Here is a 132178-nt window from a genome sequence, read left to right as displayed (position 1 = left end):
CACGTAAAGGCTGAGCCCTCAAGTTTTTCTTGATTGAATTGTAAGATGTAACGGTTGCCTCCTTCCCTTTTGCCTGGTGGACTCTGAATCACCATTTCCTATTCCCTTTGTTCTTTGAGACTAATAACATTCGTTTTGGGGCTGAGTGTGTGCGTGTGTGGAGGTGCAGGCCTCTTTCTGCTCTAGGGCTCTGGTTAGGCTGTTAGTGTACAGGCGACTCAGCTAACCGGCCTTCAGCGTCCTAGCAAGGTCCTCTGTCACCACCTGCTGCCACCTCCAGGTGTGCCAGGTGTGTGCAGAGGAGGGGGGTAAAAGGGCCCACCCACCACCCCAGCTATCTTTCTCTGCCTCCGTTTTCTCTGTGTGTTCCAGCTTCCCTCTGTCCCCATGTTCCCTCTACTCGCTCTCTCTCTGTCCTTCCCTGCCCTCAAGACTCTGTCCCTGTCTGTCTACATATCCAGCCATCAGCCTCTACCTCTCCTCCTGGGGGCCCTAACTCCTTTTCCCCTCCCCTCCCCCAAATAAACTTCCTTATGCCAGGTATGTTGCATGGCGTAACCATACAACATTGGTGTCCTGACTCAGATTGGAACAGAGGTGGCTGTGGCCACAACACAGGGAACTAAGCACTCTGAGATCACGGGAGCCGCACACCACCAACCTGAACGCACCCAATCTTGTCTGAGCAGGGTCGGGCCTGGCTAATACTTGGATGGGGACCTCCTGGGAATACCGGGTGCTGCTTGGTCTGAAGCAGCGGCAGGCTAGGCTGGCAGACAGTGAGTTCCAGGGACACTCGCTCCTTTCTCTGCCTCCTCCCCAGGCCCAATGCTGCTAGGCTAGGGTCAGACTCAGCAGTTCACCTACTGAGCTATTTTTCCAGCCATGCCCCTTCCTCGCTCTTAAGATTTTCTGTTTGTGTTTGCTGGGGGGGGAGGATGGGAAGCTACGTATACATGAGTGCAGTTGCCCATGGAAGGGGCGTCAGATTCCCTCAGACTGGGGTCAGAGTTAGGAGCCACACAGCATGAGTGCTGGGAACTGAATTCCAGTCCTCTGGATAAGCCGCGTGTATTCTTAACCTCTGAGCCATCCCCGTAGCCCTCCCTCCTCCTACCCACCTTCCCCGTCCCACCCCACAGGCCTTCTTCTGAAAGGGTGTCTCATTTAGCCCAGGCCAGGCTCCAACTCTGTATGCAGCCAAGGGTGGCCTTCATTTTCTGATCATCTTGACTTCACCCCCTGAGTGCCGTGATCAAGGCAGGAGCCACCAAGGCCAGCCATCGTTGCTGCTTCCTCCCCTTTTCCGGTGAGTCACTCAAATTCATTTGTAAAACTAGGTAGTATCTATCTGAATGAATGATGATCACAGTCCAAGTCCAGCTAGAGCAGTTCAAAGGGCTCTGAAGCCCCGGCCTGAGTTTCCAGAGCCTCCAGGCCAATCTGTCAGTGTATTAGCAGAATTGCTCCTTAAACCATTTGATTTGCAAAGCAAATCAGGTATTCCGTCTTCCTTCGGAAGCTGGGCCCTTGTGTGGGAAAGTGATTGTGAAGAGGCTACTTCAAAAACAAGCTGTTTCCTCTCGGCATTTATCTTGGGCTTCCTGCGACCCAGCCTTCAGGTTACTTTTATCAGCCTTATCAGAACATCGGGTTGTCTTAACCAAACACGGTTATGGCTCTCGCCACCGAAGCACAGGACGGATCAGACGTCTCCCACACGTGCCCCTCCCCCAGCCTCCCGGGAGGGCTGGGGAAATTTGAGTTGTAATCAAAGGCTGCATAGCTAAGAGTTGAACTGGGACTTTACAACTGAATAAAATTTTCTCAGAGTCCGATACCAATCTTAACAGAGAGGATATTGCCTAACCCGACCTAAAAGTACCAGAGACGCTGCAGAAATCCTACGCCGGCCTCAACCTCTGATCTCCTGCGAGAGTTTCGCCCCTCACTGGCCCGACGGCCTCCTTTTTCCTTAGCCTACGGAGTGGTCTCACTCTGTAATGTCTAATTGGTGCCTCCCCCGCCCCTCTTCACTTAGCCCCAGCCTCTGCCTCTCACAGGTCACATGGTACCCCGCCCTCCCCATCCCTGGAGACCTCCCCTTCCTCTCTCAATTCTTCTTCACTTTGCCCACGGGTGCACGGAGCAATTGGTCTCCCTCATCTAGCTTTATTTCGTTTGACGTAATCTCCGGGCTACGTCTGCTTTCCGGAAACGTGGCGACGTCGATCTTCGCTCCTGAGCGCGATTCCCCTGCGCATGGGAGCAACGTATTCTCCACTTCTCCGCGGACGTCTGTCTTGGCTCTTTGTCCCCACGGCTGTGCAGTGCCGAGGCGACTGTTGAGTGTCCAGGCGTCTGTGTAGCGTGCCATGTGCGGGCATGCTGGCGCCCTCCGTTAGGCGCATCCTGGGGCTGGAGAGATGGCTCCGTGGGTGAGGACATGGGAAAACTGGAGGTCACTTCTCCATCATGCATGTAACAGGCCTGTAACAGGCAATAGGTGCCTGTAACCCCAGCACCATTGGGGAACGGAGACTGTCGAGATCCCGTCTCAAAGACACAAGGCAGTGTTGTAGAACAGGACCCCCAGGGTCATCCTCCGGACTCTGCCCTTGGGCCTGCTTAAGGCAAGTGCACACATGTACACACATACATGCGCACCCGCAAACAAACAAAAATTAATCGTGTCTTTCCTGTGCTCCTTGTGTAGCAGCAGCGTCTCTATTAACCACTTCCCACCCTCCACCCCCACCTACCCACCCCGAGGCATGTAATGTGTCCTTGGGGACGTTTATAAAAAGAGAAAGAATACGCATACATTCACACACACACACACACACACACACACACACACACAGGCGGTCTGGAGAGCTAAGATGAGAGTGTCATATCCCAGGGCTGGAGAACAGGAGGGCCGAGGGTACACCTCACAATGAAATGCTTCGCTGCTGCGCACAAGACCGCAGGTTCAGTCTCTAGTCCAGCAGGAGGGGGATCTATTTTAAACTTGCTTTTGGTGTTTCAGGACGGGGTTTCTCTGTGTGGCCCTGGCTGTCCTGGAACTCACTTTGCAGATCAGGCTGGCCTTGAACTCACAGAGAGTTCTGGGTGCTGGGATGAAATGTGTGCACTGCCATGCCCCGGCCTAACTTTTTTAAGAAAGACCAGTTCAGATGTCAGCCATGATAGCTACTTACAGGACTACAGTTCCTGAGAGTAGCCCCCTACGTTGGGCTGAATAAGTTAATCTTGGAAGTTAACAGGACATTAGCCCCAACACTAGAGAAAGGCCCTGCCTCGCCCTAGGTGCAGGATGACAGAGGTTGAGACACTGGCCTGGGTGTTGATGGGACCCCTCCGTGTCTCTTTCACGAGGAAGCTGCGTGCTGCTGTTTGCTGCATCCTCGGAGGATCTTGGTATTGTGGGGTGCCAACGGAGAGAACAGGTGCAGAGAGATGAAGAAGAAAAAAAGTCACAGGCAATGGTGCAGAGAGACCAGTGTAGGGAGAAGAGAAAGCTCGGCTCATTTTAAAATTACAGTTATTTATTTGTGCGTGTGTGTGTGTGTGTGTGTGTGCGCGCGCGCGCGCGCGTGCGCGCACACACGCACGCACCACGTGTGCTGTTGTGCTGTTGTGTGACTATAGAGGACAGTTTGTGGAAGTCAGCTCTCTCCTTCCACCATGTGGGTCCTGGGGACCACACTCGGGTCTTCGAGTTTGGCAGTGAGCCCCTTTACCTGCTGAGCCACCTTGCTGGCATACCCCCGTGGCATTTTTATCAGGGTCCACACTTCTTAACGGCCTCGCCAGAATGTTGCGCGCAGGACACGTTCTGTGGTTTCGGTAGGTGCCTACCCAGCAGGTACTTGCCACCCGTTGCCAGATGCCAGTTAGAGGGAACCCGTCCACTGGCTGAGGGCAAAGGCAGTGATGGTGTCCACCTCCGCCGTCAGTGACGGCACACTCCGCCGAGCAGGCGCTGGCTGTGGCTATGTGGTCTCGGCAACTGCTCCAGCCGCAAGCCTCAGGATTTTCACTTAATCCTAAGGTCACGTGTTTTCTCTCTGCCCTTAACCTGCGCTCTCTTTTTCTCTTGGTGCAATCAGAGGCGGAGGGTTGGCTATGTAAATCGAGTCCAGGACTTCCGGTTTGGACGCCAGCAAGAACATTAGTGTGTCCTAACGTCCAAGCTTACAGTGCTGACTGACCCGGAGCCTGCGTGTGTCCTGTGCTCTGTCTTTCCTTTTGACAGCCTTTCCTTTATCATCTCGGCCTCAGATACCAAGGGCAGACCCACAACTCATATCCTGTGGCAGACATTAGCCAGCACATGCAAATGAGTTTCAATCAGAGGAGAGTGGAAATTAGAGTTTTCACTGCGCACCTTCCCCCATTGGCCTTAGAAGCGTCTATTGCCCTTGGCATCCTGGTATTTCATGTGGGCAGGGTGAAACTGACTGTGGTCAGGGTGAGATTTTAGGCTTTTGATTTTTTCCCCCTTATTTTGAAGGGGTTAAAAAAAATCAGTATGTATTTTTGGTGTGATTTTAGTATTGGTGTTAATTTTTGTCACATGAGTTTGATTGAGGGTCAAAAGAGTGCCAACTCATGGTGAGTAGGTCTACTTCCTGCAGGGTATCTTCTGATGGGCGGGTTTGGTGGCACGGAACTTGCTTAGCTCTGTACAGTGTTATTAAGATATAATTATTGCTCTTTTTTTTTTTTTTTCCCCACAGAGACAGGATTTCTCTGTGTAGCTCTGGCGGTCCTGGAGCTCACGATATAGACCAGGCTGGCCTGGAGCTCAAAGAAATCCACCTGCCTCTGCCTCCCAAGTACTGGGACTAAAGGCATGGGCTACCATGCCCAGCTTAACTCTCTTGCTCTTTTTAAAAAAATATTTTTATTCTTACTGTATGGAGTTTTGCTTTCGTGGGTGTATGCGGTGTCTATTGATCCCTTGGAACTAAAATTTTAGATGGTTGTAAAATGCCACAGGGGTGCTAGGAATTCAACCTGGGTAACAAAAGCAAAACTTTATCTCTATGCACACGAACAGAAACACACACACACACACACACATGCACACGCACGCACACGCACACACACACTACTCATGCGCATGGGCACACAGATCTAAAATGGACTGACTGATTGCCAATAACCCCCTCCACCTTGCTTCATCCCTCCTGAACCCAAGACCTAACCTGTCTTCCCTTTGGTTTTTCTTATTCCTCCGTTGGCTAACATCATACATCTAAAGATTTTTTAAAAAATTCATTCATTGCTTTTCACTTTTAATTAAGAAAACTCAAATACGTGCAAAAGCAAAATAGTTCACCCTGTGACCTGTCCCCAGCTACAGCCATCACAAACCCATGTCTACTCTCTTAAGTTTTACTGAGATTTCTTCTTCTGTCTCGTGTGAGTGTGAATGTGTCGCCGGCAAGTTTGTGTTCTGCATGTAGTGCCCACAGGGGTCAGAAAAGGCCGACAGATGCCCCAGAACTAGAGTTATAGGTCATTGTGAGCCACCACGTGAGTACTGGGACTGGAACCCGGGTCCTCTGGAAAAATACCCAGTGCCTTTCACTACTGAGCTATCTCTTCAGCCCCAACTCATGACTACACTTAACTATTTTCTTAATTATCAGTTTTATATATATATTGAAAAATGAAGATTTATTTCTTTTGGGAGTGGGCACAGAGTTGAGGCAAAATCTCTACTTATTCAGGTTGGTTATAACTCATGTTCTTTTTAAAAATATTTTTATTTATTTAGTTAGTTAGGTTTTTTTGTTTGTCTGTTTATTTTGTTTTGTTTTGTTTCCATGACAGGGTTTCTCTCTGCGTAGCTGTCCTGGAACTCACTCCATAGACCAGGCTGACCTTAAACTCGGAGATCTGCCTGCCCCTGCCTCTCAAATGCACCACAGGTGGGCTATTTTTTTTTTTCTTTTAAATGATGTTTGAGTGTGTGTGTCTGCGTATGGATATGTGCACATGATTTCAGTAATCTCAGAGGCCGGAGTTGTCAGAGCCCCCGGAGTTATAAATAAGTGAAAGCCGTGTGGGTGCTGGGAAACAACGTGAGCCATTTGCAAGAACAGCAAGTGCTCTTATCTCCTGAGCCATCTCTCCAGCTCAGGAGCTCATCTGGTTTTAGTTTTGTTTTTTCTTCGAGACAGGGTCTCACTATATAGTCTGGCTGGCCTGAGGCTCGCTATGTAGACCAGGCTGGCCTAGACTCACAAAGATCCACCTGCCTCTGCCTCCAAAGTGCTGGGATCAAAGTGGTGCATGACCACACCTAGCCAGTTACTGCTGCTCTTAAACCTGGCCGGTCTTAGTCCCTGTCTTAGTTACTGTGATAAGACACCATGACGAATGCAACTTATGAAAGAAGTATTTAATTTGGGGCTTTGGGTTTCTGGGGGTTAGAGTCCATGATGGTGGAGCAGAGGTAGGCTGGCAGGGACAGCTGGGAACTCATGTCTTGATCCGCAAACTGGAGGCAGAGAGCATGGCTCTGGGAATGGCCGGGATTTTTTTTGAAACCTCAAAGCCTGTCCCTAGTGACACACCTCCTCCCCAAAAGGCCACGCCTCCTAACCCTTCCCAAACAATTCCACCAACTGGAGACCAAGTATTCAAACATATGAGCCCATGGGGGCCATTTTCATTTAAACCACTACAGTCTCCCCCAGGACTAAGGCAATACCTCCGTGGCTGGATTCCCCATGAAACTGTAGTAAAGATTTTTGTTGTTCTATTATGTTAACAGTTTTAAACACTTCAGTCTCTTGATTTCCTTAATACATGTATTATGATGGTATGTCCGTCTGACGCACATGCGGAGGTCAGAGGGCAACTTTGTGGCGCTGGTTTTCTCCCTCCGCTTTTCCCTGGGTTCTGGGGATCCACGCTGGCCCCCTTTGAACACTTCTTGTCCTTTCAAAATGTACTCTTACATTTCTGGTTCTTGTTTCGTCAACTGCAGTTTCTCCTGTCTCAGGGACCCTCTTCATGCTTCATGGAAGGTGGAGTATGGTGACAGGTGTCTTTGCTTCTGATGTTTTATTTAGTTCGTGTGTGTGTGTGTGCATACCACTTATTTGTGCCTACATACATGTGGTCTGTGTACCTCCACAGGAGGCCAGAGGAGAGCATCAGAGCCCCTGGGACAGGAGTCATTGTTTTAAGCTGCCATGTGGGTGCTGGGGAATCGAACCTGGGTCCGCTGGAAGAGCAGCAAGTACTCTTGACGGCTGAGCCATTTCTGCAGCCCCACCCCCCGTTCTATCTTTCAGTGATCTTGTGCATTATATTCGTGATGAGAGTGGGGACTCCGGGAGGAGGAAGCCGGCTTTCTGTCATGTGCACACATCACTTGCAGCCACAGTAAATAAATAAATAAACAAATAAACAAACAAACAATACTCTGGAACGGTCTGACCTGTGACCTCATTACCAAAATAAGTGCCATTAGTCATCATTGCAGTTAGATTATACATATATTTTATTTTATCAGTCATAAATATATAAATATTAAAAAAATAAAACCATTAAGAACTCCTAAGTTAAAACATGGAAATTCAACCCTGCCAGTTTTTCATCTGCATGATCCCTCTTAGGCGTCCCAGGAAGTCATTCAGCGTCGTGAGTGTGGGCGTGCTCACACTACAGCTTTCCTACAAGAGAAACGTTGCATTGCGTGAATATGTATTTGGGTCTTGCCATCAGGCCTTGGTCAAGCTTGGTCAAGCCGACTCCGGTAGCCTCCAAAACAATAGTGTTCAGGCCAGGGCTTCCAGACTATCTCGACCCTGAGTTTGTCTGGGCATGTCACAGGCGGGGACGGCTGGAGGGCATACAAGAACATGCAGGTTCAGACTGTCGCCATTCAGCCTGGGGAGGAGATGAAAGTCTCCCTCCTCGCCTGCCCAGGAAGCAGCTGCCTCTCACAGTGAGGACGGTCTAGGGAGCAGCCCCTAGGCCAGCGCTGCCATTTGGGGTCTCCGCTCCACCCGTTACTTCTTACGTAGTTGTCTCATTTACAAAACCCTTCCCTGGGGGTCAACTGCGGGGTGGCAGGGAGTGCTGACATCACCCATCAGTGGAGATCTGGCCACCTCCCTGTTCCCGGTCTGTGCAACCAGCTCGCTCTCCACTTACCTGCACCCAGGGGCAGAGTGAACAAATATCACTGGGTGCGCACCATGGGCACCCTGTGGGTGACTCTACAGGTGTTTCCCTCCGTCCCGGGACAGCATCCAAAGGCTCCCAGCTGCTAAACGTACTTTCTTTTATCGTTTTTCAAGACAGGGTTTCTCTGTGTAGCTTTGGCTGTCCTGGACTCGCTTTGTAGACCAGGCTCGGCTCGAACTCACAGAGATCTGCCTGCCTCTGCCTCCCCAAGTGCTGGTATTAAGGACGTGTGCCACCGCACCCAGCTTTAACCTACTCTCTTGACTCTGATCCGGCCACTCAGGGAACATGCATCTCACCCAGGCCCTTGTCTGTTAGTCACATGGCCTGCTTCCTCCCTTAATGCAAACCAGCTACCCGCTCTCTTTATTCCTGTGTCTTTCTACACAGCTGGGCCTTGACGGCTGGTTGGCTCTTCTAACTACTGCCCTGGAACATTGTGTGAGAGCAGGAGCTCTGTGTGCTGGTCTTTGCCAAGCCATGTGCAAGCTGTGGTCCTTCCCTGCCTACCTGTGGATGCAGGGTACTGATGCTCCGACAGAGTTTTCTCAAGATGCTGAGGACCCCGGAGTTGTTCTTCAAGCATGGAGTCACCTCTCGTGGGAAGTAAAATTTGCGGAGCACCCTGGTAGCTCTGCAGAGGAGTCCCTTCTCTGTGGTGTTCTGTAAAGAGACAAGGTGAAGAAAGCTGTCAGCGCCTCCGTTTAAGGTGGGTCTGCCCAGCTTTAAGTCTGTGTGACAGTATTTCCGAGGAACCTCCCAGCTTCCTTTCCATGGAGGGTTTCCTTGAAGGCTGACTTCAAGGAAAATTGTCCATTTAGGTAAACGGCACCTGTCCGCATTGCCAGTCCTCATCTTTCTACCTGGTGGGCTTTCCTTTCTGCTCAAGTTGCCCACATGAGCACTTAGCCAGGCATGGCGCTTGTCCCTGCAGGGCCCCGCAAATCCTCCATGTTTACCGATGGCTGACTACCTGCTGGGGACATGCCCCATGTGGCTCTACCCAAAGGAGAGAGCAGTGTCTGGAGACAGTCGTTGTCCAATAGAGGATTAAGGCTTGTCTCCCAGAAAGCCAGACCTAGGAGCCCAGTGTGGGCAAGGTATCCAGGAGCCTGGCCTAGCATGTCAGAAAAGGCTTCTGGGAGAGGGTGTCATTGACCTGGGCCTTGGTTAGCCTTTGCCCATCATTGGTAGAGATAAGAGCCCTTGGGCTCTTCTTGAGGACTCAGATCTCAAAAGACAAAATGCACCAGTGGAGAACCCTGGAGAGGGACGTCTCTGTTTCTCCAGGCCTCATGCTTCCTCTGGTTTCCCCTGAAACTCGCAGGCAGATCACGGAGAGTGTCTGAGTGTAAGCCAGTCTCTGTATCACACTGAGAGAAGCCTCTTCTAGCTTATGCCACGTGTGCAGATGTGTGCCTAACCCTGGCTACACAGCAGCCTGCACACCAGGAGCTTGGTAGCAACCCTCATGACTCACCCTGGGCCCACTGAGTCAAGATGTGCAGTGAGAGACCCCGGGGGGAGCTGACAGGTCCAAGCAGCTTAAAGCTGTTTCACTTTTCACAATTGCCTGATTTTTTTTTTTTCTCTATGAAGGTCTATTTAACAAAAAAATGAATTCACTTATCCCACCAGCCAGAGATAACTCTTATTGTGTTAATATTTTTGGTAAATATCAGGACCTGGGGTGAGCTCAGTGGTACAGCACTTGCCTAGCACATGTGAGGTCCTAGATTCCAGCTCCACTACAGTGAAAAAAGAGAAGAAGCAAAAAACCCCAAATATCCTACTAAAGTTTTATTTGTTTGAGACAGGGTCTCACGGTGCACTCCTGGCCGGCCTGGAACTCACAGAGATCTGCCTGCCCCTGCTTCCTGTGCTGGGATTGAAAGTGTGAGCCACCAGGCCTGGCTTCTTAGTAAGTACCCTCTAAAAATAATCAGATAAAAATGGAATTGGAAAGAGACTGCGCTGAGTGGGGACACTTCAAAAGAATTAGCCTCAAAGGCAGCTTAGACAAAGGACCGTCCGATTTCGGTTCCACTGATTTCGACACCAAGGCAGCGCACGGTGACAGACAGCCAATCATGTACCTCGGCCCTCCTCACCACAAGCTGCTCACAAAGACGGGCAGGAAATGGCTACCTAGGAGGTGTCTCCTGGGGTGGCAAGCCTCTCAGCGTCCACAGTAGGTCTCCACCGTCAGGTCTCCACAAGACCTGTCTGAGCCCGTGAAAATTTAGTCCTATCCCTATTAAACTTCTTTATCTCCAATTGGGCCCAAATCTAATCAGCCAGTGCTCTAGATGAGGTAATCCGCTAAAAGCAAACAAATAGGGCTAGAGCACTCACCTCGAAAGCCCGAGGAGCTAAGTTCAATCTTTAGAACCTGTATTTTTTTTTTTTTTAACAGCTGGACGTGGTGGTAACCTTAGTAGTCTCAGGGCTGGAGAGGCAGGGACAAGAGGATCTCTGAGGTTCACCAGACAGACAGCCTAGCCTACTCGCCAAGCTCCAGGCCAGAGAGAAACTGTCTTCAAAAAAAAGGCAACAATACAGAGGATGCTACCATGAGTATGACTCAACCACTCATGTATGCACGCATGTGAACCTGTACATACACACACACACACACACACACACACACACACCCCTCAGAGCAGCTAAAGGACTTCAGTCGTTAACTCTCTTTGTCACCTGGAAATACCCCAGCTGATGAGCCACCCAGAATCCCTTCTCAGAACAGCCAGCTTGTGCTTGCCACTTGCTTCTCCTCAGATGACCACCGATGCCCCAGCTGTGCCGCCTGTGATGCCGGGATTTACCTCAGCGTGCTCTTTCTAACACCAGTCCAACGTGGAGATGCTGGGATTTTTGATCCCCAAAAGAGTTAAGGTTAACATACCAGATTTTGACTTTTGCTGGCTCTAGAGAAGAATAACCTTTCCTAGGTCAGAAATGCTGCACTGAAGGTAAGCAATGCCGAGTCTCCGGGACAGGCGAGAATGGGGGGGAGAACAAAACCAACAATCCGGGAGGCACTGAGGCAGTCAGGGCAGGGAACCAGGCGAGGCTGGTTTTCAAGCCTATGTAAGTGCTGGGGGCAGAATGAGGGAGAGGAAGGGCAGCGGGTGGGTAAGGAGCGGGAGTGAGGCACGCTGGGTCTTCCAGGCTCAGCCTTCAAGGAGTAGGCCCAGTAAGGAGCCACGTAGGCTTGGCGGGCCGGCAGCCCTCCTGCTCTGCAGCCAGGCTGTGCCTTTGGTGAGAGTCTAGAGCCATCCGAAAACACTGCCAATTCAATTCCTACAACTGGGCTCCAGGGTTTGTGAATGCCTACTACCAAGGCCAGATAGCTAGTGACTGGCTGAACTGCAGCCGAAACCTAAGGCTTTCACGCCCAGGCCCCTCAGCTTTCAGTAGCTACCATCTGAATTAGAAGGACTCAGAATCGGTAAATACTTAAGGTTGCACATATATGAAACAGTGATATATCTGATACATAGCCTTTAGATAGCTAGGCACATATGTACACACACACACACATATGCACAGAAACTCATCCTGCTTCAGATTCCTGGAGTTGAGACCATCCAGACAAAGCCAGGGGTGGGGTGGGGTGGGGTGAGCAGCTCTCCTTCAAAGAAGGATAAACCTTGTCTATGGCCTGGGTGCTGGGCTGTGACCTCAGCTACCTGACTGGGCTTTGCTCCTGACTTCGCCCCTGTCCGGCACACGTGGGAAGCCGGCAGTTGGGAGACCACTGGTAAGCCAAGGCTTTTGGGGCTTTCATGGAAACTGTGTGTTTCCATGAAAACAGGAACTGAAGTGTACAGAGCTATTGATACGGCGGTAGCCGGTCATGTGTTTGTCAGAGAAAATGCACTATCAGCTGTCACATCTGTCCCTCCCACTACAGATGGAGGGGTGGGGGTGGCTCAGTGCAGGAGGTGGAAAGGTGACAGAGATGCCCAAGCAGAAGCAAGGATGGCCAGACTGCAGCCAGAGAACAGTCCCGAACCAGGCTGAAGGGGACTGAGGCAGGACAGGATGAGCTGAGGAGCCAGCCGGACAGCCGGCCACCATCCCATCGGGCTGCACGACCAGAAAGAGAACTGTAGGGACCGTAGGAAGTCTCTTAGACAAAGCGAAAGCCTTCTCAGCCTGTAATCTCCATATCTGTTTTTGAGAGAGTACTTGGTTTTTTTCAGAAATGGGCCCAGAGAGAGACAGACAGAGAGACAGAAAGAGAGAGAGAATTCTCTCATCCAACAGCACAAACTGTGTGTCTCCTATGATTCAGCTGCTGCGCCAAGGCCAGGCAAGACTTCAGAGATGTCTGCACCCTATCTGAGTTAGGATGGACAAATCCGGCCTCTCTCTGGCATGTCTTCTAAGACTAGTGAAATTCAAAACTACAAAGCAAACTAGAGCACAGTACTCCGCCTCCACAGAGTATAAACTCCACAGAGTTTGGGCCTGCTGGTTTTCCCTCACAGAAGTTTCTCATTCAGACACTTGTAGGTGGCCCCCCTCCCCTCCCGCATGCCAAAGCAGACCCCACGGGCCCACTTACCTTCGTTGCTATGAGGACATCTGGCACAAACATCTCCGTGCATGGTGTCTTGACACAGATGGGCGTAAGATCGAAAAATAAAGAGTTAATCCAAGCAGGCCGGAGAAATCATTGATCCACCTTTCATTCCTTCACCTCGAGAAAGCTCCTTCCACCTCCAAGGTGGACGTAGCAGGGCCCCTTGAAGGCTGGCTACGTTCCTAGTCCAGCCACCAGCCACCAGCCACCAGCCACCAGCCACCCCGACCTCTCTAGCAACTCAGTTCTCTGAGCTGAGACAACTGAGATCCTGTCACCTGAGTATCTGGAGAGATGGTGCCTGATAGTGTACTCACCTCTTTCTTTAAGACCTGGTCCAAATTGTGGATGATCTCTCTCAAGCCTGCCTCTCTGTCCTGTCTGCGAGCATAGTTCCCGGTACACACTAGAAGGCAGAGCAGGACAGCAGCTAGCTGGGGGCTGAGACCCATCAATAGAACTCTACCGTCAGGGATGTGAGACAATTAAGTTTGTCAAGAGATGCCAACAATGCACTTCTGACAGAGATCTCTCTATATATATAGGGTTAAAATTGCTGAAACCAAGGGAAAATGAGTTTACATTGGAAATTTTTCTTACACCAGATTGTCAGTCATTTTGGGCCAATCAGCACCTCTCTTCCAGGAGAAAAAATGCCTCAGAGAAACAGGTAAATTTTCCTGTGAAATCAGACCAATTGGAAAATGAAACCCCTTCTTTAAAAAAAAAAAAAATCTACAAAGTTTCAGCATAGGAAATTACACCATAATTGGCCCTGCAGATTAATCTTATCAGCGTGGGGTTGCCACTGGCTTTGCCTCTGCACAGAAGGAAGAGGCCGCAGGTGTCCGAGCGTGCCGGTGCTGTCCTGGGGAAAGACAGAGTAATCTCAAGAAAGTCTGGCTTACGAGGCCTCTGGGCTTAGCTTGCTTCCTGCCATGGGGGCATCTGGGAAACTCTGGGCTTGTCCCTGGCAGAAGGATGATGCAGGCAGACCTCCTTCCAGGTGCCATCCAGCAGGCCTCATTTGGGGCGAGCAGGACCATGAGGGCCTTACCAAGAAGGAGGTCCTGGGCAGGGTTAGAGATTGTCCCTGCTAAGGCCTGAGGAATGCCTGCCTTAAAAAAATAAAAAGTTTTGAACATTTATTGATTTCACGTGAGTGTATTTGTGTGCATTGCAGGATCAGTGTGGAGGTCGGAGGGCAGGCTGCAGGGGTCAATCCTCAGGATCAGTGTGGAGGTCAGAGGGCAGGCTGTAGGGGTCAATTCTCTCCTCACACCGTGTGGCTCCTGGGGATTGAACTCATGCCCAAAGTCTCCGCAGCGGGCGCCTTTTCCCACCGAGCCCTCTCCCTGGCCCAAGAACAGCTGGCTGCTTTTGAAGTGAACTTAAACACATCCTCCGTTAATCAAGACACAGAGCCTCGGCTTTGTTGCCCAGCTGTTCTCAGCCAGCGTCCTCTGCCGCCCTCCCTGCTGTTTTACTCTAATGCATGTGGGCCCTGGGGAGGTGCCCATTGCCCCTCCGCAGCAGTAGACACACTGACCTTGCCATTTGCCTGGAAGCAAAGGTCTCTCTGCAGTGATCCCTTCCCTCCCATCCTCTGGAGAAAGGGTTCCTCATCCACCCCCAGATTCCTTACTCCGGGGTTCCTGCCTCTACTTCTGACTTCTAACTTGCGGAAGATTGCCCAGAAACATTTGTCGCTAAGGTGGTGATGGCGTGTCGGATTACTGTCCCCTTATTGTTATTTAAGGAATGAAAATCGAATAGAGAACTCCTGTAGGTGAGGCTGGCCTCATGGTAATTCTCCTGCCTCCGCCTCCCAAGTGTTGGGATTGCAGCTACGAGCCGCCACACCCGGCTTACAAACATCTGTCTCTCAATTGTGACTGTTGTGAGGTTGGACACAGTCACATTCCTGCAGTCCCAGAGACACGGTTGACGCTTAGGGAACTGTTACCTACCAGGCACTGGTGAGAAACGACAGCAAAGTCCAGGTCTGTCCTCCTGGGCCGAGAGCCAGGATAAAGGCCAGAGCTCTCTTTGGGTGAAAGAAATTCATTAAAGAAATAAATGAATAAAAATTAAGGCAGGCAGTGGTGGCACACACCTTTAATCCCAGCACTCGGGAGGCAGAGGCAGGTGGATCTCTGAGTCTGAGGGCCAACCTGGTCTACAGAGTGAGTTCCAGGACAGCCAGGGACACTGCCTCAAAGAAAACAAAAATAAAAGAAAATAAAAAATTAACTTCTTGTTTAGAGTTGGTTATCCTTGGCTTTTATGCGTGTCCTACGGGACACACTCAGGCTCCACCCTGCCCCGCTGAGTGTCTCTCGCTGGCTCTGAAGTTGATCCTTCACTGTGTATTTTGCTTTCGTGTGTATACCAAATGTATACCTGGTGCCTTTGGGGGCCCGGAGATGGTGTTGGAAGCCGTGGAACTGAAGGTAGAGATGGTTGTCAGCCTCCCTTGTGGGTGCTGGGAACCGAATCAGGGTCCTCTGGAAGAGCATCCAAGATTCTTCACCAAGAAGCCAGCCATCTTGAAGGGTGGGGTTCTTGAGAAGAGCATTTGGAAGGCTGCCTCTAGGACAAGCAGCTGACCGGCTGCTCCGATTAAGGGTGGCTGGGGTTGAGCCTGCAGGCAGGTCAGCAGGGGCGGGGCCTCGTGAGAATGAGACCAGGAAGGACCTTGTCCTCCACAGAGGGAGGAATCCTGCCGAGAAGGGACAGCCAGGGCAGGGCTGGATGCCACAGTGTCCTGGGCGCAAAGACGGACACCATTCAGGTGTTCCTCTGAGCGCCTTAGCCGCCCGGGGCTCTTCGGAAAAGATGATGAGTCAGGAAGGGATGTCACGAGGGAACTCTCCACCCAGGGTGACTTTGGTTTGTGTCGCTTGTTTCAGTGGTTGAATAAGGTCAGAGAAGAGAGGGCGAATGGACCCAGACACCGAGTCTTCCCAGTGGATAGAAGGGAATGGCCCACCCCGCCCCACGGTGACAGGCGGCCGTGAAAGGAGCTGAGGAGGCGGAGGTTGGAAACAGTGGCAGCCAGCCTGCAGGAGCTGTGGGCATTGGAGGGACAAGTGACTGTCTCGGGCCCTCCCCTGCCCTTTGTGAGAGCCGAGAGCTACTGAGCAGAGCGTGGAGTCCAGCAGGCAGCTCCGTGGGAGGCTCGCTCACTCTGGGTCTCAGTTTCCACACAGTGAAGAGGGAGCTGTGTATCTACCCCACCCCCACCCCGGGGCTCCTGTGAGCGGCAAGTCAGAGATCCACGGAAAGCGCTTAGCCTGAGTCAAGCAATGAAGAGGAACACGGTTGCCACGTGACCGAGAACGAAGACTCCCGGCCCCAGCAGCTTGTCGGGCCTGGCTGGTCTGCGTCCTCCCACGTGACCTGGGCGTAACCTCAGCCACAGCCCCCAAACTTGCACTTGTCTCGTGAGGCTGTTCTGAGCACTCAGTTCAGGTACTTAGATGAGCACCCTGCACCCTGTGGGTGCTGTGGCAGGGTAGTTTATCCATCACCTTGTGGTTGGGGGACTGACTGCAGTTCTCCTACCGTCCTCAACTCTGCACGTGCGAGCTTTGTCACCTGGATACTGCCCACACCTGCCCCCAGCCCTCAGGCAATCTCCTCTTAAGTCTTTACCCCCGCCCCCCAACTTGTTCCTGAAGAATCTCAGCGTTGACCCTTCAAGCCTCAGATGTGTGCATCTGGTAGCAGAGGAAAGGACTCTGCCCTGCCATGGGCTCTTGATTCAGGAAAGGGAGGTGGGTGCAGGTGGGGTGTGGAGGGGGCTGCAGGAGTTGGGGCATCCTGGGCCTCGGACTCAGAGGAGGGCCTCGGACTTGGGCGGTGCAATTCCTCAGATGTGACTGTGACGCCTCGTAACAGCTGCCCAGTCACACCAGAAGAAAACTTGGTGCCCTCACAGCCCAGTGGACGGGGTGGACCTCCCTTCCGCCGGGCAAACCCCTGTGGAGAAAGCAGCTCTGCGCAGACTCAGTGGATGCTCAGACGTGCCACCGGAACGGCCAAGCCGCATTGCTGTTTGGACGGTTGAAGGAGAAAGGGACAGCACCAAGCAAGACCGCAGTGTCCTCAGACCTGGCTGGCTGGCCCTGCAGCCTGCTCGCCGGAGCCAGGCTTGCCTTGCGTTCTCTCTCTGCAGCTGAGGATGGAGCCTCGCTCCCTCACAGGCTGGGGTCGGGGCTGGGGCTGGCACTGTGGGCCTGAGAGCCAGGACCAGGCAAGAGGCAGCACGTGGGAGGCCCGCTGTGGTGTCTACGAAGCCCTAGAGAAGGTGAGGGGTGTCCGGGAGGGAGAAAGGACAGACAGGGACAGTTAGAACCTGGGAGCGGCCGCAGTGTGGGAGTAGGAAGGAGCCGGTGGCTTTGAGCGGCCAAGGTCGAGGGGCCAGTGAAATGACTCAGAGAGGGTCAAAGCCTGATGACCTGAGTTTAATCTCCTGGGCCCACACAGAGGAAGGAGTAAACTGATACCCAGGAGCCATCCTCTGACTTCCACACACGTCTACACATACCACACACACACACACACACACACACACACACACACACGCAGGCAGACATATCTATACACACACACATATGCACATACAGTAATACATACCACACACACACACACACACATGCACCAGCCAAACGCGTCACCAACAGTGGTGGCGGCAGCCATGGCGCCGAGCGCGCGTTGAGGTGAGTGAGGAATCAGCTGCAGGCGACCCAGGTTCCTGGCCCAGAGCGCTGCCCATCTGGGAGATGGTAGTTCAGAAGGTTCATGAGAAGGGTCAGAGGTCAGCAATGCTGAGCGGGGCGGGCCCCTATGGCCCTGAGCAGGGAGGAGTTTGCAGTTCCCGGCCGTCATGGCCAGCAGGAGGTGACAGCATGGTGATGTCGGCGGAATGGCAGCTGCTTCTCTGCGCGGTGGGGACAGAGGCAGACCCGAGGGGCCTAGACGGCGTAGACCCTGTGCTGCAGCCTTCGACTAGGGAGGGCAGGCTGTGCCGTGCTCCCGGGAGCCACGTGGTGTCCACAGCTGGCCTTTGGCGGAGCACCCCAAAGCGCAGGGCGCTCACACACACAGGGCACCCGGACCCCGCCTGCCGCGCCCGGCCCTCCGCAGCCTCTGCTTTCACCCGGGTTCGGGATATAGTCCTTGTCGGTAGGGGCGGGAGGAGGGTAGGGATGAGACGAAACTGGCCCTCGCCTGCAACCCCTGAGGCTGGGTGATACCTGTGGGCTGGTTTTGTAAGTATTTGAAGGTTTTGATAATACATTTCTTGGAGGGTGGGGAGGTGGCTCAGCAGTCAGCGTGTGCTGGGCTTGCGGAGGACCCCGATAGGTTCCCAGCACCCACACTAGCCGCCTTACAGCTGTAACTCCAGCTCTCGGGAACCTGATGCCCCCTCCTGGCTGGCTGGGGGTACTGCACACACACTCAAACTTTTTATTTTATTTTTTTTAATTTAAAGATTTAAAAATAACTGACATGGGGGACAGGGCATGGTGGCTCCTGCCTTTAATACTTGGGCAGCAGATGCAGGAGGATCTCTGTGAGTTCAAGGCCAGCCTGGTGTACATATCAAGCTCCGGGACAGTCAGGACTACCTTGTCTCAAAAACCAAAAAACAGAAACAAACAAAACAAAATTGCTCTGGGACGTATAGCTCCAAAATTGCTAGGAGGTATAGCTAAGCGGAAGAACGCCTGGCGAATGTGTGAGGCACTGGGTTTCACCTCTGGCTCTGCAGGAAAGGGTAGGTGGGTAATACATCGTCTTGAGGGTAAGAGCGCTCGAGGAGCAAGCATGAGGTCCCAAGTTCAGATCTCCGGAGACCACGTAAAAGAAGCCAGCATGGCCTCACACGGACCTGGGACCCCAGCACCGTGGAGGATGGAGACAGGAGGGTCGACAGGCTTGTGGGCTGCCCGTCTCGTTCCAGGTTCAGAGACGCTGTCTTCCGTAGAGGGAGACACTTGACTTCCTCATCTGCCTCTACATGCGGCACACAGACATCCACCCACAACACACGAGTATAAATATCATAAAAAGCCACATGTATGTATTAACATGCAGGAGGTGTTTTCTGCACATTTACTTTGTATAATATAAAGCATAAACACGTGATTTGCACATGAATTGCACATACACACGCCTCCAAAATTAGACCGTCTCTTGCCCCTCTAGCGATTTATCGGCCTTTCCCTCCCCCCTGGCCGGAATGGCTCTGAATCAGGTAAGGCCTGTCCTGGAGGTCTTGGCTATCCCTCACAGCTGTTGAACACCTGACCCTCCTGTCTCCACCTCAAGAGGGTGGAGTTAGGCGTCTGGTCAAGACCTGGGCCCTTCCAGTACTCCCACCTGACACTTTTCTCTTCCTAAGGCAGAGAGCTTTTCTCACAGGCGCTCTGTCCAGCCAGACCTCCGCTTTCAATCGTCTCACGAGCGAGGCGCTCTTGGTTTCCTGTGCTCCTATGACCTCTGTGCCCTGGAACAGAGCTGGTAAGAATGCAGTGAATCCTTGCTTGCTGGCTGGCTGGCTGGCTGGCTGGCTGGCTGGGTGGGTGGGTGGGTGGATGGGTGGGTAGGTGGGTGGATGGGTGGGTAGGTGGGTGGATGGATGGATAGAACCCTGCTTCAGGGGCTGGGGAGGTGGTTCAGTGGTTAAGAGAACTGTCTGTTCTTAGAGGACCCAGGTTCAATTCCCAGCACCCACATGGCAGCTCACAACTGTCTGTAACTCCAGCTCCAAGGGATCTGATACCTTCAGGCTGATGCACATAAAATAAAATAATTAAAAAAAAAAAAAGAACCCTGCTTCAGAGTGGCTCCTGACACTTGGCCTAAGGGACAATTTCTGCAACCAGTGACACCGTGAGACTTGAAGGCAGAGTTTATTTAACCCTGAGTTCTTGCCCTGAGCCCTTCCTTGGCCGCATGTCTGCCTGTGTCCTCGAAAGGTCTGAATAACTGGCTAGAGAGATGGCTCAGAGGTTAAGAGCACTGGCTGTTCTTCCAAAGGTCCTGAGTTCAATTCCCAGCACCCACATGGTGGCTCACAACCATCTATAGTGGGATCTGGTGCCCTCTTCTGGCCTGCAGGTGTACATGCAGGGAGATAGAAATAATAAATATCCTTTAAAAAGTAAAGGTCAGGATGAGGGACCCTGATCACAGACACACAGAAGACCCCCCAAAGCATGGAGGGAACAGCAGCAGCTGGTGTGTGGACAAGGGTATGGGTGGGCTGTGGGGTCCTCTGTTCCCTGATACTCCGGGGAAGCCGGGGAAGGCTTGCCCAAGGCCATTGAGGAGAGTAGCTAGTCTCATCTGTCCTCAGAACCCTGGTGTCACCGCAGCCTCAGACTCAGAGCTGAGTGAGCGGTCCCTTTGGCACATTTCACATCAGGGAAGATCTGAAGGCCTGGGGGCCCTGGAGAGGACACGGCTCTTCCGGTCGGCCTACTGCTGAGGCTTCCCAGACCTGATCCTTTCCTGGAAGAGCTGAGGATGCTGTCGGTCCTGTCTCCAGCCCCAGTCCTGATCCGTGGCTTCCCTGGACCTCAGGAACGTTGTGCTTTTCTCTCTTAAATTGGTCTTTGCCCCTGGCCAGACTGGGGCATGGATGTACACTCATTATTTAAAAAGTATGTAGCAGAGGTGAGCAAACGGGAGAGGAAGGACATGAGAAGTTGCTTTTCCTTCCTCCATGTCCCTGGAGCTCCTCAAGCGGGAATCTGAGCAGGGCCAGGGACCACAGATCCACAGGTCCTCGTGGCCGACGGCCGGGCTGCTGCTCAGTGAGGGGGCAGGAAGAGTGGCACAGCCCCCACGCACTGGCCCACCGTGATGCGCAGGGCGGCGGTGACAAGATCTGCTATATTTAATCCTGGTGTCTGCGTCACCTCTGACCACACAGCCAGGCAGGGCAGGGCTGGGGGCGTTTCTTAGACACTCTGCGAGGGGCTCACTTTCCACTCGAGATGGCACCACGGTGACGGGGAAGGAAGAGAGAAACAACAGAAAGTGAGGTCGTAGGTAGAAAATTGCTTCTGGGATTTCGCATGGCTTCGTCATGGGGGCCCTCCCTGCCCCCTGCCGAGAAATCAGTTGATCTGGGAAAGTTCGTTGCAAGCCATGCGCTCTGTCACTATTGGGTGGAGCTGAGAAATGAATGAAGATAATGAGGCCCTCGTGACTCTTAGTTTTCAGAGTAAGAGAAGGGCAGCGTGGGGGAAGGTGACTGGGGGTGCAGCTCTAGACCTGACCAACCTAAAGCGTGGGACCACACAACAGGGACACACACACACACACACACACACACATGCACGCACGCACAGGCCAGGACTCTCAGGCTGGCCCACGAGCTGCTGCATCTACCACCATCTCAGGAGGGAGAAGCAAGGCTTGAGGCTGGTTTCCACGGGGGCCCGCCTGACTGTGGCCTAAACAGGACAGCTTGATTGGTCCCACCCTCCAAGCTGCCCGCAGACAAGGGGACCGACACAGGCATTGTCCGGAGCGCCTCCGGGACCAGCCTGGGAGAAACCCCCGGAGCGACTGTGTTTTCAGCACCTTCCCTGAACAGCTGGGGTGTTTGTTGGCTGTGGAGTGTGTGTCTTGCTTCTCACCGGAGCCCCCGGCCCTTGGCAAAACCTCCTGAGCCTGGGGGGCTGAGGGGCCTCTCCCCCCACGTCTTGGCTGGCTCTGGCTCCCACTCACCGAGGGCTCCCAGTTCTCAGCTCCCCTGCCTCTGGGCCTTGCTTCGAGTTTCCCTTGCCTATGGGAGACAGTCCCCAGTAGCTTGCTGGGAGCCGCGCAGGCCATCTAGGACGGAGAGTCTAGGTGGTGCTCCAGACTGACATCTCTCCTGTTTCCTCCTCTTCCTCTTGCTCCTACTGGGCCACCTCCCTGCTGTCAGCTATGGAAGCTTTGTTCTGTGACAGTGTACGGCAGCCTTTCTTCCTGAAGGGCCCAGGGCGCCCTACTGAGGGCCACAGGTCCCCCCGCCCTCTGCCAGTGTAGAAGTGTGAAGGGTTGGAGCGGTGCCCTGGATAACGGCATGCTTAGCTGTGGCCCCCTAGTGGCAAGACCTGGTGTGGCCCCTCTGCGCCTTGTACCAGGGGAAAAGCTCCCTTTGGAGCTGCCCTGGGACAGAGTCCTCCTCCATTTAAAAAAAAACTGCTCGGTCGAGTGCACACGCACCTGTGCTCCTGTGTACTGTGGGTGCAGGTCAACGGACAACTTTTGTTTCTCTCTTTTGAACTTTACTTCTTTCTTTCTTTCTTTTTTTCTTTCTTTCTTTCTTTCAAGACAGGGTTTCTCTGTGTAACAGCCTTGGATGTCATGGAACTCACTATGTGGCCTCTATCTCACAGAGATCTGTCTGCCTCTGCCTTCTGGGTGTTGGGATTAAAGGTGTGTGCCACCACTCCCAGCTGAGGTTTTCTTTCCTTTCCTTTTTCTTTTCCTTTCCTCTTTCTTTCTTTCTTTCTTTCTTTCTTTCTTTCTTTCTTTCTTTCTTTCTTTCTTTCTCTTTTTGGTTTTTCAAGACAGGGTTTCTCTGTGTAGCCTTGGCTGTCCTGAAACTCACTGTGTGCACCAGGCTGTCTTCTAAATCAGAGCGCTTCCTGCCTCTGGCTCTTAAATTCTGGGATTAAAGGCATGTGCCACCACTGCCCAGTGAGATTTTATTTTCTTATCTTACGCGGTAAGGGTTTGCCTGCCTATACCTCTGAGCAGCATGTGTGTGCAGTACCCATACCAGCCAGAAGAGGGCATCAGATCCCCTTGGACTGCAGTTAAGATCACTTGTGAGCTTGTGTGGCTAGGAATGAAACCCGAGGCCTCTAGAAGATGAGCCAGCACTCTTAACCACGTGGGCCTGAGCCATTCAGCGCTGGTATTCCAGTGCTACCACTGCGTGACCTTTAGTGAGGGTTCCGGGAAGCGAACTTAGGTCATCAGGCTTGGACGGCCGAGTGTTTCTATCCCCTGAACCATCTTCCTTATTTCAGACAGACAAGCTGACACCTTGGTCGTCGTTCCTGGGACCTGGGGGGGAGGGCTCAGTGGGTAAATCACTTGCCGTGGAGCCATGAGGAACGCGGTGGGACTGTGCACTCCTGCAGCTTCAGTGCTGGGGAAGCAAGACTGAAGGACGTTTGGGGGTTGGTGGCCAGCCAGCACAGCCTCTGGGGCAGTTCTAGATCAGCGAGCGAGAGACGTAAAAAGACAAGGTCTGCGCTCCTGAGAAACAACACCCAAGGTTGGCCTCTAGCTTTTTTTTTTAAGACTTATTTATTATATATACAATGTTCTGTCTGCATGTGTGCCTGCAGGCCAGAAGAGGGCACCAGATCTCATTATGGATGGTTGCGAGCCACCATGTGGTTGCTAGGAATTGAACTCAGGACCTCTGGAAGAGCAGCCAGTGCTCTTAACCTCTGAACCATCTCTCCAGCCCTGACCTCTAGCTTTTTATACACATACACACATACATGCACATACGCCCACTCACTCATACACTTTTACACATATATGCATGCACAGTCACACACACACATGCACAGTCACACACACGTGCAGACACGTGTACAGGCATGTGCACACATACATCATCCCTTTTTTAGACAAAACAGAACAAGCTGGTCACTTCTGGCATAGACCTTTAACCTCAGCCCTGGAGAGGTAGAGGTAGGTAAATCTGTGAGTTCAAGGCCAGCTTAGTCTACAGATGAGTTTCAGGACAGGCAGGCTACACAGAGAAACTCTGTCTCAAAAACAAAACAAATCCATCTAGTCTTTGAATTTCGACTATAGGTTGGGAAGGACACAAGAAGACCTGACTTTCCAGCAATGCCCACAGCAGGGAAGGCGGAAGGATGTAACAGAAGCTTTGGCTTCTTTAAAAACTCAGTCACGCAAATACGTTTTTTGTTTTAATCCTAAGTGTAGGATTTTAGCTTGAGCTTTAGTTTTTCCATAGCTGATAATTGCTTCCTTCGGCCTCGTGGTCTTTGCCAGCTGGTAAAGGCCTGCCTCGTTCGGTCTGGAGAGGGGCGCGGCCTAGGACTATTAGGGATGTAAATACGAGAGCCTGGAAAGAAAAGATGTGGCATCTTGGAGAGACCAGAGACAGATCTTGGAGGAGAGATTGCTTGCTGAGTTTACTGTTGCCAGAGATTGGGATAGCCCGCCAAGATTCCATCGCCCCTAAACAGCCGGGAGAAGTAAAGGGGTCTGTGCCCTCTCCCCACTAACCTTCTCTCTCTTCCCTAGGGTTAAAGCGTTGTTGGAAGAGAGAGGGGGGTTTAAATACCCCAAATGAAATAGAGTTTAAAAACGAGCGCAACAGGGGAGAGAATCCTCCTCACCACCTTTGTAAGTTCTGCCCGGTACCATGTCTTACAGTTCCCCGTCTGGGTGGCTGCTGTTGTGCCCGCCACAGGTGATGCTCGGCAAATGGGACCTCTTTGGCACTGTGTACAGCAGCCAGTTTCGCCCTGCCACCCACCTCCCACAACCCTCTGGCAGGGGCTCGCTCTCTTGCGGGGCAGCAGGTCTCCAGTGCCACCCCTGGGCTTCTTTTTCTCTCCTTGTTGGCACTGAGGCCTAGGGGAGACTGACTTCCCCAAGAGTTAGCCAAGTTCCTGCTACATCCTCCGGCGTTGCAGGGTTGACGTGCAGCTGTGAGAACCCCAGATGCTGGCCCCGGAAGGGTGCCCACCTGTCATTCAGAGTTTGAGTGGATCCTGAACCCCACCCCACGCCTGCTGCACAGGGGAGGCAGGCCACCTACTCTGAGGTGCCGTCTTCCGGGGGCTTGTCTGTCTGGTCCCCGACACGTCAGCTGTTTCACCTGGCTTATAAAGCCATGGTGGGTGCTCCAGAATTCAAAGAGCTTGTCCCTGGAAAGCAGTGACTGCCCAGCACACCCAGACAGGCTGCGGAGAGGAGCCATGTATTCAGGCAGGTGGCTTTGAAAAGGGGAGGCAGAGCGTGGGCTTGGCTTCCTCCCAGCAGGTGCCTTGGGCAAAGCCTTCTGCCCTCACCCTGTCTCAGGCTCGTCTGTGCCTCCCAGGGTGGCAGGGGAGACCCGAGACTGTGTGGGTGGTGCAGACACAGCTGGCCAGTCATCAGAGATACCCAAGAGGTTACCAGCCTGCTCCAGACAGCCCCCCTGAACCCCAACTTCCTGGCCCAAGCTCCCTCTGTTCACCAACAGTTAGACAGGGGGCTTTTCTGCTAGCCACATCCCCCTGCCCCCACCCAGCCCAGAGGGCTTACTTTCTTTCAGCCCACATCTGCCCTTCACTCCTCCTACCTCCTTTGGGCAGCCTACCCCACCCTGGGATCCCACAGACCAGCATCCCTAAGGACCAAAAAAAAAAAAAAAAAAAGACAGCAAAAGCAGGCCGGCCTATCTGTCACCATCTTTCTTTATTTCCGGTTTCTAGCTTGACAGTCAATGACAAAACTTGTTCGATGACAAACCTGCCACCCTCCCCCCACTCCCCGCACACCACCTTGAGTGTTAACAGGCCATTCTTCCATATATTATTAACGCTTTGCTAACCTATTTAATACTTTAAATATAAGGACAAAACAATAAGTTAGTTCATGGCTGAGGGCTGGTTGCTGCCGGCTGGCAGGCAGGAGGGTTGATCCTGTCTCCTGCCTGGGCGAGATCTGGAGGCTCCAGTGAGGTAGCACAATTGTGTATACAGTAATTATCGCCAGGGATGTCCAGAGCCCGCCGTGCGCCGCTTCAGTGCTGGGGCCCCTAGGGCGTAGGCAGCAAACCTTTGCCCCAATACTGACAGACTTACTTAAATAACATAAAACCATAATAAATAAGATCAAGAAGAAATGCGCCCAAGCTGATCTCTGCCTCGGTTGCCCTGTGTGACCCAGGCCGCAGGCTGGACCCACTGTCATGCTCCAGTTTGCTGTAGGGATGGGATGACAGGGGAGGTGGCCAGACTGAGCCCTTTGGCACTAGGCAGGCATTGCAGGCTGAGGTCAAAGCTGAGGCAATCTCGGTCCCTCCCCAACCCTCCCCCCTGGATCCCCAAGACACGTCTGATGTGAGAGAGAAAAAAAATGGGTCCACAGCTGAGGTGTCCAGGGCCTGTCTATGTGTGTTTTTCTCTCTTCAGGGGAAGGGGCCATGGCGAAAAAGTTGCTTTGAGTGGCCGAGCAGATTTTTTATAAACTGGGCAGCTTCAATCTTGGTATCCGGGACTCTGGAAACCTGTGAACGAGGAGAGAGGCCCGTCCATTAGAGGGACGCCAGCACCCACCAGGGGCTTTCCAGGGACTGTCCTATACGATGCTCCCAAAAGTCCCTGCCAGGGGGGGTTCTGGTTTTGCCCCTTCAGAAATGTGGAAACTGAGGCTCAGGTAAAAGTTAGGAGCTCTTGAGCCCAAGAACGGTAACTCCCTAAGCCTGGGTCCCTCTTGCCACAGTGGACAAACATATGGGGTGCCCAGCCGGCCAGCAGGAGTGGGCGCAGGGGCGGGCCAACTTACCACAGCTGGGGCCTTGCGGGCACACAGCCCGTTCAGAATCCTCTGGGTCTTCTGGATGGTGTTACAGCTGGAGATATTGGTCAGCGAATCCAGGGCTGCACAGAACTGGAGGAGAAGAGGAGAGATGCCCGGTCTGGCTCAGGCCACAGGAAAGCAGTTGGGCTGGCCAGATGGGTACAGGTGGAAGAAGGAGCCTAAATTGTGAGGAGTGAGTGGGTAGCTCGTGGGACAGCATTTCGCAGCCTGCGGGTTTCGATCCCGTTAGGGGCCGCCTATCAGACATCCTGCATGTAATATTTGCATTATGATTCATAGTGGTATAAAAGTTACACTTAGGGAGTAGCCATGGAATCATTGCGTGGCTGGGGTCACCACAGCGCGAGGAACCGTGTTAAAGGGTCGCAGCATGGGGAAGGTTGAGAACCGCTCTCATAGAGTTTGCTTTTTCAGCTGAGTTCTATGATGAGGCAGGCTCTCATTCTACAGCCCAGGCCAGCCTGGAACTTACTATATAAAATCCAGACTGGCCTCAAACTCATGGTAATCCTCCTGCCTCAACCTCTCAAGTCCTGATATTCCAGGCACGCCTCGCTCTGAAGGTTGTTTGGGAAGTCCCAGCTGCATGAGTCCGGCTTAGAGGAAGGACACCTATAGCTGCCACCACATCCCCGAAGCCCAGGCTCCTTACCCCGCCAGCTGCCAGGTCCACACTCCAAACCATGCTGCCATTGCACAGGGGGGTCTGAGGAAGCAAAGAGAGACCGTGAGCAGAACGGTAGCAGGAGTCGCAGGCTTGTCCCAGCCAGGCCAGGCCCGAAAGCACCCCTAGGGTAGCAGAGAGGCAGACTTGACAACACCCTAAGCTCCGTTGTCACCTGTGCCTGAGGGGGATGAGTCAGGGGTTAGACCTGGAGTCGTGAGAGGGAAATTGAGTGGCTATTGGCAGGGGAAATGCCTTTGTTGAAGCTCGCCACAGTCTGGGCAAGAGGACGGGGGACCTACAGAGAAGGCCAGAGTTCGGAAAAGGAGGAATGGGGAAGGCTGCTGTTGACCTGGCCTCATCGGATTCGAGGCAATGGGAGCCTGATTAGGAACACACATAAGGCCTCAGGTGATTCTTGCAAGGCTTGGGTCTAGACTGACATCAACCTCCCTGGGACCTTCAAAAATGAAGCCACCGTGCTTCACGTCCCTGGAAGTGTCAGCAGGGATGACACAGAAGCCAGCGCCAGGCTTAGCACTAGTCAATGGTCAGACTCTGTGAGATGATAAGCCCTCGGGGACAGGAGTTGATGCTCCAGAGCCCTCCTGTCCAACTGCCTGAACTCATGACAGCGACATGGCATAGAACATCCAGTTTGGCAGATGCCAAGTGGTTCTAGGAAGCTGCTGGCCCTTCCCTGTTTTCCTCTGCGGAAGAGTGCCGTGCTGGTAGAAGTGGAGCCAGGCCCCTAGTGACTCTGCTAAGCCCTGCAAGGTCCAGTTGTTAGCCATTGCCACACCATTTTGAAAGTCCTCCATTTTGGTTAAACAATGGCGGGTTCTGGAAACCACAGTAATCAGTATTCCAGAAATAAAGCAGCTCATTTTCCTAAATTCATGTCACCCTCAGCACCGGCCCCCACACTCCTGCAAACCTTTAACAAAGACAATCCAGCTGTGGAGAGCTTTGAGGATCACCTGGTACTCTTGCTCACCATTCTTTTAACTACACCCAGCAGGCTTTGGACCCATATTCCAAGCCTTCCCTGTCCCCATAAACTATCCCATAACTAGGCTGTTAGCAGTCTGAGGGCTGTCTGGTTTCCCCGTCTAGAGATTTCTCTTCTACAGGTTTTTGGTTTTTGTTTGTTTTTTGATTAAACCTGTCCCATCGTAAAGGCCTTTCCTCTGGGGGGGGCCTTCACTGTCCACACTTTTGCATTCCCAAACTGGCTTCCCCTCTTCCTCACCTTTGAGCCCCGGGGTCTGGGGGCTTCTCCTGTCATTGACACAGGCCCCGACCCAGCCTGCTCATGCCCTCTTCTGGGAGGGGGTGTGTGTTACTCACCCTCTGATCTTGTGTGATATTGCTCAGCTCTTCAATAAGTTCCTTCAGGGCCACGGGGGGAGACACGGATCGCCCCACGGGGCCTGGGACAGCGAGACCACTAAGGCAGGCGAGAGCCAGGACCGCAGTCAACCAGAGCGCCATGAAGCCCAGAGCCAGCGGGAGAGGAAAGAGGAGCAGAAGAACCGTGGGCCGGCCTAAGCTGGTGGCTGGTGGCCTTAGCCCGTTGTAGCAGCTTTTATAAGCCCAAGTGGTGACGTCTCACCCCTGGTCCCTCATTGTGGGGCATTATCTGAAAACCACATCTTTACTCATCTTGATTTTTTTTTTTTTCGATTTATTTTTTTTTGGAAAATCCAGTGCCATCTCAAGGAAAGAGTCTGATTTAGCGGATTTATTGAGAAGGGTCTGGGACAGAGTTTCCAAGTTCTGGGTGGCTTATTTCCAGGGTGGGCATCAACAAAGCCAGCTTCTGCCCCAGTAATTCCACCTGCTGACTGCCCCAACTATTGGACAGCCAGCCCAATACTGACTTCCGTGGGTCACTAAGTACCTGGCCGCCTCTAGGCATGTGACAATATCAAATCTAATAGCTGTGAGAGTGGGGAAATTTTCCTCTCTGTCTTTCCTTTTTTTTTTCTTCTTAATTTCAGTAAACATATCTCATAAATCATCAAAGCAACGCACGGTTCGAATACAAAATTCAAACAGGACAAGGAGAATAAGGAGAGAGCTAGCTTCCGTCCACCCCACTGCTCCTTCCTGAGTGGGAGGGGATGCTTAAACTGCCCGAAGGTTCACTGAAACGCAGCTAGCTCAGGTATTCCCCTGACGTTTCACGTGTAACATTGTTTTGATGCTAAACTCCGCCAACGGGCAGCCTGGACACGGGGCCCACCAGGGCCTTCTCTTGGCCATTCTGCTGGCACGCTCTATCTGGGTTGGGGAGGTAGCTGGTGGCTGCTCAAACTCTTGCCCAGTTCAAAGAGCGTGACTGCTGCTGATAGCACGAGACTGTGGCCACCATCCTTGCTTCCCACCTCGGCCCTCCAAGGGCCTCAGGACGCTGGGAATGGTAGGAGTGATTGGAGGGCTGCTCCTGGGCCTGTGTCCTGCAGGCAGCCCCCAGGGCCGCAGGGACACCGGAAGAAGGCCTTTTCCCTACTCTTTCCTCCGGCTGAACTACCCACCCCCGCCGGAGGCCACAGCATTTGCCTATTGGGTAGTGATGTCAAGATGCACCCTCACCCACTTCCTCCCTCAGGCCAGCAGCGGCCCCTCCATGCCCCCCTTCTCTCTCAGACTCTCCCCAACCCATTTCTTCCCTTCAGCCAGACTCCATCTGCTCACAGATGTCCTTAAGGGACTCTGGTGCCCTCATTCTCGCAGGACCTAGCCTCGCCCAGAGCTCTTCCCACTGGGAACAGCCCTGGCAGCTCTCTGTCCACAGCGGGGGTGGGGTGGGGGTGGGGAAGGCCTCGCTGTCCAGCTACACATCTAGGAAATGGAAACCCGCCTCTGTCCCTTGTCCCCCGACAAGAGCTGAAGCGCCTTGCCTAGCCAAATGACCCCTGTGGGGCCTCAGTTTCTCAGTCCGGAGGCCAGGATCTGCAGGGGGCCAGATCCCTTGGAGGTCTCCTCCTCGGGGCGGGGAAGACGAGGGGAAACACCTTGGGCGGTGCACGGGTGAGTCAACGTGGCCCCTGCCCCTCAAGACGAGCCGAAGGCGCGCGGGGAGCAGCGGGGAGGCGCCCCCCGCGCGTGGGAGAAGGCGCGCTGGCGCGGCGATGGCCCGCGGAGATAGGGGCGCGGACTTATGTAACGGGAGATGGGGTCGATAAGGGGCCGGCGGCGCCGCCTCCGTGATCTCCGGGAAGGCGCAGCCAGAGCTGCCCCGCAGGGAAGCGGCCGCCCGCCGCCAGGCGGAACGGGGGCCCGGCTGGACCGGTGTCCCCCGCGCACCTGCGCATCCTGGAGCACCGCGCCCCTGCCCCTCGCCAACCCCGCAGGAGAGGGGCCACCGCCCCCAGGGCCCCTGCAGGGAGAGACTGAGAGAGCTGAGAACCTTCTTCTTTTCTTGGTTTTTCGAGGCAGGCTTCCCCTGCGGCTGTCTTGGAGCTCTGTAGACCAGGCTGGCCTCGAACTCAAGAGATCCACCTGCCTCTGCCTCCCTGAGTGCTGGGATTAAAGGTGCGCAGCTTTAATCTCACCTGGCTGCTGCTGCTTCGTTATTTTATTTATTTATTTATTTATTTATTTATTTATTTATTTATTTATTTATTTAAATTTCAGGGTTTTGAGACAAGGTCTAGCTTTGCAGCACTGGCTGGTCCAGAGCTCCTGCAAGCGTGTCCAACTCGCAACTACGAAAGGAGCCAAGCACACAGTCTTTAACTTACTGAAACATGAAGATTTAAAAACAGGACAAACTGCGAGTGTGTGTGTGTGTGTGTGTGTGTGTAACTTCATTACTGTCCTTGAGTGTGAACTTTGTAGATGACACTATCAAAAGGTTGGGTATCTTTTAGAACAAGGTGGTCTTGAAGTCGTGGCAATCCTCCTGCCTCTGCCCCTGGAGTGAGAAGGGCAGGGGTTGTTCTTCTTATCCAGCCTGTTCTAATCAGCTATTACATCATGAGAAACCAATTCACACAAACTACCAGAGGGTGTGACCTGAACTTAGAATACTTACGGGCCCATGGCCTGCAGCTGGGCAGTTTGCGGGTTTCCGGAAGTAGCCTTGATGTGGGGATAGTCCTGCCTGGCCTCTGCTCGCCTTGGGACTGGCTGGAATTTCAGGTCAGCTGCCTCTTTCTGGATCCGCAGGCTTTGGGTCTCTTTTTTTTTTGGGGGGGGGGTGGAAGATGACGGTGTTTGGAAGGAGTGCGGACTGTGTGAGTTGTTTGTTTGTTTGGTTGGTTGGTTGGTTGGTTGGTTGGTTTTTTGAGACAGGGTTTCTTTGTGTAGCCCTGGCTGTCCTGGACTCACTCCATAGACCAGGCTGGCCTCAAACTCACAGAGACCCGCCTGCCTCTACCTCCCAGAGTACTGGGGTTACAGGCCTGCGCCATGGCACCCGGTGTGAGTTGTTTTAGTTGGTATAACTGTTTATTCAATTTCCAGGGAAGTTATGTTTGCCAGGAACTTCAGAAAAGGAAGCCGGCGATGTGGCTCTCAGTTCTCAGTAGGGCCTCCTGCACCTGTCCCCTGAGTGAGCCTGTTGCGCTTAGCTTTTAAGGGTGTCTGCACAACACAGGATCCAGGAAGAGAGAGATTCCATCTTCCTCAGAGCATAAGGCAGGCAGCCCAGTGCTCAATAGAAAAGGCCAGGCAGGTCCCTAACCAGGGCCTTCCGCTCTCCTGCCACAGCCTGCTACTGCGTGGAATGGTCTGGCTCTCTACACCATGCTGGGAGAACTGGGTTTCAGGACACAAAGAAAATGGCTGGGGCTGGTGGCCTACCAAGCTGGCGGTGGTAAATTCCTGTCTTGGAGCCAAGAATCCTCTCCTGTTGGCATCTGTTAAACATGCCAGTGGACTTCCTTAGCTTGCAAGTAGGATGCAAATCTCAGGTCCCACAGGGTTTGTTGTCATCATTGTTAGCTTGTGGTCTGGGAGTCAGGGAGTCAGGGAGTGTGTAGACCAGGCTGGCTTCAGACTCCGCTTTTCCCTCCCTCTCCCTCCGTCTTGAGTGCTGAGATTCCAGGTATGGGTGGCCAGGTAGTTTTCTCTACTTTTTTCCCAGTGAATTTAACCCTGAACCACGCCCCCCCCCCCAGAAGTCTCCTGTGGGCCTGGTAGGGAGCCACTGTCTTTTCAGGTCACTTGTGTGCAGGGAGTTCCCTGTGCCCATCTCCTCTTCATGCTCTCCTAGTCCACACCTGTGGGAACTTTCTTTTAAGTTTTAACTTTTTTATAGTTAATTTCAAGTGGTATACAAAACCATAAACGCTGTGCGTATTAATGGAACAGCCACGTAATGTCCGGCACATTCCAACACCGTGGGATGCTTGACTCAGGCTCAATAGTCAGATTCTGGTGAGTCTGCCTTTTGATGCCAGCCTGTATCTGTGTGGTGTGTGTGTGCACTTGCCTCTCACTCTCTGTACTGGACGCATGTGTGTGCAGTTGTCTCTGTGTATGAGTGTGGTGCACACGCATAAGCTAGTGGTTGATTGTAGCGGTCTACTCCCATCCTCTCCATTTTTTTTTTTTTTAACTTTTTTGAGACAGGGGTCCCTCCCCGAAACTGAAGCTTGATGTTTCAGCTAGTGCGGCTGGTCAGGAAACGCCCGGGCTACAGGTGTGCGCCACCATGCTCAGCCTTTATAGGTGGTGCCGGGGGATCTGAACTCATGCTTGCAAGGCCCCCGTGCCGGCAAGGCAAGAGTTTTATCCACACTGAGCCACTGCTGAGAGCTTTCTGACTAAAGGTGTGGAAGAGGCAAAGTTTTTGAGAACCTGTGTACCTAAGTATCTTTATATTACTCTTAAATAGGTGCACAGTTTAGCTAAGTATAAAATTGTAGATGGAAAAAAAATGTCATTTGTTCAGAATTTTTAAAAGTCTGTCTTTCTGAGGCTCCAGCGTCCTCCCTTAGCCTTTCTCTAGAAAGTGAATGGATTTTCTTGGTCTTTGCTCCAGGTTCCAGTGATGTGCTCCGGAGCAGCTGATTCTATCAGCTTTGATAAACATGCTTAAAGCTCCTGACCAGGGAAAGCAAGTTACTAAGGTCTGCTAAACTAACCAACCTCCTCCTACCTTCTCATTTTCTTTTCTTTTTCCTGTTATGCTCTTCATGTGGCACATAAATTAGAACGATTATGCATGCATATAATCCTCACATGAACACTCCTAGAAAACCGGGGTGGGGGAGACAATGGTGACTTTTCCCTATATTTTCTTTTCTAGTTGGAACTGCTGTGGGTTTTGTGTTTATGCTTCTTGGAGCCTGGTCTTCAACTTTTCTTATCATTTCCCCTCTGCTGGTACGTTTCCATAGTTTTCTTTTCTTTTTTTTTCTTTAAGCCCAAGAATATTTCATTCTTTGGGGCAAGTATGTATGTGTGAGAGAGACAGACAGACAGAGCAATAGAGACAGAGAGCCTGCTCAAAGTTCTGTGTGGAGCATGCGCGTGGAGGTCAGTATTGATGATGGGGGTCTTCCTCAAGGACCCTCTATCTTAATTTTCTTTTAAAGTAGGCTCATATTATACCAGAGGCTGATTCCCTAGAATGGCTGCCAGCTCTCCCCAGAGATCAGCCTGCTTCTGCCTCCCCAATACTTGATGACAGGCCCAATGTGGGTGGGCTGTGTATTGTGGGATGTGGCTGGTGTGTATTGACCTGAACTCAGGTCCTCACGTTTCTACAACAAATCCTTTACCAGCTGAGCCATGTTCCAGCCCCTGACCCAGTTTTCACTGTTAGGAATTATTTATTTATTTATTTATTTATGGTTTGTTTGTTTGTTTGAGACAAAGTCTCACCCTGGAACCTTGGGTGGCCTGGAACTCAAATGCTGGGCCTTGAGAACCACCCACCTTCTCCCTCTGATGCACTAGAACTGAAAGCATTTGCCACCACTCCTACAGAGGTCCTATAATTTTTTTTTAATAAAGTGAACACTTTTTTAAAATTTAAATTAATTTTAATTTCCTGGCATCAAGCCAGGTATTCTGTAATTGAAGCACTCGGGTAATCTGGATGATCGTGAGTGTGAGGCTATTTTGTCCCGCCTGTGCTTTTTACACTTTTCATCTTCTGCCCTCGAGTCAGCCTCTTCCGGGAGCCTGCCTTGTTTTCTTGAAGTCGGTGTTTTAAAGTCATGGTGCAGCTCCCTGGGTGTCATTACAAGCACAGCCCCATGTTTCATGACAACATACACATAAACCTTACCTTTTTCCATTTTTTTATTTACTTATTTTTGGTTTTTGAGACAGGGTTTCTCTGTGTAGCTCTGGCTGGAACTTGCTCTGTAGACCAGGCTGGCTTTGAACTCAGAGATCTGTCTGCCTCCACCCCCCAAGTGCTGGGATTAAAGGCATGCGCCACCATCGCCTTTTCCCATGTTTACCTGTTGAGCAGAGCATTGTTAAGCAGCATGCTCTGCAACTAAAGCCCAGAAGTTTTCAGAGAAACAGATCCTGCCAGCTGCTCCCAATCCCCAGCTCCCGCCCAGGCTCTGGGGGCATTGCTGCTTTGATCTCTATAAACTTGGTTGTTTTCCATACCCAGTGCATATGGCCTCATGCAGTAGTTTTGCTTCTGCAACTGGCTTTGTGACTTGGCCTGATGTCCTCAAGGTTCAGCTGTGCTGCTGTGTGCATCCTTCCTTGGGAGGGCTAACATTCCACAATGTGACGGTCCATGCATGTCATCTCCTCCTGCCCCTTGGCCGCTGTGCCAATCGTTGATCCTTGAGAGTACTTTCAGTCGCTTTCGGTATACTCCAGAAATGCCAATAAAAGTATTTATTTGTACTTTTGTGTCTCTGAGTGTCTGCCACAGGCCTGTGGGTGCACATGGAGTTACAAGAGGTTGTGAGGTGCCATGTGGTGCTAGGAACCAAGCTCGGGTCTTCTAGAAGAGCAACACAGGTTCTTCACTGTTGGGCCATCTCTCCTGCCCCTAAATCACAAATCTTAAGAATTATTGCCCATAACTCCATCCTCAGAGGATCTGACAACCCTGGACTCTGAGGACGCTGCACTAGTGTACACACACCCACACACAGACACAAACTTATAAGTGAGGTGTTTTAAAAGGATCGTTCTAAATGTCTTCATTGTTCCTAGGAGCTACCACAGAAGCGGCATCATTTCTGCATGAGACGGACCGACAAACAGAGAAATAGAGAGCTAGCAACCATCTTAACAGCTGTGAAAGTATTGTGTTGTGGCTTTGCCTGAATACACACACACACACACACACACACACACACACACACACGTATGTATGCCATGTATGCCTGGTGCCTAAAAAAGTCAGAAGTGGGTATCAGAACCCATGAAACTGGAGTTGCAGACAGTTGTGAGCCAGCACGTGGGTGCTAGGAATCAAACCTGGGTCCTCTGGAAGAGCATCCCGTGATGTTCACCATTGAGCCATCTCTCTAGCCCCACATTGTGGCTTTGATTTGCACTTCCCTAGTATTTAGGGATGTTGAAAGCCACTTGTGAATTTATTAACCAGTTTACTTATTTAGGGCGAGATGGCTACATTAAGAATTTAGGAATAAAGAACACTAGCTGCTTTTATTCTAAGATTTATTTATTATGTACACAGCGTTCTGCCTGCATGCTATCTCATTAGAGATGGTCATGAGCCACCAAGAGGAACGAGGTTCAGCACCCATGTGGATTACAGTGGTCTGTAACTTCAGTTACAGTAGACCCAGCACCCTCTCCTGGCCTCCATGGGCACTGCACCCACAGGGTGCACAGACCAACATGAAGGCAAGCACTCATACGCAAAAGGTAAACATTTAAACTCTGCTGCTCTGCAAGAGTCCTTTACTTATTTGGGCCATCGTCTCCTATCATGTAGATGACACTGATGTTTCTCTCTGTGCTAAACACTTTCTTTCTGCTCTACTGACCAGGTCCCTTCATGCTCTGAGGTGTTCCAGTGTATCTGTATTTTCTTTGGTTGCCCATGCTTCTGGCTTGTATCCTTTTTTTTTTTTTTTTAAAGATATTTGGCTTACCAGCATGTTTTCATAAGATACTGCACTGGAGGGGAAAGGGTAATGGAATTCATGAGATAAGAAAGCAGAAGAAAAGTAATGGGGGAAGGAAGGGGAACCTCCAGCAGGACCGTAGGGGAGGTAGAATGCCACATACATATGCAAATGTCTTAATGCCTCATACATATGCAAATGTCCTCACAACACCTGCCCTTCTTTTTGCTGGTCTAAAACCGTTAACAGACACAGTGATGGCTTTCTAGTTTCCTGGCTGTTATCAGTGTAATACTGACCTTTCAGAATGAACCTGACTGTTCCTTTCTCCTTTTCTGTTTTTAAAAACAGTTTGAAGAAAATCGGTGTTACTCTACGTGCCAAACAGATGTCACTAATGAAGACACTGGTCTTTGTTAGTAATACTAAACTGTGTTTACAGACAGCGTCTCATGCACCCCAGGTTCCCACAGCTTACCATGTAACCAAGGCTGACTTGGAATTGCCAGTCTTCTGACCTCCTCCTCCAGAGTGCCTGGGTCACAGGTGCACGCGTCCATTGCTGGGTCACGTATGGCCCGAGGCATGCTAGGCAGGCACTCTACCAACCGAGCTGCACCCCCCCAGCTCTTTAACTGCTAGTTTAACACCATTACATGTCAGAGGCTGCTTTATCTGCAGTGTGTTTGGCTTTGACATCCATCCCTGAGCTCCGATGTAGGGTCTTATAATCTTCCAACTTTGTGATGGTGCAGAAGCGCTGAGTCCAGAGCAGAGCTGTCCTTTTTAGATTTTTTAAAAACATACTGTGTGCACCTGCACATGTGCCCATGTAGAGCTCAGAGGATGACTTTGTAGGGTTGGTTCTCCCCATCCACCTTTATGGGGGTCTCGGGGATCAAACTCAGGTTGTCAGATTTGTTGACAAGCACCTTTGCCTGCTGAGCCATGTCACTGGCCCTACAATCTACTTCTAATGTTGACTCCTAGGCCAGTCATGCTATGAGATCTGTTACAATGCTGGGCAGTGGCTGAGCCCACTCAGCTGCATGTCTAGATGTGGGAACAGCCCTTACTGTGTCGCTGAATAGGGCAGCCAGTAGGCAAGTGTCACCTCTCTGAAGTCTAATTTCGGCTAGATGGTTACTCAAATTATCCAGGTTTTATTAGAGATGCTATGCCTGGACCAGAGTACTGCTGGTTTTGATAAGGGATGGGCAGATCCTTGATTTTTTTGGGGGGGAGGGGGCGGGAGGGAGGAAGAGTTGTTTGGTTAATTGGTTTGGTTTTCTGAGACAGGGTTTCACTGTATAGCTTTGACTGTCCTAGACTCACTTTGTAGATGGGGGCTGGCTTCAAACTTAGAGATCTGCCTGCTTCTGCCTCCTGAGTGTTGGGATTACAGGCGTGTGCCACCACTGCCCGGCTTAGATGACTTTAAAAAATATTTTAGAAGTGTATTTTATTTCATATGTATGTGTATTCATGTGCATATGTGTGAGGTCCAAGGACAATCTGTGGGAGCTGATTCTCTCTTTCCACCACATGAGGCTGGGGAATGGAACTCAGAATATCAGGGCTTGGCAGCAAGCACTTCCAGCTGCTCACTGAGCCATCTTGGTGGTCCTCTGGGTGCCTTCTGAAAGTGGAGCTTTAAACTGAGGGAATGGATGTGAACTGAGTTAAACAAGACGCTGGGCTTGGTGGAGGAACTGCACAGATGTGCAGTCACTAGTTGGAGTTTCTGCAGGAGAAGTGCTCTGGGTCGTTTTCAGCTGCAGATGTTCGTTAGATAGTCAAGTGTGTCTGGATGGCCAGCTGTCTGCGGGCCGCTGGGTGAGTCAGTTGAGAAGAGATCTGGACTGCAGACAATCACTGACCAGCATCAGCATATGGGCCACTGGGGCAATGCCCACAAGTGAGGAGCTGACCTGTGACTGCCACTGCCACGAGGAGCCATCTCTCCAGTCCTCTGTAGTTTTTATCTGTGGATGCAGCTTGGGGGAGTCCGCAGGCCAGCTCCCCCACTAATAGGCAGTACATTGATAGGCATCCTGCCACGTCTCAGAGTCTCCCTGCGGGATCAAACCCCCACAGCCCACTGTGGTAGCTGCTCTACCAGTTGGCTGCCTTCTCTGTGTCTCCCCAAGCTCCCACCCTGGCTGACTGCTATCTCTGAAGCCTTTCAGGCTCTGCTGTGGGAACCCAAACTAAGAAAATAATTCCAAAGCTTTGAGGCTTGGTGAAATCAGGGAATGAGTGCAGAGAAGAGGGGCAGACAGGCTGAAGCCTGCAACAGTGAGTCTAGGAAACAAATAGCAAAGGAGATCTCATGTTAGGAAGAACAGTCGACCTTGCCCAGGGGTAGGTGGCCAAGAGACTATGAGTAGAGAGGACAGGCCACCCGCCTAGGAGCTGTGATAGTGGGCTACAGAATTTAAGCTGTAAAGGGGAAACTGAAGACATGAAGAAAACACCATGACCAAGGCAACTTTTGGTGGAAAGGGGATGGAATCAGCGGCATACAATTGCAGTAGAATCCAGGACTGCTGGGGTTTTGGTGCTCTCTGCAGATGAGGTTAACATTGAGGTTAGCTCCAGTGCCAGTCCGCAGAACCAGCGCCTTCCCATGGGGTGGAGGCCAGGAAGCTGGATGTTATAACCACTAGGATACTGAAATCGCCCACGATTATAAAACTGGTTTGGAATGACACTTAACTGGAAGCTCAAGTCTTCAATGATCGGAGGAACGTGCTTTTTGTTTTTCTTTTTTGTCAACTTTGTATGTACTGGAGTGGCCCAGAGGGAGCCTCAGTTGAACTGCCTCCTCTGGCTGACCTAGGGGGCATTTTCTTGATGATTGATGTGGGAGAGTCCAGACCACTGGGCAGGCGGCCCCAGGCAGTCTAAGACAGCAAACTGAGCAAGCCAGTACGCAGCACCCCTCCATGGCGTTTTAGTTCTTGCCTTTCGTTCCTGCTCCAGCGGATGATGGACAGTGACGTCGAAGGGCAAGCCCCAAACCCCTTCCTTCCTCAAGTTGGTTTTAGCATTTCAGCACAGCAGTAGAGAAGCAAGTGAAGACAGAAATGGGTACTGACGACATAGGACTGCTGTGACAGGACTGACCGTGTTGTTTTGGGGAGGGCTGTGGTGGCATTTAGAACTCTTGAGACAGAAAAGCCATTGTGTGTGCAGAGCTCAGTGGGCTGAGCTTGGAAAACAGAAACGTCAAGAGGTGCCAATGATGGAGGCCTGGCTTGTGAAGTCTTAGAGGGAAGCCAGGACTATGGGGGCTGTGTGATACTGTGAATTAATGATCTGTTGTTTTAGGTCAGCTGACACTGAAGAATTGGTGTGATCAACAAGAGCCCAGCATCACTGACGCGAACTTTTGGGTTCAACTATGCTTCAGAGGGGCCGACACTGGACCTCAAGCTGGCAGCCAAACTCGGTAACGTGTTAAGAAACTCCCACGTGGCACTGGGCTTGAAGGCATATGGAGGGATGCTGAGGCTTGGCACTATGTTGAAAAGTCAGAGTACTATAGAGAGGCCTGGCGGTCGCTTGTGAAGGTGTGGCCTCAGGTGCAGGTGGAGGTACCAGGGCTGTGGAACTTTTTTGAAAAATTAGACTCATTTATAAATTGTGATATTACTGTAAGCGCTTATGCATAAAAAGTTATAGTTTAATAGAGTCAAGGGGTCTATTGTACTGGCTGGTGGGTGTGTGTTTCAACAGAACCCAGAGTTGGCCAGCGAGAGAAAGCCTCAGTTGAGGAACTGCCTCTAACGGAGTGGCCTGTGGGCAAGTCTGTGAGGCATTTTCTTGATTGATGGTTGATGTTCAAGAGTCCGCTCACTGTGTGTGGAGCCATAACTGACCGGGGGGCCTGAGCTGTGAGAGAAGGCCAAGTGAGCAGGCCTTGAGTGCATGCCAGTAAGCAGTTTTCATTCCTCCATGGCCTCTGCCTCGGTTCCTGTCTTGGGCTCCTATTGTAGCTTCCCTTAGTGACAGGCTGTGACTCGAGGAAGAGTAAACCAAATAAGCCCTTTTGTCCCCACGTTGGTTATGGTCAGTGTTTTATCACAGCAATAAAAAGGAACTAGGACAGAGGGTATGACCAGGCCAAAACCAGAGTAAGACCAGACAGATGAATGAGGGCTCCCATGTGCCAACGCTCAGCTGGTCCTGCCTACTGCTTCTGTGTGCCAGAGGGTGACTTTCTTTCCAAACAAGGTAGGGCCAGTTAGCCAGCAAGCAGTGGCATTGGGATTCAAGCCCAGGTAGTGTACCCCACTGTGACTGCTAGGTGAAGGGGGACCCTATTCCCCATGTGTGGGGAAGGCTAGCACTTAGTGAAAAATGCCTAAAAGTAGCAACAAGAAAGGCACCTATGCCACTTCAAAGCCTGCTGGTGTGGGGCTGAGTGAAAGCAGCTCTCGAAGGAGCTTCAGGGGAACCTGTCCGCGTGCTGACTAGATCTGAAACTGGGGTGCTTCTCTCATTTCATACAAAGCTTGCACTGCCGTTTTCTTTTTTTGAGATGGGGTCTGTGTCTGTAGCACTGGCTGTCCTGGAACTAGGTAGAGCAGGCTAGCCTTGAGTTCAGGGAGCTGCCTGCACCTGCTCCCGAGCTCTGGGACTAACGGTGGAGCACACCTGGCACTGCCTTTTTCCAATCATGCCGACAGGACCTCTGTACCTTACTGGCAGAGGCTACCATTTGTGTGTTCTATTACATGCTGCTGGGTTTTAATTTCGACTTCTTGACAAGTAAGATATTTATGTTAGGTATCTGCCTAGTACATCTGCCTTTGGCTTTCCTATGGTTAGTGGGCAGGCTTACTTTTTGGACCTCTTGGGTCCTTGGGATAGACAGTATGGTCATTGATTAGTCTAATACTCAACTAGAACTGATGTGCTCTTCTGGAATTCATTAAGTGAATCTTTGATCTGTGAGAATGGCCTGCTGTTCTTTCTGATGTCTCTCAGTGTTATGGACTTGGGTGATCCTTGCCATGAGGCACCTTGGAGTAACAAAGAGGACCCAGACAGTGGAGTGGTGGCCCTGCTGCACAGCCCTATGCCTAGGAGACGGTTGGGACCCTATTTCCTCAACCAGGCCTGACCAGAGACACTGGTCTAAACCCAAGAGTCAGTAGGTCCATTCTTTCTGTACCCGCTGAGGGACAAGATAATTCTTTGCCCTTTTCGGATTCTAGGAGCTGTCTATATCACTTAGCTTGGAACCTTTTCTCATTTTAAAAGTACACTGCTCCAGCCTGCATCCACACATTTCTCTCACATCTCACTTCCTTCTGCCATCTTATTAGGATATTTAAAATGACATCTGGGACCTTACATCTGAGCCCAGAATGGAGTCGGAGGTACAGAGGGCTCAGTGGTGAATCCTAGCTCTGCTGCTGAATAGTATATTAAAAAAAAAAAAAAAAAAAAAATCACTACCTGCCTAATTTCCTCATTTTTAAAATGTTTTAGTTCTTAGATCCCTGGAATGGAATAAACTCTTATTGAGATGATTATTTAAAATTCCAAATATAGACTGGGGAAAAGAATTCTCCAGGTGAGTCTACTCATGTGAAGCTCAGAACTAAAGCACATCAAAAGAGTAACCTTATAAAAGAGTTTTACTATCTGAGTGCCTTTGTCATGCAATGTAATTCAGTTCTAGGAATGACAACCTGGGTATCTTCAGGACTGAGAAGATTCTGAGGATGTTAGGGAAGACAGTCTATACCTCAGCTTCTTAAAGGTGGGCCACAACCCCACGGTATGAGGGTCACCAAAAGTTTGGCCACAGCAAAAGGTTTTTGGACATCAAAACCAAAAATTCAAAATGCAAATCTAACGACTCCAGGGCGTCTCCAGTAGAACTTGCCTGCACGGCAACACGCCGTCACTTCAGCCCGGCTGTGAACCCAGTGCACACTGTACTAGGCGTGCCGCGATAGCACAGCTGCTCAAGTCCAAGACTGCTGGGTTATAGATCAGCGTTCCCACCACACAACACACACTTGCACTTTTAGAGGCGCGTCGTTGAATTATAGAAAGCAAAGATGCTCCTGCCACCATTCTTCAGCTGCTTCAAAGTCTCCCACCATTCCCAGTGTTTTCGGCCTCCTGCTTGAGATGCTCGCTCTTGGCTGTTCCTGCTCCAAAGCCATGGACCCTAACCCCCCGGGATCAAGCACTTTCTTTCCTGAGTTGCCTTGGTCATGGTGCTTTATCACAAAAACAGAAAAAAGTAACTAAGGGAGCAAATGTCAAATTAACTGGCTTTGGCTGTGCTGTGTTAGAATGCTTGTTTTAAAGTTCTTGAGTTGTTGATTTGAGTTTCATAGAGGAATCAATCATTAAATGATCTGGGGCCAGGAATGGAAGTCAGTCAGTTGAGTGCTTGCCTATGGTGTAGGAAACCCTGGGTTCGATTCTCAGCACCACACAAACCAGGCTTAGTAGTGCACCTTATAATCCAAGCACTTGGACAGCAGAGGAGCAGAAGCTCATGCCCATCCTTGGCTGCACTGTGGGTTCAAGACCAGCCTGGGCTTGAAGCCTTTTTCTCGCAGAGTAAGAAAAATTTTGGTTTGGGAATTACAGAATTTCCAAAACCTTTAAAATGTCCATAAACAAAGCCCTGCCATTTTATACTTTTTTTTTTTTTTTTTTTGTGAAAACTATGTATACAAGACTGGCCTTGAATTCACAGAGATCCACTGGCCCCTGCTGGGATATCACACCTGGCTATGTGAAGCAACTGTAAAAATTGATTGTAAAAGCCAACCAACTCTTAAAGTTTTATGTCCCTGTGAAGTATCAAATATCCCATCAAGATTTAACTCTATATGCAAAACAAGCATATCCATGCTACTAGTATATAAATATTTGCTTTTGTCTTCAATAAATGATAAATGTATATACACCAGAGAACTGTTTTGAAGTAAATTTCCCTGTGATCTATTTTCAGTATGCATTTGCATTACATACTTGATTTATATACCTGCAAGAAAGGGGTTATGAGTGGAAAGGAGGAGCCCTGTTCTGGAGTTGATGTCCATCAGATCTGCAGCTGGCACAGAACTGGCCTGACCAACGGAGTGACAGACTGTAAAGTGCTCTCTCCAAGCATGTGACCTTGATGTGCCCTGTCTGCAGAACACCCACAGGAGGCTTCAGATGGCTATTCCACACGTGTGTACTGGACCTCAGCAGGATCAGCCTCTGGAGTGAAAATGAGGTTTGGCCATGGGGAGCAGGCCCCAGCTGTGGGAGAGCCTAGCTTTCCATCCCCACGGGAGCCTGCTGTGGAGAGTGACTGGGATTTATGGCTAGGCCACGTGGAGGAACATGACACAGAGGAGAAGGACGGGCTTCCGCATGCCGGGCAGATCAGGTCAGGAGCAGGGAAGTTCCTCTCTAACTGGGCAGGATAACTGTCTGGCACGGCTGCAAGGGGAGCACAATGGGTATTCCATTAGATGATCATCTCCGGCTCCTGTCGCACGCCAGCCTCCAGTCAATGACTGCGCTTTCCGCTGGAGAAATCTGGACTCAGACAGACAGGTTGTGTGCATGGATCTATGTTAAAGCAGGGCCATTTATTGAATTTCACTTCAAGCTTCAGAGAAAATATTAACTTTGTTTTGTTTTCTTTTTCAAGACAGGGTTTCTCTGTGTAGCCTGGGCTGTCCTGGAACTTAACTCTGTAGAGAGACCAGGCTGGCCTTGAACTCAGAGCTCCACTTGCCTCTGCCTCCCAAGTACTGGGATCAAAGGCATGCACCACCACCGCCTGGATGAAAATACTAACATTTTAAAAATGCCGTCTCCATAAACCACCAAAGGACCCTCCTGTCAGCACCGCTCTGACAGTGTCACTCATTTGGATAATGTTCACGTGGGGGTGAAAGGCTGAGCAGACCGGGGAGGTTGCTAGGCTGTGGGCACTGTGTTCAGCCTTCATTTGAAGCAGCCTCTACCGTAGGATCTCTCAGACACTCCACATCCCTACAAAACAAGCTAGTGAACGTAAGAGCCCAGGGAGTTAATGCTGCACGTCACAATCTCTGAGCACTGGTCGATGTTCTTCCTCACCCTGTAGAATTTCTCCACGTACTCAGATCGCCCTAAGAGCTCCACGAAATCTTCATCGTGAGTGATTACCAGAAGCTGGAAGTTACGCTGCTGGGAGCGACTTTTTATGATCCTGGAACAATACATTGAGAATGCTTTATTTACTAATGGACATAAGTTTGGAAAAACCACTGGAAATCTGCTCAGATACAACAGCTGTGTGGCAACCAAGCTTTTCCTGTGATAGGACCTTTGGCTGCCCTGTAGGAGATGGGGGAGGGTTGAGGCCTTCAACCTAGGCAGCCAGGAACTCTGTGTCTCCTTCGACACTGTGGGGTGCGAAGTCTCATTCCTCACACATCCAGCTAAGAACCAATTCAGGAATTTGGACCCGTTTCTCAAGATCCTAAGTTGCTATTGATACTAGGGCAAGTCTTGTAGGAAAATCTAACCCATCAACCGCCCAGCTCGTCCTTCTTTCTTCCAAGACTCTCCCGCCCTGTGCCCAGACTTCTCTGAAAGTGTGAAAGTAACTCAGGGAGACAACAGGTAGGGGAATAACCCTGCCTTCTGAAGAGCTGGGTCTACGCAGAACTCCGCCACCGCTAGTCGCTAGATGCATCGGTGCTGTGACACACAGGGCCTGAGTGGGCGTATGGGGACATTTTTGCTCATCAGCTTGCTGAGGTATCAGCTACGAGTGAGATGCAACAAGAGTTTTAACGAAAACTTGTTTACCACTTGCTTAGGGCTGGATGCACTTCATGCTTCAATACCACAACACCCTCCTTCCTCAGGAGTATCCAGAGCTGGCTGTCAGAGTCATCTGGACCCAGGGGTGGACAAAGTCAGAGCTGCCCTCCCTGGAACCTTTCTGACATGAGTGGTCAGGGTACAGGATGACTACAGCTTAGCATTCAGCAGTGTGCTTCCACAGAAGCTCTCATTCCTCACGGTGGTCATGTGATACATGACAGCCAGTCCCGGCTCTGCTACCACCATCTCTACGTGTCTGCCCAGGGCACACTGACTCCTGTGCTTGACGAGAGATTCACAGGAAATCCGAAGCCTAGAACTCTTCACTCTCACTTGCCCTATGACCATACTTGGGGCGAGGCAAGATATGGCTGTGTTTCAATACTCTAGTTCGTTTTATTTTATGTGCTCTCATATTCTATCTGCATGTGTGTCTGTGTAAGCGTGTCTGATCCCCTGGAACTGTTACAGACAGATGTGAGCTGCCATGTGGGTGCTGGAACTTGAACCCAGGTCCTCTAGAAGAGCATCCAGTGTTCTTAACTGCTGAGCCATCTCTCCAGCTCCTCAGTTTCTTTTTCAAGAGATTCTGGGGAATCACTGTTGAAAAGCAAAGTGCATAGCCTGGCCTATCTGCTTTCTTTTTGTTTTAGGTATTTTTTTAATATTTATTTATTCTGAGGAAGGATCTCACTGTGTGGCCCTGGCTGACTTGGAATTCACTGTGTGAACAGGCTGGCCCTGAACTCAAAGTGACCAGCTTGCCTCTACCTCCACATGTTGGGATTAAAGGTATGTACCAACACACCCAGCTCTGATTTTGGTATTTAAAAAAAAAAAAATTACAACTTGCTCCCAGATTTGAAATACTTACTCAACCAGAGCATGTGCAAGAGATTCAATGTTTTCTCGGTCAAGATTTGTTGTGGGCTCATCCAAGGCAAGGATGCCACAGTTCAGACAGAAGGTTTCAGCCAGTGCCAGGCGGATGATAAGAGAGGCCAGCACCTGGAAAAAAGTTGCACAGCAGACTTCTTGAGAAGGGGACAGTGCGAAGAGCTGAGCGTGGTGGCTCACACCTTTAATCCCAGTGCTCAGGAGGCGGAGGCAGGCGGAGCTCTGAGTTCAGAGGCCAGCCCCGGCTACACTGTAAGACCATGTCTCTAAAAACAAAAAAGGGTGGGAAGAAGCGGGAAATGTCATGGGTCATTGATGTTAGGGACAGTTCAATGGAGGCTCATGTTTTTCTAGAAATGGACCAGTAGCAACACTCTCGCCTACCATGTGCATGAAATAAAACACTGAGAAACAGCCCCGCTGACATCCCAGACCTACTAAAATCTGACATCACAGGCTAAGGGTGATGCAGACACTTTTTAGCAATTGATTTTTTTTTTCTTTTTGAGCAGGGTTTTTCTGTGTAGCCTTGGCTGTCCTGAACTCGCTTTATAGACCATGCTGGCCTCGAACTCTCAGAGATCTGTCTCTGCCTCCCTGAGTGCCGGGATTAAAGGCATGTGTCACCACAAGCAGTTGATAATTTTAATAGATGTCTTAAGATTCATCTGCAACTCACTATGTAGACCAGGCTGGCACCAAACTCAGAGATTTGCCTTCCGAGCGCCGGGACTACGAGTATGTGCTGTCACACCTGGCCATAAAACTTTTTGATCTGGTAAGCTTCTCAATGATGGAACTTACTGGAAAATGTAAACACGTTACATTTTCCTGAGCCGCACAGGGACTTTAACTCTTTACAGAGTCATCTTTAAATCTCCATGTTCTCTGGTCTAAAGGAGAAACCAGATAGCATGTTCTAAATCACACCACAGTGCCTACTCGTGTAATTGTCAATGAGAAAAGCAACCATAGGGTAAAGCTGATAGGGTATGGTTTTATTTGTACTTACCTGCAGGGAGTCCACTAAATATATCCATGGTTAATAAAACTCAGATGTTAAAACCCTCAGTCTCAGCACAGCCCTCTCTCTCAGGGTTGAAGGGACACAGCCCAGAATGAAGACTCTTCTGGGCAGGACACAGTGCTTTCTGGTGAGCTAACCTCTGCCTGCGGAATTCCTGGGCTGCTGAATGCAGGGCAGGGCACACTGGTGCCCAGAGCAGGTCAGCAGACTGCAGAAGCCTGTTGTCCCCGTGGGGGACAGACACTTCCTTCCTGCCTTTCTACCACCACCCATCTACATGCAGGCTGCTGGTTGGCTCACCGCCACCACACCATCCACACACCTCTCCCTGCACCACGAAGCAGATACTGCCACAGGAAATAGACTTTTGCTCACAGACCATGTTACAAACTCATTTATAGTGAATATTAGACGTCAGCAAACAAAGCAAGCAGGGATATTGTTTATAGATTATAAATTAGTCATTTCTTCAGACTATGATTGAGATAGTAATCTATATTTGCCAGAAATTGGTGTTAGCTATCTGGGGCTGGCAATAACTGGAGTAATTATGCCAATAATGTGGTATCCTTTCCTCAGTATGCAAAATTTTATGAAAATCTGCTTTAGTCTGAAATCTCACAATCTGCACCCTGTGTACGATTAACAGAAATCAAGCATTCATGACCTCCTGTGCTCCTGGAATGCAGGTCTCATGTTCCAGCCTTATTGAAACATCATTTCTTATCCTGATTTTCCCCAGTGCTCCAAACCTACCTACTGTCTGCCTCCAGGAGCCTCATTTGGCCCAGAGGCCTGTTCTAGCCACTGAATCTTATTCATGTAGTATAGGGCAGAAAGCCCCTATGATATCAATGCTCTGAGAGTAGACCTCTCTATTAGATGGTCCAAGGCCCAGTCCAAAAGCTAGAGAGGCCTGTGCAGGGGCTACATTCTCAGTGACATAGATCAGAATGACTCATTTGGTTCAACTCAGGCCCTAGTTTGCAAGTGTTTGTTCTTGTACAGATCAGGCTGGGCTCATACCCACTGTAGGCCAGGATGACTTGGAACTTCTGGATCTCTTGCCTCTACCTCTGTAGTGCTGCTTAGGTACAAGTTTAGGGGTCAAGCCAAAGTCTGTTCATGCTGGACAAGTACTCTACCAAGTGAGCCACAACCCCCTGCAGGTGTTATTTATGATTGGCACTATAATTAACATAAATTCTGAGATGTTACTGACTGTTGTTATACCAGAATGTATCTTTGGGGGCCCATGAAACAATGATTTTACTCTGAGGATTGTTGTGAAGTGAAAATGGATTTGAATAACTTCAAGCCATCTCTCTCTCTCTCTCTCTGAGACAGGGTTTCTCCGGGTGGCCTTGAACTCACAGAGATCTCCTGCCTCTGCCTGAGTGCTGGAATTACATGGGTGCACCACCAGCAGCAGCTCTGACACTTTTTCTTAATAGCAATCTTCAGAGTGCTAGAGGGCATGTGAGCTGGCACCGGGACGGTGCAATGATGGTAGCACGTCTGCTTCACAGGGTGGCGAGGACGCTGTAAGGAGCTTCTCCTTCATGTAAGGGTGGTCTTAGGGCTTCTGCAACATCCAGTCCATCTTTCAGTTCTTTAAGTGGGATAGATTGCCGAGATACCTGCCTTTTGTCCAGCACTGCATCGTCCCCGCATGTCCAAGGCTGTATCCCCCTTCAGCATCACCACTCGGTAGTTATAATTCCGCCTCTTATCAGAAGCCGATACGTTTTCGTCCGCATCTGAGCGAATTTCTATGTATTCAATATCTAATAGAGAAAGCAGAGTATTTAACACTTACACACAATGTCAGGAAGCCTGGGCACAACAGTGAGTCTCATGTCCTTAGAAGCACTGACTGCCTTGAAAACTCTCTAGCCAGGAAGTCTCAGGAGCCACGTGGTCTGCCAAGATGCAGCCTGGATGGTCCACCCCCAGCCTGGGCCCAGCTCCTTTTCTAAGAGTTTCCTTTGGGTTTTTCTTATCACTTTTGGGCCTATCCCTATCTGTGCTTTCACAGAACCCATTATGTCATCAGCTAATTGTGTCTGTGCCAGCCAATGTGAGTCCTACGGGGCTTTAGAAAAGAAACTTTGCACCTTCTTTTTGTTATGAGATGTTGCAAAGATAAGAATTCTTAGAAAAATCTCAAAGACATGCTCAGGAAGGGGCTGGAGAAGGCAATGCTGGCACAGTATGGTCATACAGGAAAGGCTGTGGACAGAGCTTTGGAACAAGCATTTGGGACACCATGCTGGTTACCTTGTCCACGATAGGTACTCCGCCAAAGATCACGGATAATTTTGTTGATTTCTTCCATTTTCATACTGTGAAATTTCATTATTGCTCTGGGAAAAGGAAGACACTTTTACTTGGTACAATATGAACTATTTGTATGACAGATGTAACTATGCAGTAGTAGATGCTAACTGATGAAAATGTAATACCCGCAATGATAATAAAAAGTCTCACTGCCCCAGTACTTTCAATTATAAAAGCAGACTGTGAAAAGGGCTAGAAAACAATCAAGCAGAACCAAGAAGTGTTGTTTCTCTAGTACTGAGAACTGCCAGGCAAGTGCCAGGCCCCAAATTTCACACGTCCCCATTTTGACTCTGAGATCCAAGAACAACTTCCTTAAGTACTCAGAAACTGCAAGGGCTGAGTGTGGCGCACGCCTTTAATCCTGCACTCAGGAGGCACAGACAGAGGTAGGTAGAGTCCATAGTTTGAGGCTAGCCTGGTCTACACAGCAAGTTCCCCAAAGCTACACAGTGATACCCCGTCTCAAAACAAACCCCCAAAACCTTTCAGAAAATAAGTCTTTAACAGACTTCTTTCCTAGGCCCTGAGAGCACAATGAAGGGGCAGCCTCTCTGCTGCCTGCAGAAGGCCTGTTGTTGGCAGACCTATGAGCTAAAGCCGAGGGTGCAGCTAGCCAGGGATCCTTGTCACAGAAGAAAAGGAAGTCTCTGGAACTGTTGTCTGTCCCTCCTAGAATTAAAATAATAATAATAATAAATTTTTGAGATGGTCTCTGCATAGCTCAGGGCTGTGTACTATAGACCAGGCTGGCCTTGAACTTAAGAGATTCACTTGCCTCTGTCTCCTGAGTGCTGGGACTAAAGTTGTATACACCACACCTAGGTCTTTCTAGAAATGTTAAGGTTTATCAAAAGCCAGCCCCTTATGCTCTTTTATTTCTTAGATCTGTGAGAATTTTACCAACTCGAAGGCAGCTTTGGCTCAAAAGGATGACTTACTTTTAGAAGCCTGACTCTAGTCAATCACAAGTGCTAGTCAGAGTGTATGCTGACTCCTATAGGCTTGCCCTTACTTAAAGCAGCAGCCTCTAGACATTGAAAGAAGAAATGTTTGCAAACGCCAAAGCTACCTGTTAAACTTGAACACCATGGCTGCCCTAGCTACCTCAGATCTCAGGAGGCAGGGCTAGCAGCTAACAAAAGTCACTCCCGTGGTAAGAAGTCAAGTTTCACAGCTATCACCATGCAAAGGATGTGAGCGAACCCCCTTCCATTTGCAGGCCTCTTATCTGATAGATACAAAAAAAGAAACTAAACGTAATGCTGCTGCATCTGTACAATCATTCTGTGATCTTCTGATCATCAGCCAAAGGGAAAGAAATGACTCAACAGAAATACGTCTAAATATCAGATGCAGAGCTGCTGAAGTAGTAAGGCCTGGAAAAAGCCACTCTGCTTCACCAAGTCTCCATTTTCTAGTTCATGTTCACCTCAGCCTAACATTTTATGCTTCTTTAATAAAAAGTATACAAACCAGCTGTTGGTTTCTTAAAAAAGGAAAACCATAACAAAAAAACACTTCACAGAATTTTCTGGGCGCCAATCATTTCTGAAGACTACCTTTCCATAGCTTTATACACTATAATCCTAATTTTATAAATGACTTTTTAGAATGTTATTTTTCCAATTGATAAATAAGCATGTGAATGGAGAACAAACCCCAGGAGCCAGAGTGGTGGGAGAGTGCTCCAGTGTAGAAAGCCAGCCCCCTCAGGTGTTGCAGAGAGCTGATCACTGCTACTGTTGACTGGGCCAGCAGCTAAGGTTTGGTTTCTGGGAGGTAAATGCACAGAAGGCAACCATTGGGTACCGCAGTAGGCCACCTACAGAAGCAGATAACATCTTTACCAGGTGCGGTGGCACAGGCCTATAATCCCAACACTGGGAGGCAGATTTCTGAGTTCGAGGCCAGCCTGATCTATAAAGAGAATCCAGGACAGCCAAGGTACCCATAAGCTTCACCTTCTGAAAAACAAGCCATGCTCAAAGTCACACATTTATCTCTCCAATCTCCAATTACTAAGCAAATAGATCCTGTAAGAATTTGCCCAAGATACAGAAAGTGTCTAGGACACTGACAGCTTGATTACGATAGTGTTTCTCTCTCTTTTTTAAGCAGTGAGCAGACAAGATGAGTATTATCAAATCCTTAAGGTGTGCCTACCTTCTGGGTATGCAAAATAGTATAAAGCAAGGAAAAACTGAAAAGAGCAAAAACTTTTGGGCCTGTTTTGCCTGTAATGATAGAAATAGCATTCTAAGTAACTGTCTTTAGTCGTAGGGGCACTGACTAGAACACATGGCTGTGGAGATTTCACTGCTGTGTGGACCTGGGGCAAGCACATCTTAGACAAGCGTACATCTAAGGAGCCTTACACCCACCACGCACCACCTAGTGGTCTCTATCCCTAGAAAGCAAGGACAGCAGAACAGGAAGAAAGTTGTCCAAGGTAACTTAATGCATACCAGACTAAAGAAAAACTGATGAGCTGTGGATATAAAAGAAGGATTTGTGTGCTGACACTGAGTTTTAGCCACTTGAGGTGGCCCACGCCTGTAATTCCAGAGACAGAGGCAGGAGGATCTCTAAGTCTAAGGCCAGCCTGGTCTACAAAGTGAGTACAGGACAGCCAAGACTACAAAGAGAAACCCTGTCTCAAAAAACCAAAAAACAAACAAAAAAACCCAAAACACTGAGTTTTGGTAAAAATCATAAGTAAGTGACTAATGTAAGAAAATGTATCCGTCAGGCATGTTCAGCAAATACAATCTCATGCAAATACAAGCACTCTTCCCAACAACCAAGAGAGGGGTGCTAGCCCAGCGCTAGAGCAGTAGCTTATAAGACACGAGAAAAGGGAGTAAGATGACAGTAACAGAAGGGAGCCCGTCACTGTTTCTGTGCATAAGGTTTGACTGTATACCTAAAAATTCAGGAAAATCAACTGATGAAATCCTACGATTACCAAGTGAACCACAAATGAGCCTAGGTATGGTGGTACAGGCCTTTAATCCCAGCACCTGGGAGGCTGAAGCTCGCAGAGCTCTGGAGTTCATGGCCAGCTTGGCCTACATAATTAGCACCAAGAACCACATACATAGTGAGACCCTATCTGAAAATAATTTATGAAGTAATACTTTCTAGTTTCTAACCCTGGTAGGAGGGACAATAGTGGGTCGGGGTGAGGGTTATATGGGTCAGAAAACAAAATACTTAACAGTAAAGTCCTAATTTAGAGTCCCAGAAGCCTTGTAAAAGCCAGATGCAGTGGCTTGTATCACTGGGGAGATAGAGACAAGAGGACTCTCTCAAGCTCTGAGCCCCAGAAACCCTCTTCCAAAAATAAGGCTACATAGAGACCCTGTCTCAAAAAAAAAAAAAAAAAAAAAAAAAAGCTGCTACTACGTATGTGATCTCTTTCTCCATCCCTCCCTTTCTCATGTTCGTGCACACAGGCGCATACACACACAGATCCTATTTACAAATGGCAATAAAAACATAAAATATGGCTGGGCAGTGTGGTGCACACCTTTGATCCCAGCATTCGGGAAGCAGAGGCAAGCGGATCTCTGTGAGTTCTAGGTCTACAGAGTTCTAGGTCTATCTAGTTCCAGGATAGTCAGAGCTACACAGAGAAGCCCTGTCTGGGGGGAGGGGTGGGAGGATGAAACAAAAGTATAAAATATGTAGGAAGAAATTTAAAAAATGTACAGGCTCTAAGGGAAAAAGTTATAAAACTTTTCAATAGGGCAAAAAGAAATGACTGAACAGGAGACACATTCTAAAGGGTTCACAAGGGCAGATTCTTCGCAAGTACTCCATAAACAGAAGTCAAGCAAAAATACCCTGGGGGAATTTAAAAAGAGAATTCAACGAAATCTGTAGAGACTCTAAAATTCTGAGAGAACACAGACACAGACACACACACAGACACACACACAAAACTGTGGCACTGAGGCAGGAAGAAATATTAAGATTTTTGGACACAATTAGCACAAATAAAAACCTCTTGATAATAATATAACTGAAATTTCAAATCAATTGGAAAACTTTCAATACTGTTGGAAAGGAGAAAAAAATAGCATCATGACTTTGTATCACACTCCAGAATAAAATTCAAATGAGCAAGAGTAAAAGTGGGAAGCTGTCTCCATTGAGTAAAGCACCTGCCCAGGCAAGTGTGAGGATCTGAGTTCAAATCCCAAACCTATGTTAAGCTAGATACAGTACTGTGTGCCTGTAATTCAGCTCTCCTGAGGGATCTGTGCACACAGGGAGTCCTGGAGCTCAGGGAACCTGTGCATAGAGATCCTGCACCAAAGCAAGGTCTAACACTTGCAAGTGACCTGCACCAAATCAAGTGACTCGTCTCTGTCTGTCTTTCTCCCCCCACACATACACTAAAGTTAAAGTAACCAGTTTGGTAGCACACACCTGCTACTCACAAGAGGCTGGTCAGGAAGATTACTAGAGAATAACCAGAAGAAAAGTATTTTTGTAATCTTTGGATTGCGGTGTGATCTGTTTAAGGCACAGAACTATGAAGATATAAATTAAGTCACAAATGATACCACGAAGAAAGAAGAAAGTTAAAGGACTTGTGCTGAACTAGACAATTACAATGAGAAGTGTTAATTTTAACCAGAGCATTTCATGCAACAATGGTGACACTGACACAAAAATGTTACGCTCATATACAACAAGTGGAAAGTCTGTAAGTGCTTTTGGGACAGGTGGTGGTGGCACACACCTTTAAATCCAGCACTTGGGAAGCAAATGGATCTCTTTGAGTTTGAAGGCAATATGGTCTACAAAGCAAGTTCCAGGACAGCCAGGGCTACACAGAGAAACTCTTGTCTCAAAAAAAAAAAAAAAAAAGTGCTTTTGGGAACCAATCTGGCATTAATAAGTTAATGATCATACCCTCTGACCTAGTAGCTTCATTTCTAAGAAGCTATCTTTCTGGTCTATCTGCACAAGCATGCAAAGTCAAACATACGGCAGCAGCGGTGGTGGCCATATATTAGTGTCCTAATGTCAACGGCTGAAATAGGCAAAACCTATCTTATGGATTACACAGACATAAAAGCAATGAAGCACACACACCCCTATGAACATAAAAGAACTGCATGATTATTTAAAAAAGAACAGAGTTGGGAGGTAGTGGCAAATGCCTTTAATCCTAGCACTTGGGAGGCAGAGGCAGGCAGATCTCTGAGTTCAAGGCCAGTCTGGCCTATAACTAAGGCTACACAGAAAACCCTGTCTCAAAAAAGCAAATAAAATGAATAAAGAGCAGTATCGTGGACCCTGTGTATACTGTGTGCTAAGGCACTGCGAAGAAAGCAAGAGTAGGCATGCAGCAGCCTTTGGGGAGTATGAGGCATTGTCTCCAACTGAACCTATGCCTACCCTGACCTGTGTTCTGTGAGTGTCGATGTGAAGTATGGAGAAACACAGGTTACCTGTAACACATCTGGCACAAGTAATATGGACTGAAAGGGAGGGGCAATCCCTTTCTCTTTGGCAGGAGCTTAAGGGAACATTCCAAGGAGAAACAGCGCAGAAAAACCTGGGCGTTAAGGGAAGAAAACTGTTGAGCTTGGTGAGGGGCCTGAGTCGGGACCAAATGGGGAAGGTGAGGACGGAGTCTTTCCTATAATGACACCAAGAACGGCTTGTTAACCTGGCAGAAAAACAATGGGCACACAGTGGCAAGAACAGCATGAGGAGCAGAGGTGGGCCAGCTACCGCAGCAGCAGGTGAGGGACAGGATGAAGCTGACGGACGGAAAGCAGCCTTGAAGCAGTGCCATGCAGGAAGCCCGTGCAGATGGGAGCTGTCAACGGGCCGAGTCACCTTACTATCTTTAGCACCCATTATACAGGTACTTAATTAAGTACTGTAAGAATGACCCGAGGAACTGGGGATGTGGCTCAGTTGGCAGAGTACTTGCCTACCATGCACAAAAGCCTGGGTTGGATTGCCAGTACTGCAATGAGCCTGTAATCCTGGCACTGGCACTGCTGAGGGAGTGGGAGCCTTGGCCACACAGTAAGTTGCATTACAGCACTATCTGAAACTCTATGTCAAAAACAAACAAACAAAAACCTCTCCTGAGTCAACAATTTAAATGACACGGGCTTACGACCTTCCAGGACAAGTATTAATCCGGGAAGTACACAGAGCCCTGCTGTGGCCTAGAGCACTGTCTGTCAGCTAAATGAATACATTAATGTACTGGAAGTGGTATAATTTCCTCCTAAGAATTGGTTCTCAAAAGAACCAAGATTTTCTAAGATGTAAGATAACAACAATTTATAAACTTTTTCAGTTTTATAATTAAATACTCATTGCTAGCCTGAAAGAGTTCCTTCAAACTTTCTCTAATACTCTACTGTATTTTCTGAAGATGAACGGTCATCCTGAGCCTTAGAATGCGATCTTCCAAATGACAAAGGTTCCCACTGGAAACGGCAGCACCATATGGCCAGAAAGTCAGAAAGTATGTTAGTGAAGCTACTGTGATGGAGGCATATCTTGAACACTGCTCACACTACAGAAGGTACCACCAACTGTGCACGGATGCACACTGGACTCTGGAGGGCAGTGGCATCAACACAGGCTCACTGCCAACTCCAGCAAAGGAAGCAGAGGGTGGAAGCAGTTATACCTGTACGGGTGTGGTGGAGAGGTAAGAAATCTCTGTAACTTTCTTTCTGAGCAATTTTGTTACAGAACTAAAACTGCTTTAAAAAATAAAATATGAAAAGAAAAAGCCAAGCAAACCCAGAGGTGTGACTGCAGGGTGCAGGGCTCTTCTAGCATGCCCTCTCTGCTTCTTCACACAGGCACCCTTTAGATGCCAGGGGACTGTGCTGTCCTTCAGCTTCTGTGCACCAGAGCTGCTGCCCCAGCAGGGAGCTGTGCTTCCCTCTGCTCCCAAGCCAGCCTGCTACCTCCCATGCTTCTCTATGAGTGAGAAGCTTCTGTGAGCCTGAGTTACCCTCTTCCGAAGTAAGCACACATGGCTTCCAGCCCTTTTGCTTTACTTTAAAGACTACTTTTCCACCTCAGCATCTGGTCACCAGTGCAGAATCAAACGCTTAAGATGCACCCAGGAACAAAACATGCCTACGGTTAGAAGAGCGTCATCTAAGAGACCCACGCTTCTCCTTCCTCAAGGCCTGTTCAGCTCCTGCTTCCCTCCCTACTCAAACTGTCTACAAGGCTCAAGCCAAGACCACAAGCCATTAATGCAAAAGCTGAATTAGTGCTCAAAATAAAAAGCGCACAAAGGCAAACCCTAAAACCAGATTTCCCCATACCTCAAGCCACCTCACTGACTAATAATGGAAAAGACCAAAGACATATGGACTTTTTTGTAATTCTTATTTCAAATTCCTAATTTGAAAGCATAAAAACTAAGTTAATGCAAATCAAATTTGAAAAAAGCAGTAAAGATACTTTAAAGGCATTTTAAATATACTGTTTTCACCTGTGTTTAAAATTGTGCCAACCTTGATATACAGGTTGCCAAAAAACTGGCTATGGTTTATTAGCCTTTAAAGTATTATTATTATTATTATTATTTTTAATTATGTCTCTGTGAGCCTGTGTACATGAGTGTAGGTGCCAAAGGAGCCCAGAGGCAGAGGATCCCTGGAGCTGGCGTGGGTGCAGGGAACTGAACTCAGAACTTCTTTCTTGTAGGAGCAACACAGGCTCTTAACTGCTGACCTGTCTCTCCAGCCCCAATATTAGCCTTTGTAATGCAGACTAATGTTCCTACTGCCCCAGGTCAGTACCAGGGGAACTTCCTACCTCCTTATATTTGGGTCAGCAGAAGTCCTCCTGCCAAATGAGTACCATATTCCAAGGATTTTGCTGAACTCAAAATCCTTTACTTGGCAAATTTAAGTGACTTTTTTTCTAAGTTAATACTATTATAGCTTTACTAAACTAATTTCCTCTAGTCAGCTTTTAACATTAGGCAATGATTCAACCATTATCACAAGACAGACATTTGTTTAAAACCACAACCCTGTAGAAGATGTGAAATGCCACTGGCTATCTTTGGATTTCTAACTAATAAGTCTCCTACAGGATGCTCCCATATGTGGGCAGCACAGAACGAGTCCTGAATTACATTCTGAACCAGAGCTCCCCTTGAAGGCAGGAACCGTGGCTCTCAATAGCCTGGCAGATACAAAGCTATGAGAGTTGCACGTTTCCTGTGTCTTAGAAGCAGAATGATGTAACCCATGATGTTTCACATCTGGGAAAGAAAATACTGGAGGGTATTTTGGGCGAGCAACATATTCCAATTTCATTTAAACTGTGATGCCGTGTGTGTGGCTCAGGTCATGTGTCTTAAACCATGCGAATCCTTCTCAGCTAGTGTGTCTGCCAATGCTTCTGCTGTCTCAGATGATTACTAATAACAGATGCTAATCAGCTCTTCTCGAAAATGCACTGCTGATTTCCTGTGTTACCTTAAATAGATCGCTAGGCAGCAATGACACTGGCAGCACACTTTATTCAAGACTTGAAACAATGAGGGAAATTTTAGACCTTTTTTTTCTTTTGGCAAGGAGAGAAGGCAAATTTAGGGATCACAATATAAATCTCGAGACATCACTGTTTGCAGGAGAAACCCCACAGACTCTGTTTGAAGGAAATTTTACTACCACTTTTCTTTTTATTTAGAACGATGCACTGATTAACAGATAAGAGACCTCACTTGCTCCTAAGCAAGCTAAATTTCTGGAAAGCACCCCTGCATCCCCCTCACCTTCACCCACTACTGGCTGACTCCAGAGAGCTACCAGCTCCTCCTTGCTTACTCAGTGTGATACCTCACGGTCCTCTGTGGAAATGCCCTTCCTTCCCCAGGCCAGAGAGCCTGGAGATATCAAGGCATTCCCCTCGCCGACTCAGCAGTTTAGGGAAAGGACAGGTTATGGTAGTCTTCTATGGCCTCTTTGAGGCACATGTAACCCTGTAGTGCCTTTGCAGTGACTGCAGGAGGGCTCCTGGACACAGAAGTCTAACAGCACCCACAAAACCCCAGGTCTGCAGAGCCACACTCTACAAACAAGGACGGAATTCACAGGAGGCCTTTAATTTAAATGCAGCATCCTCCCACCCCATCACCCATTCCCCCAGTTCCCTCTAGATATTATCCCAACTTCTGTCTCTCTTTACAGCAGAACATGCCATCAGCATTTCTCTCCCTCCATTTTTCTCCTCACCCAACTCCAACTAGACTTTAGTTTCAACTGCTGGCTTCCTATTCGTAAGCCTCTGATTTGTCAAATTCAAGGACACCTCTCAGCCCACGGGATTTAACATCTCAGGACTTAATGGCTCCTGAAATGAAATGTTTGCTTCTCTAGGTCTCCAAGTTACAACCACCTTCAACAACTGCCCACCTCCCCTGTCTGACCCACTTGCAACCAGTCTTTATTCCCTTCCCTTTTAGAGCCACACGCTCTCCATATATGCAAACCACCCCACACTGCTGCAGGTATGCTCTGGATCCTGGGTTCTGTACTTCACTTCTTGTGGGAATTCTTTATTTGGAAGCCTACACAAATATTAAAGTACCCAAAGAGAGCCTTTCCTTTCCTCTTCCAAATCCTGCCCATTTCAGGAATAACAACTTGTTCCCAAAGAGCCTGCTGCACAACACCCTGCAGAAACACTCCTCAACCCTTCTAGTGAGATGTGTCAACTGGTTTTCTATCACTGTTTCCCAATTCCATGGCTACACCCAAGTCTTCCGTCACCATCTCTTTGGTTACCACGTCCATCTTTTCTCCTGGCCTCCTAGCTTCTGATCTTAGTATTACAATCCATTCTCCAGATTGCAGGTAGTATGACTGCTATGCTTTGCAGTACACTTTCTGTAAAACCAAACCGTTCGCCAAGGCTACTCAGCACAGCACACTTAGCCTGTCACCTCTGTTTCACAAACATGCTCTCCTGGTCCCTGGGCTGCTGCATTCACTACTCTGCACCTGGCATGGCCCTGTTCCCCTCTTATCACTCAGGACCTAGCTAAAATGTTTCATCCCTAGAAGAGGCCAGGCCTCTGGTACCCCCTCAGTTACTCTTATACTGATCATTTTTTTTAAAGATTTATTTATCTATTATTTATACAGTATATAGTATTTTGCCTGCATGTGTGCCTGTAAGCCAGAAAGAGGGCACCAGATCACAGTATAGATGGTTGTGAGCCACCATATGGTTGCTGGGAATTGAACTCAGGACCTTTGGGAGAACAGCAAGTGCTCTTAACCTCTGAGCCATCTCTTCAGCCTCCTGATCATTTTTACTGTAACATCCACCATTACTAGTTATTTCTTTATTTTTATTGTCTTTTTTTTCTTTCAAGATTTATTATGTATACAGTGTTTTGCTTGTATGTATACCTGCATGCCAGAAGAGGAAATTGATGGTTGTGAGCTACCACATGGTTGCTGAGAAACGAATTCAGGACTTTTAAAAGAGCAGTCAGTGCTCTTAACCTCTGAGCCATCTCTCCAGCCTTTTTTGGAGATAGGGTCTCTCTACATAGCCTTGGCTGTCCTGGAACTCATTATGTAGACCAAGCCAGCTCAAACTCACAGAAATCCACCTGCCTCTGCCTCCCAAGTGCTGGGATTAAAGGTGTGTGCACCACACCAGCTGCTTTTTTCTTAATTTGCTTCTGTATCTGTATACACTTTATTCAGAAAAGTGTCAAACATGTCAGCAATCAAAAGTTTAACATAAACAATAACTTTGTATTTTATGTTAGACATCTACCTGAGGAGCTATAAATTAAGTCAAAATTAGTCAATAATCATGGCTATTAGAAAATTGACTTAGGCCACATTTATGTACTATAAACATGACTATAAATACAAATTACGTGAATACAGGCTTTTCCTTTAAGGGTTTTTTTTGTTGTTGTTGTTGTTTTGTTTTTTTGGTCTTGTTCTGTTTTGAGACATGGTTTCTCTGTGTAGCCCTGGATGCCCCTGGAACTCCTTTAGACCAGGCTGGCTTCAAACTCACAGAGATCCACCTGCCTCTACCCCCAGGAGTGCTAGGATTAAAAGCGTGTGCCACCACTCCCGATTCCTTAAAGGTTTTAACAAGGGTTATCATGGTAGCAGCTTAGCAGAAAACAACAGAAAGCCCCCCCCCCTTAAGTCTGTCTCTGCTAGTTACTTAGTAACCTTGAGCAGGCTGCTTAATCTCTCCAGTAAATACAGTATATGGTACCCTGTCTTCACAGATGGATAAAAATAATTTGGTTACGACTAATATAGTAAGTACAGAATTTGGTCTCTGCAAAGCTCCCAACTTTGGGACATTTAATCTCCAAGAATATTTAAATAAGGGCAACAGAAACCTCCATGTCCTTAATAGGGTTAGTTTTCTAAAGTGAGTAGGCAAGCGAGAGTTTAGGAACTTCGAGACTGGAGCATGGAGCCAGGGCTGACTCAGACAGAATCCTAGCACTTGGGAGGCCCAGGGAGGAAGACTAGTAGCAGAGGAAGCTGGATTCATTCTATATTGTCTTGGAGTTTGTCTTTGACTACCTTTACGGTGAAAGTTAGTATAGATGTTTTAAATTCCCATTTTATATATGAAAAACAGAAGCTTGTGGTAAATAATCACCTAACACAACAAAGCTAAACAACTACTTCCAGAGACAGTACTTTTCTTTTTTTTTAATTAATTTTTTAACATCCCAACCATAGTTTCCCTTCCCTCCTTTCCTCCTAGTTCCTGGCCGCCATCCCAATCCACTTGTCCTCTCTTTCTCTTCAGAAAAGGGCAGGCCTCCCATGGATATCAACCAGCCTTAGCATATTAAGCTACTATAGGACTAGGCAACTCCTCAATTAAGGCTAGAGAGGCAAAGGGTCCTAGAGGCAGCCAACAGAGTCAGAGACAACCCCTGCTCCCACTGTTAGGGTCCCACAAGGACACCAAGCTACACAACTGTCACATCTGTGCAAAGGGCCTAGGTCAGTCCCATGCAGGCTCCCTGGTTGGTGGTTCAGTCTCTGTGAGCCTCTATGGGCCCAGGTTAGTTGATTCTGTGGGTTTTCTTGTAGTGTCCCTGACCCCTCTGGCTGCTATAATCCTTCCTCCCCTCTTCGGAAGGATTCCCCAAGCTGTGGGTCTCTGCATCCAGAGACAGTACTTTTAACGGTATATTATAGGTTTGACAGGCTTTGTGAAGATCAGATTTGTCAACTTTTAGAGAAACTCTACCCTGCTATGTAATTCCCACTTCCACTTTTCCTTATGGCATCTTTGACTGTATTCCATATGGTACCTTCTTATTGACAATCTATCCTGAACTGTTTCAGCATACTTGCCAACAGGATCCTGTTCCTTACTGCACAACCAAAAGTTGGTGCTAAGACTACTAGACCCACAACATCTGTTGTTAAAGAACTAAAACAAGAGAAGAACACCTCCTACAGACATGTAAGAGTAGCTGGGAGGACAGAACTACTCAAGGAAGCAGACAAGGTCTCCCTAATAATATGCCTTGTTTCAAGACCTTAACTAAATTCCTGCCAGAGTTGTGGCACACAAGATTGTTCAGAAGTTCTTCATACTGATCAACTCCTGAGGCAAACAACTCAAGGGAGGATGATTTATTCTGGCTCAGTTTCACTCATGGTCAGCTGCCTCCACAGCTTATAAGTCCCTGGCAAGGCGGGACACAGAGGAAGACATGATGGAGTTAGTTCACTTCATGGCAGTCCGGCAGCAAAGACAAGTAATGAGAGGAGAAGGGTCAGAGTCCTGTCTTCCACGGCATGCCCTGGGTGACCCATTTCCCTCACCAGGTCTTGCCTTCCACAGTCCTGCCTTTTCCCAATTATCTACTCAACACACCTTTGAGTCTGTATCTCTTCAAGCTAAGCGTGGCCTTAAACTCACTATGTAGCTGGAGCTGATTCTCCTGCCTCTACCTCTTGAGTGCTGGGATTAATGAGGTACACCACCACCCTGGCTTCAAATTTTCAATGGATTAAATCAATGACTATGACAGGGTCTTGATGACCTAGCAGCCTCGAGAGATCACTCAGGCACACCAGTGTGCTTTACTTAACTAGGTGCTTCTTTTGTACTTGTGTTTTTTTTTGTATGTGTGTGTGTGCACACATGTGAGTACGTGTGTGAAGAGGCCAAAGGTTAATGCTGGGTGTTTTCTTCTATGGCTTTCCACCTTATCTTAAAAATAGGTCTCTTCTTGAACTTGGAGCTCAATGATTCTGCTACAACGGCAGCCAGCAAGCCCCAGGGATGTCCCTCTTCCTAATGCTGGAATTAAAGGTACACACTGTTGTGCCTAGCTTTGTATGTGGGCTCTAGGGATCTGAACAAGAATCCTCATGATAAGCACTTTATCTACTGACCAATCTCCTGGTCTACACTGTTAAGAACCTAACTCAAACAAACACGTAAGTAAAAAACAAGCAGTAGGGCTAGTGAGATAGTTCAGTGGGTCAGGCACTTGCTACACAAGCCTGATGACCTGAACTCAGTCCCTGGAACATGCAAAGATAGGTAAGAGCCAACTCCACAAAGCTGTTCTCCGACCTCTACAGAGGTGTACACACACACACACTTCTTATAAACATACAAAAGCAAAACATTTTTTTGAAGTTTAAAAAATATAAAACTCCAAATCCCACTAAAAAATAAGTTTACAGTACTATTCTGCTATTTCACTGCCAGCTAGGTATTTTCCAAAGGAAATAAGCAAACCAAAGACAGCAGCAAAAAGACAAGTATTACATGTTCTCTCTTATACACAACTTAAAAAATGTCTTGAAGCTGGGCATGGTGGCACATGCCTGTAACTTGCAGAGGCAGAGGCAAGTGGATCTCTGTGAGTTCAAGGCCAGCCTGGTCTACCAAGCAAGTCCAGGACAGCCAAGGCTACACAGAGAAACCCTGTTTCTAAAAAAAAAAAAACCCTGAAAAGGCTGAGGATGGGGGTACAGGCATTTAATCCCAGTCCTTGGGAGGCAGAGACAGGCAGATCTTTGAGTTTGAAGCCAGCCTGGTCTATATATCAAAGTTCCAGACTATCCAGGGCTACATGGAGAGATCCCCCTCCCCCCAAATCCTGAAAATAATATACTCATAAGTAGAAGAGAAGGGGTGGTAAGATCTAATCAGTGCATACTGTATGTATGTGTGGAAATATCATACTGATTCCATTAATATATAGGATTGATACAATAATAAAGTCAATAATTTAAAAATACTATTCTATTTTTTTTTGGGGGGGGGTGCTTCAAGACAGGGTTCCTCTGTGTAGCCCTGCCTGTCCTGAAACTCACTTTGTACACCACGGCTGGTCTCAAACTCAAGAGATCCACCAGCCTCAGCCTCCTGAATGCTGGGATTAAAAGCGCATACTAAAAATGAATCAGAGAACTATCATGAAGGCCTCAATTGTTTCTTTAACCCCAATGACATTAAATACACAGCAATTTACCTGCTTCAGCCTCTTACCTGTGGGATCATAGGCACTGAGCCACCATATCAGGCTAGTAAAACCATTTTAAAAAACAATCCAGCATTCTGTCAAGTCAGGCATATCCCACAACCCACTGCCACATGTACAGCTTTCTTCTCTCTCTGTCAGATGTCCTGAGTGTCCACAGCAAGGTTTACATTAGGAAAGACCCCGAGGTGCAAGCACAGGAGAATGGGATGCAGTGATTCAGGGCAGGATCCTATACATGAGAACATGGATGAACCACAGCCAGACCAAAACAGAAAAAACCAGAACACCAAGTCCTGGAAGATCACCTGAAACACGATGCCACTCTTAAAGCCTGAACACAATAGACATGCTTTAAACCCAGTTTTTAAGAGCAGAGAGAGCAAACATCTTTGTCACTGGAAAGGGAGTAAAGACTGCTGAAGGCTGAGATGAGAGACCATCTCAGTGGCTGCCAGGCAGCGGTTAACAGTGAAGCTCTTGAGCTGGTTAGGAGAGGAATGCTTTATAATGTAAGCACACACGCATACATATGCAAGTTTTTTTCATTCTATGGTATACATGAAATGTCATACGCCAAAAAGACAAAACCGAGAAGATGAGCACAGTGTGCTAGCCGCCCTGCTGCAGTAAGCACAAAGCACTGAGGCACTCACTGGTCCAGGGCCTTGTAGTAGATGTCGAGGTCCTTGTTTGCCAGCTCTGTGGTCCTCATGACGATCATCATTTCTCTATACTTGTCCTCAGCATCCCGGAACTGAGGTTCTCGGAGCTCCTTCTTAAAGTGAAGAATTTCTTCTTCATAGCCTTTCTGTCGTCCCAATGCCAGACTGTGATTTCTTTTTATATTGTCTATATTCTCTTCCAACTTCTGATGTTCACTAGAAAAGGAGAAATGATTAGTGAGGACTGAGGACCACTGTTGAACTTTTGGCAACCTAAGCAGAAAGTCCCTTTAGACAGGTGCTGCTCTCCTCAGTGATGAGCACCCGACAGAGGTCCTCCTTGTATTCTAAGACTCTTGAGCTAATTCTCTCCCTTCTAAATGTCTGCAGTATTTAAGGTTTCTGAGCAGCTAATTTCTATGCACCAAGTAAGAACCCTCACAACACGTGAGCACTGTGAAAGCCCCTTGCTTCCTAGATCCTGACAATGCTAAGGGCTGCTGGGGATTCACGAGACAAAGTCACCCACTCAGCTTTAGAACTAAGGATACAACTGCTAACTGCCAACAATGAGAAGTTGCTGGATAACAGGTTTCAATCAGTTTTACCTACAAATCAAAGACACAGTACAATTTTATCTGCAATAAATTATTTTCTAGAGTAAAATTCATTAAAAAGTTCAGTTTCTGTTGCAAAAGTCTAAAAATCACAATTCTGATCAAAAAGAAATACTAAAAAAATTTTTGTACCCTAGCAGGTTATATAGACTTTAATATATGCCTTAAAATTTTAATTTATCAACCACTTATTAAGTATCTGGTATGTGCAAGACATTGCACACAAGTTTATGGAACTGTTACATAGTTGTCCTGACTATGCATTTGGTTGACACGTCTGACACTTTCTAGCAGTGAAAGGCCCGCTGAAGAGCAGACATACCAGGCAGTCGGAAGCATGTTCACTCAGGTGCAATGGCACACGTCTTTAATCGCAGCGCTTGGGAGGCAGAGGCAGAGGCTAGCTAGTAAGACCCTGTCTTTACAAACACTAAATTTTAATCACAGAGTAATTACTTAAAAAAAAAAAAAAATTGGCTTGGGCTGGAGAGATGACAGCAGTTAAGAGCACTGTCTGCTCTTTCAAGGACCCTAGTTCAACTCTCAGAACACCACATGGTGGCTCACAATCACCAAAAGCCAGTTCCAGGGGACCCAACACTGTCTGTGCACACACAAACATGTAGGCAAAATGCTCATAGAATAAATTAAAAAAAAAAAAAATTCTGACTTGAGATGAAGTCCCAGGACTGAGAAGAGGGAGGGAGATACCATGTTCTACTCCCTAACCAAGAAGCTATTTGGAACTGATACCTGCAGGCAGAGGGAAAATCAGTTTTCTACCACGGCGTGTCACAGAGACATCAATCACATTCCAATCCCCAGAGACATCAATCACAATCCCCATGCCCTGAAGTAGTTGACCCAAAATGAACTTCACGGGTTTTTGTTGTTGTTGTTTTGAGATGGTCTTTCTATTCAAGACACTACTGGCCTTGAACTCATGGAGATCTGCCTGCCTCTTCCTACCAAGTGCTGGGATTATGCATGTACCCAGCTTCCATTGTTTTATGTGGGTGTGTATGTGTGTGTTTGTGTGGGGAGCTTTGTTTCATTTTGTTTTGGCATTTTTTATCTTATTGCTCTTTCATTTGTTCTGATTTACTTGTATGCACATGTGTGGCTTTTATTTTATTTTCTGAAAGAGAAAGAAAGCTTTTAATCCTAATACTTGGGAGGTAGAGGCAGGTTGATCTCTGAGGTCAAGGTCAGCCAGGTCTACAAAGCAAGTTCCAGGACAGTCAGGTCTACATAGAGAAACACTGTCTTAAAAACAAAAACAAACAAAGAAGTTGGGTGTGGTGGTGCACAAGTTTAATCCCTGAAATCAGGGAGGCAGAGGATCTCTGTGAGTTGGAGGCCGTCCTCAAGTACAGGACAACCAAGGGTACAGAAAAACCCTGTCTTGAAAAATATATAAACAAACAAACAAACAACAACAACAAAATAATGTTGAGGAGAAAGGATCTGGGAGGGCACCCCATTTTATAAAACTGGGTGCTGGGAATCCAACCTGGGTCCTCTGGAAGAGCAGCCAGTACTCTTTAACTACTGAGTTAGCTCTCAGCTCCTGCTTTCTTTATACTATAATTGTAAGGACCTTCACTGAAACAAAACACTATTTTACGTGGGGTGCAGTGATCATGCCTGTAATTCCAGCCCACAAGGGGCGGAGACAGGAGCCCCAAGTGTTTGGAGCCAGCACGGGGTGTTCAAAGAGACTCAAAAATAAACAACAAACATTATTTACTAAAACATACTTTTTCATTTGTAAAACTTGCATTTGTCCCATCTCCTTCAAATGTTGTTTTCTTTCTTCTTCAACTTCTTTTAGTTCCTCTCTTCTTTTTCTTAGTGTAAGGTTATCCTGTAGCCATCTTTCTTGTATCTAGACATAAATATTTTATCAGTTAACAAAAATAAACAAGCTACTGACAGGCATCAGCAGACAGCTAGTGGTGACACTGCCTTCCTTACAATCAGGCTAAACTGACCAGAGGGAGATTCAGCCAGTGGGGCAGGAGGGGCAGAACAGCTTACACTGCCCCTTCAGGACCACGATGTAAGGTCTCTTAATAAGCCTCTTAATAAATGAGTACAGCATGTATTTTTGTGTATTTTTTTTACTACAGAACATTGATATATTTGGTAAAAAGTCTTTAAATGCAATATACATACACACACACATATATGTAAGAGAGTGGAAGCGGGAAGAGAGTGGGAAGAGGAAGAGCTACCTCTTCCCACTTAGTTCTTTTTTTTTATATCTTTAAACTTTTTTTTCCCCCTAAAATAATATATCATATGTAGTCCTAGCTGGCCTGGAACTTGATATGTATACCAGGCTAGCCTTGAACTCAGAGATCCATCTACTTCTGCCTTCTGAGTGCCAAGACTAAAGCCTTGGCACCATCATCATGTCTGACCTTTTACATCTCACCTTTTACCAGCTGAGCCCTTTGTTAAAAATAAAAATGAGAGCCAGATGGTGGTGGCATATACCTTTAAATCCAGAACTTGGGAGGCAGAGCCAGGTGGACTCTCTTTGAGTTCAAGGTCAGCCTGATCTATAAAGTGAGTCCAGGCTCTGTTACACAGAGAAACCCTGTCTTGAAACATCAATGAGGGTCTCAGTGGTTAAGAGCACTGACTGTTCTTCCAGAGAACCCGAGTTCAATCCACAGCATCCACATGGCAGCTCACAGCCATCTGTAACTAACTCCTCTTCCAGGGGACCTCACAACCCACACAGACACACATGCAGTCAAACAACAATGTACAGAGAATAAAAATAAATAAAGTTAAAAAAAGAAAAACCAATGAATGCATGAATGAATAAGTAAGTAAATAAATAGGTAGGCAGGTAAATGAATAAATGACTGAATAAGATAAGAAAGGAAAAACTGCGGTATTTTCCTGTTTGCATTTCCATCCAATCTAACTTATATTATAATAAATTGTGCTATAGAAAGTACTGTGCTGCCATGAGCAGAGCCCTACCTTCTGTGTGTCAATATCTTGCCTCATGGCTCCCATTTCTTCATTTATCTTTTCTTTGTGTTTGTCACATTCATTGAGTTGGATTACAACTTGATTAAGTTCAGCTTCCTTTTGCTAAAAAAAAAAAAAAAAAAAAAAAAAAAAAAAAAGATTAAGTACATCAAATAAAAACAAACAAATAATAATTTTGTTTTAAATTACCTTCTTATAGTCATCTTTTCCATCTTGAATATAATTCTCTATGTCTTTCATATGACCATGAATAGTTTTAACCTTCTCTTTGATATCATTGATCTGTGGAGAAACATTTATTATTTACACACATGCAAAAATAAAACCAAAAATTTACACTAAATGAGCTGGGCATGGTAGTATCTGCCTGAAATCTTAGGATTTGGGAGGAAGGCTGAAACAGGAGGATCACCATGACTCCAAGGCCAGCCTGGTCTACATATCAAGAGCCAGGGCAGCCACACCTAGATAGTGAGACCCTCAAGAAAACAAATAATGGCCAGGTGGTGGAGTAGCACACCTTTAATCTAAGCATGTGGGGGGCAGAGGCAAGCTGGTCTCTGTGAGCTGGAGGCCATCTTGGTCTACAGAGAGTTCCAGAAGAGCCAGGGCTATAGAGAGATCCTGTCTCTTGAAAAACAAACAAGCAAACAAAAAAGAAATAAACAAGTAAGTAAACAAACAAGTATTTAAAAAATCACCAGGATGAGAGTAGGGCATCAATGAAAGAGCATAATGAAGTTAGAAACCAGAGACAGAGTCAGTTTTGCTTAAGGATGTGGCCCCTGGTAGGTCAACTACACCTTAGTGGATGGCCCCACACCCATCAGCGTATGACTGGTACAAACTGGAATTGGTGGGTTACAATGAAAAGAAGGACATGAAGTTTGAAGGGAGAATGGAAAGGGGTGGATCTAGGAGGAAGGTTAGTGGGAGGAGTGGAAAAGTAAATATGATCAAAATACATTATATGACATAAAATCCACAAAGAATAAAATTTGCTTTGAAAAAAGAACGCTGAAACCAAATGTTCCATGTTCCAACACTATCAGATTTTATGTCAGATAATCTCTTACCAATGAGAATGGATTAATCTCATTTTTTGAGTACAAGTATCAACTCTTCTGGTTTAGATCAAGAAGTAAAAAAAATATTTTTAAAGTTTTATGCTTTTTAAGTTTTTTATTTTGTTTAATCTTTACTCAAGATTAAATTAAAACTTAATTTTAACTCAATGTCAAAATTTTATCCTGGCTCAGCGGGTCAGAACACTCGCTATGCTAGCCTGAGGACGTGACTTTAAATCCCCAGCAACCCTGTTCAAAAGAAAACAAAACTGGGCATAGGTGTGTGTACCTGTAACCTTAGCACTAGGGGGAGCGGGAGGTCAGGCAGGAGGGTCCTGGAAGCTCACCAGGCAACTCCAGGATAGTTCTGCCTCCTGAGATAAGCTGGAGAGAAGCAGAAACAAAGCTCCAGCTCTCCAGCTCTTGCCTGTGTATACACTCGGGCACGCACATGTGACTACATGTGTGGATGTCACACACATGTGTGCGCACAGGTCGCAAGGGCTAGGGATGTAGCCTTAAGTTCAACGTTCAGCACTGCAAAACAATAATGCTATGAATGGCATTAACACAGGCATTGGGTAAGTAAAACATGAACATCAACTCACTTTATCCTGAGCCGTTTTGCTACTTGTATGTTTTCTGTGGACTAATTCTTCTTTTTCCTGCTGGAACTTTTCCAGTGCTGTCTCCAAAGGGCTTATTTGCTCTTTAGCATCCTAAAAACACATACACAAAATCAGACCAGTTATATAATACTCCAGTATCTTATTTGAGATGCCAGGCTCCACAGCCTTAATAAAACATGTTCCAGATGTCAGGCTTTAACTTCAACTTATTTTCATCTCTTAATAGGGTCATGAAGATGGCACCAATATTTTTATCCACATATTTCAGAGAGACAAACAGGTACAAACATTAACTTGTTCAAGATCATAAAAGTAAATAAAGTAGGTATTAGCCATAAAGTACAGGATAACCATGCTACAACCCACAGAGCCCAGGAAGCTAAGTAACAAGGAGGATTCAAGGGAGGAAATTTGAATCTCCCTGAGAAAGGGAAATAGAACAGACATCATGGGTGGGAGAGGGTGGAAAGGGGAAAAGGGTCCGGACATGGGGACAACTGGATGGGGGAAGAAGTAAGGATGCGAACAGAGGGAGTAGGTGGGGGGAAGAACCGAAAGGGAGAGTACTGGGAGAGACAGCTGGAACCAGGGATGGCAATCTCTGGAAACCTGGAGCAATAGGAACTCCCAGGAACCCATGAGGGTGACCCTAGCTAAGACTCCTTGCAGATACGGAGCCTAAACCAGCCATTTCCTATAACCAGGCAAGATTTCCACTGGAGGGATTGGAACACCAACCCAGCCAAAAAACCTTCTACCTGTAATTTGTTCTGCCTACAAGATGTATAAGGTAAAGATGGAGGCTAGCATAACTGTCATCTGAGAAGCTTCACCTAGCATCTGACAAAAACAGATGCAGAAACTCAGAACAAAACATTAGGGGGAGCCTGGGGAATCCTGCAGGAGAGGGAGAGGAATGATTGTAGGAGCCAGAGGGGTTAGAGAAAACCCACAGAATCAACTAACCTGGGCCCGTAGGGGCTCACAGAGACTGAATCACCAACTATGGAGCCCACATGGGACTGACCTAGGCCCTCTGCACAGATGTTACAGTTGTGTAGCTTGGTCTTCTTCTGGGACCCTAACAACAGGAGCAGGAGCTGCCTCTGACTGTTGCCAGTCCCTGGGACCCTTTCTCTGGACTGCCAAGTCTAGCTTCAATAGAAGAGGTGCCTACTCTTTCTGCAACTTGTTATGCCAAGGTTGATTAATATCCATGGAAAGCCTCCCCTTTTCTGAAGAGCAAGGGAGGAGAGGAGGGAGGAAAAACTGCGATCAGGATGTAAAGTAAGTTAATTTTTAAAATAAACGAGCTGGGTGTGGTGGTATAATGCCTTTAATCCCAGCACTCAGGGAGGCAGGAGGCAGGAGGACTGCTTTGAGTTCAAGGCTAGCCTGGTCTACAAAGTCCAGGACAGCCAAGGCTACACAGAGAAGCCCTGTCTCGAAAAAAACAAAAAGAATAAACGAAGTAGCTAAGAGTCTAACCTAGACTATCCAGCTCCAGAGATTACTCTCTACCAAAATGATTAGATCTTGATCTATGCCATGAGCTTCCAATTATACCGCATAAATTATAGCATGCATAAATTTTCAAGAGTTCAATAAGGACCTATGTCAGCTCTATGTGATCAAAAACTAGAAAGGTTTATTCAGTCCATCATTCATTATTATTATTAATTTTTATTTCATGTTTTGCCTGCATTTATATGCATGAGCATATTGGTTCCCCTGGAACTGGTGTTACAGAAAGTTGTGAGCTGCCATGTGGTTAATGGGAATTGAAGTCAGGTCCTCTGGAAGAGCAGCCAGTGCTTTTAACCACTGAGCTATCTCACCAGCCCCCAATATTGTTTCTTAGATGATAGCCAATCCATTATTTTCATGGTAGTAACAGCATACTGATTGACGGTGGTGAGGCCACACCTACTCTGGAGGAAAGCGGACTTTCAAATACTAAAGTATCGTACTCACCAGAAGTCCTTATAACACTGCTGCTGCACCTCATACACACGCACACATGCACGCATGCACAGGCACACAGCATCCACAGATTAAAACAGGGAACCTTGAAATCCTGAAACTTGTTTTGAACCTACAAAGGTATAGCCAGACACCGACATTCAATTATGAGTTCAGCACTGATATTTTCTCACACTGGGAGACAGTGGTGTGGAAAGCCAAGTACCTCCCTGTCAGAAGACCTTTCTGAGAATCAGATCTTTGGAAAACTGTGGGATATTCTGAAATCCCAGTTTCTTTTTTTCTATAAAGGGATACTTGATTATCTATCTCAACAGGGCTGGAAGATGCTCAATGTAAAAATCATTTATAACCAGTCAAGACTAGCGCAAGGTAATACTATTTTGTATCATAAGCTCAAAGTATTTAACCCAGAATTATTTAAGAAACAAAGAAACATTTATAGCAATTACTACTAAATTGACTGGATAACTTGTGCAGTGCTTTCTGAATGAGGGACTGTAATTCTGAAAACCTGGGTGAGGGTCTTTGCTTCGGTTCACTGAGGTGAAGACAGTGCTGTCTCCATGCTCACTGTACTGCAGCCTGACACCACATGCAGCATCACTGGAAGCAGTGCTAACTCATGGGTGTCTGTCCTGGATACAACACTTGGGGACAAGAATTTATATACAGCTGCAGCCATCAACTGAGCGCTTCCAGCAACATGAAACCCACTACCTAACCAGACACTTGGTTCTTTCTTACGTGACTGAACTCTTTCTTCCCAAATTCTTACTTATTAATAGCTCGCTACTCTGTCACTCACAAATCACATGAAGAATCATTATAACACTTTCACTTGATTTCCACAACAACTGAACTTCTGTCGCTCACACTAATGAGAATTTCACGTCTGAACTTAAAACAAAACAAAAAACCATGTATGCACATTCCTACCTTTATCTCTCTGTGCAAAGACTGAACTTCCGTGGACAACTCCACGGTCTGCTCCTCCATCTGCTGACGCCGTTGCAAATTCGTGGATATCTGCAGTTTCTCTGACTTCAGCTCATTTGTTTTACTCTTCAGGTGTTGAATTTGTTCCTGTTGGTCCTGTATAAACTTACGGTTCAATTCAATCTTACTGGAAACTGAACAGAAACATAATGATACAGTGGCTAATGGGTGAAGCAGAAAACACTGCTATCATCCTTGAGTTCTTGTAGTGTGGAGACTTCAGAGGCAGAATTCCAGGAGGCTCTACTGCGCGTAACGAGGGTATTCTGCTTGCTGTCCTCCCCCTGGCTACTCTTGGGTGAAGCTCACAGGGCAGGTCTGACTGAGCAAGACCCATCTAACCATCTACAATTCCAAGTCTGTTGCAGAAGGCAAGGAAACCAAGCAGAGATACTTGGAAAGAAGAGAATGAATGTACTGTGGGTCTTCCACAGAGTAGGTACAAAACTTATTATGAAATGCATGTGGAACAGCACTGAAGTCTTTGTGGGGTGTGAACAAAGACATGACATTACCTGTATCCAGTTTGTGTTGCTTTTCTTGTTTTTCCTGGTTAACCTGCTGGACAGTTCGATCCAAGTCTACCCCCTCCAGCTTAGCCGCCTGCTGTGCAATTTTCCTTTCAACATCTTTCAACTCCATCTTAAGAACAGAACAGTTACTTCTAAGAGATTTACTGCATTATCATGATTCAAACCCTTTTGCTTATTATTTTTGTGTTGGTTTTGTTTATTTTTTGGAGACAGGGTTTCTCTGTATAGCCTTGGCTCTCCTGGACTCTGTAGACCAGGCTGGCCTTGAACTTAGAGAGATTCACCTGCCTCTGCCTCCCAGACTGCTGCAATTACGAGTGTGCACCACCACTCCCAGCTAATTCAAACCCTTTTAAAGGCAAGTTTAATAGGACAAAAAGTGAAGTTAAGTTCTAATACTTCAAGTAAGGTAGATGAACTATGCCTCAATTTCCATAGTTTATGATGCTTTAAGCCTAGGAATTATACAAATCAGTTACCTGCACCTGAAAATTAGTTACTATATATGTACGTGTGTAGATATGTATGTATAAATACACACCCGTGCATACACGTATATACATACATTATCTATCTGTGGGGGGACAGGAGGGAAGGTTCTCACTTGTGTAGGCCTGGCTGGCCCTCAACTTAGAGCTCCACCCGCCTCTGCCTCTCCGGTGCTGGGATTAAAGGTGTACAACATGCCCGCACTCACATTTCACATCCAAGCCCCCACAGATCAGCTTTATTCTGCAGTAACTTTAAACTGCAGTAACTTACCTGGAACCTCTCCATAATTGTAACATCTGTCAGACATACTTTCGCACTTTCTTCTTCAGGCATTATAGTTCCCAAGAGTGTTTCTTGTTCTTCTATGTCATTCTTTAGGCGCTGTATGTCTCTATTAACACTCTGTAGTTTGTTTCTTAATTCTGGTATTTCCTTCTCCTTCAAATCAATTATGCTTTGCCTAAGAGAAAACACAATGAAAATCAATCTAGCTGATGTTTTCTCATAATTAAAGCAAGTCTGTGTTTTTGGAAGAACAGCACAGAAGAGCTGCTACTCTTTTCTAGGACATCCTGTCAGTACCTTGATGATGTCAATGTCTATTATTTGGGATGTTTACCTTATTTGTTTGGTTATGGTGGTGTTGGCTATGTTTCTCTATTGTAAAATGACTTTTTCCCTTTGTATTAAAAAATATATCTTAAGAGGGGTAAACTGAGAATATGAAACTATCCTGTTTTTCTTTCTTTGTTTTAAATTTTTTTTAAATATTTATTTTATGTATATGAGTGTTCTATCTGCATTTACACTTGCCAGAAGAGGGAATCAGTTCACATTATAGATGGTTGTGAGCCACCATGCGGTCGCTGAGAATTGAACTCATGACCTTTGCAAGAGCAGACGGTGCTCTTAACCGCTGAGCCATCTCTCCAGCCCCAAATATCCTGTTTTTCAAACATCTGCCTACTAATGCTAGTAACTGTTGATAACTGTTTGCAATAATCATTACTGGGATGTTGCCAAACAGACATTTTACAAATTAACCGACTGCACTCATCAAAAGGTCCGAGGCCATGAAAGCAACAGGAGGGCTGACGCACTGTCCTTGCACACGGATGCAGGAGCCACGGAGAAAGACAGACGCAATGCGGGACCCTGAGGCCAGCGATGAGAAGCCTCAGGAAACCCGGGCGTGGTCTGTAGCCAGTCAGCGGCGCTGCACCTGTTATTCTCCCGGGCCCAGCAACTGTGTATGGTCACACAAACTGCCAACATTGGAAGAGTCTATGCATAGTCTCGGCATTCGTTTTGTAACTTTTTTCTAAGTAGAAAATTATTTTAAAATTAAAAACTTTAAGCACTGGTCATTCTTGCAGACAACTGGGGTTTAATTCATAGCACCTACATGGTATCTAACAAGTCTAACTGTTGTTCCATGGCTCCAATGACCTCTTCTGGCCTTTATGGGCACTACATGCATGTGGTACACAGATCACACAGGAAAACAAAACATGCATACATATTTTTAAAAATCTTGTTTTTAAAAAGCATGTTTATTTATGAAAAATCCTAAATTCTTACTTAAAATTAAGTTAATATGGAAAGTTTAAAAGGTACAAAAAACCAAATTAGTTGCTAATAACAAGGAAAAAATCAGAATCCAAATGTTAGCTATTACATATTGTAACCATTACTTATTTTTAAAAAGTATACACTATGACCAAGAAATGCCAACCTGAAAATACTGTGACAACAGGCAACTTCTTATACAAAAATAAGTAAAGCAATGAAGCATTCTTACTTCATATGTACGTTAACATGAGCAATTAATTAATTAATTTCTAAAAGCTGTGGCCACAGACCGGGAAGCAATAGCTAAGAAGTGACAGTTAGGACAGCAACACGATGGCTAAGTCTTCACTTTCTGGGGACAGCTTGTGAACTAGCTGCATACATACAATGTTGTGCTGTTTTCAAAGTCACACACACACTTCCTCAGTGTGGTCCTTTCTCTTTGATGATAGCTCTAAGATGCTACAATAATTGTTCTAAAGAGAGTAAAACAAACAAAACAACAAAAAACCAACTTCCTTCCTAGAGAATGGGCTATTAAGACCTATTAAGAGCTGGACATGATGGCACATACCCAGAACCTGGAAGGCAGAAGCATGAGGATAAGGAGGTCAAGACCAGCTACATGAGACCCTGTCTCAAAACAAATAAATAAAACCCAACAACAAAAATCTGCTAGGATTCTCTAGGTTTGTTTGGTTTACATTTTCATGACATTTAACCTCTAGTTTCCACAGATTAATTTTTCTCATGGTTCACAAGTTGTTACTTTCAATAAATAAGTTACAATTACATACATCTGTAAAATGTAACCATGTTTTCCTACACACAATGTGGAAAGCCTAACTCTAGTAATTAAACTATCCACCAACTTGCTTACTGATCCCTTTTACCACCGGCCTTGGGATCAAACATGCCTCAGATATTTCATATGCCTCTGCCTTTTGTTCTTCCTCTGGGCAACTGCAACCTGACCCTCACTGATCCTCTGAGCTCTCGAGGCCCCACTCAAATGCCACCACCATAACCAGCATCACTCCCTCTACCCTTCAACTACTCCCCATTCTCTTCCCAAATATATTTTCCTCCACGACAGCGGTCACTAGCATTCTATGCATTTACTGACTGGTTTCTTAGCTGTCTCCTCCTCACTAGCTAACAAACCTCACAGGAGAACAGACCTGGCTGTTTACAGCTGGATTACCAGTCCTCGCCATGTGCTTACTAAGTGAGCACTGGCTGATGAATACACTACACTCTAGAGTAGCAGCACCAGGAGTGAATTTTATAGTGCAAAGGCCAGCAGCACACTAGGAAACATCACCTTCTTGCTACTTTACCTTTCCCAGCCATGGCCCCCTACCTACACACTTTTATGTACATATAAAGATCTATTATGTCTCTGAAGTCACCCAGATGGTATACAATAGCTTCTTTACCTATAAGCACAGCTGGAAGGAAGCACAATGGTCACCTAAGGTGCCCCTCAGTTTATACAGAGGAAACGATGACACAGGTGGGTTCACAGCATTCCTAAGGCCATTCAGCAGAGCCTGAATCAGAAATCTCAGTCACTGCTTTTCCATAGTTAAAGGAAGTCCTCCTAGCTTATTACTGCCCTTTAATCTGTTGATTTATATAAACCTAATGAGTTTCAGAATGTTTTCTCCTCTTCTGGGAGATAGGCCTTACTCAGGTCCTCACTTGGCAGCCTCAAAAGCACCTTGACTCATTTCAACGGTTCATAGGGATCTTTCATGGCTTCAGCTTCTTCTTTTTTTTTTGTTTGTTTTTCAAGACAAGAGTTTCTATATGTAGCCCTGGCTGTCCTGGAACTCTCTTTGTAGACCAGGGTGACCCCAAATGCACAAAAGATCTACCTGTCTCTGTCTCCCAAGTGCTGGGCTTAAAGACTTCGGCTTCCACTTTTACTAGACTATATGGTAGCAACACTAGCACACAGGTTAGGGACAACCTTAGCCAGATGTGGTGGTGCACACCTTTAATCCCAGTCAGTGCTCAGGAGGCAGAAGCAGGTGCATTGTTGTGAGTTGCGACCAACATGGTCTACATACATAGTAAGTTCCAGGACAGTCAGGACTACACAGTAAGACCCCGTCTCAAAAAAGAAGCAGGCTTAATGCTTTGACTCACCTTCCACAGAGATCTGAGGAGTCTTTTCTGAATACTGGCAATCTGTGACTATCATCAACAGAAAATGAGAGAAGTACCACTGTGAAAGTTTTTGTGCCCAGGTCCTAAGAGACTCAGCTGGGACTGGAGATGGTTTAGCAGGTAAGAGAAAGTACTATTCTTGCAGAGGGCCTGAGTGTGGCTCCTAGTACCAACATCAGATGCCTCACAACTATGTGCAACTCTAACTCCCAGAGTAGTCAATGCCTATGGCCTCTTCGGGTGAATGCATGTGACGCCCACTTCCCCATGTATACTGAATTAAAAATTATAAAAATATAAATCTTTAAAGATGAGAGAGAGAGACTACACAGAGCACTGGGTTCTTGTCTGTTGGAATAGTTGTATTTGGGTAACCCAGACACTTTGCTGACCAAAGGCCAGGACACATGCAGATGCCTTGTAGAGCATGCTGCCCTACAGCCCAGCTGGCCAGCAGTCAGAATCAGTCATCCTCAAGGTCCAGACCCAGCAAACCTTAGGATGTCTGCTGCTTCCTGCAGGACCCAGATGACAGCCATCCTACAGAATCATGAGAAATCACAATAAATCCCTGCTTTAATTTAATTACACAGCAGCAACTAGAACAAATGTTACCATCCTGCAGCCAGCAAAGTAATCAGAGTCACAGCCACAGCAATGATTAAGAAATGCTACTCTGTGAAGAGGAGTTGTGACAGTAGCCCTGAAATATCACACTGTTACCTTGGGCCATTGAAATATTTCAGCATCACAGAACAACTTCATGTTTTCTCGGTGTGTGTTTTCTATCAACTTTAAGTTTTATTATCTGATTTTTTTTTTTTCTAGATACTACCTTATTCTTTCTTTTCAAAGTCAATCTACTGCTGTAATCTCTTAACACCTTCTCTTTGGCTTTAACAGTCTGGCTTCTCTCTAGATGTGTACAGCGGTTTTCTACTGTTGCATAGTAAGACACCCCCAACCAAGCAGCTTAAAAGAACCTGTTCCTGCTCACAGGAAGTGTACAGGAGGACCAAGAAGCGCTCTGACATTTCTGTTTCTCTCAGGGAGATGGAGTCCAGATATTTGGCCAGGACTACAGTCATGTCAAAATCAACTACTGTGAATTCTCCTTCCAAACTCATCTATTCAGTAGAAATGGGCTTCAGTCCCCATCATGAAGACTTCTCTACAGAGCTACCTGAACATGGCAGACAAGAATAGCTGACAGCCATAGTACCTTAGAAAACATAGTCTTGCAAGGACAGGCTATCACTTCTGTCTTATTGATTGATTGCAATAAGTCCCACACAGCCCAGAAGATGACCCTGAACAATAACCTCGCTGCCTCCACCTCTGAAGTGCTGTGATGGTAGATATGCACCACCAGGTAGAGCTACTTCTGGCCTATTTGAATTTACACAGACCAATCCTGCCAACAATAAAAGAGGCAACTCCACACACCAGCACCATAGAAGCCGGCTGCCATGAAGCACTCTCCTTAGACTTTCCTCATTTCCTGAAATTCTTCTGTAGTTTTTCTGGACAGGAGATTCCAGTTTCTCTATTTCCACAGATTTTTCTCACTTTGACCTATTCAATATTGATATTAACAAGAAGTTAAGTTTTCTAAAACACTTTGATTAAAGACTAGTAGGGCTCCTTAATCACCCAGCAGGCAGTTACAACTAGGTGTAAATGTAATATAGCCTCATCTTTACAATTTAGGAAAACCAACATACAAATCATGACTCAAACCTGAGAGAACTTTTTGAGTATAATCTAGGGCAAGCTCCTCTTCTCTTTGCACAGGGTTCTCACTCCCCTTTTGCCCTTATACCTAAGTCACACAACTTCTCAAGGCTTTATATCCCCTCTCCCACCATGTTCTCATTCCTACACCCCTAGACTCCTCTCTTCATAACTAGCACATCTGTACGCACCATTTTAAAGTACTTCTATTAAACCCAGCTTTCTGTCTAACCCTGAGAGCTTGTTTTCTTAAGTAGACCATCAGCTCCTGTGTACATGGCTTACCAGGCTCTATGGCTAGACTCTATGTTCTAGAAGACACCAGGATGGAAATCAATTATTTCTTCACATGATTGTACTAAGTAACAGACTAGTAGATACATTTCTTTATATATGAAGGAGACAGGAACAACAGAAATAATCTGTGATTCTTCAAAAGTGGAAGCGACATAAAATATACTTTTTTTTTACTCTGTGTAGCCTTGGCTGTCCTGGAACTCACTATATAGATCTGCCTGCCTAAGTGCTAGGATTAAAGGCATGCAGCACCACTGCCCAGCTATAAACTATACTCTTAAAGTTGTTTTTTGGGGATGATGAGATTGTTTAGTGGGTAAAGGTGCCAGCCACTGCCTAGGGGTGGTGGCGCACACCTTTAATCCCAGTACTCAGGTGGCAGAGGCAGATGGATTTCTGTGAGTCCAAGGCCAGCCTGGTCTACAAAGCGAGTCTAGGACAGCCATACAGTTATACGAAGATACCCTGTCTTAAAAAAACAAAAAACAAAACAAAACAAAAAAAGGTGCCAGCCACCAAGCCTAATGGTCTGAGTTTGATCCCCAGGACCATCGGTGGAAGGAGAGAACAGATTCTGAAAGTTGTCCTCTGACCACAAGATTGGCATGGCATGCTCATACCCAAACTAAAGAAATAAAACGTAATTTTAAAAGTCGGGGTGTTTGGGGGGAAGGAAGCTAGAAAAATGGCTTAGCAATTAAAAGCACTGGTTACTCTTCTAGCAGACCATGATTTAGTTCCTAGCCCTCACATGGCAGCTCACAACTGTACATAACTCCAGTCCCAGGGGATCTAATACCGTCTCTTCTGGCCTCTGTGGGCACCAAGCACACATATGGTACACAGAAATACATGTAAGCAAAATATCCATACACATAAAAATTTTTTTAATTGTCTTTTGGTTCATATTTGAATTTGTGGAGTTTGGAAAATGACAGCCACAAACAGTTTGAAACATGTCATAACTATGACTCAAGCCGAGATTCAGAAAACACAGAGTAGAATTCTACACCGAGTCCATGACTACTTAGGCTCACCTCATGGGCACAAGCCCAAGCATTTCATCACGGCGCCGTTCCTTTTTCTTTAGTTCTGATTCTGTTGACTTGAGTTTATCTGGAGCAAGCCTCAGCTTGGACTGCAAGTCACTGATGACTTCCTGTAATTCAGCCTCTGTCTGAAACACTCTCTGACAGACTGGGCAACAGGACTGGTTTTCATCTGTCAGCTGAGTAATGAACTGGGAGTAAACTGCTGTGGCTCCAGCCAGCATGGCTATTTAAAAAGAAAAAATCTCTAGTCAGACACATATTTCTTCTTAATTATTATTCTTGCTTTATAAACATACCCAAATGGCTTAGTGTTGGTCAGCTCACGTTAGCAGCAGCTGCTCCAGTCATAAGCCAGCAGTGGCGGGGTCAGGTCGATGGGGTAGAACACTCACAGGAGTTCACAATAAGTTTAACCCTCAATTCCAAGTCTTTTCTCAATGGACTGACAAGAAAGCCAGTAGTGGTAAAACATGGAATACAAGGGCCACCTGGTGTCTGCAGACGGCTACATGGACACACAGCCCACAATACAGAATACCTAGATGGGGCATTGTCTGGACATCTGGGGGAAGTTCTGAAAAGTGTAATAATGTCCTTAATATCACAGGCGTTGACGAGGAGGAGGAAGATGGGGAAATGAGAGAACAGCATCTTTGGGGATGCGTGTGTGTATTTCTATACAATAAAGATTTGGGTTTTCTTTTTAAAAAATATTTATACCCAAATGAAATAAAGATTTTAAGATTTAAATCTTCCTCAGGATAGTCTATATTCAATTTGCACTAATTTTTTTGGTATCATACAAAAGCATAACATTTTACTGAGATCTTTCTAAGTGCTAGGCATTTCTTATACATGCAATCTTATTTACTCCTCCTTAATGTTCTGGATGGTGCATAGCTTTATTTTCATTTTATAGATGATAAACCTGAAACACAGGAAGGGCTCAGCAAGTCCCAAAAGCTACCTATACAGTTAGTTGTACATCCAGGAATGAGTTCAAGTCATCTGGATCCATAACAAGGTTTGAGAATCTTCTTTCTTAGGGCTCAAGGGGTGCTCAGCAGTTAACAGAGGAGCAGAGTTAGTTCTTAGCATCTATTCTAGACAGCACACAAGCACCTGCAACTCTACCTCCAGGGGAGATATGATGCCTCTGGCCTTGGTGCACACCTGACTCATATGCATATATATCCCCCCCCCCGGACACATAACTAAAAATAATTCTTAAACGGCCAGGCACGGTGGTGCACATCTTTAATCCCAGCATTCAGGAGGCAGAGGCAATTGGATCTCTGGGAGTTCCAGGACAGCCTGGTCCACAAAGCGAGTCCAGCACAACCAGGGCTCATTACAAAGAGAAATCCTGTCTCAAAAAACAAAAACAAAGAAACCCCCAAATACATACATATATATATATATATATATATATATATATATATATACACATATATATATGTATTTTTTTTTCCAGTAACTCTTAAAATATCTGATCCTCTGGGCTGGAGAGATGGCTCAGAGGTTAAGAGCACTGGCTGTTCTTCAAAAGGTCCTGAGTTCTATTCCCAGTCAACTACATGGTGGCTCATAACCATCTAGAATGAGATCTGGTGCCCTCTTCTGTCCTGCAGGCACACATGCAGGCAGAATGCTGTATTAAAAAAAAAAATCTGATCCTCAGCAGTTACCTATGAATAAAATTTCAAAAGGCAATTTACATGCCTGTAATCCCATCATTTTGGAGGCAGAAGCAGGCAGGTCTCTGTGAGTTTAAGGCCAGTCTGGTCTACAAAGTGAGTCCAGGGTAGTCAGTGCTACACAGAAAAACCCTGTCTTGAAAAATAAATAAATAAATAAAAGGCAAAGTGCCTTGATAATATAAACTGTAACTTACCTCGCTGTTTTGAGGATTTTTCAATTTCTTCTTTAAGTCTGTCTAAATCACTTTCAAAATCTTGGCTACCACAAACATCAAAGAGCTTATCTTCATAACTGGACAACTGCTCTTCCTTTTTCTTCAGCTCATTAGTTATATGATTTTTATTTTGTTCGGCTGAAGCCAATTCTTTGCTAAAATAAAAACAAATGTGGGATCTGAAAATTTAACTCTTTAGATTTAGTTTATGTGTCTGAGTGTTTTTCCTCCATGTTTGCATGTACACCATGTGTGTATCAGGTGCTCAAAGAAATTAGGAAGGGGTGTCTGATGCCCTGAACTGCAGTTAAGGTGACTGTGAGCCCCTCTGTGTGCCGGGAGCTAAACCCAGGTCCAGTGCAAGAGCAGCCAGTGCTCTTAACTCCACTGAGCCCTCTCTCCAGCTTCCCAGAAATCTGAAAATTTTGATTAAGGATGTATAAGATAAATTCTGCCAAAAATCATTAAGACCAGTTACTCTCACTATATTTTTTATAGTTCTATGCTGGGAACAGAACCCAGGATCTCAGGCATGCTAGGCATGTGCTGTGCCACTGTGCTACATCCAGCCACATTCTTTCTTTGTAAGTCAGAGGGACAAGTTGACTGCTCTAACTGAATCTTCTAGTTGAATGCTCCCCCTAGGACATTGATCCATCTGCTAACCCTGAGCATGGACCTGTTCCCAGATAAAGGTGCAGAGTTCTGCTGTGCTTCTGGGGCTCAAGGTCTTAGATCCCATATTACAGGGCTGAGCAAGTAGAAGCCACCTGCTGGTTCTACTAAGAGAGTAGCAGAGCAGTTCTCCATTGAGTCTCCGTCACAGTATTACTCTTTTTTTACTCTGAACACCTCTGTCCTTTCTTGTTGCGGTCATCTTCTTAACCCTGGGCACTCCTCCCTCCCCATACACCTTATAAGTACAACTCATTGATACCACAACTCCTCGCCAATCTCAATGCTCACGTGTTGGAGATTTTAGCTCTCTGAGTTATGACCACTAGAGTCGTGGCATTCAATGTGCTGTGTTCAGTTTAATCTTTAAAACCAAAACGAAATAAATAAATAAATAAATAAATAAATAAATAAAGCCAAAACGAACACAACAGATGAGATGTGCTTAGTACTTTCCCTGCAGGTCAATACAAACCCTGGACAAAAAGGCTCCAGGAGATACATACATCACACCGGACATATTACAGCCACAGGTAACCCAGGCGGCGCCTGCGTCCTCCACCCTATCCATTCTCCGAGAGGCACCAAACATTGCTGACCTCTCCCCTTGAGGAAAGCTCTTCACAGGGCACCCTGAACACCACTCCTCTGCCTCATCCTGGGTCCCCAAGCAGTCACCGCTTCTACTGCTGGCTCCTTTTCCTTAGCTTGCCAATGGCAATGATCCCGAGTGTCTAGCTACTGTACACCCCTTTCTTTTATGTTGTGGGGCACATACGCCATGCTGTGCATTTGAAAGCTAGAACACAACTTGCAGGAATCAGTTCTCTCCCACCATTTGGGTCCCTGAGACTGAACTGAGGTTGTGAGGCTTGGCAGCAAGGGTACCCTCTGACACATCGTACTTGCCCTCTCTGTACAGTTCTTTGATGGCGATATGGCTTATACCAATTTCATTGATTAACCTTTATAATAAACTGCAACAGCTTGCAACTTCCTGAACTTACAATGTTCTATTCACTAAAAGACCCTTCAAAACAAAAACAACAACCAAAACAAAAACAAAACAAATTTGAGCCAGGCATAGTGACATACACTTTATAATTCTAGCACTCCAAAGTTGAGGCAAGAGACTCTCAAGTTGGAGACCAGCTTAGGTTACAGTGTGAGATCCTGTTCAAACAAACAAAAAAGAAAATTTCATAAATTCAATACAGCAAAAGCCAAATCTCCCTAGAAACTTGATGAGAAATATTTTACTCTCTTATCTAACCACCAGTGAAGAGAACATCTGAGGAAGTCTGAGCAATGCACTGTTCAGAGACTGACTATGTAACTTCCAGATGTCAATCTTTTTCTAGTTTTAATAGACAAGAGGCCTCAACCACTCCCCTTACATTATACTTCAACTGCCAAAAGACAACTGAATATGACATAGCATTTCATGACAATGAATGTTTAAACAATAAAACAATAAGCAAGAATTAAAGAGATTTGTATCCAGGGTAATGTTTTAGCAACTCACTTCAGTTTGGCAAGTCTGTCCCTGGTCTGATTAATTTCTTTGGATTTAGAATGAAGCCAGTCTTCAAGCTGTTTTTTGTTAGGAAAATACCCCAACAATGAAGTTAGTTCATCATTGTGCCTAGATTTTATTTTTCTGATGTGTTCATCTTTGTCAGTCTATAATGAAAATACAAAACACAACAAAACAAATCAACTTTAAAGAGTCAAGCTTGTATCTCCACATCTTATTAAGAACAAAAATAAATTCTGGGGGCTGGTACAATGGCTCAGCATGTCAAAGCATTTGCCACAAAAGCCTGACCACTGTAGTTTACGCCTGAAACCCAACGAAGGTAGGAAAGAACCAACTCCACAACTTGTATCTGTCTGTCTATCTCTCTCTCTTAAGTTTTTTGAGACACTTTCACTCAGTAGACCTGACTGGCCAGAAATTCCCTATGTAGAACAGGCTGGCCAGGAACTCACAGAGACCCGTCTGCCTCTGCCTCCCAAGTGCTGGGATTAAAGGTGTGTACCACAATGGATGGCTATAAAGCATGTGTGTGCCCAAAAACACACATTTTAAAAATGAATTAATTAAATAAACAAATTCTGGAATGACTAGATTTTAAAAATGTAAAGTATTTAAGCAAAAAATATGAAATTTCTTAAAGCCTTGGAGTGAGGAGTGCCTTAAAAAACTATATATATATATCAAAAAGAAAATGTGTGTGTGCACTCCAACCATGGCATACACAAGCTGAAGGACGAAGGACTTTGGAGTCAGCTCTTTCCTTATATCATGAGTTCCAGGGTTCACACTCAGGTGGTCAGCCAAGCAGCGAGCACCTTTATAAACTTCAAGACATTTCCCATGTCCCAGGATGATCTTTTTAAACCAGAGTAATAATTCTAATGCGATAAAAATTTTAAACGTCTATCTTACAAGTTACAACAGCTGGGTATGATGGCACACACCTTTAATCCCAGCACTTGAGAGGCAGAGGATGGTGGATCTCTGAATTTGAGGCCAGCTTGGTCTACAAAGAGTTCCAAGACAGCCAGGACTACAGAGAAAAACTCTGTTTCAAAAACAAACAACTAAAAAAAGTTACTAAAGAACATGTTTTTGTGTTTGTATTTCTGGGCTTGATGTTATTGTGCAGTGGTACATACCTATATTCCTAGTTAGGACGTTAAGACAGGAGAATCACTTGATTCCACAGAATCAGAGGCCAGCAAGGGCAACAGGGCTACAGCCCATCTCAAAAACAGTATCAACGACAAAAAAACAAATAAGTTTTAAGCTTGAATGTCTACTTTATGGGCCTATTTTTTTGTTTTTTTTTTGTTTTTTTTTGTTTTTTTTTTTTGCTTTTTTAAAAAACAGGGTTTTTATGTGTAGGCTGGCCTTGAACTCAGAGATACAACTGCCTCTGCCTCCCAGAGTGCTAAGATTACAGGTATGCACCACCGTGTTCAGTGAGCCTATTTTTAATATTAAATTCTTATAATCTCTAAATACAAAGCCAATACCAAATCAGTACTTCAGTCTACTGACTATAAATGGAAGGTAACTACTTTAAACACCAATCAGAATGGCTAACACAGAAAGAAAATCATACTTTGTCTTTGGTCAGCATCTCCATCTGGGTGCGGGTTGTTGTATGATGATTTAATTGCTCCATCTCCTGGTCCAGCTTCCGCAAGTTCCTGTCCAGGTCGGCTTTCTCATTCTGGAGGCTTATCACCTCCGCCTTTAGGGTTTCTATGCTGTTATTTTTCTCAGCCTTGCTTAGTTCACGTTCCTAATCAATAATTTAAACAAATGCTCATTTATATATTCTGCATCAGAATTAAAATGATGATAAGCGTAATGGAAACCACCTCTCAGGCTCACTTGCTTTGAAGCAGCTCTTTCTACTATCTGGAGAATGCACTGTGCTTTCTTTTAATAAAACTTTAGTTTTGCCACTAAAAACAAAAATCATTCCTAAGAGCAAAAAAATATTACTGTTTGCTTATACCCAAAAGAGGAGGGGAAAAAAAAAACTATATATGCTTTAGGAAAAATCTTATTCAGGTTATTGTTTTATGCTGTAATGATAGAGAATTGGTAAATAAACTTAAAAGGGTCATCTCAGGATGACAGGAAAGACTTCAGAACACAAGAATCTACATGTCTTATGTAGTCACTCCATCACTTGGACAGCTTACAGCTTTTTTGAGCTCCTGGTCCAGCTCCAGAATCCTGTCTGAGGAGCCCTCCAGCTGCTGCAGCTCATTCTTCACGCTCCTCAGCTCCGTCTGCTTCTTAGTGAAGATTTCTGTTTTCAGCTCGATCATTCTTCCCAGTCCACTCTTCTTGTCCCTCATGTCATCAATCTGTTTTTGCTTCAGAGTTTCTTTTTCTGTAAGGTCGTTCTAAATGTCGAGAATGCACATTAGAAATTCTTTCATTAAGCAACTATGGAAACTTTCTTTTAAAGTAACACATACAATGAAGAAAATATAGAAAATAATTTATACAACCGTGAAAAGCATCACCCAGAGGTGATCATTAGTAAGTGTGAGCAAACTGTTTTACAATTATCCTCAAAAATAAATTTTACTTAAAACCATAGATCTCCACCATGCTCCTATTTTCATCCTTATAAATTTAAAAAAAAAAATTCTTAAAGTTTTTTTTTTTTCTTTCTCTACTTAATAGCTCAAAACTCACCTAAAAATGTGACAAAGTTGGGTTCACTTTAAAAGTTTATAGGATTCATGATAGTGCACACCTGCAATCCCAGCACTTGGGAGGCAGAGGCAGACGGATCTGAGTTCCAGGCCAGCCTGGTCTACAAAGCGAGTCCAGGACAGCCAGGGCTCTATTAAACAGAGAAACCCTGTCTCAAAAACCAACCAAACCAAACAAAACAAAAAGTTTACAGGATCACCTACTGAATCTGACACAAAAGACAGCAAACCTGGGTTTCAAGATACTTACCAAGAGCTGGCTGGCAGCTTTAGCTTCTCTTTCCTGTCTCTCTCTCACAAGCTCGTGAAAATTTTTAATCTGTCTGTCACTAAATGGTCCACGCTCAAAACCATCTAATTCAAGATGTGTTGCCAAAGACTGAATTAATGAATCTCTGGCTCGGATATGTTCTTGATGGCGATCTGCTTGTTGTTGCAGACGACCTTCATTTAAAAAAACAAAACATCCTTTTTTTAGCTGATATTTAAAAAAAAAAAAAAATTGTTGTGACGGTAGATTTACATGCAGTTGTAAAAAGTAAAGTGTAATTTCTATACACTCTGCCCAGTTTACTCTAATGGAAACTGTAAAAGTGCTGTATAAAGTCTAAACTGGTATACTGACATTGTATAAACCATCAGGTCTATCCAAATTCCCCATTGTTATTTCCACTCATTTGTGTTTATGCATCAAGTTTCTTATAATTTTTTAAAAGATTTAAAATTATTATTGATGTGTACATATGTGTTTCTGTGTGAATCCATGCTACATGTATGTGAGTGCCCATGGAGAAAAGAGGGCATTAGATCCTTGGATCCGCAGTTACAGTGGGTACTGTAAGCCCCAATGTGGGTGCTGGGAACCAAACTCAAGTTCTCTGGAAGAGCAGCAAGTGCTCTTAACCACTATGCCATCTCTCCAACCTCAAGTTCTATGTGATCTTATCCCGTGTCAGCTCATATAAGCAAGCAGCAGGATAGACACTAAACAGTTTCAACACCAGAAGGATCTTCTTATCCTGTATCCATCAGCACACTATCTTCCTCCTGCCCCTCCTCTACCCACTATCGCTAGCAACCATGAATTTGTCCACTAGGTCCCCAGCTTCGACATTCCAGAATAATTACAAAAATGGAAGCACACTGCACAGCCTTTTGAGACTGGATGCTGTCAGTGTTAGCTCTGAGGCGAGTTTTCGCGTGTGCTCTAGAAAAGGGCCCAGCGCGGCCTGCAGCTCACCGTGCTCCACCAGCAGCTCTGCCTTCTCTTGGTTGAGGAGGCGCGCTTCCTTACTCAGCTTGTCCAGCTCACGCTGACACTCCACCAAGCGCCGTTCCTTCTCCCTTACCGTTCTCTGGTGATTGTGGTATAAGTCATTCAGCTGTTCATCAGTCCCTTGAAAAACCTATGTCAAACCAAAACAGACAGCTTTAATGTACTAATATGAGAACCACCCTAACACAATGGAAATTTTACTCAATATCCATTTTTATAGTGGTATCACAAACATTAAGTTTCAAGTTTACTTTTCCTCCAAAATGTGGAGACGAAAAGGTTTAAATGAAATTCAGTATGATAATCCCTGAATTTTCAAAAAGAACAAAATGTATCAGCACAAACCTTTTCCATTTTCTGTTCTAATTCACTGTTATCTTTTTCCATTTGTTTCTTTCGGCTATCCAAGGCTTTAATTTCATTGTCAAGTCTCACTATTTTAGAAAGGTTGTGTTCAATTTCTTTCAGGCGATTCTGAAAGTAAAGGTGTATTCTACATGAATGGAATAGATTCATTTAGAAAGGGACATAAGTTACTCGAGGATCGCTTAGTAAGACACCACCATTCAGTGCTGACAGCAGCCTGTGAAGGAGTCACTAGGAACACGATGTGAAGCGCTCAGGACACCATAAATCCCATACCCTGCTTCCAACAACTTCCACACAAGTAATCTGTTCATGAGGCACTGACAGCTATGGTCTGTGGAATGCCACATCTGAACTCTTTATGCTAAACTGCTAAGAACAGATACTACACTTGATCTTAGTCAAAAGACCAAGAAGCGATTTAATTAGTATTTAAGTATACATGTGTACATGCTGAAGGAGCTCATACAAGTGCTGGATTCGCTAGTGCTAGAGTTATAGGCAATCGTGAGCTGTGTGATATGTATGCTGAGAATTGAACTTGGATCTTCCACAAGAATAGTGAGCCCTCTTAGCTGCTGTGCCTTCAATCCAGCCTGTAAATGCCACATTCGTAAGAACAAAATTCTTAAATGGTTAGTTTATTGGTCCTACAGCATTATACATGATAGGCAAGCAGTTTTTTCTTTTTTAAATTATTATCATTTATTATAATTTATTCAATTTGTATACCAGCTGTGGCCCCTCCCTCATCTCCTCCCAAACCTACCCTCCCCCTTCTACCCTTATGCCCCTCCCCTAATCCACTGATAGGGGAGGTCCTTCTCCCCTTCTATTTGACCTAGCCTATCAGGTCTCATCAGGACTGGTTGGAAAAAATATGGAACGTTTCACGAATTTACATGTCATCTTTGCACAGGGGCCATGCTAATCTTCTCTGATCATCCCAATTTTAGTATATGTGCTGCTGAATCGAGCACGATAGGCAAGCATTTTAACATTTTATATAGTGTTCGGCCTACATGTATGCTTCCACAACAGAAGAGGGCAATGGATCTCATATAGATGATTTTGAGCCACCACGTGGTTGCTGGGAATTGAACTCAGGACCTTTGGAAAAACAGCCAGTGTTCTTAAACTCTGAACCATCTCTCCAGCCCCAACCCAAACTTATTTTTCTGGTTGGCACAGAATGTCTTGTACCCCACACGGGCTTTAAACTCACTATAAAGCCAAAGATGACCTTGTATTTTCAATCTTTCTGCCTCCATTCATCAGGTGTGCCAGGCATACATGTGGAGCACAAATATACATGCAGGCAAAACACCCACTCACAGAAAATAAAAATAAAGAAAAAATAACGTAAATTATACTAGTAAAGTATTTTATGTTCTGTACACTAACAGGTGGCATGTTATCTCCACAGGAACTTCCTTTACTTTGTTCCCTTCTATATTCCCAGAAGTGTTTAATGTTAGCTAAATGAAACAGATTTGAACCAAGTAATATTACAAATGATAATGGTCATATCCCTGATTAACCAGTGATGGAACCAGGAGTGTTCCAGAGACTACTAGGTACTACTCTGACTGTAAGCCCACAGGCTAAGCAGACAGGCAGAAGACTTGATCAACCTAGACAAAACTGCACAGACCAGGCTGGTGTGGCGTTACACACCTGTAATCCCAGAGCGCAGAAGGTAAAGCAAGAGAATTACAAATCGTTTATCATGGTGACAAAGCGAAAGTGTATCACAGACTCAAAAAACAAACAAACAAACAAACAAAACCAAGAATGGCCCAACCATTAGGAGGTAAGACTGGACTGCTGGTCCTCCTTGGGCCTGCAGACTGTCACATGGATATCCAGCACACAGGAAGCAGTGGGCAAATGCTACTAAATGCATGCAGTTCCCGAAGGCCTCTCTTACAAACCACAGGGTTCAGCTTCTGCCCTCATCCGGGCTCTGAAAGGTCGGGAAGAAGATCCCTTGATCCAAGCCCAGGATTCTAAGGTCAGCCAAGGCAAAAGCTAAGCTCCTGCTTCATGTGTAAATATGTAACACCCAGAAGGCAGAAAAAGAAACAACCAAAGCCAATATGTATGAAAATGCCACAAGAAAACCTGATTATATGTCAGCTGGTAAAAGAACAGCAGAAGGCTTAAAAGGCTATACTGATTTGCATATATATAGATGAATTCCAGATTTTGTACAATGTCAAGAACATCCTTAAAAATCAGAAAAATTCTCTATAAAGACATGTCAATTTGGAAATCTGAAAAAAGAAAACTGTGAAATCAGACCTAGCTATAGCAGTGCTCAACACCTGGGGACCGTGCCAACCACTTACTCACCTTTTTGCTCTCAAATCCAACCTTTCCAGGCATTTAAAGGCCAACTAACCTGGGTGTTGGTGTGGCAGGACAGTCAGGGCTACACAGAGAAAGCCTGTCATGAAAAACTAAACCAACCCAACCAACCAACCAACCAAACAAACAAACAAGCAAGTACTTCAGGATTAAACGATATCATGGGGTGAGGGAAAGGATTTCTTCTTAGTACGCTGGATAAAAGCTATTGCACACCATGGTAAATACAATCAGTAACTGTTGTGTACTTGTAAACTGCTGAGAGGACAGGTTTTAAGTGCTCCTATCACAAAAAAGATATGACAATGAAAATGTTAATTAGCTGGCTTTCCCCATCCGTATAGCAAATACTTAACACTAAATCATATTATATGTCATACACATACAGTTTTAATTTGCCCATAAAAAGAAAAAAACAATTACCTTCAAAGGCTCAAGTTCATTCTCATAGGACTTGACAATTCCCTGTGAAGCTGCTAACTGGGCTTCCTTATTAGTAATCTGATCACGAATCTCACACGCTTTTTCCTTATTTTGCTTCAGATATTTCAATTCTGTTTGACACTCTTTTACTTTCTGGCCTTGTGTCTGTCGTACCTGTCGAAGTGTATCTAAGGCTTTAATGTACCTTTGAAGATATGAAATAAAAGTAAAACTTCTTGCTAATTTACAATAGAGCATAAGGCAAACATTAATACTACATTTTGAGTTAATAACTTGAAAAATGTTTATGACATCAGGGCTAAGTGAAAAAATTACATTTATTCCCAGATGAACGTGCAGAGCAAGAAAAGGAAATACGCCCAGTGGTTTTTACTTGGTGAAGCAGTGAGTGCTGAGCCTTCTTACTTTTATAAAAGAGCACCTGTTGGCCACGGTGGCATTATCTAAAGCTCCACATGCTGGTGAGCAGCGACGCATGAGGGCGGCCCGGGCAACACAACCAACAGAAACACCTGGCTGGGTGTGACGACGGTGAAACACAGGTACTGGGCACAAGGACCTGGCTGGGGCATGGCCACACAAAATAAGCCCGACTAAAGACTTCCCAGGGGCAGCACTCAGTTACAAACCTCGTTGCTGAAAAGATCTCATCAAACTTTTGCTTCAGGGCCTTTCCTTCACTTAAAGGCCAGTTGGAGTCTTCTTGGTGACAGAAAATAACGTTATTCAGCACAGACTTAGAAACCCCAAGACAACTTATCATTTCTCGGTCAATTTCTGCACATTTGGAGCTGAGACTGACTTTTTCGCCATGCCTACAGAAAGCGAGAATCAAATCTATCAGTGAAATGACCTTCCGAGGTCCCTATTCTGTTTAACCTTTCAAGCTTTCTCTTCTGTTGGGCAGCCCTCATCTGTCTGCAATTGGCCACACACTTACTATGTAACCAAGAACGAGCTTGAATGAGTTAGGAACCATCCTATCCCCAACTCCCAAGTACTGGGATTACAAGGGTCCGCCACCCAGGCTATGTGGTACAGGGGCTCTCCCTGAACACTGTGCACTAAGCAAGCTCTCTACAACTGCGCCACATACTCCGCATTTGTGATTCTTCCACAGCAAAACAAAATGGTCATTTACTGGTCCCACTGAAATCGCGTCCTCTAAGAGAACTCTTGGAGCTTGGGAGAAAAACTGGTTGGTGAAGTGTCTGCCACCTGGCATGATGGCTGGAGTTCAATCCTCAGCGCCCATGTGGAAGAAAACTCAGGTGGCACGCACTGAGGAGGCAGAGACGGGAGGACTCCTGGGACTCGCAGGCCATCAGCCTGGCTGAACTGTCAAGCTCCAGGTCAATAAATGACTGTCTCAAAAACAAAGGTGAATGGCTCCTGAAGAACCATACCCAAGGCTGAACACTGTCTTCCTCAAACACTTGCACACCTGCAGATATACCCACAGGAACATTCACAAATACACACAGGGAGAAAAAATGCTAACTCTTCCGTGGTCAAAAAGCTCACTGATGAGAAGGCTATATAAAATAGACAGTGCAAGAAAGAAGGCAAGAAAAAATTTTAAAACATAGTAGAATTTTTTTGTTGTTGTTTTATGTGTTTGCATATGTAATGTGTACGTGTGTGCACATCTACCTGGGTTCAAGAGGACAAGACGAGGTGCCTTTCTTAATCAATCTCCACCTTTCTTCTGAAACAAGGTCTCTTCCCACTAAATCTGGAGTTCACTGATTCTGAGTACACAGAAGTCCCAAGATTCTCTGGTCTGTTTCCCCAGAACTGGACATATATGACCTCATCAGGCCTTTACATGGGTGCTGAGAATCAAATGTGGGTCATCACACTTGACTGACAAGCATCTTCCCAGTCCCCATATTTGGACTTTTTATAATGAATTTAAAACAGTTGGAGTGCAGATACTTGTGGGTACCAGCAGACGGTATCAGAGCCCCTGGAGCTGGAGTGATGGGGATTTTTGAGTAGCCTGATGCAGGTACTGAAAGCCTAAGTTGGGTGCTCTGGAGAATGCAAGCTAGAGTCATCTCTCTAGCCCAATAACAATCTTCTATATTTGATCTTAGCCAAAAGGCTGGGGAGTGATGAAACCTATTTTCTAACTCACATTACCCATGTTTCTGATAATTTACCTTTCCTGTCTGCTACTGATGATCCTATTCTATTTTACTCTCTTAAGTCTCTTCTGCTTTTAGTTCTGGGGATGGAGGATGCACACTTTCTATCTATTATGTATGTATATTTCAAACTAGCGTATTTAAAAGTCCAAGTAGGTGAGCTGGGTGTGGTGGTTTGCACCCATATTCCTACCAGTAGGGAGGAAGGCAGGCTTTAGTCTGAGGCCAGCCTGGGCTTCACAAACAAACTTTGCCAGCTATGTAGGTGCATGCCTACAATCTCTTCTTGGGAGGTAGAGGCAGGAAGATCAGGAGTTCAAGTCATCCTTGGCTACACAGGAAGTTCGGAACCAACCTAGATTACATAAGACCCTCATCTCAAAAACAAGACAAACGAACAAAAAACCAAAAAGCCGAAAGGGGCAGGGAGGAGACCAGGGAGGGAGTGTGGGGTTGGGGAGGGAATGAGGGAGCGGGATACAGTGGGGACACAGAGTTAACAAAATGTAACAAAAAAGAAAAATAAAATTAAAAAAAAAAAAAAAAGCCACAAACCTTTGGCATTCTTCCTTTTGTTTTTCCCCCCTTCTTCCATGTCTCCTTTGGCATTTTTTTCTGATAAAGCCTACCTCCAAAATCCATACCCATTACAAGGCAGTATATAATAATCCTTCCAGGTATAACTACCTTGTAATGTTTTAAATATATGTATATATATTTATAGTTACTAGCATATGACTCTAACACATTGATAATAGTCAACAGGATTAAATTATTACTTTTCCCTACTTTTTTACTTTTCACCTCACCCATCTCTGCACATGGAATTAGTATTTATTCAACCCATACTTGAAGAGTTAAACACCCTCAATTACAGCAACTATCTACAAATGACAGTAAGGCAATTGAATATCATCACTATATCCTTAATAAGATCATTCTACTTCTGGGCTGGAGAGATAGCTCAGTGGTTTAGAACATTTGTTGCTCGTTCAGAGGTCCTGGGTTTGAATCCCAGAACCCACATGGTGGCAATCATCGCAACTCCAGCTCTAGGGGACACCTTCTTCTAACCTACTGTACATACAGACATGGAAGCACAACATTCATATGCGTTAAATATATAAATGTAAAAAATATAAAGAAAATATACTATGTCAAGATAAATAAAAAATCGTTCTACCTCAAGATAAGCGGTATTAAAACCACATGTTGACAGTGGATGAGACTGTACATGCAGAGGCGGGAGCAGACGGCAGCTCTACTCTTCATGCATTTACACTGGGAATAAAAATTACTCCTAAAAAACTAAGTCTGCGTTCAGATGTGAAGAAATACGCCTGGAACCCCAGCACTCAGGAGACTGAGGCAGGCCCTACACAATGAGTTCCAACCCAGGCTGAGATATAAAAAAAAAACAAAAAAAAACCCACAACAACAAAAACAAATGTATCAAAAGGAAAACAAAATTGTGTTCAAAGATAATTAATACACGCTCCTAAAATAAAACAAGTCACAGAAAGCCTTTTGAGTCCAGAAGACAGTGTGAGCACGTCTCCAAGTCCAAGGCGAGTACCTTATTCTATGAATGACTCCTTCCAGGGTTTTAAACTCTGTTTTCTTGCTTTTCTGACTGCAAAGCATGGACCTGTGCACGGCTACCACCTCTCCATTGACATCACGAAACTGTAGGCGGATCTGGGCTCGCACATCTGTCTCTTGAGCAACCTTTGATAGTAAACAGAGAAGCACTGTCATAAGCACACCAGAATTGAAAGGACGTGAGTGTAAGAAATCACTCATAATTTATACTCAACACAATGAAGACTATGTAGGGTAGTTTGGTAGATTTTATTATTAAAAACTGAATTTTCATCTGAATCTTCCTATTTCTCATTAAAGTACAAGACAAGAGCATTAACTAAGCAGAGCAGATTATAGATTTAGGACAGAGAAGGAATGAAGCAGTCATTTTAGAGAGGGCCCTGTAAAAATGTACTTAGCAGTATGACTATTTTCAAATTGAAATTCCTAGTTTCATAATCCCAGCACTATCTTTAGTCACATGAAAGTTTAAAGGTTTTTTTGTTTGTTTGTTTGTTTGTTTTGTTTGTTTATTTGTTTTTTAAGACAGTGCTTCTCTGTGTAGCCTTGGCTGTCCTGGACTTGATTTGTAGATCAGGCTGGCCTTGAACTCACAAAGATCTGTCTGCCTCCACCTCTGCCTCTGCCTTCCCCCAAGTGCTGAGATTACAGGTGTGTGCCACCAGGCCCGACTTAATTTAGAGGTTTTTGAGGTTTGGTTTGGTTTGTGTACAGTTAGGTTTTGTTGCTAAAACACTGACCAAAACCAATTTGGGGTGGAAAGGATTGATTTAGTTTACAAGTCAGTTTTAGCTCAGAAAGCCAGGGCAGGAACTCACGACAGGAACCTGGAGGCAGGAATGGAAGAAGAGGCCATGGAGGAGTGCTGCTACCTGGCTTGCTCAGCTACCTTTCTTACACAGCTCAAGCCCATTTGCCCAAGGATGGCACTATCTGCGAGCAGCTGGGCCCTCTATGTCAATCAGCAACCAAAACATACCCTATAGACAGACTCACAGGCCAATTTGCTGGAAGTAATTCTTCCGCTGATGTGCCCTCATTCCCAGGTATTTCTAGGTTTGTGTCAGCGTGACAAAAAGTGTGACAACTTGTTTTTGCTTGTTTGAGACAGGGCCCATGTTGCCCAGTCTGGTCTAGGTCTCCTGATCCTCCTGCCTCTACTTCTAGAGTGTTGGATTACAGGCATTCGGGAGCATAACAGGCTTAAAGTTTAAAGTCACATTTAACAACGTAACTTAAATGACTAACAGGTGGTTGGTTAAATAAACTAGGGCTGGTGATAGTGACATGTGCCTTTAATTTAGGAGGCAGGAACCCCCTAAACTCTGTTAAATTCCGGGCCAGTCCTGTCTACACACCTAGTTTCTGGTCAGCCAAGACTATACAGTGAGACTTTGCATTAAAGCAAACGAACAACAATCACCCTATAGGACATATGTACTAACAGATGCACAGCACATCACTAACTTAATTTGTATAATACACAAAACTCTACTGATAGACTAAACATGTATGAGTGTAATTACAGATGCACAAAAACATGGTTTTTACAAGCACAGAAAGGATTTAACAATAAACCCTTAACTTGCTGGGATTTAGTGGCACATTCACACTCTTGTAACAAGAAAAACCTATGAGTCAAACTCAATGTCCTGTATACACACGAGCAGGAAAAACAGTGCAATTCAAGCAATGCTTCACAAAGATTTTCATCATCGTGAAAATGTTTCATGTGGTGAAAAACTAAAAGCGATCTAAATGCAAATAATGCAACTATTAACAATATTTAGACAGCATCACAAGTTTTAACAAGAAAGACTTCACCTAATTTTTTTCCTTTAAGTAGAAGATTGAAAACACATCCCATGCACCAAGATTAACAATTCATTATAGTGGTTTTTTTTTTTTTTCAAAAATTATTTATTTGTGTGTTTGTGTCTGAGCACACATGCTCTAGCATGTGTACAGAAGTCAGAGAAGAACTTTGTGGGGTCAATTCTCTTCTTCCACCATTACAAGTTTGACCCCTGGCCTGCAGAGCAAGTGCATTTACCTGATGAACCATCTTGTCAGGCCTATCCTGTTTTAATTACCTCATGCTGTATGACCATGCTTAGTGGGGGGGGGGGGAACAAACTGAAATATATCCCTAGATAGGACTATGATCTCTGCTGTGCAAAACAGTACTTAAGAGCGAAAAAGAAATAAAAATCGCAAAGATGGTTATCACTGGGTGCTTAGACTGTAGATGACCTTCTCTTCAGACTTCCCACTGTTAGGTGCTCCATAATAAACGACAAGTACGTTTATAATTACAAACATTTCATTTTTCAAATATGAAACTTCACAGTCACCCTTACCTTGGGATCATGAACAAATGTATTTCCTTTGGTTCCAGGAGGGAAATCTCCAGTACAAATATACTTTAGACATTCAATGATGGTCTAAAGAAACAGAAAGTTGTGTTATTTAATTTGACAAACATTAATTCACAGGCAGGTGTGGAGGCGCATACCTAAAAGTCTAGCACTTAAGAGGTGGAAGGCAGGAAGATCAGGAGTTCCAGGTCACCCTAAGCTATGTGGGATGCTGTCTTCAAAATAAATAAAATAATAACAAAAATACATACTCATGCACCTAGGGATGAGTATTATACTTGTCTTCTCTCCAGGAGATTAATGCTAAGAACGCAGCTGGTTTACAATATCAAGTACATACATAATAAACATTCACCCGATGACATGTCCACACCATCTCCTGGCATTCAACAATCCAACTTGGTATTTCTGGCTACCCTGCAACTTGATACGTAGCCGAGGTTGGCCTGGAACTCACAGAAATGGGCATGCCTCTGGCAATCCAGGACTAAAGGTGTGTGTCACAAAGCACGGCCCAAATTTTCAGAAGCCTGGTAACAAGAGCTCACCAATTTAAGGCTTATTCCATCCACGTTCACATTAAGCCTTTTTTTTTTTTTTCCATTCATTTTGCCTTACCAGTGGACATGTTTTTCCATTTCTGGGTTACGCATTTCTCCTATTTTAAACCTGGGCTGCGGGGGTCCCGTTGGGAACAACCAATGGGGAGTGACTGCTAGACTTCGGGGAACGAGGGGGCGGAGCTGGAAAGGACGGGCACAGCCGGCCTTCGCCAGGCGGGAGTGGGCTACGGACCCTACAAGCGGCTGGGCCAGGCCGAGGTCCCCGAGGACCACGCCTCACACAGGGAGACGCCCCCAGCACCTTCTGGGGCCCTCGCCTCAGGACTTACCGTCTTCCCTGCCCCATTGGGCCCAACCAAAATTGTGAGGGGGCTGAAGAAAGAGATAACTTGCTTATCTTTATCCTCTATCCCAAAACTCCGCACGCCCATAATGCTCATCTTTTCGATCCGGGACATGCTTGCACCACGATTCTTAGCTCGGGGCCAGGGGCGAGTTTAAGCTCCAGGCGGAAGCTGGGCAAGCCGGTACGCGGACGCCCCGGGAGGGTCGGAAAGTTCCGAACGCCGGGCGGCCCGGAGCTCCGGCGGCGGGGGCACTTCCGGTCCCCCGGGCTTCTGCTTCCACGGGGGGCTGCGGCCGGTTCAGGGGTGCGGGAACACGGCCGAAGGAAGCCAAACGACCCAGCCAAGCACCCGCAAGCTCGCAAGTTCCCGCCTCGCCTGACCTAGGGTCACGTGGGACACGCGCGCATCTGTCCACGCCTCTCGCGCGCCCGGGGCATGCCGGGAAGTGGGAGTCCTACGGTGCGCGAACGAGGTCCTCCGGGTGCTCGTCCTCGGTCGGGCCTGGTGGCTTGCGTGCCTGTAATCCCATCATTCCGGAAGGGCAGAGGTAGAGGCGGGTGGATCTCTGTGAATTCCAGGCCAGGCTACACAGAGAAACCCTGTCTCGAAAAACAAAACAACAAAGGCTGGGACGTCGTCCCTGAATTCCCGCTCCTCGGTGGAAGCTGCTGGCATCACTGTTCAGTTTGACTTGCTTTGGCCTCTTGAGACAGACTCTAGTTCTGTGGGTTAAGTTGGCCTCGAACTCTCTTCTGCCTCAGTCTCAGTGTTGCTATTTTGGAGCCACCTAGACCGGTTTTTTGTTGTTGTTGTTTTGGTTTTTTGTTTGTTTGTTTTAATAACTAAGTAGCAAAGACCAAGACTTGACTGTCCGCACTCGGATCCCAGGACTGCAAGAATGGGGTGGGCTGGGGTGCATTCCGAGACCCATTAAATGGTTTGTTAATGACATCCACTTTACTGACTGCTGTTGATTTGCATTTTCAAATGGCTAGTAGTTTCTCTTGATCACGTGACTGATGTTGCCGTCGTAAGAGACTGTACTCTTGTATATATCTGTGCTTTAGAATAAATCAGTTTTAATTCCTGCTAAGCTGTAAATATTGCTAGTTAATGCTTAATGTGTGTGCGCAAAAAAGAGGTTATGGATTTGAGAGAGGACCAGGGGAAACACAGTATATGAGAGGGGTTAGAGGGAGGAATGGGAAGGGGGAAATGATGTAATTATATTTTAATTCTTCTGTTGTTGTGGTTATGGGACAGGGCCTCACCATATAATTCTGACTGCCTGGAATTCACTATGCAGACCAAGCTGGCTTCAAATTCAGAGATTCATTTGCCTCTGCCTCCCAAGTGCTAAAATTAAAGGTGTATGCCACCATACTTGGCTTTATGCTTAAATTCTTTTTCATTTATTTGTTTGTTTGTGTTTGGTTTTTCAAGACAGGGTTTCTCTGTGTAGCCTTGGCTATCCTGGACTCACTTTGTAGACCAGGCTAACCTTGAACTCACAGAGATCTGCCTGCCTCTGCCTGAGTGTTGGGATTTACAGGTGTGTGTCACCATGCCTGGCTTATGCTTTAATTCAGAAGAAGAGGAGGAGGAGGAGGAGGAGGAAGATGAAAAAGCAGCCAGGTAGACAGACCAGGTGAGACAAGCCAGTAATCCCTGTTCTTGGGAAGCTGAGGCAGGAGGATCATTGCAAGTTCCCAGCCAACCGTGGCTGCGATAATGAGACCTTGTCTCAAAAAACAAAAAGTGAAGGAAATTTAAGGGACTCGAATTCTGAATGTAATAGAAATTAGGTGACAGGAATGCTTATTAAGAAATATTTGCAATTTAATATAATGGCTTTTTAGATTCATACGTAAGTATTAGTAATAGGGCCATACTATTTAAATATTTCGTTAATCTTATATGTATGTGTGTGGGCATGTGCACGTGTGGCAGGCTCAAAAGTGTGCTGGGGGCCTTGGAACTGGGTGCTTGATGTGCGTGCTAGGAACTGAATTCTGCTACACTCTGCACTCCGGAAGAACAACACATGAATCTCACGTAAGCACACACAAACACATTTTGGAAAAGAGAATAATTCAGAAAAATAGTTAATCAAAAAAACAATGAGCATGTCATGGTAGTTACATTCCATTACAAAAAGAAAATTCTACCTTGTGATAATGGGAACTATAAATCTAAGCAGAAGGGTTGTGGGATTAAGATGATAAAGGTTTTCCAGTAAAAATGACAAATAAGGTTCAAGGGACCAGTCAGTCAGGTCCTCAGTGCTCAGTAAAGTGCTTCTGGAAAAATGTTTGCTCTTCCTTGAACCAAAAGTAATGTGATGAAAAACAAAGCTACCATAGATGTTATCTTCTGTCCACAGGAACCTATGTCTAATACTTGCTGACTGATTGTCTTCGGTGAGCGCTAACCCGGCTCTCTGGTGGCTGGCTTTGGTTCAGTTTTCCTTGTCATTTGCATTGTGCACCTCTTGAAAAGAGCTGGCAAATGACTTTAATACGGTTTCATACTGGGTGTCTTTTAACAGGTGGGTTTAACTCCTCTGAGACTCAATGTCCCCTGGCTGCTGGTCAATTTGGACTTTTTTTTTTCTGTCTTAATACTGTGTTTTTTGTCTCTCTTATTCTTTACATTTTTCTAGATTGGTTGAACATTTTTATTCTTTTGTTTTAGTATCTGAATTAGAAAAAAATCTTTTTTTCTTTTTTTTTTTTGGAAGTTCTATTTAAAATTTTCACATAGCTATGTTGAGGTTCAAAGTTAAGCATTTTAGGACCTTTGTCAATGTCACAACAACAACAAAAAACCAATTCTTGTCGCATCGCATCCTCCATTATCATATAACTCTTTGTAATTCTCATTCTAAGTGTCTTGAATATGGGGCCCAGTGAGCTAAATGCACACACTGCTATTTGGGTTTACCAGCAGTTACCAAACTATAGTAACTCCTATTGCTTGTGTCCCTCACTACATGAGCAAAACTCTTAAAAGTTTGTGCAGGAGGCTGGGACGTCACTAGGCTACTGCAGTGCTTGTTTCAAGCACACAAAAACCCAGGTTCAATCCCCGTCACCACATAAACCAGATGGAGTGTGTATATCTGTAATTCCAGGACTCAGGAGGCAAAGGCAGGAGGATCAGGAGTTCAGGGTTATCCTTGGTTACATAATGAATACCCAGCCTGGGCTACATCTTATGCTATCTTATCTTTAAAAAAAGATGGAGAGATAGAAAGGGCTGAAGAGATGGCTCAGTGCTTAAGAGCACTGTCTGCTCTTTCAGAGGTCCTGAGTCCAATTCCCAGCAACCACATGGTGACTCATGACCATCTATAATGGGATCTGATGCCCTCTTCTGTCATACAGGCATACATGCAAACAGTACACAGACATGTATAAATAAACAAACCTTTAAAAAAAAAAAAGCAAAAACAAAAACCCCAGTGCTAGTTGCTAGTGGACTTTACATTTAAATAAATAAGTAAATAAACTCTCAATGCCGATATCAGAATTACTGTTATTTCTATGGAAATGCTTTATGACTTGTGAAGTATTAAGAATATGAGGGAGAAGACTGAATAAAGGCAAAGCATACCAGTGTGTGTAAGAGTGTGTGAGTGTGTGTTTGTGTGTATGTGTGAAAACGCCAAGACAACACCCTTATTTGTATGCTAATTTTCTTAAGATTTATTTACTATGTATACTGTGTTCTGGCTACATGTATGCCTGCACACCAGAAGAGGGCACCAGATCTTGTTACAGATGGTTACGAACCACCATGTGGTTGCTGGAAATTGAACTCAGGACCTCTGGAAGAGCAGAGAGTGCTCTAACCACTGAGCCCCCTCTCTCCAGCCCTTTATATGCTAATTTTAAAAACAGTAACAATACAAGAGATTTCTTTGTACACTGGATTATTTCCAGAGGTCAGTGTGATAAAAAATGGCATCAACAGTTATGAAAATGATCTTGTCCATTTGTCAGCATAAGGATTTTTTTTTTTTTTTTTTTCAAAATTTCTACAAAGAAGTGCTGAGCAAGTGGTACATGCTTTTAAACACTAGGGACGTGGAGGCAGGAGGATTACCATTGGAGATCAACCTGGATTTTATAAGGGGGTTCTGCCTCAGAACAAACAGCTGGATACAAGAGGATAGTGACGCTAGGATGCTAGCACTCAGAGGGCAGAGGCAGGAGGATTGCTGCATGAGGCCAGCCTGGTCTACATAGCAAACTCCAGGCCATCCAGGGCCACACCCTGGCTACATAGTGAGTTTGAAAGCAGCCTGGGATATATGAGACCCTGACTTAAAAACAAGAAGAACAGACAAACGAGCACAGATTCTACAAGGAGCTTTCTGATGGCGTTATTTAAAATTGTGAAATCCTGGGCTGAAAAGCAGCTGTCCACAGTTGGGGGTTTTTGGCTGGGGTGAGAGTGGGGAAGGACTCTGTTTTCTTTAAGGGGTTGGCCGCCAGGAGTTTGAGCACGCTCCAGGGAGTATATAGGCAACACAAATTGGACTTGGGGGATTTTGTTGTTGTTTTGCTTTTTTGGGGGGCGGGAGAGGTCACAATGGTACGGGGGGAGGGGCAGGCCTGGGAGAACTGGGAAGTGAGTGTGATCGGAGCACATGATTTCCAAATAGTCAATAAAAATGTTATGATGGAAAAATAAATTTAAAAAAGTTATGAAGCCCTGGAGGCAAGTGTAATGGCCAAAAGTTGGGGAACAGTGAGGTGAGCAGAGACACCACTTTCCTTTGAGAACAGGCGAGCATTAAAATATTAAGAAGAAAATGACATAGACACAAACAAGAAATCATACGCAGGAAAGACTAATGTAAACCTCACACGTCCGTTGATTACAACCACGTAAAAGTATCCAAAAGTTAGTAAAGACTGGGAAAAAATGCCCAAAAAAACAAAAAAAGTAATAGTGTTTATGCCAAGGGAAATTCAGTGCTGACTTTCCTATAGTGTTTCTATTAAAAAAAAATAAAAATAACAATAACCTCATCTTAAAGATAGGTTTTAGGGCTGGAAGGCTAGAGGTTAAAATAGAGTCAAGAGGAAATGTTATCAATTTGCATTTAGTCACTACAAAGACTATGGAGGATCATGCCCAGGTGATTGATTAGAATCAGTTGATTGAAAACACATCTGACCTGAAATGATATCACAGAGAAAACCCCAGTTCTGGAAAAAACTGTTAGTGATCTGTAACCCATTAAAGGAGATAAAGGGCTTAGGGTAAAAGGGATGAACGCTGTCTGCTAATGTGCCCTTTCAAATGTACATTACCACACACATAAAAAACTAAAATACCTATTATTTTGTTCTTTTTATTTCAATTTATAACATTATTATGAAAATAACATACAAAGTCTCTTTTCTTAATTGTATAGTCACCAATCCTTAAAGATTCAGATTACTGACGGATAATTTGTTTCTGTTCACCTAAAACACTGTAGATTTTAAACTGGACACTTTCAAAAGTGGTGAACACTTTTAACTCAGCACTTGGGAGACAAAGATAGGCAGGTCTCTGTGAGACTGAGGTCAGCCTGGTCTACACATCAGGTTCCAGGACATCCGGGGCTGCATAGTGAGAGACCCTGCCCCCAAAATAAAATAGATTCTTTTGTGGGGGCTTGTTTTTGAGACAGTTTATGTAGCTTGGGCTGGCCTCAAACTTGCTCTGTAGCTGCGTTTGTGCCTCCACCTCTCAGGGGGTAGGATTGCAGGTCTGAACCACCATCCTGTCACATTAATAGATTTCAAAAACTTTCTCAGCTCCTTTTGGCTTGGTCACAAGAGCCAACTCTTCGAGCTCTGTCTTCTTGCCAGGAATCTTGTTTTGTCCAGTCTCCTGGCTGTAGGCAAAAGACACTATGAATCTCTACAGTATTCATATTAATTTGTCCAATTAGTACAATCTACAATTGAGAGACCGCTGATTTTGCTTATTTATTCAATAAACATTGAGTGCCTACAACAGGGTCTGACTGTATAGCCCTGGATGGCCTGGTGCTCACTATATAAACCTGACTGGCCTCGAACTCACAGAGATCCACCTGCTTCTGCCTCCATAGTGCTACGATTAAAGGTGTGTGCTACCATACAGGTAGATGCAATTGTGCCTGCCTTCCTGGATGTGACCCAGGACAGCACATCTGAGCACTTAGTGTCTCTTGGATGCTGCTGAGCTGTGACCGCATCTGAGTCTGTTTTGTATATGATGACCTTAATGGTTTTAGGTGAGCGCTGGCCAGGAATTTTGTCTTTTCATTTGGGTGTGTGTGGTGTCTTGCTCATGGTGAGGCAGAAATGATGGTTTGGAGGAGGAAGACCACAGAGATAATATGTCATTCTTTTCATGTCATTTCAAAAGTTCATGTTATAACATGACTGATTGCTGTTGGGTTTCATCATCTGTCCTCTGACCTTCACCCATGTGCTGGGGCACAGTGTACAATAAATAAAATATACTTCTAACTTTTCAAAAAAATCATTGCCTCTTTTTTGGGAATTTCTATTTATAAAGCTCTTCCAATGTTTTAAAGTTAGCACTCTAAGTATCCATGGGAGATGGCTCACCTTTTAAGGTGTTTGCCCCTAATCCTGGTGACCTGAGTTTATATCTCAACCCACAGGGTAGAAGGAGAGAATTACCTTCCACAAGCTGTGCTCTGATCTCTGCCTGTATATCACACATGCTCAAATGCACTCACGTACACGCACACACATACGCACGATGGTAATAAATAATATTTCCACTCTAAGAAAGCTTGCAAGGAGGTTGAGGAGATTAAACTCATAGAGGAAAAGTTAGTGACGTAGCTTTATGAGAACTATGATTCTGAGCTGAGGTGGTACACACTTATACCCTGTACTTCTAGTACTTGAGATGCTAAAGATGGAAGATTGAGAGTTTGAGGCCAGCCTGGGCTATATTGCCAGAATCCCCATCTCAAAAGAAAAGAAAGGAGAAGAGAGGGGAAGCAAGGGGAGGAACCAGCTTAGCATACACAAGATCCTATATCCAAAACAAAAACAAAAACAAAAAACATTGTATACACTTTATGCACGGCATTATTCAGAGCAATTTAAAGAGGAGGGAAAAAAACCCTAAGCATTCATCAATAGAAAAATGGACAAACCAAACAGGATCTGTACATAAGACACAGCATTATTCAGCAGGGAAGAAAATTCTCACACATGCTAGAACACCGATGAAGAACGACATTATTGCAAATGCAATAAACCAGTTACAAAAGACAGCACTGTATGATCCACTGTAGTGAAACCCACCCGTTCAGAAAGCAGAGGCCTGGCTGGCAGGGCTGGCAGGGATTTCTGATTTTTTTTTTTTTTTTTTTTTTTAATGTGATGCTACTAGACCCAACACCTAAAAGCTGAGATGAGACATTTCATGTTACGGTGTATTTCTCTACAGTTTCACAGAATTTAAGGAAATACAATGTTGAGCACACCAGGCAGCACACATCTGTCATTTAAGCACTTGGCAGGCTGAGGCAGGGGGATCGGGAATTCAGAGAGTACATAGTAAGTTCAAAACCAGTCTGGGCTTCATGAGACACTGTCACAAACAAACAAACAAAAAGTACAAATTTGAACAGGAAAATAGTTTTTCTAAGGAGGGAATCGGCATGTGGGTAGAAATGAGATTTCGGGTTCCTTTCTTTAAACTGGGTCAGGGTAAAGGTCATCCTCAGCTACATAGTAAATTGAAAGCCAGCTTAGCATATGTAAGATCCTATATCCAAAAACGAAAAAAAAAAAAAAAAAACAAACCCTGAGCCCATAGAAATCATACGGTAATAGCTGAGGTGGAGTTGCGTGAGTACTTTCAGGCAGACGATCCATGCTGTACTGTACTGTAGGCCTCACCACCTTCATTTTGTAAATATGGCCTCTCCCACTTCATCCTTCTCACAGCCAGCCTGTATTACTTCCCTAAAAATGGTGAGCAGCTGCTACATTTTCCCTGCTCAGTGAAGGCTGGCATGAGGACTTTCAATCTGCTCCTCCCTCCATGGCCGGTGCGGCTCTGTCGTGGTGTTGAATCACTCCGAAACCTTGCTGGAGTTACTAAAATTATTTGGCAATTCCCCCGAAGCCTTCATTAAGCCCACACTTTCTCAGTGTAGCCAGAAGACATCAGAGAGGAAATAGAATTATTGTCTCATAACCTCAGGGGTGAGCCAGACCCTGCTAGAACTAAGCGTGGGGTTTGAGAGCATCACGTCAGGCCCACTGTGGTTCCTACTTGACTGCTACCGGTTTCAGTGATGTGAGCCTGCAGGCATTTGAGCTAGTATGTCTCCACAATACTGAGAGTGTTCAACTCAGACGCGTCTAGCCAAGAGCCCAAACCTAAGTACAAACATGAAAATGCACAAAATACACATGCTTAGCACCGGTGGCTTCATGGGAAAGGTATGTCAGCTTTCCAGTGGTCTCTGCCACTCATGCAGAACTATGTACACAGCTCCGGAAAAAGATTCGGGGTAACGATTGGTGTTTGGTTCTGAGATCAGCGATCTGAGCCCAAGAACATACATTCATGCACAGCCAACCCTCGGGAGGAAAGGCCCTCTCAGCCTGGGGCACATCCAGGAGAGGCTGTGCCCACATGCTACCTGTCTGTGATGTGTTCGTTTCTTTCCCAGCCTCTACACCCCTCTTACAACCAAGACCGATCCTGCATGCCTCTGCTGTGTGTTTTGGACAGGGTGCTTGTTCACTTCTGGCTCAGGAAGGGCATCCCATTGGCTTAGCCACAGGACCGCGGTGGTAAACACAGAACCCTACTCACTGAGTCGGTTTTTCCGCTATTTCATCGGCGTATGTTAACTTTATAAAACAAGGGGTTTCCTTGTGACGTTTCCATACCTGTTTATAACGTCCTTTGGTCACATTTACTCCTCACTGTCTCATCTCCTTCCTTCTTCCCACTAGTCCTCCCCGTCTTTCCAAACAGAGACTGGGTTGGTCGAATGTTATGGCTGCTTGTGTTTTGGGCTTTGGGTTTTTTAGACAGACTCTCATGTAGCCTACACTGGCCTCAAATTTACGCTGTAGCTGAGATGGGCCTTCAATTCCCGATTCCTCTGTTTCAAATTCCTAAATGCCAGGGAGATAGGCATTAGACACCACGTTTTGCCAGAGACTGAACTGGTTTTTGTTTATTCGTTTGTTTCTTTTAACTTTTTATTGACTCTTTATGAGTTTTGCATCATGCACTTCTGTCCCGCTCATCTTCTTGTCCCCTCATATCTGACCTTTGCCCTTGCAAAACCCCCAGATAAAACACACACACACACACACACACACAATAACAACAACAAAGGCATAGAAAACATCTCATCGTGGAAGCTGTAGTGTCACCGTGTGTCCTAATGTGTATCCCTCTAGCCATGAATTGATGTTTTCTATAATTTATATACTGTTATTTATAAATAATTTAAAATTTTACATATTGTTATTGTTATTTTACGCGCATTGGTGTCTTGCCTGTATGTATGTCTGTGTGGGGGTGTTGAGTCCCCTGTAGACAGTTGTGAGCTGACATGTGGGTGGTGGAAATTGAACCCAGGGCCTCTGGAAAAGCAGCCAGTGCTCTTAACTACTGAGCTGTCTCTTCCGCCCCAAATTGGTTTTTTTTTTCAACCCATGTTTCTATTAGCATTCATCAGCTGTATTGTACATGCAGATGGTGCTTTGCAGCCGTATTCACCCCACGCACGCCCTTTCTCATCCCCTTTCCACTCCTGCTAATCCTCTTTCTTTTCCAAACCAACACTCTTTGTGTTTCCTTTCCAGCGAGCCGGTGCTTTGTTTTGTTCTTTAGGACTGTTTACAGGACCACAGGCACCTTGCCAGTGATGAGATCACAGAAGAAAAAGTCTCTTCCCTGAACCCATCAGCCGTTAACTGCAGCTGCGTACAAATGCTCCGGAGGGGTGGGGCCCATGAACTTCTTCCATGAGAGGGTGATGATGGACCCAGTCTGGTCCCCAGTGATCACAACAGCCATGTCATGCCCAGAGCCAGCATTCCACACAGCCTCTACCACTTCCTTCAGCACATTCTGTCCACTCCTTCCTGCTGTGTTTCCTGGCACTGCAGGGGGGATATAGTTACCATCGATTCCACTTTGAGGGCTGAGCATCCAATAGTCACTCATTCTCACTACCTTGACCACTGACTGGTTTCTGCAATGATCACTGGCGATTTTAAAAAGGAGTGTCCCTAACCAGAGCTGACGGCAGCACTGCTTTGTAAGCGTACATACACATAGTTACTTAGAAAAATTGACAGGCATGTTATACTCGTTTAGCACCAACAACAGCAACACTTTCCCTGCGGGGAGCTTTTGGCCAGGCTTCCTGTGTATTCCTTCCTGTGGAGCGGGCCTCAAATTGACTCATAAAGCAGTTGGTTGCCTCCCTAACAGACTTACCACTAGTGCATCAGATGGCACATTTTACTTGGCCTGTTGGCCTGTGCAAGCAGGATCCACAGATAGGTAAGACTGTTGCTACAACTCTCCCTAAGTAGCCTACATAACACTTTCCAGCACCATGAGTGCTGGCCAGTAGGGAGAAAGCTTTTGGTTTGGTTCCAGTGTGGTTCCTCTGCATCTTGACACTAGAGAGTGCAGTGAGAATGAACTGTTTTGATTGAACAGTGAAAAAAGCAAAACCGGAGCAAGATGCAATGGGACACAGCGCTTGGGAGGCTGAGGCAGAAGGATCAGAAGTTCATGGGCAGTTTGGGCCACATAGTCAGACTGTGTCTGCGTAAAACCCCCACAAAGGAAAGAAAAGAAAGAAGGAACCTCAAAGGAAATGCAAAACTTGATTCTTCCCGCTGTGTGTGACAGGATAGAGAGAGAGCCAGGAGTCACCCTGGGAACCCCTCATGGTAAACTGCTTGAGAACTGGGTCAGTGGGCTAGAGAGATGGCTTAGCAGTTAAGAGCACTGACTGCTCTTCCAGATGGACCCAGGTTCAAATCCCAGCACCCACATGGCAGCTCACAACTATCTGTAACTTCAGTTCCAGGGGACACCCACACCCAGACCCATGCAGGCTAAATACCAGCGCATATTAAATAAATAAATAAATAAATAGTGAAAAAAGTAAGATGGTTAAAAACAGCGAGGGAGAGAACTGGGTAAAGGCCAAGCCACTAAGGCAGCACAGGAAGGAGCCTCTTACCCCGCACGGTATGAACAACTGATCTACTTATCTTCACCCAGCTTGAGTCGGGCTTTTAAGAGCAGACAGGATGCCGAGCAGAAACCTCTACACTCTGTAACTCAGCTCTGCTGGTCTGGCTACTTTAATAAGTGTCTTCCCCCCCAGAGTGTTTTCAAGTCCTTTTCGAAGCACGGATGGGTCTAGCTGCAGCCAATGTCAACCCAAAAGACACCCCCCTTTCCCTCTTCGCCTTGGCTCTTTGAAGCAGGGTCTCGTGTGTTCCAGGCTGACCGTGCGTGTCCCACCACACCTAGGAAAATGTCCCCAATAATTGTGAATTTTAGCATAACTCTGCCTGGAGGTATATGTTTGAATGCATCTTTTTTTTATTTATTTATTAGGAAGTAAGCTTAATACGTTAAAGCATGGAATGGGGCAGGGGGTTAATAAAAATAATAAAAAAAGATGCTTATGAAAAGAGGAGCACACGCTCAAGACTGTTGAGTGTGGGCATCTCTAGAGAGCCTGGCCATATCTGCACATCTTTTAAAGAGAAAATTCTGAATGGACTGTCACTGTGGATCAAGGTCGTAGAAACAATTTTTCATTACACAAAATGCTTCTTAAACGGGAGTAAAGGTGGAGGTGTTTACTATTACGAAAAGAGCAAAAAAAAAAATGCACTTTTCTTTGAAGACGTTGGAAATGTTGAGTTTCGCTACCTGCCTTTATTAGATGCCCTCTATCTGATTGTTAGAAATTATTCATTTCCTCAAAGAGAGAGAATAAATTGCTTGGGGATGCAGCCCTGCTCTGTGTTCTTCCTCCTCGAAAGGCAAGTGGTGAAGGCTCAGAACCATGAGGTTGCCTCTGCAGCTGAGCATTCTAACTCTCGCCTGGGTCTGGGCCGTGGCTCTGGAGATTCCCATGAGCGCCGTGGTGAAGGAGACCTTGATACAGCTGTCCACTCACCGGGCTCTACTGACAAGCAACGAGGTAAAGCACAACTTTTCTCTCTGCCCTTTTGCTTTCAAGATCGGGTCTTGCTGGGCCACCCTGTCTGGCCTCAAACTTGCTGCGGAGACTAAGCTGTCCCAGCTCCCCTGAGAGCCTCCTACCTCTGTCTCCCGGACACCAGGATGGCAGACACTTTACCTTACCTGACTCTGCTGTTCTTTAAAATGCAGAAATGCATGGGTGTGGTGGGGCATGCCTTTAATCCCAGAACTTGGGAGGCAGAGGCAGGTGGATCTCTGTGAGTTCAAGGCCAGCCTGGTCTACGAAGCTAGTTCCCAGCCAGCCAGAGCTGCACAGTGAGACCCTGATTCAAAAAAAAGACTTAAAAAAAAAAACAACTCATTAATAATTTGTGGCAGTTCATTCTTACATATAAAAATCTGCTATAAATAATGCAACTATGAATGTGTTAGTGTTAATGCCCAGGTGAAAACCCTATCACCAGCAAGCACTGTATTGAAAAAAAAATTTTAAAACAAGACAAACTGCTTTAGAAATGACCCTGTGCTCTTTCCTTTGCAGACAGTGAGGCTTCCTGTTCCTACTCATAAAAATGTAAGTTTAAGTTATACTTCGACGCCATGATTGCATGAGTATATAAGCTATAAATCATTTACTTCTTGCTTTCTGTTGTTGTGTTTAGGCGTGGGCATCTCCCTAGGTCCCAAGCTCTTGGGTTCAAGTGATTCTCTTGCCTTGGTGCAAACAACTACCCAGGAAATCATTCGTTTTCAGTAACACTGATGTTCTTTGAGCTTTTTTAACGTGGGTGGATGTCAAAGTAGGTGCTTATAGATATGAAGGGTAAGAGCGTGGCCAAGGATGTTATCCAAGCACTTGGTAGCCTGAGTCTGAGGCCAGCTTTAGGGTGCATGTGAATTCAAGGCCAGCCTGGATTGCATAGCCAGATCCCGTATTAAAAAGAAATAAAATAAATAAATAAATAAATAAACATTGAGGACAGCCTAATGGATGGAGCGCCTGATATGCATGAAACCCTGAGCTCGTTCCTTAGCACCGGAAAACTAGGCACGGTAGTGCATGCCAGAGGATCAGGGGCTCAAGGTCATTCTCAGCCCCACACTGAGCTAGAGGCCAGCCTGGGCTATGTGACGCTCCAAACCCACTAACCAATCAGTATTAGGAGTGACTGTGAGCTAGCAGAGCCAGGGGAGTGGTCAGCAGCAGCTGTGGCCCTCCGCCTGACAGAGCCTCACAGCAAAGACCCTTTGCACATTTCCACACGGGGCAGGCAGGCAAGAGGGCCTGCTGTGCTCCCTTTGGTTCTGTCTGTGGCTTCCTTCCTCCTCGCGTGTTTCTTTATTTTCCCTTTCCTTCTTTAGGATTGCTGAGGGTCAAGCCCAGGGCCTTGCCTGGGCTAACTAAGCGCCCTACCGCTGAGCTCCAGAGCCAGCCCACTCTAAAACCTTTCTGAAAGTGTTGATAACTGTTATCCTTTCATTTGTTTCTATATTGTGTGTATGAGCATTTTGCCTGCATACGTGTGTGTTCCATGTTCACATCTGGTATCCCTGAAGGCTAAAGATGTCATTTTCTAAATAGAAGAAAATCATCAACCTAAATTCCACAAGAAAATATTGGGTTGGATGTGGGGTCACTCATGGTTAATCCCAGGACTCAGATGGTTGTGAGCCACCACAAGGGTGCTGGGAACTGAACCCAAATCCTCTGGAAGAGCAGCCAGTGACCATAACCACTGAGCCATCTCTCTAGCCCCAATCCTAACTTTGGTTTTGATTTTTTTTTTTTTTTTTAAAAAAACAGTCTCATGTAGCACTGGCTGGCCTCAAACTCTATGTATCAGAGGCTGACCTTGAACTCCTGATCCTCTTACCTCTACCTCCCGAATGCTGGGATTACAGATAAACTCTACCATGTCTTGGATTATCCGATTGTTTCACTCACTGGTGCATTTAAACTGCACATATTGATTGCATATGACATGATATTTTGAAATATGTATACTCTGTGGGGTGGCTGATACAACGAGTTAGCTTGATCTATTTGTTGTGTTGTTTTTTTTTTATAATCTTCCTCTTTCAGCACCAGCTGTGCATTGGAGAAATCTTTCAGGGGCTAGACATACTGAAGAACCAAACTGCCCGTGGGGGTGCCGTGGAAACGCTATTCCAAAACTTATCATTAATAAAGAAATACATTGACCGCCAAAAAGTAAGTTTCCTCAAGAACCCGGTGAGTCTGGCTGCAGCTGTTTCTCCAGGAGCCAACGAATGTCTGTTTTCACAGGAGAAGTGTGGCGAGGAGAGACGGAGAGCACGGCAGTTCCTGGATTACCTGCAAGAGTTCCTCGGGGTGATGAGTACCGAGTGGACAATGGAAGGCTGAGGCCGAGCTGGCCCAGTGGAGACAGGACCTCAGATTTTTAGCTGAACTTTAAACTGATGCATAAAACCCACAAAATTGTACCGATGAAGGGATTGCCCTGTGCTGTTTCCAGTCATATTTACATCACGTAGTCAAGCTAAACTCTTCTACTTCCTCAAACATTGATCATTTACATATGACAAAATATTTAAAATTCTTTTGTGTGCGTGTAACAGAAATCCCTGTGGCCCAGGCTGGCTTCGAACTCGTAATGTAGCTAAGGATGACCTTGAACATCTGATCCACCTCCCTCCTTCTCCTGAGTGCTGAGATGACAGACATGCACCATTAGGACTAGTTCGTGTGATTCTGGGGATGGAACCCAGGGGTCTGCGCATGCCACCCACTGAGTTACATTTCCTAGCCCCGATCCCCTTATTTTGAGACAGGGTCTCAAGTAGTCCAGGCTGGCCTTGAACTGAGTGTGTAGCCGAGGATGACTTGGAACTCTTGAACCAGGTGGAAGCAGGAGGATCACACGTGCCCCTTCGACATCCTTTCTCCTGGCCCCTTGAGGTAGACAGTGACGCTCAATGACCCTCTTGTTGAGGGATGCCATGCCAGGGCTTCCTGTTCCTGTTAACTTCAATGTAAAACCCCCTAGTCAAGCTCCCCTCAGCCCCAGGCTGCTCTCCCCAGCCTCCGGTAACCCCACTTCTACTCTCGACTTCTGTAAGGTTAATTCTTATCTTCTCCGTAGGAATCAGATCGGGCCATCGTCGTCTCTCTGTGCCTGGAGTGGCTAGATTTTGGAGGGGGAAGGGGACATCTCATTGCCGTGAGAATGAGAGCAAAGCCACATGCTGGGCCTTGCTTTTTCAGTGTAACTGAACTGCAGAAGCCGAGTAAATACTTGGGGGTATACCACAACCTCACTCCCTCCCACAAGCAGAAAACATCAAATGGCTGAGATATTTGATCCAGCCTCCCCCAGTGCACCCCAGGAAACGACAGATGCATGCTTTTATTTAAGTCTATAAGATGTTCATATTATTTATGACATGTTTAAGGATTCAGTAAGTTAATATTTATTGCAATGTATGCAATATTCTAATAAAGCAAAAAAAAAAAAAAAAAAAAAACACCGCCTCTCATTCCGTTTGTCATTGGTCCACCCTAGGGCTGGCTGTGGGTTGGGTCCCTGCACAGTCTTCAGAGGAGGGGCTGAGTATATGCTAGCTGAGCACCGCCCTGCTCCTTAGAGTTGCTGGGAGCACCAAGGGTGGAAGCGGCCCAGCAGGACTTGGATGAAGTGCTGGCTGTGCAAGTGTGAAGGTCGGAGATGGAGCTCCAAAACCTGGGCACAAGTGTAATCCCAACACCGGGAGGCAGATAGCCAGATCCCTTGATGCGGACCTGCGGCCTCCACTTTCATGGCAGAGGAGGGAGGGGAGGGGCATAGGGAGAGGGGGATAGACACACAGAGAGAGAGAACGACGGGCCCTTCCTCCAGGCCTGGATCTAGACTTAAAGTGTATGTTAAGGCTTCCCCTGGAAGGTGGCCAGTGTAGCCTATTTTCTCCCAACTGACGAGACTTTGGCCAATCAGCCTCAAGGCCAGTTCATGAAGGAAGCTGGGAATGTTCCTGTTGATGGGCTCAAGGCCTGGGGGGTTCTCTCTCTCTCCCAGGCTGGGTGTCATGCCGCCCACCCCCACCCCAGCAACAAGAGTCACTGAGTTCACACGTCACCTTACCTGTGTGGCTCCTTACGGGTCAGGCTCTTTTCCAGGCCATACAACCCAATACTGTCAAAAAAAAAAAAAAAAAGGCGCCCAGAAGCCCCGTTCCTTTTATATCAAATGGGAACATTTTAGTGTATTGTATTTCAAATCCAGTTCTTCATCCAATTTCCTAAAGTATAAAACACCATGATATAGCCGTGTATACCCGTTGTGTGTGCACTTTTGGGCTAGGCTGGCAGCGAGCAAGCCCTGGTGATCGCCCTGTCTCTTCCTGCTGAGGTCCGGGGTTGGGGTTCTAGGCATGCATGGTCATGGCTTTTTACACAGGTGCTAGAGAGCCGGATTCAGATCCTCAGGCTCACACAGCGAGCACTCACACCCAGGAAAAGCATCTCCCAGCTCCTTAATATGTTTTTGTTTTTGAACAAGGAAAAAATGCTAAACTACAGCCTGGACTACAAAACCAGTCCAAAATAGCCAAGGTTACACAAAGAAACTCTGTTTCAGGAGGAAAAAAAAAAAAAAAGTTAAACTGTAACATGTAAAATTTTAAGATATGACATTTTAAAACTGTGATAAAATAAAGTCATGCAATTTTATTTATTTATGTTTACCTATGTGTTTATTTTATTTTATTTTATGTTTTGTAGATCAGGCTGGCCTGGAACTCACAGCGATCCACCTCCCTCTGCCTTCCTGAGTGCTGGGATTTAGTTTTCAGAATAATACTTTTCCTTGAGAACATCATACCTCTGTGTAGTAGATTTTGATCATATCCACTCCCGCTCCAACTCCTCCTGGACTCCCAATATGTCCCCTCCCAATTTCAAATCTTCCTCCTCTTTTTTAGCTCACTGAGTTCAATTAGTGTTGCCTCTACAAGCAGAGGTGTGGGGCCATCCGTTCAAGCATGGTCAACCTACCAGGGGCCGAATCCCCAAAGAAAATGCATTCTCCCTCTCCCAAAAACCACCAGCCACCAACGGCTCCTCCTGAAGGGCGGGAGCCTTATGAGTTTCATTGGTGCTGGAACTTTGGTTGGCTTGGTGATGCGCTGCAGATAACTGCAGCTGCTGTGAGCTCATGAGCACGATGGCCATGTCACGTTCAGGGGACAACATTTCACAGCACTGCTCTCCATCCCGTGTGTGTGTGTGTGTGTGTGTGTGTGTGTGTGTATGTGTATGTGTATGTGTGTGTGTGAATTCTGATGTGCTGTTAATTGTATTTGCTTGCCTGTTTTTTAAGTATTGGGGATTGAGTTTAGTGCCTTGCACACTTCAGACACATTCAACCACTGAGCCCTATTCCCAGCTTTCTTTTTTTTATTTCTTATTTTAAGACGGCATCACCCTAAGTTGCCCAGGCTGTCCTGGAACCCACTCTGTAGTTCAGACAGGTCTTGAAATTGCCATCCTCCTGTCTAGGCTTCTGGTTACAGGCCTGCTTTGGCAAGAGGGGCGGTTGTATTGAGAATGAGCCTAAGGGGTTTAGGCTGGTTTTCTATTTTTACTGTAACAAAATACCAGAGGCAACTAACTTAACAAAGGAAGAGTCTATTTGGGTTCACAGCATTGTAGGTGTTAGTCCTTGACTGACCGACCCTGTTGTTTGGGTCAGTGGTGAGGTGCATCTTGGTGGCAGTGCATGGTGGAGGAACCTGCTCATCTTAGGGTGGCAGAGAAACAGGGAGAAAGCGGAAGGGAAGGGATTCCACAAACCCTTCAAAGGCAAGCCTCCAGACACCCAACTTCCTCCAACTCCGCTCCACCTCTGAAAGGTCCCCACATGTCCTGACGGTAGCACAGGCTGAGGAAGAAGCCTTCTACCTGGGCCTCGGGTGGACATTTCAAGCCCTAGCTACAGCAAACTTTCTCCACTGAGTGCCTTCACTACCTGATTTAAAAAGGTGAACTGTCAGCCAGGCACAATGGTGTACACTCGGCGAGCAGCCTAAGATACACAGTGAGACCAAACCAGGCTCTGAAGTAATGGCTCGGCAGTTAAGAGGGCCTTTTGCTGGCAGAGGACCTGGGTTCAGGTCCTAGCACCCTGGTGGTGCCTCACAATCATCCCTGTCTGCAGATCCAGAAGATCTGACACCCTTTTCTTGCAAGGATTAACTGCATCTGGGTCACCAGCAATGCATCGGTGTTGCTTTAACGAAAGAAACACAAGAACTTCCCCTGAGACTCAGTTAACCAAGAGGGAGTCCAGATTCAAATCTCTACGGTTTTGTTTTGTTTTGTTTCCAAGTGGGGTTTCTCTGTGTTAACAGTCCTGGCTGTCTTAGAACTCTATAGACCAGGCTGGCCTCGAACACAGAGATCCGACTGCCTCCGCCTCCCGAGTGCTGGGTTTAAAGGCGTGTGCCACCACTGCCAGGTTCTCCAATGTCTTTTATTTCTTCTCTCTGTCTGTGTCTGCCTGTCTGTCCTTCTGCCTCTGTGTGTGTGTGTGTGTGTGTGTGTGTGTGTGTGTGTGTAGAGGTCAGAGACCAACACCGAGTACCTTCCTCTACAGCTCTACATTTTTTTTGGGGGGGGGTCAAGGTCACTCACTGCGCTCACTAACTGGAGCGTATCCATTGAGCTAGGTTTGCTGCCCCAGAGAGCCCTGATGATCCTCCTGTTCCCCAACCCTCCCCCCGGCACTGAGGTTACAGCTGTGTGCCAACATTGCCCGGCTTTTGCACGTGGGTGCTCCTGTCCTCATGCTTGTGTGGCAGCCCATTACATACAAGGCATCGCCTCTGCTCTTCTCACTTCTTTTCAGCGATGAAGTTAACAGTCTACCATCTGGATAGCCCACAGTAGGCATCCGTCCACTAAGTGGACATTGCCGTGGCTTCCTGGTTTGAACGTTAGAAATTAGGCCCCTACGGGCATCCTCGGGTAGGCCTTCAATCAGTGTATGATGGAGGACAAAGAGTGGAGTCTGGTAAAAGCATGATTAGCTCTGTAAGAAACTGCCAGCTGTTTTAGTACCGCAACGCATTGCCACACACTGAACTAGAGTTCCCACTGGCACACATTGTCTCCAGTGTCTGGCGCTGATAGGATTTTGGATCCGGGCCATTCTATTAAGTGTGTAGTGGCATCTGGCTTTAACTTGAAATTCCCTAACGGCATATTCTTACTTTTATATTCTAACTTCCTAGGTCAGGGTTTTCCAGAGCAGTAGAACTACCAGAACGAATACACATTAAACGGGAGATTTGGAGCTCTGGCCAGGTGGTGGTGTCACATGCCTGTCATCCCAGCACTGGGGGAGGCAGAAGCAGGTGGATCTCTCTGAGTACGGGGCCAGCCTGGTCTACAGAGTGAGTTCTACAGCCAGGGCTACACTGAGAAAACCTGTCTCAAAGAAAACAACACAAAAAGAGAGGAGAGGTGAGCTAGTGACATGGCTCGGGTGCCATCCACAAAACATGATGACTTAAGTTCAATTCTTGGATACCGCAGGGTAGAAGGAAAGACAACCCCCACAAGCCGCCCTCTGGATGAGCACTCCTAGCAAGAAATCACCAGCCCCTTTTCCACTAGACACCCTCGTTTCCTCATTACTCTTTGAAGTTTTGTCACCTATGTAAATGTTCTAATATAACATATTTATTCCATTTTGCCTATTCGGTGGGGCAAGAGCCACAGTGAACTTTTTGTTTGTTTCTTTTATGCGATGGGTGTTTTGTCTGCATGTATGTCTGGGAACCTCATCCATGGCGGGTGTCCACTGAGACCAGAAGAGGCCATCAGATCTCCTGGATTACAGACTGTAGTGAGATGTCATATGTGTGTGTGTGTTGCAAATGGAAGAGCAGCCAGCGCCCTTAACCACTGAGCCACCTCTCCAGCCCCCCGTTGTAGTGAACTTTACTCACGGTATTTGAGAGAATAGGGCTCCCTACACCCGTACTCTCTGGAGAGCTGGGTGGAAACTGTGGTGGTGGGGGGGGGAGGAAATGCTCAGTGTGTTGGTAGCTGAATCAAGGCAGGGACTTCTCACCAGCAGAGGGCCTCTCTTTCCCTCTCCTGTTCTTGATGGGGTGGGGCGGGTGGTCATGGAGGTGGAGGCCATGAGGTCCATTACTCCGTTGCTGTAGCTAAATTCATTGTCATACCAGGGAATGAGCTTGACAGTGTGGTCATTGAGAGCAACGTCAGCCATCCCCAAAGGAGGAAGAGGGCCACTGTTAGAGGTCACAGGAGATAGCCTGGTCCTCAGTATAGTTCAGGGGTCCCCCACGTGCCTGTTTCATCACCTTCTTGGTGTCATCATATTTGACAGCTTTCTCCAGGCAGCAGGTCAAATCCTTGGTGGACTGTGGGCTGGGGAGCTGGCCTAGAGCAAGCGTGAGGTTGAGGCGTGTCCTGACCCCCAAAATCTCGTCTTGAGACCAGCTGGAGCAGGACTGCTGCCTCCCTGCCCTGGGCCCGCATGTCCTGACACATGGAGCCTTATGGCCCCCTCCCCCCACATCTGCCACCCTTGAGGTGGTCGCACAGCCTGATGGTCAGGTTAAACTTCTCTCCTTCTAAGGTCATGTCCAGCAAGCACCTGGCATCCCTCTTCATGAAAATAAGGCATTCCCAGCACCCTGGCACCGGCCAATGACATACATTCACCCTGATAGCAAATACTCATCCCCTAAAAGGGGGCCTTTGTTTCCCCAATTAAAGGAGCTGTCTCCCAGAAGCTGTCTCCCAAGGTGTGTGTTTTTTGTGAACTCACTGCCAACCAAGATCCTGTATCGCACCCACCTGCCATGGCTAAGTTTCCCTCCCTCCAGTCCAGCTCAGTAGGAAACAAGCCTGGATACCCCAAAGAGGAAGCAGGCACAGGGCCTAAACTGGTGCCCAGTGTGGATGTTATAGGCTCTTCAGTCTGAGCAGGGAAAAGGTGAGTATCCCCGGGCTTCTGGCATTAGCCCAAAGACCCTAAGCCTCCCCACACAGACGGCTGTCCGTCTATCTTTTCCTCCTTTGTTTTTGGTTTGCCCGTGGGTTCCGACACAGAGATGGCAGTTGACACCTTCTGGCCAAGGTGATTCCTTGGCATTGGTGGAAAGCCCTGAAATGGCTGCTTGGACCCCGACAGCCCGCTTGGGTGTTAGCCAAAACACCCCTATCTTTTTTTTTTTTTTTAAATTCTTAAAATAGAAAGACAGAAAGAAAGAAACCTGGTTAAGCAGAGTCCAGTTAAAAGCCATAGAAAGGTGGTCACCAATTTTTTCTGTAATTTGCAGGAAAGCTTATGATTGGGGATTTTGAGGGATCCCCCTCAGAGCTGCACAGCCCCCCCCCGAAAGTTCTTCCCTGACCTCTGCTTTGGGAAACACCTCATCACATCAAAACAAACCTCAGATTAGGGAAATAGGGGCAGTTGGCACAGTGACGAAGGCCTGTAATCCTAGCACTTAGGTAGGCAGAGGCAGGCGGGTCTCTGTGAGTTCGAGGCCAGCCTGGTCTGCAAAGTGAATCCAGGAAACTCTGTCTAGAAAACTACCACCCTCAAAAAATAAAATAAAAAATCCCGTGTAGTAAAACTCTCTCTCTCCTTCTTCCCCCCACCACAGAAAACAAAAACAAAAAAACAAGCCTCGGTGGCTTTCCCCACTCCCCTCTACCCAACCCTGCACTCCCCAGGACTCAGTTACGAGGACAGAGGAACCGCTGCACCAGCTCTCGGCTTCCCCTGCTTCTCTTTCCTCTGCCCTGCAACCCAGTACTCTAGAACCCCGTCCAGAAAACGGAGTGGAAGTCACCTAACCCCTCTATTACACAGCTTCTTAATCTCTGTAATTCCATGACAGAGGAAAACACCTCAGAAGCTGCCAGCCAACTCCGCCCCTCTCTCTGCTGGCAAGAAAACTCTCGGCTCTGCCACAGATCCGAAATTTCAGACATTCCCAAAGTTCACCGCACTGGACTGGTACCCTGATCAGGATCTGAGAGAATTCAGACAGGCAGGCAGCTGTGGAGGGCGGCATCCGTGCCCCCTGAACGAAATCCCTCCTCCAGGGTCAGGTGGCCACTTTGAACACGCCCCAGAATTGGCAGGACATCTGTCACTCTTCGTCCCCGCCCCCCCCAAGAGCGTCACTCCAGGCCCCCCCGCTTTTTTTTTTTTTTTTTTTAACAATGGGAGGCGCTACGCAAAGATGAGGCTCTCGCCTCCTTCCAGAGCTTTTTGGGTAACCTTAGCTTGCTTCCCTCCTGGCTCCCCCTTCCCACAAGCACTCACCATCCTCTCTTTGACTCCTTAAAAGGAAACAACAAAAAAAGCCCCTCCTCCCCAGGACCACGCTGGCCCCACCTAACCCACCCCAGGATTCAGTGGGTGCCGCTGCCAGGGAGCTGTAAGCCTTGGAGTGCCCCCCCCTTCATCCCCAGCCACCCCAACCATCCTGGAGCCAAGCCAGCATACTTCTGTGGTGGACGTGAGGCTGGTGGCCGCTGGTGGGCTCCCGGGTGGGAGAGGATGGGGTTGACACTCGGGTGGAGGGGTCAGGAGGAATGGGAAACACAAGAGACCCTCCCCACGAGGGACCCTGATGGCTCTGAGACATTGTGCCTTGGACGCCACAAAGGATTGCACGGGAACTGACGGTAGCTGGAGCTCAGAGCTCTCTGGCCGCGGGGTGCTCCTCAGCCTTTCAGCTAAGGCCCCGCCAGCGCAGAGCTGCAAAACCTGAATTCCAAGAATAATGGGTGGAGTTTCTGCCTCCGCAGCTGGAGATAGCACAGCTCGCCCAGAACTTAGAATTTTCTTGCTTCTCTGCTTGAATTTTGTTCAAATGTTTTCTGTTTTTTTCCCTAGTAGTGGGAATAACTCAATGTTAAAGAGCCCTTTATGGGAAAAAAATATTTCTTTCCTAATAGGGAGACACTTGAGAGATACAGTAAAAAACAAAAACAAAACAAAACAAAAGAAAACAATCCTGTCACGTCAGTATATTTACCCCTCCCGCAGTCCATGGAACAGCCCGGTGTCCACTATCAGAAAAAACTTAGGGGGCTGAAGAACCTCATTATGGGCAGCCAATAACAATTGGCAAAGAACTTGCAATAAATTCTTGGGATGAATTAACAACAAATAACCCCCCAAAAGCGACTTCAGTTTATAAAGAGAACCAATTAGATTCTTCTTCACATAATAAAACACCAGTTTCTAAAGCTCCTACCTTTTACACAGTTGCTAATAAATCAAGAATAACAGGTTATAAAATAAAGAAAATATTAAGTGGAGTAATTCAAGGTCCATATGTTTCAGCTCAAAAATCAGAGCTAGATGCTATTCTTGTGGTTCTATTAGATTTTCCAAAATCTCTTAATGTAGTTACTGACTCTCAATATGAAAAAAAAAGTTTTACATATAAAAACTACCAAACTTACTCCAGATGATTCAAAATTAACTTCATTATTTATACAACTACAATTGAAGGCTTCAAAATTTCCATAAAAGACATTACGTTAATATTAGAGGTTTAAATAAATTTTTTTTTCTATAACCTCACAACAAGCCCAGGAAATTACAGAGAATTATCCTATTTGTTCTTTATATAATCAAGTTTCATTGCGTGCTGAAAGTAACCCTAAAGGGACCCAAAGGAATAAAATTTGGCAGATGGATAGGTTTCATTTTACAGAGTTTGAAAAATTAAAATACTTACATCATACATTTGATACCTATTTGGGATTTCAATGGGCTTCTGCCTTGAGTTGTAAAAAGACTGATTCTGTTATTACACACTTATTGGAAGTGACGGCTACCTTAGAGATACCTTGACAGATTAAAACTGACAACGCTCCAGTTGTTGTGTTATTACTGTATGGATACAATAATAACATAAAACATGTTACTGGTATAAAAAGATCTAACAGTACCTTAAAATAAATGCTCATAAAACAAAAGACTGTCTCAAGGTCTCCCAGAGATAGGTTACCTGATGCTTTATTGACTTCATAAATGGAAATGTCATTAAGACGTGTAACACTGGACTGTTGAATTAAATCAGCTTATATACCTTAAGGATGTGTAGATCTCAGAATAAAAGTCAAGAAATGTGTTGGGTTGGGGAAGAAAGTTTGCTCTTGTCTCAATAGGAATTCCTTCAAAGTTAATTAAGATTTGATTCGACCAGGGAAGACCTCTAAAAATCTTGACTTTTGGACATGAAATAAGAGACTTAGAAGATCAACTGAACAGGTGACATGAATGTTGATTCTCTTACATGGAAGTAGCTCAAGCTACTAGCTAAGACACGAGTGTCTCTACCCTAGCCAATAAACGTTAATTACCCAGTCCTCATGACTTATTATTATATGCCATCCTTTTCCATGGCACGGATGGAAAGTTATATTACAGTTTGATTACACAGTACAAACGGACTTGTAAAGCTGACAGGCGCTTTTCACCTGCTCAAACACAGAGCAGAGAGCCATCATTAGCTGATTTGTGCACATGGCACATTCCATACATGTGTTAATGCAAAAATTTACCTACAATGTTAACCTCTAAATGTTTGTGTGTAGCGGGGCATGGTGGGGCATGCAGGCCTTTAATCCCAGCCCTTAGAGAGGCAGAGGCAGGTGGATTGCTGTGAGCTTGAGGCCAGCCTGATTTACAAATCAAGTCCAGGACTGCCAAGTCTATACAGAGAAACCCTGTCTCAAAAAATCAAAAAGAAGAAGAAGAGGAGGGGAAAAGTTTGGGTATATCCAGGTGTAATGATGCACACCTTTGATCCCAGCACTCAGGGAGGGAGGCACAGAGAGTTGGATCACTGTGAGTTCAAGGACAGCCAAAGCGAGCCCAGAACTCTGAGCCAAGGCTAAAGAGAAAACGTGTCAAAAAAAAAAAAAAAAAAAAAACAAACAAACCAAAAACCCACAACAAACAAACAACTAAAGTTTGTGTGCTTTCAGAGCAAAAGGACCAGACATATCACCTGGCTGACGACTTCCAGAATAAGCTTGACTGACCAGGCCATGGCTTCCACCATAGACAGATCACCTCCCTAGGAAGGGTTGTCCACAGAACCAGAGAGCTCTGGACTCAGGGACTGCTGAGCAGGGAAGGGAAGAATGTCGATTCTACATCAATGAGTCTGGACTGATGGAACAAAACATACAAACCCTTGAAGATCTTTCACGAGATCTTTGGGCATGCTATGTGCCCAACACCCCTACCCCATGGTACTCAAACCCTCCAGTAGTTTGGCTTCTTCCCCTCCTTAGCCCCGTACTGACTACTGGGACTTTCCTCCTCGTGGCCCCCTGTTCCATCCTAAGACGGCAAATAAGCAAAATTGCCAGTCACTACCAACCAGGTTCTGGTTCAATACCAAACCATTCCCCACCTAGAGGCTGATGATGACCGTGATGATATAGCTCCCCTCTATAAAACAGAAAGGGGGAGATGTGGGGCTGGGGAGCTGTGTGACAGGGAGATGGGGAGGGGGGAGGGGGACAGTCTGGAGAAAGAGTGAGGTGAAGTTGTGTCTAAACTCTGGAAATCTTGTTTGAGACCAGCAGGAGGAGAACTGCTCCCAGCCTGCCCTGGGCCTGCATGTCCTGGAGCACATAGCCTTATGCGTGTTCCCTACCTCTGCTACCCTTGAGGTGGTCGCACAGCCTGATAGTCAGGTTAAACTTCTCTCCTTCTAAGGTCATGTCCAGCAAGTGCCTCTTCATGAAAATAAGGCATTCCCAGCACCTTGGCAGTGGCCAATGACATACACTCACCCTGATAGCCCCTATCATCTCCTAAAAGGGGGCCTTTGTTTCCCCGATTAAAGGAGCTGTCTCCCAAGATGTCTGTTTTTTTGTGAACTCACTGCTGACCGAGATCCTGCATTGCACTCACCTGCCTTGGCTAAGTTTCCCTCTCTCAAGTCTAGACCAGTGCACAATGAACCTGAATACCCCAAGGAGGCAGAATGGGGCAGCAAAGGACATATTAAGAATGTGAAAGGACACACAGGTGAACTTTCTGTTCAGCACTGGGATGACCTTGCCTTGGCTTCACCAGTGGATGCAGGGATGATGTTCTGGGCTTCCCCCAAACCATCACATCTCAGTTTCCCAAGTGGGTGATACTCAGTTTCCTGAGGGGGGGGTGCTGGTATAGGCTCTGATCATGAGTCCCTCAATAATGCCAGAGTTGTCAGGGATGACCTTGGCCAGGGGGACTGAGATGAGACATCCTGACCAAGGCAACTTATAAAAGAGAGAGCTTATTGGGACTCTAGCTCCAGAGAGTTAGAGGCCATGGCCATCAGGAGTGAGGCAGCAGGCAGGGAGGTATGGCCCTGGAGCAGGAGCGGAGAGCTTACCCCCTGATCCACCAGCGCAAGGCAGAAAGAGAGAGCTAACTGGGACTTTCATGGGCTTCTGAAACCTCAAAGCTTCCCTCCCCCCCCCCCCGCCACTGACACACATCCCCTAACAAGCCCAGACCTCCTAACCCTTCCCAACGGTTCCACCAACCGGGGACCAAGTATTCAAATACATGTGCAGTTACTGGCGTGGGAGGCATTGCTGACACTCTCAAGTGAGTTGCCATCTTTCCCGAGGCTCATGCCCATCACAGAGGAGCAGAAGCAGTGGAAGGGGCACAGAGGATGACCCTTTTGGCTTCACCCTTCAAGTGGGCCCTGGCCTTCTCCATGGTGGTAAAAACACTAGTAGACTCCACAGCCAGCATCACCTTATTTGATGTTGACAGGCTCTTAATCCTGGAAGAAGGAGAATGAACTGGCCATTGTGTCCTAGCTTCACGAAACTGTTCCGTAGCCCCTGCTAAGCACATCTAGCTTAGTAGAACATTCTTGTGCAGCCACACCGGCTGTTCCTAGAGGTTCGTTGCTTAACAACAGAAATCGTTATAATCTACTGAACCAAACCCCTTGAAACCTCAATCTACCCCGCTGCCACACCCCTGACACACCTCTCTGATGTGATGTAATCAAATGCAATGCTGAGGGTTTGGGAGGGTATGCAAGAAGCCCTGGGTTTAATGCCCAGCATCCAAAAAACCCGATTGCTACAGATAGAATTATTAGATAGACTAAGGAAATCTGAGTAAGGTGTGGCCTTTCATTAAGAATAAATGACAGTGTAGGGGAGAGCCCACCGGTGGGAACTCTACTCTAGCTGAATAATCCAGTTGAAATCTAAAATCACTCCTGAATTAAACAAAAGGAAACTTTATTCAAGGCTGGAGAGATGGTTATGTGCATGGCTGCTCTTCCAAAGGACTCAGGCTTCATCCCCAGCACCCACATGCTGGCTCACAGCTGTCTGTCATTCTAATTCCAGGGGATCCAATGCTCTCCTCTGGCTTGGTTGGATACCAGGCACACATGTGGGGCACAGACATACGTGCAGGCAAAAGCTGTTCATAGACATAAAATAATAAATTAAAATGTTTCATTTAAGTGGGGAATGATGACATACACCTGTAATCCCAACGTTTGAGAGATGGAAGCAGGAGTCAGATATTTCAAGGTCAACCTGCCTAGCAAGTTTGAGGACAGCATGGGTTACTTGACAGACACCCCGTCTGTCTCGAGGAGGAGGAGGAGAAGGGGAGAGATGGTTAGGAAAAGAAGAAGCTGTTTGTTAAAGGCAAGGCTGTAACTGGCCAATGGGCAAGGATTTCTTTGGAGCACATACAGGGTTGCCACTCTGGGTCATAGGTGCATAACCTCGCCCCCAAATGTGTGTTTCTAGGAACTGTATCTCAAAAGTACCAATTTATTCCCTTGGGTGATGTATCAGAATTCCTTTTACTTCACGTCCTGAGCAGACATGTAATATCTGACTTTTTGATTTCTGCCAGTCAGGTGGGTGGAAGTGTTATCTCCCTGTGGTTCACTTTTTCATTTCCGTGGCAACTAACTCAGTGTAGGTCTCTTCCTGTGTTTAGTGGCAATTTGCATTTCCTGTTCTGGTTAATGCTGATTCATGACTTTCAATTTTTTTTTTTTTTTTGGAGTGGGTTATTTGTCCTTTCTGATTAGTTAAGAAAACTCTGTTATGTTTTATGGAAATTCATCCATCGCCTTCAATGTTTCCCCTGGCTTGCGGCTCGTTTTCATAAATGGCAAACTGGATGATGTGGAGTGAGGTGATCTTTTCCTTCAGGGTCTACACCGGGAGGCTTTTCACCTGTTGCTGTCTCCATTCTGGGTGTGAGTGCCTGCGTCTCCAGCACTCCAGCTCTCACCCCCTTCTCTGGGTACTTAGAGGTGGACCTCGGTGAATAACGCTAATGGCTTCTTTCTGTTTTTAGGTTTTGTTTTGTTTTTTTTTCCTTATTGCATTTGTTTACTAAGCCTGAGGGGCCCATGGGTGTGTGCCTTAGCACACAAGCGGAAGCCAGAGGCCCACAGCTGGTTCTCTACACGTGGGGCTCAGAGATCAGGCTCAGGTCATCAGGTTCAACAGCAAACACCTTTGTTCCAGGAACCGTTTCACTGGCTGGTTACTGAGTTCTTTGTCCATAGACTTGGCACTGGGTTGGCAAGCACCGGCCAGCGATCAAAGGATGGGAGGAGGAACGTGGAGTCAGGACGTTAACTCTCCCAGCTCGCTCCTCACAGGGCTGCTGCAGGCTGGCAGCAGCTCTTAAATGGAAGCTCCAGTGTCCACAAACTGCCCCTCCGTGTATGGTTCTTTGTACCCCGAGTCTGGGGAGTGGCGAAGTGTCTGTTCTGGTACCGCTCCTGCGCTTACTCATTCCAGAAGTTTCTTTCCCAATGCCTTGTTTTCATTGTTAGGAGTCATTAACTACCCTCAAGTTATTCAGTGTGGGGGTTCATTTTGATGGTCAACTTGACACAGCTCAGAATCACCTGAAAAGGAAGTCTCAATGAAGAACTGGTTCCTCATTGTTCAGCTTGGCCTGTGGCCATGTCGTGGTGGTGGTGGGGAGGGGGTGTTGTCCTGATTGCCTTCACGGATGTGGTGAGGCCCAGCCTGAGTGGGGCAACATCAGTCCCTGGGTCTGAGCCGTCGCTGCAGAGTGGAGAAGCTTAGCTACTAAGCATGCATGTGTTCATTTCTCTCTGCTCTTAAAAACAAACAAACAAACAAACAAACAAACAAACAAAAATCTGGTTCTTTGAGACTTTCAAACAATGCATTTTGATCATATTTAAACCTCCGAGTCTCCTTCCAGGTTCACCCTCTTGCCTACCTACCCAGATTTTGACCCTTCACCTCCCAACACCTATCAGTTGCTAATAGTTCCTTTGCTAGGGGAGGGAACCGTGTACCCATTTCTCTCTCCATGCTGAAGGTTGGAGGCTTGGGTTTGCACGGGTCTAGTGAAAGCTGTCAAAATAGCTGTTGAGTTCACGCAGTCCCTGTCTTACTGTATCTGGAAGACTGTTTCCTGCCAGTCAACCACCACCACCTCGGGGTCTTGGGCCCTTTCCACCTCCTTTTTCTGTGATGACCCCTAAACCTTGGGAAAGGATGAATGATAAAGATGTCCCTCCCATTTAAGGCTGGGCATCCCCAGTCTCGCATGCTCTGTACCCTGACAAAGCTGAGGATGTCTGTGCTGATCACCAACTACTGCCAGTAAAAACTTCTCTGATAGGCCAAATCCATGCTTCGAGGTGGGAAATGATCCCAAAGTGTGAAGACCCATGAGCAAGGGGACCATCCCCGCAAGAAACGCAACAGCAAGAAGCGGAGCAGTTCGCCCCAGCTGCTGGGTTCTAGGCACTGATGCCCCTTGGCGCGCCACATCCACCTGTCACTCGTCTGCGCATGTTCGTGCGCTCAGGCGCATCTACCACGGTACAAGCTGAGCACCGCCCTCCGCCTGGCCCCGGAAGAAACACAGCCCTGCGGTGGCTCGTTGTCTCCAGCAGAGGGCGGCAGTGAACGCACACACAGAGGCCACTTGGTCTACAAAGCGAGTCCAGGACAGCCAGGACTACACAGAGAAACCCTGTCTCAGAACAAACCGAACAAATGAAAAACAAAAACCAATGCTAAACAAAAAAATAATTATATATACAGGTGTGTGTGTGTGTGTGTGTGTGTGGCTATGTGCCATGTGAATGCACGTGCCCACGGAAATCAGAAAAGGGCATGGGCTCCCCTGGGTGTGGAGTTTCAGGCGGCTGTGAAGAGAGTGCTGGGAACAGAGCTAAGGTCCACTGTAAGAGCAGTAAGACTGGGCATCTCTCTTTATATAAAATAAAGCTCCTGTTTTTTCCCTTGCAGTCAGGTTCTCACGATGTAACCTGCACTACTCCCCTATTCTATTTTGAGTCAGGGTGCCATAGAGCGATCTTTCTGCCTCGTCTACCCAGCACTGGTGTTTCCAGGCAGGCGTGTTTAAGCTCACTTTTTGAAGTCTTTTTGCAAACGGTTCTTTCTTGGAACCAAGCGCTCGGCTCACTGTCTCCCTCTTGTGGTCGGTCTGGGTATTTCTCCCCAAATTCCCACCAGCCGGGGAGCCGGTACTGCCTGCAAGGCCGCTCAGCGCTTTCCCTTCACACAGGCGCAAGAATCTGAGATGTTTCTGCTGTATCAGAAAAGAAGCCCGGGTTGAGGGAAGCCACGCTCTGCGTCCTTTCCAGGGCAGCCTTATCGGGGCGCTTGAGGAGACCCAACACCGCCCCCTGGTGGCTGATAGGTTAATTTTCAGACTTCTCTTTCCTTCTTTCCCCTCACTGTGACCACTTCAGAGACTTTCCAATCAGCCTTCCCCATCTCCTTCCCAGGGTTCAGGGACCCAGGTCTGCAGAGGAGCCCTTCTGCCGGTTTATACAGCTCATGCCTCCCATCAGCCTACCCGTTAAAAGAAATAATAATTTTTGAAAGGTGGCGGGAAGTGGGGCGGGTGTGGCCGCACCAGCCTTTAATCCCAACCTTCAAGGAGACAGAGACAGCTAGATCTGCGGGAATTCCAAGAGCAACAGGGTCTACACAGCGAGTTCCGAGGCAGCCAGGGCTACACAGTGAGAGCCTGTCTCAATGAACAAACACAAACAAGTCGCTCGCCTCCATCCTTACCCTCCAGCAGGAAGCAGTGGGAATTCTGAGGAGAAAAGGCCTTCCAACTCATTCCCTCCATCACTGACTAAATGGCGGCTGGAGGGACGAAGGGGTGGAGGCCGTGTGGCCCTTTCCAGCGTGCCTCTAGAGGGCAGCGTGTCAGGGCTTGAACAGCAGCAGCAACAGCCAGCAGTAGGCTACTCTCCTCACTCCCAACCCCCCTTTTTTTTTTTTTCTCCCAAACATACCCTCGTGAGGACGCCCGGAGCTGAGAGTCCTGAATACCAGATTTGCAGACAAGGGGTTGCTCTCAGCACCTCAGTTTGCAAAAATGGGGTTCTCTTGGCCTCATGTATACACTTAAGCTGCACAAGTGCTCAGCCTCACTTAACATGGTGGTGTCCTCGTTGGGCTTGATGGCGCACGCCTTTGATCCCTAGCACGTGGGAGGCAAAGGTAGGTGGATCTCTGAGTTTGAGGCCAGCCTGGCCTATAGAGTGAGTTCCAAGACAGCCAGGGCTACACAGAGAAACCCTGTCTTATGGGGGGGGAAGCAACCAACCTAATTAATTAATTAATTAATTAATTAAAAATAGTGGTTCTAATGGAGGCAGTGCTTTTGCAGTATCAAAGCATTAGGTGCACATATAAAAATATGTGGATATGAGCTGGGGAGATGGCTATCAAGTGCATACCCACACCCATGGGACCTGAGTAGGACTCCAGAACTATTTGTAAAGCCAGCATGCAGGATCAAAAACCCGATGTTTATCTATTTGCAGTGCTAGGGACTGGATTCAGGGCCACACACTCCTTGCATATCTGGCGGCACCCCATCACCGGGCTGTGTTGCTGGGCCCCCAAATGTTATTTTTGTTTCCATCGTGCAAAGCCCTCTACTTCACTTTTAACATCCATTTGTTTTGAGACAAGGTCTAACATCTGCCTTCTTCTGCCTGAGGAACTTTCTGCTGTTCTCTCACAGCCCCCCAAGGAGTCATCCTGGTTCCCCTCTATCTGAGAAGCCTGTGGAGCACCTCACTCCTGTGGCTGACTTCCTCTATTGCCTTGAAGTCATGGAAAGAACTGAGGCTGTAGGGGGCTTTTACTCCAGCCGTTTATTTTATTTTATTTGGCCTTTCTTCTTTCCTTCCTTTCTTCTTCTTCTTCTTCTTCTTCTTCTTCTTCTTCTTCTTCTTCTTCTTCTTCTGCTTCTTCTCTCTTTCTCTCTCTCTCTCTCTCTCTCCATAGGGTTTCCCTATGTAGCCCCTGGCTGTCCTGAAACTCACTGTGCAGATCAGGCTGACTTCGAACTCAAAGATCCACCTGCTTCAGCCTCTTGGGATTGAAGGCATCCACCACCATCCTGCTTTACCTCAGCAGGACGTACTTGCTGACCAGCCTGAGTTCAATCCCCGGGTCCCATAGAGTGGACAGAGAAAACTGACCCCTGAAGCTGGGGTCTATGTGAGTGCTGTGGCACCCACACACACACACACAATAAACAAATACTTTTAAAATGACAAAGCTCAGGGGCTGGGGACAGGAGGGCTGCATCAGTAAAGTGCTTGCTCTGTAAGTGTGAGAACCTGAGTTTGGACACCCTGAGCACCCGTGTAGAAGGCCAGAAGGAGGAGGAGCCGGCGCCTGAAATCCCAGCACTGGTGAGACAGGAATGAGAGATTTTCTGGGCCTGCCAGCCAGCCCGTCCAACAAAAGCAGTGAGCTCTGGCTTCCGGAGAGAGGTTCTGTCTCAAAATGATAACGATAACAACAACAACAACCAAAAATAATAATGATGTGGAAAACGGCAGAGTAAGATCCTCAGTGTCAACTTACAGCCTCCACACACAGTGCATATCTGTGCAGCC

General features: G+C 46.4%; 4 protein-coding genes, 1 long non-coding RNA gene, 2 other non-coding genes and 1 pseudogene across 8 annotated transcripts; 3 read left to right on the top strand and 5 right to left on the bottom strand.

Moving 5' to 3' along the window:
* Window positions 1-7506: 7506 nt before the first annotated feature.
* Window positions 7507-13323, bottom strand: Il4 (interleukin 4). The gene is made up of 4 exons (XM_021637321.1): window positions 13129-13323; window positions 12794-12841; window positions 8728-8880; window positions 7507-7700 (listed from the first exon to the last, which is right to left on the bottom strand). Exons 1-4 carry the CDS (start codon window positions 13261-13263, stop codon window positions 7605-7607), a joined length of 432 nt encoding a protein of 143 aa, XP_021492996.1. The 5' UTR covers window positions 13264-13323; the 3' UTR covers window positions 7507-7604.
* A 12652-nt stretch (window positions 13324-25975) lies between these two features.
* On the bottom strand, window positions 25976-28629 carry Il13 (interleukin 13). The gene is made up of 4 exons (XM_021637351.2): window positions 28425-28629; window positions 27063-27116; window positions 26375-26479; window positions 25976-26096 (listed from the first exon to the last, which is right to left on the bottom strand). The coding sequence occupies exons 1-4, from the start codon at window positions 28566-28568 to the stop codon at window positions 25998-26000; spliced, it is 402 nt and encodes a 133-aa protein (XP_021493026.1). The 5' UTR covers window positions 28569-28629; the 3' UTR covers window positions 25976-25997.
* A 10737-nt stretch (window positions 28630-39366) lies between these two features.
* LOC132646303 (uncharacterized) lies at window positions 39367-43876 on the top strand. The gene is made up of 2 exons (XR_009584447.1): window positions 39367-39560; window positions 43098-43876. It is a non-coding gene; the product is annotated as an uncharacterized LOC132646303 (long non-coding RNA).
* Window positions 43708-99430, bottom strand: Rad50 (RAD50 double strand break repair protein). 2 transcript variants are annotated; one of them, XM_021637331.2, is made up of 25 exons: window positions 99307-99430; window positions 97999-98082; window positions 95610-95761; window positions 92513-92698; window positions 91863-92067; window positions 89049-89177; window positions 88668-88833; window positions 87678-87871; window positions 86903-87109; window positions 86311-86493; window positions 84705-84862; window positions 82484-82659; window positions 80575-80812; window positions 74030-74219; window positions 73250-73376; window positions 72675-72868; window positions 69732-69842; window positions 68246-68338; window positions 68045-68158; window positions 66805-66932; window positions 64419-64643; window positions 49164-49249; window positions 48528-48670; window positions 45834-45967; window positions 43708-44336 (listed from the first exon to the last, which is right to left on the bottom strand). In XM_021637331.2, exons 3-25 carry the CDS (start codon window positions 95675-95677, stop codon window positions 44150-44152), a joined length of 3642 nt encoding a protein of 1213 aa, XP_021493006.1. In that variant the 5' UTR covers window positions 95678-95761; window positions 97999-98082; window positions 99307-99430; the 3' UTR covers window positions 43708-44149. The 2 variants fall into 2 exon arrangements, with proteins under 2 accessions (XP_021493006.1, XP_021493005.1); XM_021637330.2 differs by having other exon boundaries at window positions 98909-99409.
* Window positions 80890-81677, top strand: LOC110548764 (small nuclear ribonucleoprotein F-like; annotated as a pseudogene).
* Window positions 89292-89490, bottom strand: LOC132646619 (U2 spliceosomal RNA). The gene has a single exon (XR_009584873.1). It is a non-coding gene; the product is annotated as a U2 spliceosomal RNA (small nuclear RNA).
* LOC132646651 (U6 spliceosomal RNA) lies at window positions 89944-90049 on the bottom strand. The gene has a single exon (XR_009584900.1). It is a non-coding gene; the product is annotated as a U6 spliceosomal RNA (small nuclear RNA).
* An 11562-nt stretch (window positions 99431-110992) lies between the features above and the next one.
* On the top strand, window positions 110993-113785 carry Il5 (interleukin 5). The gene is made up of 4 exons (XM_021637319.2): window positions 110993-111173; window positions 111717-111749; window positions 113259-113387; window positions 113463-113785. The coding sequence occupies exons 1-4, from the start codon at window positions 111036-111038 to the stop codon at window positions 113559-113561; spliced, it is 399 nt and encodes a 132-aa protein (XP_021492994.1). The 5' UTR covers window positions 110993-111035; the 3' UTR covers window positions 113562-113785.
* The last annotated feature ends 18393 nt before the right edge of the window (window positions 113786-132178 follow it).

Source organism: Meriones unguiculatus, chromosome 11, assembly GCF_030254825.1.
Source record: "Meriones unguiculatus strain TT.TT164.6M chromosome 11, Bangor_MerUng_6.1, whole genome shotgun sequence".
In the NCBI taxonomy this organism is placed as follows: domain Eukaryota; kingdom Metazoa; phylum Chordata; class Mammalia; order Rodentia; family Muridae; genus Meriones; species Meriones unguiculatus.
Note: the sequence above shows the minus strand (reverse complement) of the source record. Positions and strands in the feature narration are given on the sequence as shown.

What these genes read in the sequence shown, in the direction of transcription:
- Il4 (XM_021637321.1), bottom strand. Translation starts at nt 13,263, where the DNA reads ATGGGTCTCAGCCCCCAGCTAGCTGCTGTCCTGCTCTGCCTTCTAGTG. An exon ending in ATGTCCTCATAGCAACGAAG is followed by an intron (nt 8,881 to 12,793) that starts GTAAGTGGGCCC and finishes GTCTCTTTACAG; the next exon opens with AACACCACAGAGAAGGGACT. An exon ending in TCAGTACCCTGCATCCACAG is followed by an intron (nt 7,701 to 8,727) that starts GTAGGCAGGGAA and finishes TTTCTCTTGTAG; the next exon opens with GAAAGCTGTAGTGTGAGCAC.
- Il13 (XM_021637351.2), bottom strand. Translation starts at nt 28,568, where the DNA reads ATGGCGCTCTGGTTGACTGCGGTCCTGGCTCTCGCCTGCCTTAGTGGT. An exon ending in ATATCACACAAGATCAGAGG is followed by an intron (nt 27,117 to 28,424) that starts GTGAGTAACACA and finishes TTGCTTCCTCAG; the next exon opens with ACCCCCCTGTGCAATGGCAG. An exon ending in CCCGCAAGGCCCCAGCTGTG is followed by an intron (nt 26,097 to 26,374) that starts GTAAGTTGGCCC and finishes CCTCGTTCACAG; the next exon opens with GTTTCCAGAGTCCCGGATAC.
- Rad50 (XM_021637330.2), bottom strand. Translation starts at nt 99,037, where the DNA reads ATGTCCCGGATCGAAAAGATGAGCATTATGGGCGTGCGGAGTTTTGGG. An exon ending in GCAAAACGGCTCAGGATAAA is followed by an intron (nt 68,339 to 69,731) that starts GTGAGTTGATGT and finishes GTTTCTCCACAG; the next exon opens with ATCAATGATATCAAAGAGAA. An exon ending in AAGATATTGACACACAGAAG is followed by an intron (nt 66,933 to 68,044) that starts GTAGGGCTCTGC and finishes ATTTATGTCTAG; the next exon opens with ATACAAGAAAGATGGCTACA.
- Il5 (XM_021637319.2), top strand. Translation starts at nt 111,036, where the DNA reads ATGAGGTTGCCTCTGCAGCTGAGCATTCTAACTCTCGCCTGGGTCTGG. An exon ending in CTGTTCCTACTCATAAAAAT is followed by an intron (nt 111,750 to 113,258) that starts GTAAGTTTAAGT and finishes TTCCTCTTTCAG; the next exon opens with CACCAGCTGTGCATTGGAGA. An exon ending in AATACATTGACCGCCAAAAA is followed by an intron (nt 113,388 to 113,462) that starts GTAAGTTTCCTC and finishes CTGTTTTCACAG; the next exon opens with GAGAAGTGTGGCGAGGAGAG.